Below are 144,179 nucleotides of genomic sequence, written 5' to 3'. Positions count from 1 at the left end.
GAAAATAAATAAAATATTGCATTAAGGTATTATTTATCCTGATTACTAGGTTTTTTGGTGTTCTGCTCAATTTCGCCCCAGGTGCCGGTGACTCTCGCTCCTTTTGTCACCTGGCGCTGCTCCCGGGAAGGGAAGTGGCATTCCTGCCAGCGTTAGTGGGTGTGGCTTGTGGCTTTGGGAGCAGGCTTTCTTGTGGCGAAGACTTGGAGATGAATCTCAGCCTCAGCTGTGTGACCTTGGACAGGTCATTAACCTCTCTGAACCTCAGTTTCATTCACTCTAACCTGGGGCTAATAAATCTCTGTTGGTAGGGTTTGCTGTGAGGGCGAAATTAGCTAATGCTATGTGATTGCAGGGGGTGACTCAGGGCCTCGCGCAGGGCCAGTGGTCAGTACAGGGCCGCTGTTTCCTGACGCGGGGGCTGTGCCAGGCATGTTTGCTAACACGAGGCTCCAAGGGCAGACAGACAGGGCCACCGCGCCAGGGTCCCTGCCCTGCGCCTTTTGTACCCCGTGGCTCCGGCTCTGCTTCTCCTCTTTGCAGGTGCTAATGATCCCTGGCAGCCCAAGGACGGCTCCGGGTTTCCCCTTTCATTGGCCAGGGGTGACGAAGGGTGAGGGCCAGGGCCAAGGTTCCGCCTCCCCCGCCGCCCCCTCCCCTCCCCCCTCCGCTCCCCCGGGCGGCCCCCAGGCTCCTGCACACCATTGTCTGGCTCCTCAGGCATTCTTGTCCCCGCTGCGCACAGAAGGCCCCTTTGTCTGGGCCGCACCTGACGGCGGCGGCGGAGGTGGGGACGGCGCGCAGCCAGGGCGCTTTCAGCAATAACAACATTAGTCATGCCTCTTCCAGAAACCGCCTCGTAAACCATTTCTGGGTCTGGGTGGCCCTGGGCAAGTGTTTTTCATTTCCTTTCCATGTTGATTTTTAAATGCATGCTGCTATTTGGTGCGAGAGATTCTCTGGGTCAGTCTTGGGTCTGCTACCTGATGCTCTGGCTCCTTGGGAGGGTCACCACGTTGGGCCCCCCCCACCCCACCTGAACCTGAGCTGCCACAGCGACCCTGGGGGAACTGAAGCCTCCAAACATGAATGCAAATCTCCAGGGTCCCCTTTGGGTTCTTAGGAGAATCACCTTGGAGCCAACTCCTTTGTTCCAGGGCATCTCTCCCTAGCTGCGAGGGGGCTCAGTACTACCCGGTTTCCTGGTCATCTCCAGGCTACCATCAGGAGGGAGAGGGCAGTCACAATGGGAGTAAAGCTGCTTGCCCAGCCTGTCAGAATGTGACAGCCCAGAACTAGATGGGGGGGGATGCTCCTGGCATTGGGGGCTGGGGCATGGGGGGCTGGCAGGAGCACTTGAAGCCAGGTTGTAAGTATGTCTGGGAATTGGAGCGCGCTGAGGGGGTCTTTAGGGTTGTTCCCAGATATCTATGTGTTTTCCTCTTCTCCCACGCATGTGGTGGGGTGGCGTTTTCTTGTCTTGTTGAGCTCGGGCATTTGCATGGAAGTGAGTGTGTTGCTTCTGAGTGTAAGTTTTAAAAGCCTATGCTTTGCCTTGCAACATTCTTTCCCTTTGCCATGGCAACTGGCAATGTCCTAGATAGTGGCCTCCCCCTCCTGCCCCCCCCCCCCCATCAGCCTGGGTCCTGGAGCGAGGACAGGAGAGGCTGATGCTGGGGGTTGTTTTCTACCTCAGCATGACCCAGCCCTTCGGGACTGCTGCGCTGACCCGCCCCTCCCAGCAGCTTGTGGGCCATGGTGACAGGCAGCAGAAATAAAATTTCCTGTCCTCTTGTAAACCCGCAGTTTCCCTTTGCGAGTGTGCTGAAGTCTCTGCAGTGGGTCAGAGGCATCCTGAATGTATGACAGGCGGGGCTTGCCACATGTCCCCGTCTTGCCCATGTTTGAAAACTTAGATGAAGTATTATTTACCCATGAAGTCTTCCATAAATAGGGGAGACAGGTTTAGCACATAAAAACCCAAGATGCACAGTTAAATTTGCATTTCATATAAACAATGCTAAACAATGCATAATTTTTTAGCATAAGTATGTCCCAAGCAATATTTGTGATGTACTTATGCTAAAAAAAAAACACTGTTTATATGAAATGCAAATTTAACTGGGCATCTTGATTTTTATCTGGCAATCCTATCTATAAACCTTTCTTTCCTCTAAACTACATACCATTTTAGTTCTATTTATCACTTTCTGTCTGTGGTAATCACGGCCCCATTTTATCTGTCCCATTGGACTTTGGGCTTCTTGAGGGCAAACCCATCTGTGAGGCCCCGTTGTTTCTTCCACAGCACTACACCCCACACCCCTCACACAGCAGAAGGATGAACTCAATGAAAAAGTTGGCTTTGATGTGGCAAAAGGCTCTTAGAGGTACTGAAAGAAAAAAAATCAAAAGTACAAAGTATTAGACATTTGTGTCCTTTTCCATTTTCCTGCTTCCTTTCAAATGTTAGCAGAGTCTAGCATTTAACATCTTGCTGTGACCGTGGTTCGAGCATTTGGAATGAAAAGCCTAACTTTTTTTGAGGTTGCGCTCATCATTTCCAAGCAGACCCGATGCGGGAAAACGGACTCTTCCCTCCAGGATCCCTACACTGCTCTGGGAAGGTGTACTGCAAACCCCAGGTCCCTGGGAGTGGGAGGCACACTGGGAAAGTGAGAGGCTTTCCTGAGCTTCCAGCTCCTAGATTGACTCCCAAGGCACTTCTGTTGACGCAGGTCCTGCTAGAGAACCTTGGGAATGAAGCTATCGATGACCACAGTGGGCAGACTCCACCTGAGCAGCAGAACCTTCAGTGGGGAGCAGGACTCCCCTTTCAACCTTGCAAACCCATGTGGGAGTCACTGAGGTTCTGTAGGTTGCATTTCCACCAGCGTCTGCCTTTTAGCCCTCAGAGAAGTGTCAACATCCTGAGAGCAGATGTTTCTCACTTCTCACTGCCAAGACGTGGCTTAATGTTTATCTCACTCTTCCTTCTCAGTCTGGGCTCAGGGTGAGGAAGTACATGCCTCTTCCCGAGCTGTAGCTGTTCATCCTCCATCACAGAAGCTTTAATGGCCGGAGCTTCTCTCCCCACCCTTGCCCTTGCTAGCCCTATTCTCCCTGGGATAGTGTAGGGAAGGAGAGAACTGACCCGCCTTGCAGAATCGTCTGAAACCTGAGACTACTAACTAGTGTGGCTAGTAGTAGCCAGTATGATACCTCCAACCCGACTGAGAAGAGTAAACTTTCATAGAAGCTCTACAACCAATGCATTTCTCTACATTGCAATATTATCCCGATTCATTCTACTTTAGTTCGCGCCCATCTCCATAACAACCTGTATCCCAGAATAAGCAGAGAGAGCCATAACCAACAGAACTGGAATGGGGATGCTCTTGGTATTTCTGTACGGGGGTTTCTTATCTTCTTCTTGTAGGTCCTTGAGGTTTGACACTTGCATGTGGCCCCCCAAATGGGCCCAGATGGATCTAGGGGCTCCCAACATTCTTGGCACTTGGGTCCCTATGGCAACATCCCAACAGCTAGGTTCCAACAGCCAAGATTCGTGCATTATGCATACACAAGGCAAATAGGAGGCCACACAGCCCTGCAAAGAGAACATGGGCAAGTTGAGATCAGGATGTGACTGTGAAGAAGAGCACCAAGGATGGCCATGCCTCACATCAAGGCTCTGGATCTCCCCTGGTTCCAGTTCCCAGTTTCTTCTGAATTTTCCTTTTCCTCCCTGCATCGTGCAGATGGTCCTTGACCTCTGCCCCAGAACAGCTCAAGCATGGGACCCATCCCCCTTGATTTCCCTGTTGCATTCACTCCTGCCCTCAGCCCGGGATCAAAATTCTCCTGAAAATTGAGGCCAAAAAGGCCTACATAGCAGCAACACACGTCAGCTAATTGAAACACAAATATTAGGCTTTCTGTGCTTAAAAGTTCTCTTGGTTTCTCTAGCTTTCCACAGTGTCATCCCCCTGCTCGAGTGTCCTCCCCTCCAGTTTCGCCCTGCCCCAGACTCCTGCTCATAGGACCTTGTGACCGGGAGGGGCTCATGAGGGGAGGGCTTTTGAGATCCTGCTCATGTTCTGTCTTGACTTTGGTGATGGTTACATGGGGAGTTCCTTTTTAATTATTTTTTAAACTGAACATATATGACTTGCTCACTCTTCTAGATGTACACTATATCTCACATTTAAAAAAAAAAAGAAGGGGAAAAAATTCCTGTTTATTTCTCACGTAGTGCGGTTTAGCTATCTCTTGTTTACTTCCTTCTAACCATGTCTTAGAGCCTAATCTTCTATTCCAAAGCGGTTTATCTAGGTATTTTGCTAAGTGTAGGCAGTTCTTCCCTGAAGAGGAATGTCTTAACATTAAGATAAGAAAAACTTCTTAGCAGGATGGGCACCACATGGTTTTGACAACTGCCAAGGTCCAGTATGGCCAGAATGTTGGGTGTGGGGGGCGAAAGGCAAGAGAGGGAGATGAAGAGGCCAGCTGGGCTCAGTGTGAAGGGCCCTGCAGGTCAGGCTGGACCACGTGCATTTTATCTTAGAGGTACAGGAGCCCTGGATCTCAGCGGAGGCATGCCCAGGCAGCCCGGATCAGAGGCCGTGATGGGGGTAGTTTAGAGCCTGGGAGGCCAGTTAGGAGAGGATGTGATGAATTCAGGTGGGAGAGTGGGGCATGAGCCGGCAGAATGGGGTGCAGAAGGAGATGGACAGGTTTCGTGTTTTGGGGATAGAGTGTGCAGGACCGAGTGACCCATTCGGTGTGGCATGGAGTGGAGAGGCAAGAGCCTGAGATACTGTCAGATTTCTGGCTGGTCCTGTCACTCTCCGAGAGGGAGACAGTGGGGGGGGGGGGGGCAGCCTGCGGGGGGGCACGCCCACGCAGAATGCAGAGGAAACAGGGATTGGAGACTCTCCTTCAGACCCCCAAGGCAAAGAGTGAGAACAGACTTCTAGCTCTTTCTTTTCACTCATCTTGAGATCAAAATCTACCGCAGTTAGTTAAGATGGCAAGGCAATCCTGCCCCCTGGTCTCTATCACCATCCTAGGCGGGGACGAAAGTGGAGAAAAGGCAAGAAAGAGAAGGAGAAAAGAAAGGAGCCCAAGGCAGTACCAGCAGAAGAAGGGGTAGGAATAACAGAGGAGGAGGGGGGATGTGGGTTCCGTGGAAGGGGGTACCAGCTGATGTGCCCACCATAGGCCGCAGATCTTTCCGCAGAGCGTTCACTTGCTCGTTCGTTCACTTGTCCACTCATTTGGGAGAAGTTGTTTGAGTGCTTACTGTGTGCAGGCTCTGTGCACAGGCCCAGTGGAGGTTCCCTGATAATCAAACCAGATAAGGTTCCAGCCCAGGTGGAGTTTATAACCTGGTTGGCAGGGCAAATAATGAGCAAATAAATACAAATTATATACATAATTACAAATTTTTGAAAAAGGCTATCTATGCAGGAAGAGTAAAAAAGGCTGTGGGAGAATAACAGGGGGGAATTGAATTTAGGGAAGTGTCTGTGTGTGTGTGTGTGATTCTTTAAGGCAGAGTCAGGGAAGGCTTCTTAATGGTAGGATGAAAATTTCCCAGCCAGGCTGTGATAGTCAAAATAGGTAGTAATGACCAACCCCAGATCTCTGTGGCTTGACGTTAAAATTTTACTTTTCACTCACATTCACTTGGCTGAGTGTCTGGATAACTCTTCGGGGCAGCTGCCCTCCACATGTAGCCCAGTGGGTAGAGGAGACTTTGATCTTATGGGCCCTCCATGTTAACTTGTCTTCCAAGAGCACTGTGGCCGGGAACAGAGCATGCAGAAATGCACTCCAGCTCTGAATGCTTCTGAAGTGACATGTGTCACTGGTATTTCACTGCCAAAGCAAATCTCATGGCCATCCCTGATTTCAAGGAGACATGGGCCTGGAAGGAGAGAGAACCAGAAATCTTGCTGAGGGCCAGTAACGTCTACCACACAGACCAGGAATGGGGAGAAGGGATTTCCAAATGGGAAAGGAAAGATGGGGTGGATGGAGCATCGTGAGCAAAGGTGAAGCAGTGAGAGTTGATTGAAGACGGGGTCAGGGTCAGCTCTTACACAGGAAGGATTCCATGTTCTATTCTCAGTACACATGGATGTTTTAAAGGAAAGCATTCTGGGTGTATGATCCATCGCTTACAAAAGTGGTTTGGGCTATTATATGGAGAAATGGAGGGAGAGACTATTGAAATAGTCCAGGCTAGAAATGATAGTGGCTCAGAGTAGGGTGATAGATGGTACGATGGGGAGACATCTTTGTGGTAGAACTGGTGACGTTGGGTGGTAGATTGGGATGGAGGAAGAAGAAGGGTCAAGAATGACAGCACATTTTCTGGCTTAAGCGACTTAGTGAATGGAGATGCCATGTATGAAGGCAGGAATAGACTGTGTGTTTGTGTGTGTGCGTGTGTGTGTGCGTGTGTGCGTGTGCGTGTGTGTGTGTGTGTGCGTGTGTGTGTGTGTGCACACACATGCACATGTGCATATACGCACATATTTTAGGGGAGATTTAGAGTTCCATTTGGTACAGTGCAGGGAGAGCTACCTCGGGAACACTCAGCAAGGATGCCAGGTGGGCAGCTGCATATAATATCTGGATCTCTGCGGTATCAGTAGAAGGAGAGCGAAACCTCCCTGTTGCACTTAGAGAAGCAGGAGACTTGAACACAACACTGGATTCTCTCCTGTCACTCAGAGGCCAAGTACAAATGTTACTGCCTGTCTTAAAACATAGCGTCTTAATAGGAAATTTGGGGCACAGTAAGGCCAACAGAGATGACTGCCCTTGAAAGACAATTTATTAGACCCAGTTTTTAGGCAGGGGGGCATGCCATACCATGCAGGGCCACACAGGGAAGCACCAAGGTCGGTCAGGAGACAGAGGGAGGAGGGGAGAACTGTGGGCAAGGGTCTTCATGGTTGTTTCCATGGGAAGGAACAGGTGAGGCAGGGGAAGCAGATTTAGGATTGGCTAGTTTGAGTAATTTCAGCAGGCTCTGGGGCATACGGCTGTCCCTAGTTGTCTGGTACATGGCTCTGGGGTGGTCAGTGCAGGTGGATAGTGGCCCAGGGTGTAGGAGCCCAATAGTGGAAGGTGAGGGCGTGTGGGCTCTCATTAGCTGGTCTGCACTTAAGAAACATGTTCTTGGGCCAGTTCCCTAGCTCTAGGACTTGATTAACGCTGGGGGTGGTGGGGTCAGTCCCTCTAGGGCCAGCAAGGCCCCACATGTCAAAGCATCAGAATGCAGAAAACTAAAAGACACGGTTAATGAACTGCCACCTTGTGTAACAGATTTCCACACTACGCACATCAAGGTGACCTGAAGTTCAACCATGCTTAGAGGAAAGATGTCTAATGACATTTTGAAAAGCATTTGTGAGCTATGTTGTTAATAGATATCCCAACACACTTACCATCCAACACTTTCCTTAGTCATCTGCTCTAAGAGCTACATGTAACAACAGGGTTTACATAGCTCCCCTCTTTGACCCCCAGCCCGCTCCCACCCCATGCCATAAAACAAGTACCTCTCTTGGCCTCAGTGACTCTGTAAATAAAATCAGCGTAGGCCAACCACATGAACAGGAGGCAAAAGACTTGGTTTTATATTTAATTCTAATGTACTCTTCTGAGAAGTGTTATATTCTCGAGGGAGAGAGAGATGGGTTGCCTGGGAGATACGGTTCTCAGGCCAGAATCTCCATTGTCTATAAAGTAGCACGGACATTATTTAAAGTTACCATATAATGGAATGATTGGAGAAGAGATCACTTGACTAGATGAAGGTGTTGGGGAGGCAGATGCATGGGTGTGAGCATGCCTGCGTGTTCTCACCGTGTGGCCCAGACTGTGGGGCTACCCATCTCCTGATGCCCAGCAGCTCCTGAGCTAGTCACACACACTACGTAGGTCAAGGTGCGTCCAGCCTGACTACCGTGAAACTGCTCACTCCCCAGGAGGAGGGGGGATGGCTCGTCATCTGCTTGCTACAATGGTTTCTGCTCACTCAAAAAGTGCTGGCCGTTGGCCCTGGTTTCCTCTGCCACCGTGCCACCCAGTGGGTGCTCGTCACCCCTCCGGGCCCATCCTGTTGCTCTGCAGACTCCGGGCGGGGAACTGGTGCTGAGATGCTGACGCTCTGTGAGCTGAGGCTGCTGTTTGAATAACATCTCTCATCTCTTATCCAGGAGACCCATGTCTTCTGTCACATCCACGAAACGTCTGTGCTCTCGCAAGGAGGGAAAATCGTAGCCACTCCATGGGTCCTGACATGAGAACGCAGCTATTATTCTCAAGTATAACTAGTGTGTGTTACAAAGCAGTCATCAGTCCCCTAACAAGGGAACTTGTGCTTTGGGAGAAGGACACCTGGTAATGAACACTAACGGCTCTTTTAACAAAGGACATCAGCTTCTGTTTAATTTGGATCTTAGGCTGTTGGGCATAAGATGACATTAATCTGAAAGAAAGAATCAAAATGTAGTCAGAACACTCTTCTCTTTTTTAAGCGTTTCTTGTGATTACAATGTTCCTGGCAAAATAACGATGCTTTGTTTTAAAAATGAAAACTCCTATGGCATGAAGCCTTGCTAGAAAGGAAGAACTTAAGCTTAGGAACCATCCATGGGGTGATTTTCCCGACATGCCAGCATGCTTTGGACAGGTGGCTGTCTCTGGGGTGAATTCCCACTGAAGCCAGGAGGCACAGCCTCCCGCAGTCATTGCCCCACCTGGGTGGACCCCCAAGCAACTGGGGCAGGTTGTTGGAGGGGGCGTTGGCAGTGGCTGGACGGTGGGCTAGCCCAGACCTACCTGCACCCTTCCCGTCTGAAGCTGCTGTCGGTGAACAGTCTCTCTATCACGGGGGAGCGTGGACGACACCCTGTTAAGTACAGTGAGCGGAACACACATGACCCCTCATTTCCCTGTGTCTCTTTCAAGTGCTTCTCCCTTGCACCTGTGTCCAATTTGAGCCTCAAGCTCTGTCCTTAGCCACAAGCGCCCCATGATGCTCCTCCTGTGGGCCTTTGATGATTGTGACAGAGAGACAAGCCCTATGTGAAGGGGTGGTTCACAGCTTTCCCCTTGACAGTCTCAGTCTCTGACTTGCTAGTAAGTGAGTCTTGATGCGGCTCGTCTTCCCCAAGTTCAGAGTGAGGGCCGTCAGGTAGGTGTCTTAGTCTACTTGGGCTGTGAGAACAGAGTCCCACAGCCTGGGTGGCTTAGGAAGAGCAGTTCTGGAGGCTGGAAGTCCAAGGTCAGGGCGCGGCATGGCTGGTGGGAGCCCTCCTCCAGATGCCAGGCTTTCGGCTGTATCCTCGCAGGCTTCCAACAGCTACGGGGGTACAGAGCTCTCCAGAGCATCTTGTAGGGGGCACCCATCCCCTTCCTGAGGGCTCTACCTTCATGACTTAGGCACCTCCCAAAGGTCTCACCTTTAAATACCGTCTCCTTTGGGGGTTAGGATTTCAACCTACGCATTTGGAGGGACACAAACATTTCGGCCACAGCAGTAGGAGACTGAACGTTTGTCGTCCTTCTATATATCTTTGCTGGGGAACAAAGAGACAACCCGAAGCCCGCAGAGCCCTGTGAGCCTGCACTGTGGCCCTTGATTGCTGGGGAGAGCAGAGCTGCCGGAGCAAAAGAGGACAGGTGTGGCCGCTCCAGTGGGACTTCTGAGACAGGACAACCATGGCACAGCAGAAAGGCCTTGTGTGGACTGGAAATGCAAAGTGCGCTTTGCTGGTAGGCGCCTGCACCCAACACGGTCTGTCTCTGTCGGCTTTGTCAGGCTTCTTCTATCTTCCCTAGTGTCTGTGTCCCCATCCTGGGACCCCTGCCTCAGGGGGTCCTCAGGACCTCCTTCTCTGCTTCCTTCTTAGTCACATCTCCCATTTCTGTGGTTCCATTTCTGTCCTTTTGTTCTATTTCTTTTTATGGTCTGGTTTGAGTTCTTTGTGCACCCGTGTATGTGTGTAAATCACAAATTAAAAAAAAAAATTTTTTTTTAATGCAATGGGCAAAAAGCCCCAGAGTAGCTTGGAAACACACAAGCATACTCGGCTCATTGCCGACTCGGTATCTTACCTGATCCTGTGATAATCCTGTGAAGTATTAGCAGACTCATTTTACAGATGAGAAACTGAGGCTCACAGAGGTGGAGTAAGTTGCCCAGGGTCACACGGTGGTGTGCATGGAGCTGTGGCTAGCTCCCATGCTCACACTCCTCATCCCTGAAGAGTTGCAGGAGAGATGTGAGCAGCGAGCAGTGGGAAGAGCATGGACTTTGGAGCCACACACTCATGAGTGTGTCTTGACCCCTTCACACACTGGCTTTGTGACTTAACCTCTCTGGGGTTAACAACAGCAGATCTCAGAGGGTCATTGCAAGATCCTGGTATGGAACAGCCAATGTCCACACGATGTGCACCCCACCCCCACCTCATCTCCTCTGTTCTCCCCTTGCTAAGCCCACCCACCTTCATCTCCTCTTAGTGCCTCAACACACCAAGTGGGCTCTATCTGAGGGCCTTTGCTTGTCCTGTTTCTCTGTGTCTGGGACCGCTTTTCCCCAGATGCACAATTGGCTCATTTCTCACTTCCTCTAGGTCTGTAATCAAGCATCACCCTCTTGGCAAAGGGTTCCCTGACCTCTATTCTTAAAGTCTCAAAGCTTCCCCCAGTAACTCTCAGTCTTCATCCTCTGCTTTATTTGTTCCCCAGGACACACAGCTTTCTAACATCATACATACCATATTAATTTTTTTTGTCAATCTTTCCCAGGTAGGAAGTAAATTCCACAAGGTCACACAATTTTGTCTTTTTGTTCACTGTCATACCCTCAACTCCTAGAACACCGCAGACAATAAATATTTGTCAAGGAAATCAGTATTATTATTATCTCTTTCTTTTTGGATAGTACTGGATCAAGACCCCTCAAAACAACAGAAACAAAACCAAAACTACCTCTTCAGTGACTGGCGGGTCCTCAGCCACTGCACAAGGGGTTCGATGACTTCTCTGTAAGTAGAATTTCTGCAATTTCATTCTTTCCCGTTCTTCTTTCTGATGTATTTCAGTGGCGTGTGTTGGGTCGGTTGTTTTGAGTCCTAGAACTGTTCTGAAGCAGCATGGAAATTTGGAGCACAGACTGTGGATGGGAAGACAAATCACAGGGCACCGCGGGATTGCCTGGCCGGGCCACCCCAGTCTTGGTGCTGACCCTGTCTGCGTGTTGTCTCTGGCTTCACTCCTTCCTTGGGTCCATTCTCTAGATCCAGCCGAGTCCCTGATTGTGTAGCCTGGCTGCTCCCAAGAGAGCTTAAATCTACCTGGTTTCTCCAGATCCTGGTCCTGAGTTTGGACCAGAATGTTCTCAGGGCAGCTTTGGCCCCTGAGAGACAACATTCTCCCCAGTTAACAATATCCCCCAATGAATGCCTTTCTGAGAGTCTCATATCCTTTTTATGGTAACCTTTGATTTCAAGCATGTCTAACTGCCTATTGTCCTAAAAACTTCTAATCACTAATGTGGCTTCCCTACCACCAGTCGGATCATCTTCATTCGTGAGTTTCACTCTGGTGAATCTGCTTTCTTTCTTTATTTTTTTAAAGATTTTATTTTTAAGTCATCTCTACACTCAATGTGGGTCTCCAGCTTACAACCCCAAGATCAGGAGTCGCAGGCTCTGCCGACTGAGCCAGCCAGGCGCCCCATGGTGAATCAGCTCTCTTATTTCTTTTTATCCAGTCCCCTCTGAAGGGTGTGTTTGTATGTGTGTGTAGCATTTTGGCATACGATTCCCCTAGAAAACACACGTAGGGTTCTTCTTTGCTTCACTTTTGTTGGGAGGAGGTATTTCCCCTATGGCCCTATGGTCCAACTCAAGGGGTCCTTTCAATGACTCTTGCAGTAGATCATTTTACTCTTATTCCACTGGCGATGCCCCTCTTGCATTTCCACCCTGTTGCTCTCAGGCTCGGCCATGGAACTCAGGAGCAAATGTGACAGGGGCCCGTTTTTGAGCAGCGGCTTTCGCAGCACTAGCTGGTCTGCCAGGCTTCCTTCTCTCTTTGCTCTGGCAACAAGAGGTTGCTCCTTGAGCCTGACTCCCTGGGTGAAGATGATGTGGTGCTGGGCCACAGCCAAATGGTGATGAATGAGTAGCATGAAAGAGAAAAAACCTGTATTTTTATCATGAGAACAAAGGATAGAGAAAGGCAGAGAGAAGAGGGATGAGAACATCCTGGGCACCCTCTTCCCTGAGGCTTCTGGGGCTGGCCTGGCTCATGCCTTCCTAAAGCCTAATCTTTGGATTCTATAAAATAACTCATTATTTTTCTAATAAACTTCCTGCGTTGTGTTTTGCTGTTTTTTTTTTTTAAATATTTGCTTGAGTTGGGTTCTACTACTAATAAGAGTAGTGAAAATAATACTAACACTAATAATGTAGTTAAACTAAATGTTTACCATGTTACAAGTACTTCATACTTAGAGAACTTTTATTCCTACAGTAACAGAAGAAACTGAGGCACAGACAGAGAGGTTAAGTAACTCATCCAAATCACCCAGTCAGTAAGTAGCAGAGCCAGGATTTGTACTTGAAATCTGACCCCAGGCCTGTACCCTTGACCATAGGATACAGGACCTCTCTCTAAAAGAATCATGGTGTTCCTCTCGTGAGCAGCCTCCCAGCATCCTTCACTTAGGGCAAATCTTTTCACATCTGTAACTTGTATGTGGCTTTATATTTGCTCTGATCTTAACCACGGAGGAACCATATAGAAGGGCAGACATCATCTGTCCCTCCCCCCCAAATATATTTGGATTCTAGATCAAGACATAGAAAAGGAAAGAAATTCCATGAGAAGAACTTGTAGCCACCATTATCGAACCCATTGTTCCAGAGCCGTATGTCCTTTGGTGATGGGATACTGGTCTACTGCCAAGTCCTATTAAAGGCAAAGCCATAAGTAAAGTAAACTTTAATTGTATTTCTGGTTTTACATGCCTCTGTTGCTCTAGTCCCCACCCCTCCTCCACCGGCCCCGAGTTTTTGTAGCATTGAAAATAAGAGGAGGAAAGGAATTTCACCAGACAGGAAGAAAGGAGATTCCTCTCTCCTTTAAGGTATTGAAGAATTCTAGCTCATGAAAATACTAGTAACGGTCTTGGTTAAAAATAAAAGCCCTCATATTGGCTCTGATATAGAGAGACGTAGTCCTGAGCTCCCCTCAATGTCTGAGGGAGGATTAGAATTCTGGCAGCTTTTACGGGGCCCTTTATTAATAGCTTCCTGTGGCAGTGAAGTTTGTGATGAAGAGATACCCTCTGGCCAGTACAGAGAGAGGCTTTTAGAGGCACAAACGGTCAGGAGCTGACTCAGAGGGGACCAGGGTATTGGATGTGGACACCAAACTAGGTTGTACTTGGGTGTACTAATATTCCCTCACAATATGGGAGAAATTAGATGTACTTTTGCCCGGTGCCCAAATAAATTAAAAATAAGAATCTCTGTGGCAGGACTGGGGTAAGTGTTACACTTACCTTACCTTGTTTCCATGCTCTGTGATGGTTAGTTTTATGTCTTAACTTGGCTAGGCTATAGCACCCAGTTACTTAATCAAAGACAAACCTAGGTGTTGCTGTGAAAGTACTTGGTAAATATAGCTAACATCTGCTATCAGTTGATTTTTTTTTTTTTAAGAGAGAGTGCGAAGGGGAAGGGGAGGGGGAGGCCCAGAGGGAGAGGGAGTGAATCTCAAGCAGACTCCATACTGATCACGGAGCCCAACACGGGGCTCGATCCCACAACCCTGAGATCATGACCTGAGCCGAAATCGAGAGTCGGACGCTTGACCGACTGAGCCACCCAGGTGCCTCTGCTATTAGTTGATTTTAAGCAAAGGGAGATTACCCTCCATAACATGGGTGGGTCTCACCCAATCAGTTGAAAGGCCTTATGAGCAACAACTGAGGTTTCCTGGAGAAGAAGAAATTCCTCATCAAGACTGGCAGCATCAACTCCTATGCCTGTGTTTCTAGCCTGCCCTATGGGTCTCTGATTTGCCAGTCCCCATACTGTATGAGCCAACGTCTTCAAATAAATCTCTTGATACACATGAAGGAGATAGATAGAGATAGATTCTGTCTTTCCAGAGAAGCCTGACTGACATATCTTCCAGAAATCCTACGATTATCTCCATTTTGGGTCTCAGAGGCATTGTCATTAGGGAACCTGCCCTGTCACCCAGCTAGCGAGAGGCAGAGTTGGGTCTGTTTCCAGAATCTGTAGTTTAAATGCCATAATACGTGGTCTTCCCAGGCTTCCTGAAGTGAAAGAAGCCCAGCCAGGGAGTTCTGGAGAAATGAGTGATGAAGTAGATGTCTATCCTGTAGCCATTTGCCCAAGGGTTTCCAGGAGTTAAGGTTGAAGACTGACTCTTGAGTCTCAGAGAACCAGCTTCTTCATAACCTGATGTGGTGAAAAAACCCATTTCTGGCCGCTGCGTTGGCACCTTCAACTTTTCCTGCCGCAGCTAACTTCGTGCACATTCTCGCCAGCCTGGTCCCCCAGCCCCTCCGTCCATCCCTGGGCTACGTGTGCGTCCCCAGCTCAGCTGCCCTGCACCTTGTCTAACTGCTACTCATCTGTCTTCTCCGCATTCCTGCCCTGACACCAGACCGTGTGTCAGTCTTGCTCACCAGTAAATTCCAGGCATGTAACTCAGTGCTTGGCACATACTTGTACTTGACAAACATGTGTGGAAGGAAGTCATGACAGGCTGCTGTGAATGTTACCACTTTGCAGGGTGATTTAAACTTGTCTCCAGCCTCCATTTTTGGGGAAGTGCTGTCAAGGGGCCAATTGCCCCATGACCTGCGGTTCTAGATCTAGACCTCGGAGCTCCGCTGTTGGATTCGCTGTTAGTGAATGAATGAACAACGTGCCGTCCATGATCAGTGAAGCCTCGCTCTGAGCCTGCACTGGGCAGGCAGGCACAGCCCAAGAACACGGAGGCTGCTCCTGGGTGGTCCTCCCACAGGAGATCCGTGCTCACTGCGTGCCCCTTGGAGCATGCTGTCAGGATCAATAAGCTAGGGATGGATTTGCAAAGTCCTGTCACTGACTATATAATGAGAGCAAACTTTTAGAAAATGAGCATTCCTTTAGACTGAGTCAACAGGCGCAGGGCAGGCAGAAACTGGCACTCAGGAGAGAGAGAGCTGGGCCAGACAAGGATGGGGAGAGCTGGGTGTTTATCATGTGACCATCAGGCTGTCACCCAGAGTTGGCTGGGGAAATCCCACAGAGCCCAGTGATGTGGGGTATCATGTAAATTCATGATATAGCAAAAAGAGCACCAGATTGGGAGTTCGATGATGTGGGCAAGTCATTACTCCCTCCAGGCCTTAATTTCATTACCAGGGTCATTGGTCATCAGGGCCTCCCTGGATTTTAGTATAAGATTTCCTCAAACCTCCACTCAGACAGCTGGGATGTCCAAAGTCCCCACTGAGTTTGCGCATCGCCCAGGACCTCCATCCACTCCCGATTCTCTCCCCCTCTCCCTTCCCGAGAGTGCCGCTTCCCTCTCACCAGACCTGGACCCCGAACTCAGCATCTTTGGTTGCTTCCTGTGCACTCCACTCTTGCAAAGATCTGTAGACCATGAGGTGGTGGGCAGGTGAGGTCCACAGCTGAGTCCCTTTGCCCACCGCCGGGGCCGCACCTGAGACCCTGCAACTCCCGGGTGCCCTACAGTTCCTCACAGCCCTTTTTGTATTGCATCCTGCATGGGGTACCGGGGCCCTAATCAGTGTGCTCATGTCTTCCAGAGAGTGAAGCTAAACAGTCCGCCCCCTGGACAGCTGGCCTGAGAGACAGATCTGGTGTCCATCACCGTCTTGTGCCAAGCATGCTTCCTTTTTTCCTTCTGACCACAGAGCCACACAGGACCCTCTGGCTTCCCCTTATCCAAGGTGGATCTCCATTGCCTGGGTGAGCGTGGTTTTGGTGATGGGCCTGTTCTCCCAACGTGTTGGATGAATCCCAGGGTGGACACCTCTCCAGGTCAAGCTGGGCTTCCGCAGCAAAGGAATGAGTGACTCTCTGGCTCGGGCATCAGGAAACTTGATTCTAGAGCAAGTTCCAGAATGGACCAGCTGTGTGACCTTAAGGCAAGTCTCTGACTTTTCTGAGCATCAGTTTCCACTTAAAATGGCAATGAAGTCATGATTTCCATTTCTTCCACAGCTTATATGAAGCTCAAACGAGTAAGCATATGTGAAAGAACACACTTTATTTCACACGCACTCTCCATATAAGGTGTTACAAAAACATGCAATATACAGAGGGAGCTTATCTCTAAATTTTCAGATTTAGAGGTGCCTCGTTAGCGCAGTAGGTAGCGCGTCAGTCTCATAAATTTTCAGATTTAGGATTTTCCCCCATCTCTGCCTGGAATGGAGGTGTGTTGGAGAAGAGCTTAGTTTTTGCCATTTTTATTGAGGGAGACTTGGAATAAAATCTCAAAATTGCTCACATAAGAAGGAAGCTGAAAACATTTCTCCATAGTTAGTGCTCAGTTAGATTCTTAATCTTAAAAAGCATTTAAACATCGTGCCTGAGTTGGGGTGGGTTTTTTGAAATGTTTAAATGACATGCACTTGGCGTTGAGTGTCTGTGGGGTTTGGCACGGTGTTGCAGTCTGTCCTTTCTCAGCCAGGCTTTCTGTATGTCCGTCCACTGGACAGTGTCAATGTAGGTGGCATCAAAGTTAGCCACTTCAGCCAATCCACATGACTTAGTGGGATAATCGATAGGTTTGACCGAGTATTCCCCTGAGTTGGGGTGCCCACCCTGTGTCTTATTGTTTTCCCGTCGCACAGGCGTGCTACTTCCTGCCATGAGATTTCTCCTACAGGTCCAAACCCTGACCCTCAGCACTACCTGCCACGTGGTGGTTCTGCCCCGTCTGTGCTGCTTTAGCAGGGACGTATTCTGTTCTCTCTCCTCTGATAGGAAATCGAGATTTAGTTTAGACATTACATCTGAGAAGTCCTTTTGATGTCTGAGTAGATAGTTATATATAATATTAGTTATCTCTTCTGTGTAACAAATTATCCTTAAACTTACTGGCTTAAAACAACAAATATTCCGTATCTCACATTTCTGGGTATGGCTTAGACAGGTCCTCTGGTTCAGGGTTTCGGGTCTTTCATAGGACCGTAATCAAGAAGCTGTGTTTTCATCTGAAGGTTCTACCAGGGAGGACCAATTTCCAAGCTCACTCATGTGGCTGTTGGCAGGATTCCGTTCTTTGCAGCTACTGGACTGAGGGCTTCAGATCCTCACTAGTTGCTGGCTAGAAGCAGCTCCCAGTTCCTGACCATGTGGGACTCCACAGGGTAGCTCACACCATGGCAGCTGGCCTCCATCATGGTGAGCAGGTGAGAGAGGAAGAGAGGGCCAGCAGCATGGAAGCCTCATCTTGGATCAGCAACATCCCATCACTTTGGTGGTCTCCTATTTGCTAGAAGTCACTAGATTTAGCCTACACTAACAGGAGTCATGAACATCAGGCAGTGGGGATCACTGGGGTCACCCTAGAGGCTGCCTTCCACAAGATGAAAGCCTGGTCTTCTGGGAAGAGGGCTGGGCTGCACACAGATATTCATGAGCTGCCAGGCCAGTTAGAAATGAGATAGTAGGGATCAAATGTCTAGACTGGAGAAGAGCTCTGAGCCCTCCAGCCTTTAGGAGTCGCCATCTGGGAAGCAACAAACAAGAGTAAGAGAGGAGGGCCAGGGAGATCAGATAGGTGGCATGGGCTGGGATTGACTAGAAACAGACACAAAGTAGAAAAGGGAGGCGTTCAAAAACCACACTGACATATTACTCAGGAGGTGGCGGGGGGAAGGGGAGTGAGACACGATACCCAAATCCTACTCCTGGTGTTTTGTTCTTAAAGAAGTTGTTTCCTAAGAAGAGGATCCCTTTTCCAATCCTTGGTGCTCAGGAAACCTTCCTTCACCCTGCCTATCTCGAGCAAATTAAATAATGGAGCAATGAGGTGGCCACTGGGTCCTCACAGATCCCCCCTCCACCCCAGTGTAAGGCTGGCAGGGGATCCTGAAGCCCCTGGAAAATGGGGCAGGAATGAGAGGCAGAGGGCAGGCTGTACAAACCATCTGCACCACAGACTAAGGTTAGCTGCTTCCCAGTCTTTGATCACTGTATTTAGGCCTCAGCAGGCAGAGCTGGTTGAGTCAGCACCAGCAAGCCGCGGGAGCAAACAGTTTGACTTTGCTCCGAGTCCCCCTAGAGCTGAATTCCCAACCAGGCAGTCAAATGAGAAAAGGTGCAATTAAGCAAATAGAAACAAAGAAGGACAGTGCATTAGCTGTAGCGTGTGGACCAGTTTCTTGCCTTCCAGGGCATTTCCTGCTGCTGAACATGCTGGGCCTTCCTTCCTTCCTTCCGGAAGTAGTTATTGAGCACCTTCTATGCTTCAAGTCCAGTGTAGGTGCTGGGATGGGACAGTAAGCAGAAGCTGGCAATGGCCTTGTCCTTGGGGAGCTTATAGTCTAGAAGAGGAGGCAGATGTGAATGAGGTGACTGCACAGATACACAAAAATTAGAGGAGTGCTAAAACTCTCCTTGACCCAATTTTAGCCAGGCTCTCTGAGCCCTCTTCTTGACTAGGCTTCGACCTGGCCCTCATCCTGTCCTTGCTGGTCCTGCATTGTCCAGTCTTAGCAAGTCCTGCTAACCCCCAAGATCTCATCTCCCTGGCTTGCCTTTAGCTTGAATTTTGTTAAGTCGGTTTAGCAAGAATCCCGCCCCTGCCACTTGATGTGTCCTCCTAGTAACGTTCCATGCCCTGCCTCCTCACTCTGCTAGTGGCTGTGAACTCCCACTTGTCCTGGTGTTGGGCACTGAGCCCCATCCCTCTTCCCTGTGGTGATAGTCTTGACAGCTATTGCAGCAGTCCCGAGTAAGTCTTATTACCATCGGAATAAGCGTTTCTTTCCCCTTTCCCCTAACTGCTGTGAAGGTGAAATATTCCCAGCTCTGGAAGCAAACGAATAGGGGGATCTGACCTTATCAGGGAAGTCAAGGAAGGCTTATGGGAGGAAATGATGCTTGAGCTAAGATCTTCCATCTTAAGGCGGGATGGAAGATGAACGTTAAGAATCATCCAAAACTTGGAAATAAAGGAAAAGGATGGCGGCATGACCTTTCAGTGCCGAACTGGAACATTGTTGAAAAGGCCCATGCAAGAACCATCCAGCTTTCTAGAGGAATATACCAAGTTTGACCCACTGTTAACTGTTGACCAAGGCCGAAGCTGCGGGAAGTTAGAAGTTATCATGTAGACAACTGCCAAGCGGCAAACGACTCTTTGTCTGGTAGAGATGCAACCAGTTCTGTCCGGTTGAGAAGACAGCCTAACAGGTTATAGCTGTGTTCCCCTCTAGGCCATTAACCCGCTTCGTGTCTAACTTAGCCAACTTATTTCAGCATTCCTTTCCTGAGAGAGCGTATACATGTCTGTTCCACAAATGCTCTTTGAACCAGTTTTACCATCCTGCTGGTTTCCTCATTAGTGTGTAAAAGATCTCTTCAGCATGTGCTTGGTATGTATTTGTACGAAAGCTGCACTTTTAATGATTTAATCATCATTAAAAAAATCACTTGGACAAGGGTGAGTGGAGGACATCAGAGAAGCGTGGTGGGCACTTCGTTACTGGGGACCCAGACCTGGCCTTTGAGGACTCTAAGAAAACTGGGCAAAATCTAGAAAGTGGTAGTTGTGTCTTTGGAGTTCTCGGACTCGTGAATAAAACAGAACATTATGAGGCTGTCTATTCAGCAAGGTGACTCATTGCTAGGGCCACACTGTTTCCTACGCAGCAATAGTTGGGGGCTCTTGGTGTGCATCACCGGACACAAGTTCGTATATCTGCATGAGCTCCCCTCATATCTGTTCCCTTTCTCTTTGCTGTTTCCGTTAGTGAGGTGTTTTCTCTCCACCCCCAGTTTCAAAGCCTCCATGTTGCCCTTGGGTCATCCTTCTCCCTTTCCTCCCTTGGCTGCTCCGCTAATAAGTTTCATTGATGCTTCCTTTAACCTGTCTCTGGGAACTGCCCCTTCCTCCCTGTCCCCATCGTCACCACCATGCCTGGTGCCTGGAGCCATGAGGACCTATTATAGGATCCTCATGATTCTTCCAGTTTCCAGGACCTTCCCTCTCCAAGCCATTCCCATTATGTTTTTTGCCAGATTCGTCTTTTTTTTTTTAAATAAAAATCCCGCTTTCCCTTGTCTCATCCTGTTTGCAATCCTTGGGCGCATCTGCAGTTGTAATTCAGATTCATTTCTGGCCTGTCAGAAGCTTTATGTGGAGGAAAAGCCAAGCAAGGCACTGGCTGGTTGTGTTTTCTCCTTCTGGGAATCCTCAGGATGTCGCTCCCCCCACCCCAGTCCCGCCCCGGCGCAGGTCTCTCAAGCCAGTGGGCTCAAGGCTTAGCTTGCCAAGCCCTGAGATCCACTAGTAAATTGGTTAGCCCATGAGTGGGCACTTGATTTATGGGCAGCCGGCGTGGGTGGCCTGGTGTAAAGATGTGCCTAACTGGAACAGCTGGCGCTGGATGGAGGCCACTTGGCCAATCTGGTTCTCTCCTGGGAGTCCAGCTGCAGACAGGACAGTAGAGGAGAGTCAGCAAGGGGTGGGGATGAGTCACCCAGTCTGACTTGAGTGGCAGCCACAGGGACAAGATGACAGCATTGCTAGATCCGCACTGTGTCCTGAGTGATCTCTTGGTGTCTTAACCATGTCTTTTATTTTCTGCAATCTGACGTTTTGACATCTGGGGCCTTGCTGGCCCTGGAGGGACTGCCCTTCCCGGGGTGAGCCAAGACCAAGAGCTACTTCACATCTGGGAGCGTGCTTTTCAAATACAAACCAACCGGTCCAGACCCCACAGCCCCGCCGCCACCTCCTCTCTCTGCTCTCACACCCTGGGCCCCTGTCCACTTGCACTGATCACCCCAGGGCCAGGTACCAGACAACTAGAGGCAGCCCTGTGCCCCAGAGCCTGCTGAGATAATCCAAACAAGCCAATCCTAAACTTGCTTACCCTGCCTCACCCGTTCCTTCCCCTCTACACCTCAATAAGAGCTCTTGCTCCCAGTCCCCCCCCGCCCCACCTTCTGCCCCCTGACCAGCCCTGTGCTTCCCTGTGTGGCCCATGTGGTGTGTTCTGCTCCCTTCTGTTGGGAACTCTGAGTAACCGACTGTCTTTTCAGTAGCAATCATCTTCTGACTTGCTAGCCTTACAAACCTCAAGTTTTCTATTAATATGCTATATTTTCAAACATTCCGTTCCTACACTACCCTCCTATGTCTAGGGAGCTTGGCAGGCTGCTTCCTCCACCTCTCTTATCTTGGATTCACCCCCCTTCACTTAAAGTAATTTGAGTGGCTCTCTTCCTTGTAATCTGAAAAAAAAAACAGCTACAGGGATTACAGATGGGACCTGTATTGGCTTCTCCCGCCTTTCTCCTACTGTGCTCCTCAGACCCTTCAGCTTTAACCACATGGATGTCTTTTTATCCAGAAATGTGCCTGTCTGCTGAACCTTGTTCATCCAAGCTCCACCTACAGGAATGCCCTCCCTCGTCCCCCTCTTGTAGCACAGTTGGCTGATCCACCCTTCCCCCAAGGTCCAGTTTGAGGCTCGCCTCTCCTTTGAGGCTTACGTGACATCACCATCATAGCAGCCCGGCCTTTCTCTGGACACTGACCGGCATCGCCTCCCGCCTGGGCCGTTCATGGGATAGCGTCTGCCCCCTTCCATCGCTCAGCATTCACCTCTCAATATTCAGGAGCTCTCTCTCCCTAAGCCTTTATATTCTCTTGGTTCAGGAACCAAATGTTTGGTTTCGTGTGATGATAGGATGAATTGATACAAAATTTGTCCTCCACATCTTCCTGTCCATCGAGCCCGGGTTGAAAATCTGCAGATGGGACAACAGTTGTTGCGTTATTGAGCCAGGGTCTGGCCAGGAGGGGAAGCGGGGATCTGCTCACCTCTCTGTCTAGGCTTAACCCCTTCTGGGACATGAGGTCTGCCTGCCTCCAGCTTTTCTGAATGGGCACCTGCATTCACTTCCTGATCCAGGCTTCCCCCGATGTCTGAAAGTAGATGTAAGCCGAAAAGGAAAGAAGCAATCACCATTAACTTCTATGGAAAAAATTTTGAGCGCTCTCACTCCCCCAAAATAACCTCTCTTAGGCTTTTCTGATATCTTAGGACACATCTCGCTAGTGGGGGCACAGAATAACTCGAGATAAAGCCCAGATGCTCACAGACACAGTTCAAAGGTGTGGTGGCTGATGCCGAGATGCGCAGCGCGGCTCCCCGGGGAAGGAGCTTGACCCCCGGGCTCTCAGCTCTTGGGGTCCGTGCTGCCTCTGGATGGCTCACTGCAAACATATACTGAACGCTATTCTCACTTTTCACCTTTTTGCGTCAAAGCAATAACCCTCTTCTGATTTCTTGTGGTCAGCGAAAACAGGGACTCGGCAGGCCTTTCATGAAAGCCAAGTGGCTTAACGCGAACTTTCGAACAGTGAGGGACACCCGACCCTCCTGATGCTCAGGGAGATCTCACTTTAGTTGCCTGGAAGGGAAGGTGTACAGCTTGCAAGCAAGGGCAGAGGAGCTGGAGAGGGGAATCGGCCCCTGGTGGGATGCCGGGGACTATTTCCTGCGTGGGGGTTGGCGCTGGGGGGGGGGGGGGAGGTTTGGAAATCAAACCGGTGCTTCACAGTTTGGTCTTGGGCTGACTTGTTTATAATAAAAACATTTGGTTTGACTTCCACAGAATTCAACCCATGATGTAAATGCTGAAGCGTTCAGGCCACATTCCTTCTACTCCCAAGAGAAGTTCTTTTCAGAAAGCAAGAGGGTGGAAACAAATAGTTCTTGGGACCGTCTCCAGTCTAAAGCATCACGTTTAGGGTTTGGGCCACTCAAATAATTCAGATACTAAAATCCAAGCCCTAAATAAACCTTTTAAATGACAGGCAGATTATTTGTGTCCAAGTAGACGGACAGTGTCTCTTTAAATGTTCTTTCCATTCCTCATGCATGCTGTAATCAGCAGATGGCCCTACCTTCCCCCACCGCCCCCCTGTAAACAGACCCTTCTAATAGCTAATATCCTGCAGTGACCAAAGCCATTAGAAGGATTAGGCCATTACTATCCTGTCCAGCAAACACATAATGCTCACGAGGATTGCCGTTTTTCCCTTTGGTTGTTGTTTTTATGGATGAATCGGGGCCCAATGGTCGGTTAAAAAATCAAAACGAGGAGGGCAGAGAGTTATGGCCATTTTCTCCAAGGATACCTCCCAAACAGCCTTCGGATTTGAGATTCCTTTGTTAGAATGATGGCAGATGTCAGCTTTGTGACTACAGCAAGCTCTGAGCGCACGCAGACAGTACGCAGGCCTCTGTCCCTCGTTACCATAATATCTAATACTCGATTTCCCCAGCACCACGCGAGTCTCCCTTTGCTCTGCCTGTTCCCACAGCCCTGTTTGTGCTGGAAAAGACAAACCACCAGCCCGGCCCAGCCCAAGGCCACGTCGCAGGGCTCGGGAATGCTCTGAAACACTGCCATCCAGTGGCACGTCCCAGGCATTACAGCGCACCGGCAAGGGAGCCAGGAACCCAGTTTTAGAAGCTGAAGGCTGAAGAAGGAGAGGGGTGTGAAAGCTGTCCAAGGACCGCGAGGCCAGCTGCAGAAAAGCACCCTGCATGGCACGAAGACAGGTAGCTAGTTTGGAACTGGCTAAATAGGGCAGGTGACAGAAACCCGGAGAAAGGAGGCTGGATTATAAAGAGAAGGATAAAGAAAGTAATGGCATAGTGCATGTGAGCAGTCTTTTTCTAAATGGAAGAAATACACACTTTCTGTAAGAGAGAGCAGGAGAAAGATGACGGGAAGATGAGTCAGTGGCACTCTTTTTGGAGTTGGCCTCAATTTGGATGACTCAGTCTCCCACATGTCTGGGTTCTTAAGGATCCTTGGGCTCTATTGATTTGGGGGATGTCACTGGACCCAAAGGGGCCGATCTAGACCTCTGGGTCTCCTTTCAGCCCTAACATTGTGTAGCTTTATTATCTGAGATGCTGAATGAGCAAGCAGTGCAGAAATGCAGGCAATGTAAGCCGTGGGCAATCCTTAAATCATCCGTGTTCGACTTCCAAATGCTGTAAGGGAGGACATAAAAGATGCACCCATTTTCACCTCTTGGAGGTTCGGTGCTGGGACAGTATCCCCACAGGACATGCGTGATTCTCAGAAAGAACCTGCAGTCTCACCTTCCGGCATCAGCGGAGAAGGGCTAGCTCCCTGGGATCTGGAACCTTCCAGCACTTTCCTCTATGGGGGGGGAGGGGTTGAGAGGGAATTGGCGCAGAAGGGAGGCTGTGCCCTTAAAAATTGAAGTTAAACCAGAAGCTAATGGGTTAGTAATTGAATAGGTCACCCTTTCCAGTAATATTTTCATTTTCAAAAGAGGCGAGTTATTCCACAGAAATTAGATTCTGCTGGCTGAAATGTTAAGAATCCAGGCAGGCAGTAAGGGAATGCTCCTCCAGTCTTAACCTGATAGTTCCCATCCTGCCTCCATCATCGATATTTCTTGGGAAACAGCATATGTGATCACGATTTTAAAGACTGTTAGAATCACTTTCCTAGCCAAGGTCTAAAAGATTTGGGTTCAGGCTCCATTTGAAGAAACCCAGGTTGTACGTCCCCCAGCATTTAGGGTATGATGGCTTCTGCTTATCTAAAGTGTTCACATTGCAAATATGAGCAGCAGAGCTGGGGATTTAAATTCTGTCTTGATGGGAATTTGAACTGAAATACTCTGCCCACTGCCACTTTATAAGCCGGGAATCATCAAGCTAGCTACAAATACCTCGAGGGGTCCTTGTAGTTGCTCAACATAAATCAGCAAAATGACAGGCAATTGACTTTGAAGACAGTTCTCACATGGCTGAGTGGCTGGAGCCGCTGGAAGCAGATGAGGGCATTTTCCTGTAAACATGATTGTGATTAGCACCAGAGTAAACAGCCGATTGGGCTCTATCTGTCAGACTCCAGCCTACTCTGGAGTTTTCATTAGGCAGAAATCAACATGTGACTCCATGCAGCTAAGTTGGCAATTCTGAGAAAGAAGTTTACACTTGGTAAATACTTCTGATTTTCTCAGAAGGTAAGCAGGGAGGTAACTTGATTTGGCTCTATTTTCGTGGAGAAATAAAATGGGAGTGTGGGAATTGGGCCCTCCAATGCAAAAGCAATTCAACTTGTAGTCTGTGCTCTAAAGCTGTCTAACAACGTTTGGCATGGCTCTGATGTTGGCTACGTGGAAGGGCACACGTTTGAAAGCGTGACCTTACCAGTGTCATCTGAGGTCACCAACTCACCACGCTATGAGGCCAGGAAGGTAACATCGGTAACAAAGCTGGCTGGAGCAGTTGACCAACTGGAGTGTGCAGGCCTTGTCCCAAGGGGCAGGCTGACCCCCCTCCGCCAGGGGGTTGTTGCCAAATGGGACAGAGAGTCCAGAGTTGTCGTACCAACTGATCTTTCAAGAGAAGCCAGAAGTCGGGATTTTCCTGAGGCACTAGGTGTGCCAAACCAAATATGTGTAAGGCCAAAGACAACCTCTGGTATACGGTGGTGGAGCTACCTTCATTCTGGATTCTTCCAAACTCATTCCAGCTATACCAGGTCTCTGAGCCATTTGAAAGGATTTCCTGCAAGACTCTGAGAGAGGCTTCATAGACGCTCCTAGCCAAGGGAGGGCAGAGTCTCCCGGCTCTCCAGATCTGGAAGGGACTCTTAAATGTCTAACTTAGATCTTTCACGCTGCGACTTATACCAGTTCTTTCTCTTTGCAATCGATGGAAGTTCAGAGCCACTGTTCATCATTGCTGGAATAATCATCACTCGCGCAAGAATGTTGGCATTTAACAGAAGAAAGCGCTGTCGAATGCCCCAGAAGCAGTGTCTCAGAGGCTTGACAGGTCTCCCATGGCTTTGAAGCTTGGTTTTCTCCCTTATCAAATGGCTTCTGTCTATGTCGCAGGTCCTCTCCTATGCTGAGTGGGCTCTGGCTGAGTGCAGGGACATGGGTGCATCTCTTCTGGGTTCAGCTCATCCGAGTGTGGCCACTCTCCACTTGTGGGCTTTGGAGCTCGTTTGTTAATCTTTCTAAGTCTTGATGTTCCCATCTTTAAGACAGGGATTAAACTAGTGTTTGCTCTCAAGTGTGGTGGGAAATAAGTGGAATGCTCTAAGTGCTCAGCTCAGACCCCGGTCATGTGATAGTTTGGAAGGTCCACTTCGGGTGACAGACTGGGCACAGTGGTGATAATGGGAGGGAGGGTCTGGGATGGCTCCAGGTGTCTGGGTGACTGGGTGCATAGTGGGGCAGACAGACGACACCAGAGGAGGAACAGGGTGGAGAGATAGGTGCTCTGTTTAATTCATTACATACAGAACTCAAGTGACCGCAGAGCTTTGAGGTAGAGAGGTCCAGCCAGACGTTGATGTGTGGGTTTGGCTTCTTGGCTGGAGAGTCTCTGCGTGGGAGTGGCTGTGGCCAGTGAACGTGGGTGACATTGCCCAGAGAGAGGGTAGCTTCAGGAGAGAAGAGACCGCAAGAGGACCGAGACTCCAAACTGGAAGTTCAGGGGTGAGGTGAGCTGGGGAGGAAAGTGAGATGGTGTGTCAGAGCTGGAGAGAGGACCCCTGCACAAAGGAGTTCACTCTAGAATGAGGAGGATGCTCTTAGGGGTTCCTTGGGGTTGTGGAGAAGAGTACTGCATGAAGTCACGTGGGTGAGCCCCTTTGGGAGCAGGGAAAGAGTGACAGCAGGGGTCTGGCAAAGCCACGCGGCTCAGTGGCGTCCACTGGGGTGAGCTGGGGGGGGGTTCTGCAGCTCTGTGGCATCAGGGGGCCTGCCTTTTGTCTCTGGCAAGTGCACTCCAGGCTGGCATCTGCTTGCTCACGGCTGAGCTTTCTGGGTCCTGCAATGGGAAGGAAAGCTCCAGGCTGCTGCCTCCCAGGGAGGCTGTGGCCTGTCTCTGCTTGTTTTGTGCTGAGAGCACCTGCTACAGAGAGTGGAGAAGAGGAGGTGGAGGGGGGACCGGGAGGAGAGCCACGGCCTTGGCCTTTCTCCATGGTGCTCCTTGAATGTGAGGGACCAGAGAAAGGGCCCAGGAGGCAGAAGGATGGGGGATGCTAAGGGACCCTGGCAGATGGATAGAGGGATGCTGAGATAGAAAATCCTGGAAAATGAAGAGAGAGATATTTCGGAGGGGAAACATCGCTGTGTCATGGGAGCCTGAGAGGGAAGGGAACCCACGAGACAGCACTGGGGGCTGCCTGTGGGTCACTGAGGCCTGGCCAAAATGGGCGTGGAGCCCTGAGCCTGCTCCGGCCCCTGCCCTTCCCTCTGGGCAGCCAGGACCAGCCCTACCTCCCTGGGGAAGCAGTCAGCAGGTACCACACTGTCCCCCAAATCCGGGTGCCTGTTTGTGGGCCCTGAGCACAGGGCTGGGGACAAGGGACAGCGTCTCGTGGCAGGGACCTGACCGCACCAGGGATGGCCAGGTCCATGGAGGCCTCGGCCAGCGGGGGATGCATCTGTTCTTCACTCCCCATGGCTCCCTTTGAACTGCAGCCCCACAAAGCATAAGCCACAAGAGAATGGCAAAGAAGCTGGTGCTGCGGCCAAGGGCAGGGGACAGGCGGTGGCTTGCCTTCCCGGGGCCGGCCTGGAACCTCTGGAGCTGCCGCCTGCGTTTCTACGCCTTCGGTCCCCCTTTCCCCACATAAAACTGCTCAGGACCCACGTCAGTTCCAAGTTCCAACGTGGAAAATATAGCAGTGCGCAATATGTTGTTTTGGCAGAAAGCTATGAATTTTAGTATGGAATGTCTGTCACGGGGGCCCATCCAATTAACTCACTTGTCGAGAAATCAGAATAAATAGTTGAGAGGAGACGTCTGGGGCTTCTGCTCAGACCTTTATTTCTTATTTGTTTTCCTGCTTAAGCAGGTCTGTAGTCACCGGCATGTAGATTTAGGGGCGAGGAGAAAAGAATACCCACCGTTCTCCCTATTCGAGGGAAGAAAGGGGGGTAGTGTCCCTGCATTTTGGATGCAGATTCTGGTGAACTTCTGTCTTGGAAAAGTGTTTGGAGGCAAGCCCGGCGTGGTCCCTCCGGGTCTCAGTCTCAGTGCTTTCGTTCGGCCTGAGACGAGGCCTGGCCCCAGAAGTTTCTCTCCCTCCTTAGGTTTTGCACTGTGGCTGGTGGGCGTGGCTGCGCCCGTGGGGGCCGTGGACAGCCCAGCGTGACACAGCTGCCCGGGGGAGCCCCGATGCCTCAGTCGAGCCCCCTGCCAGGGAGGGCCCCCCAGCACTCCGGACCAGCGGCTGCCGGTGGCACCCTGAGTCGGGGCGCTGACACGGTGCCCTGGAGCTAGAGGACCCTGCTGAAGAAGGAAGCACCCTGGATATGGGGCAGGGGACTTTCCTCAGGAAGATGCTGGTCAGGCCCACGTTCCTCCTGTGTGGATTCCCAGGGGGGGCACACGTCCCAGCCCCGGGCAGCCACACCAATCCCCTGGGCTGCTTTCAGAGGAGTTCAGAGCAGTGCTTACTTGGAGCCTTCTCCTTGCTGAGGTGGAGGGGGAGCCCAGTGCCATCCTCCGTGGAGCCCGCATCCCCATTCCTGACTTCTGCAGGCGCCCAATGTGAGTGGGAGCGTCACGCGGCCAGAGGGCCCGAGCGGGGAGTGAGTTCCAGGCGCCCAAACACCTGGCCCATGGCGCCCGCACACTTTCCCCAGCCCTGTGCTTCTGGAAACTGCCTTCCCCCGCCTCTGAGACTACCCCCCCACACACACACCCTCACTCCCAGCCTCCAGGCAACCTCCCCTTTCAAGCCTTTGCACCCCCAGGTGGGGCTGACCTCGACATTTCTGCAGCAGTGGTGGGAGAGCCTGGTCCAAACAAACGTGCTTTCTGACCTTTGCTCTCGCGAGCAAGTGCCCCTAATAATGAGGACCTGGAAGAAGGAAGGGCCATTCTGTCTGAGTGCCACAGCCCGGATTCCACATCCTGGGCCGTCAGTCAGGAGTCAAAGGCTCATTCTTCAAGGGCTGCAGTCTAACTTGGTCTTTGTGCTGTGGGGCTGCTTCCATTTCAAAGGCTTCACCAGCGAATCGCGTGAGTCATTCCTGGAACCTTCAGGAGTCTCCATGGTGACGGGCTTGAGTGGGCCGGAGGGAAGCCAGCATTCACTCCACTTTGCAACAAGTTCCTCTTTTCTGCCTCCCCCCCACCTTTTTCAATAGAGACTAGGGCTGAGGCTTTAGCTTTTTTGTTTTTTAAGCAAATCACAAAATGGAAACTCCCTAAGCTCCTTTTCTATTATATCAAAAAACCATTCTGTGTAAATAGATATTCTAGCCTTTACCTGGCTCTGTTGAGACCCTAAAAAACAAAACAAAACAAAAACTCTGCATTTGGGGGTTTTGGTTTTGGGGTTTTTTTTGCAAGCGTTTTGAGAAAAGATCCTATTTTCTTGTTTACCTCAAGGAAAAGGCTCTGGGTTGTCATCTGGAACAGAGATGCTGGCGACGGCAGCCCCGGGGGGGTGGAGGGCCTTGCTAGCCTACCATCCTACACAGCAGAAGTCTACCAGCACTCTGAAAATAGCGTGCAATCATGAGCCACAGAGATGTGTGTGTTCTTATAACCCCGGGTGCTCTCCACACGCACAGAGCGCATCTTCATTCTGTAACATTCAGGGAATAGTCTAGTCTTCTGGGCATGTTAGGGAATGAGCATTACCATTTCTGTTTTGGTCACAAGAATCTGAGCAGGAATCTAGGGGATTTTTTCAAATGGGACTAAATATTAAAATTTCTTACCAATGTAATGAGTATCGATTGACATAAATACACTTGTATAATCTTTTGGGGGTACAAATCCTGGGTCATTGTGATGTGTCACCCCAATGTTCCCATGTCTGTGGGAAGAAATGAGTTTATAAAACATTGCAACCTGAATTCTGCTTGACTCCATTATCCCCTGAGGCTGCAGCAGGATGTTTAGCCTCCTGGAGCTTTACCTGCAGATTTCTGGGTGTCTCCGGATTTCTGGGTGTCTCCAGGGGCATCTCGTGAATGCTCTGCCCTGCAGGGTGCAGCCATTCTCCGATGGTGGCTCCTGAAGGCTTAGTGTGGCAATCCTTTGCCGGGCGCTAGGCGGAGGGATGGAGGATGCCTTTCTCTGCTGTGTTAGTCCCCCATGGGACCCCCAAAGCCAGGCTGTTTGGGGCCCCATGTACCAGTCTTTCAATTGTTGCTTCTGTCTTCTCTCATCACTTCAGACCCAGCCTTGCCCCTGAGGTAAAACCTGCATCTTTGTACCTGGAAAGCCTACTCTTCTCTGACAATGGAGGTTTTCCTAATGCATCAGGCTCACTGAGTCTTCCTCTGGGTTCTTAGTGATGTAGGAAAGACGTTAGAGTTTGAAGCCAACCACCAAGAAAGAATTCTTGAGATGTCTTTGGTGCAAAATGGTGGGTTTATTTTATTTTTTTATTTTTTTTAAAGATTTTATTTATTTATTTGAGAGAGAGAGAATGAGAGAGAGCGAGTACATGAGAGGGGGGAGGGTCAGAGGGAGAAGCAGACTCCCTGCTGAGCAGGGAGCCCGATGCGGGACTCGATCCAGGGACTCCAGGATCATGACCTGAGCTGAAGGCAGTCGCTTAACCAACTGAGCCACCCAGGCGCCCCCAAAATGGTGGGTTTATTAAAGCCCGGGGACAGGACCCGTGGGCAGAAAGAGCTGCAAGGGGATCATGAAGGGTGGAGATTATATACCTACATGTTGGGAGGGGGCTAGGGATAGCGTAAGTCTCTAAGGAATTCTGGAAACAAGGCTTCCAGGACCTTGAGGTGACTAGCTATTGTTAGGAAGAGGTCATTTATTACCGTCTAATAAAACCTGAGTCATGAGACCCTCCAGATATATATCAGTGGACCATATGCTTGGGGGATGATTGCCAACATGTATCTTGGGGGGGTTTAGAGATAAAGGAAAATTTCTAAGAGAATTTTTATACGTTAAAGTAGGCTTACAGGATCCTGGGGGGTGGGGGGGAGGGTGTCAGGCTAAGTGTACCTTTTGCCCTTAGCAAGGTGTCCACATCCAGGCAGTTGAGTCCCTAGAGGAATGTCACTCTGCCTGTTTCCAGGACTTGTCAATAGGCTGTAGGTAGTAAGGAAATTTAATAATTTCTCTTCTGCCTTTGTTTCCCACATCACTTAGGACACAAGTCCTAACTTCTGGGGCCAGGAGGTGCGGGGTGGTTATAGAGCCTTTGGAAAAGGTGATAAAAGCCCTGAAACCTCACAGAAAAGAACAGACACGCATGCCAGCACTTCAGAGACTAGCTCAGAAGTTTATGGGCCCTGGAAGACAATGCCTGAGCCTCTGAGTAAGAATCCTACTAGAAGGGAACTTTCTCGCAAGAACTTTCTTAGTGCCGCTTTCTTAACACTTGGGTCCGGTCCAGCTCGCCAGGGTGCGGGACACACCCAGTCCTGGCTGAGGCCCTGCAATGGGTGTAGTCCGGAATGCACAATCATCGTCACATCCCTTCTTCCACACAGGCTGTATAAGAATGAGCATGGGTAAGAAAGTATTTCCCACTCGGGCCTGTTCCACGGGGCCTCTTGCAAAGGGAAAGCAGGGTGCCGAGGCCTGGCGCCAAACTCTAGGCGGCCCAGGACTCCAGCGCTTGAGGTTGGGGGACCCACCAGTTATGTGTGGGAGTCCCCATCTAGCTCGAATTTTCAAAAAATCACACACACCATTAACTTTTAAAAATTTTGTTCTGCCGATTATTTTCTTTGTTGTGAAGAAGCTACTTATAAGGTAAATTTTATCAAGCTTTTCCCTGCCCTCGATATTGTCTTGAAACTCCTGGATGTTGGGATGGTGTCTGTGCTAGTCTCCTGGGGTTGCTGTCACAAATGAGCCCAGACTCGGTGCCTTAAAAGCAATAGAAGTTTATTCTCTCATAGTCCTGGAGGCCAGAGGTCCAAAGTGAAGGCGTTAGCAGAGTCATGACTCCCTCTGAAGGCTTTAGTGGAGAAGCCTTGCTTCGTCCAGCTTCTGGTGGCCCCAGATATTCCTTGACCTGCGGCTCCTGTCTACCTTTTCAATCATTCTTCTCCCTGTGCATCTCTTATGACGACACTTGTCATTGAATTTAGGGACCACACAGCTAATCCAGGATGAGCTCATCTAAAAAATCCTTCACTTAATCACATCTGCAAAGACCCTTTTGCCAAAATAAGATCACATTCGCGGTTTCCAGGGATTAGGCTGTGGATGTAACTTTTGGGGGACCACCATTCAGCCCACTACAGTACTGCTCATTTACCTCTCAGGAGCTAAGAGTACCTGACACACAGTCGGAGTTCAGTAGGCGATCACGTTCATGTACTTGTGTCTGAGGGTTTGGGACTGAACCTTGCCCCCAGGCGCTCTATCCGCTTGATCCTTAGTAAAGGTGGTGTTTGCAACAAGCTCAATGTCTTCAGCATTCCCTGACTATGAAATAGCTACCCGACTAATGAGAGTAAATAGTTTCTTGCTAATCCCTCAGGGATTTCTGTTACAGTATTTTATACCATTTTTCAACTTATCACATTTTAAGTATGCAGGAGTTATCTAGGAATAAAGCAAATATGTTTGAAGGCTTTCTTTTTCTTCCCCAGATTGAGGTCTTCTCAGACCCTCAGCATCTGAAAATAACTTGGATTTTTATTTATGAGATAAACTTTTATGTGTACATTTCATAATATTTATTAGGATAAAAAAGTGCACTTATAAGAGTGCAATTTTTATATAGGTGTATTTTACATAGGTGATCTTACCTGTCATATGACATTTTACTGACACCTGATATCAACTTCCAAATGTTCATTTATGCTGATACATGTACAAAGGAAATGACATGCTTTTTCTTTCTTTAAAAATATAGCTGGGTATGATGCCCCTAATAGAGAGTAAATTAATATAATCAGATTTTCCCCTACTCTGGAGTGCAAATTTTAAGTTTTCATATTAAAATGTACCATGAAGTCTCTCCAACCTCCCTTTCTAGAATGATTTTATTTGACAAGGTTAAAAGTGGCAATGAGAAGTCTGGCTTTGCCAGCAGGAATTTTTTAAAACAACCTCTCCCTGTGTATATAATTCACACGGTACATACCTTGCAATTTCATGCAGCTAGTCATATTTTATTTATGAAATGTTTGGAATCTGGAATCCAAAATTAGGGAAGGCCCAAATTCCTTATTCCCTATTCATCGCGTAAATTAGTTCAAGTTGCTTTATTGTCATTGTTTTCATTCCACATTCTTTTAAATATAAGGCTTTGGTGGTGGGGGGGCACTTTATTAATAATTTTTATCATTATTCGCCCATCTTCTGATGAACAAACAACAGAAGATTCAGAAGAGGGCCAGAGAAAGCCGGTTCCCCCTCTCAGTGCTCAAAGCATACCTCGCCCATTGGGGGATGGCAGAAACACCCAAGCTGAATGCACAGCAGAGCAACTGACCAACACAGGCAAGCTTAAATGGGAGTGTGCATGGTCAGACTTGAAGTTTAAGATGCGTTCACATCAGGCCTTTCAACTTCACATAGTAATAAAACCCAGCAACAACACAGCATCAATCAACTAAATAAGACTTCACTAAAGGAGTCTGCACTCACCCCTGGGGGAGCCCTGCAGACAGATTGCACTTCCAAGTTGAAAGGATGGTTGGAAACGCCTCCTCCACGTCAAGCTCTGTGCTCTGCAAACACTTCGCAATTTTCTTTCTTTCCTGAAAGTATTTTAGCCCCGATACAAATAGGCTGGTTCCTCTGCAAAAACTAGCTCGCTTGTCTACCACAGAGTTAGTAAGTCTCATTGTTTCAAAGTCCTTTGTGTTTGATTTTTAAACTCCCTGACAACTCTATCTGGTTTTAATTAACTTCTTTGAATTCAGTTATTTTAAACTCAAAAGTGTGCCTGGATAAAAATTAGCATTATCAGTGTGTGTCAGAGTGTGTTTTAAACCTGCGGTAAGCTTTCTCCTTGCTCTAACTGGCTGTGGCAAGATGGGATATTTATCAAAGCGCTGACTCTTCCTGTCTGTCTTTATGATCGGTACCGGCTGGGGTTATTCCGTGTAAAATTGGGCCCAGACAAAGTAAGGTGGGGGGTGGGGGTGGGGAAGAGCAACTGATTCTTGCTGTCAGAACTAACTGTGCTTGCGACTGTTTACAAGTACCAATGTCAATGACCCCATCTTCCTTATAACACTTAGCTAGCGTTGTAATACAGGCTTTTGAAGACATAACTTCTTCTTCTTCTTCTTCTTTTTTTTTTTTTTACCTTCCATACACCTAAGTGTTGGGCCCTACCTGTTGGCTCTTTCAGTTTGCCAGGGACAGGGTAGCCACATAATTTACTGTCCATGCAAGGACCCTCTTGAGGGTGGACTGGGGTGCTCACGGATGGGATGCCAGGATAGCAGGTGTAAACTGGGACATCATAGCGAACAAGCACCTAGGTTCTCCCTGACAGATGGCGCTCTTCTGCCCCCCCCCCCCCTCCCCGGGCCATTACCAACGGCTTTTGGGAGGCCCTGTGCATGCTGGAAATGCAGCTAACTTCACCTGCTGATGGTTCTTTAAATCCTGGCATCTCTTCTTCCTGGAATCATCTCTTCCTTCCTCCTTGGAGGAATCCCAGTAACTCACTATTTCTGGACCCCAGAACACTTCTGCCACAGAGTTCTTTCTCTGCTTCCAATGCTCCTGTCTCTTTCCCATGTCCACTCATGGAGATCCTAGTGATTGTTCAAAACCTAATCAATGGTGCCTCTTCTGTGAAGAAGGAGTGGGTGGGGAACCTTTTTGTCGCCTAAGCTCCCACAAGGCTGTATGTGTGTCCTTCTCGGGGCCCTTGCCTCTTTGTATTTGGTTACACCTCTGTGTATAGTATCATGTTCCTGCTGAATTGAGAGAAGGCACCAAGCACAAAGCCTGGCCTCCACATTACTCCTTGGACTTGAGCCCTTGTTTTAGCTACTTCTCACATCTTATTTTATTTTATTTTTTAAAAAGATTTTATTTATTTATTTATTTGACAGAGACAGACACAGCGAGAGCAGGAACACAAACAGGGGGAGTGGGAGAGGGAGAAGCAGGCCTCAGGCCGAGCAGGGAGTCCGATGTGGGGCTCGATCCCAGGACCCTGGGACCATGACCTGAGCCGAAGGCAGACACTTAATGACTGAGCCACCCAGGCGCCCTCACATCTTATTTTAATTCTGATGTTTTTGGTGTCTTCTTTTCTAAAGTGTGATAAGAAACAAGAAGATTGAAAGCCTTGCTGTATTTGGCATTTGCAAGGAACAGGCTCACACTCTTGCTGGATTTCAATGCTGGCCTCTCCACTTAAGACCTGTGCAATTTTGTGCAAGTTACTTAACTTCTCTGTGCCTATAAAATGGGGATAATAATGTTGCAGGATTTCTCTGCCTTTAGCGCCTGCAGTTCCTGGTCATGTGTTTCAAAGAACGAAGAGGTAGAGCAGACGAATAGTGGTGGGCAGCAAAGCAAAGTTTACTAAGCAATAGTATAAAGCTCCCAGAGAGGGAGGGGGGCCCAAGAGGATTGCCCTTGGAGTTCCTAAGTTTAGGGTTTTGTTTCTTTTTTTTTAATTTTATTTATTTATTTGAGAGAGAGAGAGAGCACAAGCAGGGGGAGTGGCAGGCAGAGGGAGAGGGAGAAGCAGGCTCCCCGCTGAGCAAGGAGCCCAGTGCAGGACTCGATCCCAGGACCCTGAGATCACGACCCGAGCCAAAGGCAGATGTTCAACCAACTGAGCCACCCAGGCACCTCTAAGTTTAGGGGTTTTTATGAGCTCTTTTGCAGAACTATCTTAAGCAATCAGGATGTGCTGAGTTGTGCCAATCAGGGCCTTGGTCACGTATCTGTCTACCTGTTAGGTTAATGTCTACATGCTGATGGTCTTTTTTTTGCTGACATCTGGGGGCTTCTGTCTTAACTGTCCCTTGCCAGTGATAGGGACAAATGCCTTGTGGTTAGTTGTCTTATTTTAGGATGTTTTGCAGAAGTCACTTCTGCAAAGGCTGCGAAGCAGAATGTTAGTGCTGTCCTGTCTAAGCTGCAAAGCAGGATGGTAGTGCTGTTTTATTTTAGCTGTCCTGACTCCATATTTTCTTGTTGGGGATCCTGGCCCTCACTACCTAACTGTCCAACTAACTCCTAGCAATAATAGTCCCTACTTCCTAGGGGTATTACGAGGACTGAGTCCTCACAGAACAGAGCGTGGTAATATTAAACACTCGATATCCTAGCCTTTGTTGTTCTTCAGGTTGTATTTCTGATTCTTGAGCTTTTATTCACATTTTTTACTTGCACTGTAACCAAAGGAAAACCAAGAGCTGTCAGTGTCTATAATGTAGTGAGGCCTAATGCCCACCTACAGATCAGGCACACCAGTGATATCCCCTGGAAACCTACTGCCTTGATGACCCAAGGGACACTTGAGAGGCAGAATGATGACAATGAGCATTGCTTACTGCACCACGGTGAAAATTCCTCTTGAACATGAAGAGCAGACGGGCTGCCCCGCCCTCTCAACGTGAGGTCAGAAAGTCTCTGCACATCTGCGTCCTTATCTGTGGAACAGGAATGATAACGGCGCCCACCTTGTGGGGCTGAGGCAAAGATCAAATAAGTTAATACATGTAGAGTATTTAGCATAGTGTCTCGGTGTAAAAAGTCCTCGGTATAGATTTCTTGTTCATAGCCTCTGTCCTGGAGTTGAGTATTGTTGAGAGCGGTGTGTTGGGCGTCCTGGGGAAGGTGGCCTCGTATTTCCTTCACCTGCCAGAAAACTCCTGGTTAGCTCCACTGGCAGAAATTCGGCGACAAACTGAGAATGCGGGGGCCCCTCTTTTTATTAGAAACAGTGGTGAGGAGAGCCCCTTCCCCCCTCTCTGTGAGCATCCAGTGCAGGAAAGCCAACTCAACAGCTGGAAGAATGATCAGGCTGATACAGATACAAGAGTGACCATCTGCAACCAAAAGGGTGGCAAATTAAGGCCATGAAGTCAAAGGCTGGAGAGAGTCAAGAAATCTTTATTAATCACCAAGAAGAGGACACGACCTCCCAGTGACTCTGCCGGGAGAAAGGAGGTCAGAGCACCCACGATGGCCTTCCGGGTGGGGACTGGGAGCCAGTGGGTTGGCATGAACGTGACCGTGGCATCCCGTGCTGCTGGAATGACTCACCCAGGCCAGGGCGGCCATGAGAACTAAGGCTGATGCACAGCACACTTCACAATCCTGGGGACAGAAGTTTGTTCATTTCCAGGGGTCCTAGGCACCTAACTCACACGTCTGTTCTTGTTCCAAGAATCCACAAGGAAAGGAATTCCACAAACTTTTCTTGTCATTTTGTACCAGTATTTGTTTTCTTTAGATCTATCCTTATGAATACCTATTCCTTCTTCAGCTCTGCACCTGGAAAGAGAGCGAAGGTAGTTAGCATTTTCCTACAGCGTACGTGCTCTTGGTCGGAATGGCATGGCTACCCTCACTTAATTTTCACTTAGATCTTAACCTTCTCAGCTTACTTCACTTGGACCCTGGCTAGTGAGCAGAAAGAATGCTTTGTGACCTTTCAGGCGGCTGCTTCTCCACCCTTTCCCCTGTGGTTTCGTGAACAACACGGTCCCATTCTGCAATATCCTTATTTCTGAACTTCTAACGTCTTTCCCAGCAGGGAGATGACTCATGCTAAAAGCCGGGTATTACAGCAAGGTTAACCAGGCACACCAAATGCTCATTGGATACATCCTTTCAAATGGTAACAGCTGTCCTTGCAGCCAAGGTTACATTTAGTGGAAAAAAAAAAAAAAGATGTCCCAGCCTTGCCCCCACCTCTCTTCAATTCTGTCGCCTTTACCTCCCTGAGGTTGTAAGGAGAAAGATTTCACAAGTGAGCACAATGGTGAGTCTCAGCCCCATCCAGGCAGAGTTCTACCTGGGGGGCGCTCTGCTTCTTGAGAGGCATGACCTTGGGGTGGGCTTACAATAAACTCCCACTGGCAGAAGCCGGCACACATCACATTTTCCCGCTGGGAAAAGTAGATTCCGAAAGGCAGCATAGGGAGGGGCTGCAGTGGGGGTGGGGAGGGGGTAAGGAGAACTTTCGTTAGTGTTCTCCAGATCTTTCAAACCAAGCTTTACTTTGTGCTGCCATTTCCCCCCAGATGTCCAGGCAGGAGCTCAGGCTTTGAAGCTGTTACCACTCCTGCGTGGGTGGCTTGGAGGAGGCCAAGGAACTAAAGCACTCAAGGCTGGTACAGTCACTTGCGCAGGGATGGTGAGCCCAGCCCCCACTCACCCACTCAGCCCACCAGACACTCCTGTCTCTGCCCATGCCCTCCTCCAAAGAGTAAGAGACCTGGCGGGGCAGGCACTTGGTCAGGCTACAGGACTAGAAATGGGAGGGAACCAGGTGCAGGGAGAGGAGAGAAAAGAGTCAGGGGGCTGGACCCCTTTGGGTGTAGTCATCGAGTGAGAAACAGTGGGGTGGGCTGGAAATATATATACAGGGGAGGAAACTTTCTTAAAGTATGCTGTGGATGATGTCTGTGGGTCACCTCTGATTTTTAGGAAAATGGGTCAAAGATTGGAGTTACTTTGAAATTCCTTTCGGTTGCAGGACTGTGTGTTTGGCTGCCCATGAGGGTCCAGGCTGGGGGAAGAACACATGCGGAAGCAGATGATGGACCCGCTCATCTCAACAGGGCAAGCCTGGGGAAGGTTTTCTACTCCCCGGGCACTGGAGTACAAGAGCCCCCATGGGAGAAAAGTAGAAGGCTGAGGGAGACATGGGGGTTTGGGGTGAACAGCGATAGTGCTAGTGAGGGGTGGCATTGGTGTACGTACAAACATGTTTGCCATAAAGTTGATATTCCTCTGCAGGGGAGCTGGGGTCCTGGTCATCTGGCCAGTGGGCTGTGTGGGGGGGTACCTTCATGCACCACATCCTCTGGTTGTCTCTGTTCTTGGCAGTTGGAAGTGGGAGAGGCCAATGAAGAGAATACTAAAGTTTAATGTCCTTCCTATGATCAATTTTTGTTACTGGCACCTTCCTTCGGAAAAAGACACTGATTCACGACTGAACAATCCCTCCACAGAGAGAAAAAACATCCTTGCAGACTCTTAGTGGGTTTCTGTTTACAGGAATGGATGGTTTCCATAGGTTATTCAGAAAATGGCTGAGAGAAATCAGAGCAAAAAAAGTTGATGTTTTTATTTCTGTCTCTTTCTCCCCACAGATGAGCTTGAAATTCTTGCTCTGGGCCATATGGAGTGGATATTCCAGAAGGAAATTATATACTGCTCTCTGTTTCTACTCAACTGCTTTTCACTTTGTCAAGTGGACCCTTTGAAGCAGCCTTCTCCTTACCTCACATTCTGACATGAATAATTGTTTAATTGCCTTTCCGTCTACACAAGATAAGGAACCATGTCTCAAAATTGTATAATTCTCTTAACTAAACAATAGCGGAACCACCCAGAGCAGTTTTCAAAGAAAGAAAAGAATTTCTTACATATGTTAAGCATTTTATTATTTTCAAAGTGCTTCACTCTGTAGTATTTTCTTAAATTGGATAATGCATACGAAGCACTGTGTAAATTGTATCATATAACAAAGGAGCGAGATTTATAACGATTATTGATTTGATTTTCCATGTAAGAAAGTGAGGCTCAGGGAGGGGAAGGTGCAGCCCCAAATCCTGACAGGCTGGGCCCACACAGTTGTCTGTCTCCTTACTCCTGTGCTCTCTCCTCTGCGTCAGGAGGCCTCTCCCAGAGAAGGCCAAGGACTACCTTGGACCAACACCAGAGGCTTCCCGGGGTTGGGGTGGGGGGCAGGAGGGTTCGAGTGGAGCCCACAGGTGTGTCTCCTGACCTGGGTTACCTCGCACCATCCCCACTGTCTCCCTCACAGGCTTCAGGCAGACACCTGCCTTTTTATCTTGCTCGGCTGCTGCCAATCGCTCTTCAGCAGAGCGCTTCCCCTCAGGCTGGGGCAGAGGACTTGTTACATTCCCTCGATTTTCAAAAATACAGGTTGCTTTTTCTTTAAAAAAAAAAGAAGTGTCCCTAAAATAAGCTCACAACACATTTCCATATTTTTAAAAAGCTGTTAGCAAATCCTGGTGGTAGGCTATTGTCGTGATGTTAAGTGTGTTGGAAGTCAGGCTGGGGCAGCCCCGCTGGGGGGCTGAAATCACAGTGAATAGAGTTGAAGGACCCATTGGTTGAACCAACCCCCCCCACCCCCGGGGAGGCGGCAGGATACACCCTTGGGGGGTGCCAGGCAGCCTGAGAGAAGGAGCTGGGCGCTGGGTGCATGTAGGGAAGGCGTCAAGAGCGTTTCATGTTCATCAAAGGACACAATCAAAAGAGTGAAAAGGCAACCCATGGACTCAGAGAAAATATTTGCAAATAATATATCCACCAAGGGATTCATACCTAGGATATATAAAGAACTCTTACAACTCAACAGCAACAGAAAAAACCTTGATAAAAAATGGGCAAAAGACTGGAATAGACATTTTTCCAAAAAAGGTATATGGAAGGCCAACAAGCATATGAACCGGTGCTCATTAGGGAAATGCAAATCAAAACCACAGCGAGATATCACTTCACACCCATTCCTGTGGCTATTATAAAAAATACCCCCCAAGAAGCCAGAAAGCAAGTGTTGGGGAGGAAATCGAGGAATTGGAACCCTTGTACGCTGCTTCTGGGGCTGTCAAATAGTCCAACTGCTATGGAAAATAGGATGACAATTCCTCAGAAAGTCAAACAGAATCCCACACAATCCAGCAATTCCACTTCTCAGTCTAGACACAAAAGATTTGAAAGAGGGAACTCCAACAAATATTCGGATACCAATGTTCTCAGCAGCATGATTCACAGTAGTTAAAAGGATGGAAACAACCCAAATGTCCATCGATGATGAATGGATAAATAAAATGTGGTCTATCCATACAATGGAATATCATCCAGCCTTAAAAAGGAAGGAAATTCTGGCATATGCTACAACATAGATCAACCTTATAAACATAGGCCAGTGAAATAAGCCAGATGCAAAACGTCAAATACTGGAGGATTTCACTCGTATGAGGGACCTAGAGTAGTCAGATTCATAGAGACAGAAAGTAGAATGGGGGTTGCCAGGGACTCAGCAGGGGTGGGGAGTTGTTGTTTACTGGAGGCAGAGTTTCAGTTTGGGGTGGTGGGAACGTTCTGGAGATGGATGGTGGGAACGTTCTGGAGATGGATGGTGGTGATGGTTGCACAATAGCAGGAACATACTGAATGCCACTGAATTCTACACTAAAACATGGTTGAGATGGTAAATTTTATGTTATGTGTATTTTCTCAAAATTAAAAAAAATTAAATGGTCAAAATGGAAATTTTATGTTCTGTATATTCCACTGCAATTTTGTAAAAGTTGTCCAAAAGTTAACAGAGAGAGAGAGAGAGAAAGAGGACTTCAAGGGAAATGTTGAGTGGAGAGCTGAGGGGAGAGAAGAAGGCAATGAGGTGCTCTCCAGGGAGGAGAGTTCTTCACAGCTGCAGTGTGTGAGGACCACTTAAGGACCCCCTCCCAGCAGGTGCTTGGTCTGAAGGGGTCAAAGGAAGGGGTGTCTGGCCCCTTTCCCATGACCGTCTCTCTATCTGATGGGTGGTCTCTCCTGACCCATGGTGGATAGTAGAGAGGACAGATAATGCCTGTCGGGGATGGTCAGGACAACTCCCCTGATTCACTTTGCTCCCACCGCCCCAAGGATAAGTGAAGACACACCCTGTGGACAGAGTTGGCAGCAGGGACACTGGCCCAGAGGTGACACAGAACAGAAGCTTGTCTCCATCCCTTTTTCTTTTTAAAAACTCCCTTCTTGTTGATTTTCCTTCTTGTTGGACTATATCTTCTAGTAATTCTTTCAGGTAAGTCTGTGGGTGGGACATTTTCTCTGCTCTTACATGTCCAAAAATATGTTAGTTTTCACCCTCACACCAGAAAGATAGTTTGATAGTTTGGTTGTGTAGAGAATTCTAGAACAAATCCTTACTCTAGGTGCTGATGATGAAGCGTGATGTCAGACTGTTTTACATTCTGCGATAGATGACCTGCTTCTTTTCCAGAAGATTCTAGGAGTTTTTCTTTATCCCTAATATTCTGACATTTTACCTCAATGTCAATAGGGGTGGATTTGTTTCATTTTGTTTTTAAATGTATCCTGTTTCGTCCTTCCAGATACATTCAATCTGAGGACTTCAGTTTTAGGAAATTCTTCTCTCTTATTTCTTTAACTGTTACTTCTGCTCCCTTCTTTTGATTTTTTCCTTCTGGAACTCTTAAAAGATGAGTTGAAGATCTCCTGAGTTTACAATGTGTATTCCTTACATTCCATTTCTTTATCCCTATGTGTGGCTTTCTGGGGGATTTTCGTCCCTCATTCCCCTGCATCCATTTGGATATTTGGCCCACCTACTGGGTTTTATTGATCAACAAGGAAAAATCTGAACACTGTCTACCCGGACTGCTGACAGGAAAGGTGGAAACGGCTGCCTCCTACTGTGTCCTACTCTGTTCACAGTGACGGTGGGGAGAAAGGGGTCCAGCCAGGGCAGCTCTGGTCCTCCTTTCCCAAATAAGCATGACGCCCTTGTGTCTAAGCCACCCTGGCTCCTTGCTTCCAACCCCCAGGTGGGACAAATACTTGGTGCTGCCTGAACCTCTGTGGCAGGACCCTTCACACACTTCTTAGGCTGTTCTTTTTCCCTTCCATCTGATCCTTTCTTTTAGGGATTTTCAGAGTTTCTGGTTCACCAAGAATTCCCCTTCCAGTTTTCTGAGGATTCTTACATTACATACATTTTCTATCATCTCTGAAAACCTGATCCTGGAGGAGAGGCCGTTGTGGGTGTTTTGGCCACCATCTTGAAAAAGCAAGGCTTCCGGTAAAATCTTGACAAAAGTTTGAGATGTAAAAGATAAAACAAAGCTATGTGGCTGAAGCAAGTGTGGAGACTCCAGAAGTCAGCTTCCCTTCTCTCTCACAATGGCCTGTGGAGAGGGTGCAGAGAACACCCAGGACTCTGCAGAGCGTGGTGTGAAAAACACTCACCAACATTTATATCGTGGCTTAGCATCAGCAGCAGCTGCCTTGACAGTTGGCACCATGATTCCAATAGCCCGTTCCCTCCAGTAGTGACAGATCACTTTTTTCTCCATTGAGACACTTGGAACCCCTTGTGGACCTTCCTTGAAATTTCTATTTTTGGTCCTGAGAGAAAAGATCTCCATTCATTTGCAGAGAACTAACATTTTTTGAGCTCAGGAAGTTATTATGCCATTCCTGGGTCTGTTTAGTAAGCCCCAAGTTTTCTCTGATGACTTAATAGGGGAGGGGGGGTGTCTCCTACTTCGAACCTAAAATATTTCAAACATGTAGTGAATGTAATGGCTCTAAGTTCCACCTATGAAGAGATGCTTTATAATTACTTGATGTGGATCTCTCCTGGCTGTGGATATGGCCCAGATACAAAAGGCACATCAAGTGAGAGAGGCCACTGGTCTGCTATTGGTTGTGTACAAAGGCTTATTCGTCTTTTTGTGTGTTACTCTGTGTAAGGCCTTCTTAGGGCCTTTGCAGTACCTTCCGTGAAGATTTATGTCACTTCACAAGTTTTACAGATTTAGACTTTCTTTTCTTTTGAGTATATGTCTATATAAGGCTGACCTAGGGGTGGCAAAACCTTATCCAGATAAATTATTCAGAGGTGAAAGGTATTTTATCTCTCTAAGGAAATGAGAAATCCTCATATCTGACTAACCAGTGATTTGAATAAGAGGTTTAAACAGGAAAATCTTTTTTAAAAAATCCTTGGGAGTATCTATTATCAGACAGGCAGGTCCTTACTTTTTTCTAATAATTTTAATAAATGTTAAAAAGTCCCTTAAACTCTATGGCCATGATTTGGAGTAAAATAGTGGATTATGGAAATGATTCTGCTTATTACCTTACTTTTCAGAGCATGTGTATACAAATAACATTTATGTACATCATAGTATGTCCACCCCTGTCTCTAATTTTTCCAAAGATTGAGATTTTTTCAGTTCACCTGGGACCATAAAATGGATTTTTGGCAGTATAACTGGTTGACTCTTGTTTCAAATTCAGCTAACTGGATAGTTTGTTGGTCACATAGTTATCATCCATTCCCCACCATCCTCATTCTCTACTTGGCAGCCAACCACTTTCTGCTGGGGATCCATGAGGTTGGAGGGAACCTGATTTCACCCCCATCTCCAGAGGTGGGACATGTAGTATAAGCTGAGCCAATAAGTATCTTCCATTTTTCTGGACATAGACATTGGTTACAGAGTAGGCATGTGACCTTAGGGGGCCCAATCGGAATGAATCTTCAGATTTTCCTTGAGATGCCTGAGCAGGGAAGCTCTCTCTTCCCTTCTGGACTAGAATGAGGAAGTAGCAGCTAGGAGAGCTGTTGGAAGCCACAGAGGACCTTAAGGGAGTAAGTCTGAGAATTTGACACCAAGAAGGGCAAAGTGAAGAGCTGGAAAGAAATCAGATTCTTGGTGACATTGTTGAGCTACTAGATCAAGACTTGCCTGAAGCCAATTACTTATCTGTACCATTTTCAGTTACTTGAGCTAGCAAATTCACTTAATGGTTTAAATCATATTGAGTGAGTCTTTCTGTTACTTGCCTAATATAATTTATAGATGATGTATTGGTATACAACTTAACAGTTTACAAATCACATTATGTTACTTCATTTTCACTTCTCCACAGGGATGTTCAGAAAGGCTGTTATCCCTCTCATTTTACATGAAGAAAGGGACTGTGAAGGCATTGCCCTAGGTTACACAGATGGTTAAGTAGGAACGTCACATGAGGATAGGAATTACGTACACATTTTGAAGTGGAATTCTCAGTGTCTTTTCTGTACTTGTCAATTGAATATGGTGTTTGTTGAATGAATAATAAATTGAAGGATGGAACTGAATAGCAAAAAAGTAAAAACCTTTGTTTTAATTATTTGTTTTAATTATTCATTCAGTTTTCCAACAAATATTCACCAAATGCTTACTACGTATTGTATTTAATTTGTATTTGTGCTAGCATCTCTAGTGCAAAAGAAAAAAGAAAAAGAAGAAAATTGTTGATGTCTTTAAGATTGTTTTGCTCTTTTAAAAGTTTCAGCAGTTAAGGGATTATGTATATTTAAAGTCCTGCAAAGGTTTGTGGGGGAGGATCCCTTTGTCTTAAAATCTTCTCTTTTCTGTTGCATGTATGCACGGTTTCTGCCTCGTTGACCTTGAGAATGGACTTCTCAGGTAGAAAGCCATGTGCACGGTTGTAAGTGCTCCGTGCAGTCTGAATAACTCACAAATATTGAATTATTGTCTTCTTAATGTTAAGTCTCTCTCTGGCAGCATGTTAGGATGTCCACTCATTCAGATCTCCGGGGCACCATTAAGATCGAATTTTACTATTTTAGTTTGTGTCATAGTAGATCAAAAATCCATACTTTGCAGAGAAAGGCAATATATAGGTTTGAGACCCTGTCAGAGTTTAGAGTAACAAGAAAGTAGAAGGAAGATCACCCTGTGGGGATGATCTAACTAACCAAGTAGTCAGGAAAAGAGTCTGAATTGTAATTCCCCAGGGATAGAATGTGGAACAGAATGAAGACACCAAGCAGTGGAACTCCTTCTATCTCATAGAAACCTTAAAGAAACCTAAACTCACAGAATCGATAGCTGAAAATGTTTTCACAATTTAAAAACTCAGCAAGGGTCTGTTTCCTCTTTTCGTGTCCTGCATGAGAGCAGAGAAGAGGAGAGAAGTTCCTCTTGGATGCGTTTTGGAGGTCAGGTTTGGGAAGGGCAGCCCTGGGTAGTGGAGAGAACAAAGGCTCTCGACTGAGACTGAGCAGGGTTCAAATCCCACCTCCAACAATTCTGGCAAGTTACTTAATTCTTCTGAGTTGCCTTTCCTCACCTGGAAAACAGTGATAATATTGACCTTAACAGGGGGTTACAGCAATTAGAAACATGTATAAAGCGCCTGGCATATACCAGGCCCATAGGAGGAGATAACAGCTGTTATTTTGTACTTTTTATATAAGTAGGACAAACTTGGACTCATTAAAAAAGTGTTGTCACACTTATTTCTTGCTTTTCTTGAAAGGAAAAAAAAAAAAAAGACGTATCTTCAAAAGTGTCCAATAGCACAGAAAGGAAAAAAGCATGAAATGAAAGAACACATGGTACTTACCAGAGAATCAACATTTCTTACTCAAAATTCAATCACGGCTGCATAATGAGGGTGGAACACTGCCCTCTTGTATCTCTCATTGCTAAATTTACTAACAGTCATCTGAAAGAATGGGGGAGGCTTTAGTTCACATCCTTGAATACCATTCAAGATGTCTCATGTTTCTGAAAATGTCCTGCAGGACCTTGAGCAAACGAACAATAAAAGAGATGGATGACTGTGGATTATTCAGAAGGTTCTCGGCATCCTTTCAGAAACTTTAAAAGCCGCTTCTTAACTGTTCACTCATAAACTTGGTGCTGTTTCCCCTTAAGTAATGTCTCTCGTCTTTGAAGTTGAGTCCATGATAGCTGTCAAAGGCACGATTTATCCCCGTTAAGGACCAAAGGAGGAAGCAAAATGGTGGGTGGCTATTGGCTCTTGCTGTCGCCCCCTGGGGTGATGGATTCTGAGCACACTGAAGGTGTGCAAGGCTAGGGTGCTGGGGGGAGGCAGCACGGAGCAGAGCCCAGAACCTCAAGTGCGGTGGGGCAGCCTCGCTGACCATGTCTGATCTATTCTAATCTGCACTGTTCTGATTAGAGAAAATAACAAGATGAAAGTTTGCAAATATTGTGAAATGGAAGTGGCAGTCTTGCGTGATACTAATACATTTGGCACAAGGTTTATGGGGAATCAAAGCCATTTAGGAATTATGAGTTCTTTTCAGCTGAAATGTGTGATAATTAACCACTTCCAATTTTTTAAGTTCTAGAATTTGAATTTTGCTTTTTTTTTCTTTTGATAGCACATGAAGTCAATTCTGTAATATTCTAAAGGTATTTATAAAGTGTCACTGACATGTTTGAACAATCCCAAATGCTTCCCTGTACCCAGCTTCGGAAACTTGAGGGAGCTTATTGACCACTAAGAATTAGGGAAACTGACAGTTGGAAATTCTCACTTCTCTTTCAAGGTAGAAGAATTCTCCAACCTTGCACTTCTATGTCTCACTCCTTTTACGTCCTGAATTTGGTAATAATTATGTACACTGCTATATCATTTAATACTTTTCAGCACATGTTTATTTACAACATAACAAGCAGAGGAATTTCCTTATTTTCACTTTTTGGAGGGAAAATATTGATGTTCAAAGAAATTAACCAACTTGGATAATGATCAGCTTATAGAATCATTGAGTCTAGAGGTGAAACCACACATATTAGATACAAGTTGCAAAGTAAGTTTGATGTAAATCCAATTTTTAAATGTCAAAAATGACATTATAAATATTTTGAAAGAAAATGAAAAAGATTATTGTTATCATTTAAGAACTTTATGACTTCCAGGACAAAAGTTATAATGGAAAGTATTGTTAGGTTTGAGTACTTAAAAACACACATGTGCAAGGGCACGTGGGTGACTCAGTCGATTAAGCATCCGACTCATGATTTCGGCTCAGGTCATGATCTCAGCTCAGGTCATGATCTCATGGGTCCTGAAATCAAGCCCCGCATCCAGGCTCTGCACTCAGTGGGGACTCTGCTGGAGATTCTCTCTCTGCCTCTCCCCCCACTCTTGCACATGCCTGCTTGCGCTCTCTCTGTCTCTCTCTCAAATAAATAAATAAATCTTTAAAAGAAAAAAAAAGAAGGGTCTCCCAGGTGGCTCAGTTGGTTAAGCGTCTGCCTTCAGCTCAGGTCCTGATCCCAGGGTCTTGGGATCGAGTCCCGCATCAGGCTCCCTGCTCTGCGGGGAGTCTGCTTCTCCCTCTGCCGCTCCCCCTGCTTGTGCTCTCTCTCTCTCTCTCTTGCTATCTCTCTCTCTGTCAAATAAATAAATAAAATCTTTTTAAACAATAAAAACAAGAAGAAAAGAAAAAAAACCTTATTTCACAAATGAGGACACCGAGGCAGAAAGAGGGAAGGAAGACCTTGGCCAAAGTCACACAGTTGGGAAGGCAGAGTCTGGGTTCAAAGCCAGGTTCTGTGGCTCCAGACTGCCTCATCTTAACTACGAACCCTGCTATACTAGGTGGAAAAGTGCGCTTTGTGCGCTCACTTCACATGGTGAAAGCTTGGCGGGGTGGGGGATGCACATTGACCAGCTTTCAGTGTTTATCTCTGGGTGGGAGGATTATGGGGAAAAGCTTCTGTTTATTAATTAAAAAAATTAAATCCAATATATTCTGATTTTTCTGCACTTCACACATATCACTGGGTGGTAATGAATTACAAGGTTTGCAAAGTTGTCAGAAAGGGTGAGGAAATACTCATTCTCCCCCCTTGTTCCGCTGCTTTGGTAATTTACAGGCCAAAATAGGATTAAGGAAAACCAGCTCAGCTTCCCGAACCCCCGTCTCTGCTAAACCCTTGATTGTAAAGCCTCACAAAGGCACAAAATGTGGTGTGTTGTTTTTTTTTTAAATTTTATTTCTTTCTGAACATTCTGTGCCTGTCATTTTTTTCTTCTAAAAGGATTACTGAGCTGAGCCCAGCATTCCAAAGTCCTGACGTTCAGACCAGGAGCTTGGCCCCTCTTCCCACTGCTGTCAGCCCAGGATTGCCAAGATCCTTGTTATTTCTGCTCTGTGTTTTCTCACAATCCCAGAGGATCTTGGTGAGAGGAAAAGTCTCTCTCTCTCTCTTTTTTTTTTCTGATTCAAATCATTCTGGCTTTTGAGATTGTAACAAATATCCAGGGGCCTAGAAATAGTACAGTGTTTCCCGGTATTAGATCTTTAAAAGAGAGAGAACACACTAGGGGTGGCTTTTTCGAAATCTGTGTCAGCTTTATCAACTTGAAGGTGGGCCTGATCAGATTCCTTCGGTAACACCAGTGATGTGACTGGTGATTCTGAGGGTGGATATAATTCTCTGGGGTTGACCCGGTGCCCTGCCCTGTACAGAGGCTTTGCCCACACTATTCTACTGACCACTCCTAACAGGAATGGGAGGGAGATAAGAGCATCCCCACTTCTTGCAGGGTTCTGTGGTCTAGTCCCTCCCGTGCAGTCCGAGCTCAGAAGTGGAAGAACCAGGATCTTAACCCTGGTCTGTCCAAGTTCAAAGTCTGTCCCTGACCATCTAGGTCAGAGTCTAAGACTAGAGGGAACTGTCAACGAATGAGGTTGAGGGTCCACTTTCCATTCCCTCACCCACCGTAGAAAGCACCAAGGCCACGGGGCTCACCCAATGTTCATGGAATGAATGAATGACTGGGTGAACGGAACCACCACCATCTTGCCAAAGAATGTGGAAAATGGACATTAAGTACTTTTTTTTATTCGAGAGAGGGACTTGGGGGATGGAGGGTCTGGGTTTGGGAGGTGGCTTTTATTCTCTTGTGGTCTGGAGTCTCGTACATGGAGGTGGGGGGTCCTCTAAGCTCTGGAGAGGTAGAGGGGCCCAGCGTTGCCTGGAGAACAGGGCGCCGCACCAGAGAGGAACCCCTGACTCTAGATGCCACCAGGCTGCGGAGCAGGGACTGGTACTGTTTCTCTGTAAAGGGCTAGACAGTAAATATTTTAGGTTCGAGGGCCAGACAGTCTCGATGGCAACTCTTGCAGTGGTGTGTCAGCAAATGAATGTGTCTGTGTTCAATAAAACTTTATTTACAGACACTGAACTTTGACCTTCATATAATTTGTATGTGTCACGAAATATTACTCATCTTATGATTTTTCCCAATTATTAAAAAAAAATATTCTTAATCACAAGTGTACAGAAACAGGTGTCAGGCAGGACTCGGCCTGTGGACCGAAGTTCGCCCATCTAGCTCCGGAGTCAAAGCCAACGGGAGGAGTGAACCTTTCCATCTAGGATGTGAGCTCAGCCATCTGGGGGAGGATGGGGTTTATGAAAAGTGCTCCTCTGTTGTACCATCTGTGTAAGTTTGGGCAAACAACTGGAGCTCTTTGCGTGCCTCTATTTCTCCTTTCATAAAATATGAATGTGAAGGGGCGCCTGGGTGGCTCAGTCGGTTAAGCATCTGCCTTCGGCTCAGGTCATGATCTCAGGGTCCTGGGATCGAGCCCTGCGTCGGGCTCCCTGCTCAGGGGCAAGCCTGCTTCTCCCTCTCCCTCTGTGATCTTTTTTGCTTTCACTCTCTCAAACAAATAAATAAAATCTTTAAAAAAATACCAATGTGGAATATGAATAGTCCCTAACTTGGAAGATTAAATGAGATAATCCTTTGAAGGCACTTAGAACAGAGAAGTCCTCACTGACTGCTAGCCATGATCATGATGGCTGAGGTCACGGCTGATGCTGTAATGAATGCAGGCGGATGCGAAATCCCAACAACGGCTTGGCATATTTGTTTCTTCCAGGGAGCAGCAGTGATTTGGAAGGTATTATGGGGTTCACTGGGTCCATCTCCTGGCCCTCCCAGTCTGCTCACTTTGGAGTAAATGTGTTCAGAGTTGGGTGGGCTCTCAGGCCTTCTAGTGCAACCTCCCATCCCAGGTGGGATCTTCTCTCCGGCCACCATTACAGAGGCAGCTTTTCAACTGCATCCAACCCTGTTCAAAGTTCTGGAGATGCCCTCGGTTATCTCCTGTGTCTAACCAACCCTTCTCTTCCTGGGCTTCAACACCCTCCATCCTGACGCTGTCCCCCACATCTGGCTGTCCTCATGTCCTCCTTCTTTCTTCTCTGTGTTTTCTTCCATCCTCTCTCCCAGCAGTTAGTGAACACTTGTAGCCGGCTTGATTTGAGGTCCCTGGAGGTGGTGAACAGGTCATCGGCATCTTCATGTCCCAGGCACTTAGCGCACACAAGGATCCAACTAGCTTTCGGAGAATGGCATTGCACCTTTGTCCTTATACGTGGTTCTCAGTAGACCTACTCTTCTCCAGTCATTGGCACTAAACGCTCCCTGTGCTAGCTGCTACAACATTCTAACCCACATTCTCCTCAGTGTCCTGACAGCACTCACAGAGCTTTAACCAAAGGGCCAAAGAACGTAGCAGGACTGGCCTGGGGAGGCTTCCATGTGAACTCTGCTACCAAGAGGGAGTGTTTATTTGGGCAGAAAGGAAGCAGTGAACTCAGAGAATAACACAGCCAGAGCCCAATGAGGTAAGCACAGAGGGAAAGAAATAAAATTTTCCATTCTAGTTCAGCCATGACTAAAGTTGTCAGGAATCAGTGCAATAACGACGAATTTGAACTGATTTGCATGGGTAAATCTCTTTGCAAATCTGGGCTTTTATTTTCCCATATGTTCCTACTTTAGCTTTCATAAGACTTCAGCAGATATAATCGTGGAAAAAATGATCTGAAGCATGTTCAGTATATTTTGGTTCATTTATTTAACAAACACTCAATAGTACATATTATGTGTCAGGTACCATTCTAAGAATTTTATATATAACCACAACATGATGCTGCCTCTCATTCATTTATTCATTCGTCAATAAAAATAAATTGGATATATTCTGTGGAACCACATTGTGCTAGGAATAAAAAGGCACAAGATACAGTCACCCCCCCCTTGGTTTTAGTGGGAGAGACAAACAAGTAAATCAATAGCACAATGCCTGTAATTAGGGTGTACACAGCATATATCATTTGTCCTGGGGACTAGGAGGAAGGGCATGTAACTTAGCCCTGAGGAGGTGATGTTCAAACTGTGTCTTCAAAAGTGAGTGAGGGTCTGGGAAGGGAGGAGGGCCAGTGGAGCAGAAACCGCCTATGCACAGCTTTGAGGAAAGTCAGCCCACACCTTCAGGGAGCTCTGAGCCGTATTCCACAAGCTTACAGCAAAGTATCTGAGGTTGAGGAGGGGTCTTAGTCTGCCCGGCCTGCCATAACAAAATACTGAAGACTGGATGCTTAGCTAGAAATTTATTTTCTCACAGCTCTGAAGGCTGGAAGCCCAAGATCAAGGTGTGAGCAGTTGAGGTTTCTCCTGAAGTCTGTCCCTTTGGCTTATAGATGGCTGTTTTCTAGCCATGTCCCCACCTGGTCGTCCTTTTGTGCAAGCATGTCTGGTGTCTCTTCCTCTACTTAGAGTGACATCAGTTGTATTGGATTAGGGCCCACCCTAATGGCCTCATTTTAACTTATTCACCTCTTTAAAGATCCTGTCTCCAAATACAGTCACATTCTGTGGTACTGGGGGCTAAGGCTTCAGCATGTGACTTTGGGGGATAGGGAGGCATAATCCATCCATAAGCCACGAAGAGGAGGGATCGAGGGGGCTGAGGCTGACATGGCGGCTGCTGGAATAGTCCAGGGGAAAAGTGATGGAAGGCAAAGTGAACAACAGGCGTGAGGATAGGAAGAGAGCGATAGATCCCTGAGGTTTGTGGAGGGCACCCCTGCACACGGAGGCGCCAGCTGGCTGGGGTGGAGGGACAGCGGGGGAGGGCGTGGGTGGAGGGAGGAAGTGAGAGGGTGAGTCTAGGATGACGTTGAAATTCTGAACAGAAGGATGGGGATGCCTCCCTGGAAGGAGGAATAGGGGATAGGGAGCACATCTGGAGGTGGGAGGAAAACAGTGAGTTAAAGATGCCAGTGGAAAATCACAAGGAGAGGTTAGCCAGCAGTTGGGTCCATTGGTCTGAGAATCTGAAAAGAGGCTGGCCCGGAACTTGAGATTCGAGGTCATTGGAGCCAAGGATTTAAACAGAGTCATCCAGGGAAAGGGAAAATAGTCAAGGACAGAACTCTTGGACTCGGAAAAAAGGAGTGGCCTGAGATGTGGGGGGAAGACCAGCGGAAGGCAGAGAGCTGGCGCTGATTTAATGAGGGTCTATGTGCCGAGTGCTGTGCTGGATGCCATCTCCTTCTACTGGTACGGAAGTCCCCTGATGTAGGCATAGAGCAGAAACTGAAATAGCACAGACGATGTGCCAGGCACTCCTTGGAGTACTTTGCAGTAGCTCATTAAATCCTCACAAAGCCCTGCTATTTATACACGAGGACACTGAAGCACGTAGGAGTGATGTGCTCAAGATCACAGAGTAGACTGCAACTCGGGCCCAGCTGATAAGGCATCCAAGTCTGAGCTCCCAGCCATGGTGCTCTTCTGCCTCACCCTACACTGCACCAATTTTAGAGATGAGAAAGTTAAGGATCAGAGAGGTTAAGAAATTTGCTCAAGGTGACATGGCTAGTAAGTGTCAGAGTCTGGTTTTAAACTAAAATGTTTGCACTTTTTGCTCTACTGTGCACCTTCTTCACAAACTAAGGGAAGAGGGAACTGCAGGGACAAGCGTTATCTAGTGAGAATGGAACAGAAGGTGTCTCACGTCTGGCCACACTTAGGCACTGCGGTCAGTTTCGGTGGTGTGATGAGGCAGAAGGTGTAAAGTCGTGAAGAGTGGATGACAGGCAAGGAATTTAAATTATGCTTTCAGGAAGTTTGACTATCAAGATAAGAAGGGAGACGGGAAAGTAGCTAAAAAGAAAAGTGGGATGTAAAAATGTTTAAAAATTATCTTTTGGTTAAGAGGGAGAAACCTGCAGATATTGGCATGCTGACAGGAAATCCAAGAATGGGGGTAGAGGTGGTGGAGCACTGGTTTTCAGTCTGCTGTGAGTTTGGTTAATTTGAATCAGGCTCTCTAACTTTGGACTTCCACTGAGAAATTGAGCCTATAAGCTGGTGATGTTGCCAAAGCACAGGCACCCCAGTGGGGGCACATGGGATGGTCCTCATCTTTACTTTGCCTAGCTTTAACTGCGACATAGCCACAGACTCATCAGTGGGTGACTGTTCTGCTATAAAAAGTCTCCAAATCTGAACACTAACATCACAGCTAAACTGTTAGTTTCACTTGTAATCTAAGACATACAAATGTAAATACCAGGAGGTACCATATACCCAGTACTGAAGATTTAAAACCATGAGAATTCCCTGCTGGTGAATAGACAGTTTGGTACAATTCTTTCAGAAAATAATGGTGCATGTTTCAATAACCTTAAAACATTTTCATATCACTTGTCTCAGTAATTCCATTTCCAAGACTCTGGATACAGAAACAAGCTAAAGTGCAAAGATGTTCATTGCAGCATTGTTTACAATAAGGAAAACCTGGGAACAGTTTGAGTAGTCATGAGTAGAGACATGTCCACACAAACAGTAATAATTCCTCTTGATGGGGGCGCCTGGGTGGCTCAGTCATTAAGCGTCTGCCTTCGGCTTATGTCGCGATCCCAGGGTCCTGGGATCGAGTCCTGCTTCGGGCTCCCTGCTCGGCGGGAAGCCTGCTTCTCCCTCTCCCACTCCCCCTGCTTGTGTTCCCTCTCTCACTGTCTCTCTCTCTCTGTCAAATAAATAAATAAAATCTTAAAAAAAAATAAATCCTCTTGATGGAAAATAACCTAGTGGCTTCAAATACTACTTACAAAGACAATTTTTGATACTTGATATACATACGGTGTTAAGTGAGAAAAGCAGAATAACAATTCTACAGTACGTACACAACATAAATAAGCCAACAGTATAAAAAAGACTGAAAGTATCTTCACTCGCAGTGATTATGTTTGTTTGGTTGGGTCTTTGATAATGAAAAAGATACTGAACAGGAAAAGATCTCTATAGCTCTCCACTGATCAGCAATGGCTGACATTACAATGAATGCCATTTTTTTTTCCCGTTCACTTTTTCATACTATTCTTTGGCATTTTGGTAGTGCATAAATTATCCATAAAGAAATGCAGGTGTTTTACTGAAAATGCATCAAATGAAAACTCCAGATAACACACTAGGAAAGCATCTTTAGAATGTTTTTATTATGCTTGACACCATTTTTCTGTATAAAACAATATACACTCATTTGGAAAATGTAGAAAAATTGTAAATCAGAGAACTATGAAGAAGCAAAGAAAAATTTCATTTAATCCTGCTATTTAGATAATAAATGTTGATATTTTACTTTATAAAGGAAACAGCTTTTGGTGGGAGAAACTGCTATGTTCATCTAAACAAATTGCATATAACTGTGACATAAAGCTCTTATGCTACATTTTACCCCTCAACAAAGCCAAATCATCCACAAACAGCACGGGTTTAAGGATGATCAACAATGTTGAGCTTAGTCTATGTGGGTCTGGGTGGGGTTCTGCAGTGGACCTGCCCTCATTAACCTTACTAATCAGAAAAGCAACTTGTGTAGCTGTTGCCCTTGTTGAGTAAATCAGAGACATGCTATAAGCAAAACACAGCTAGAATTCATCAATAAGTCTGGACGTGGTGCCAGAGGACCAGCTGGGCTGATCCCGGCGTTCTTCCCTGTTACTTGAGGATAGGACCAGCCTCTTGTAAACCTCAAAAATTAAACCAGGAAGGTTATCAAGCAGTAGATGAGTTTATTCTGGCATAGTGAGGAATTACAATTCGGGACAAGCAAACTATGGCAAACCATGGGCAAGTACAGAGAACAAGGGAGAGGGACTTGCTTTCATAGAGGAAAGGAGGAGATTGGGAGTGGTGTTTTTGAATGACAGTTCACTGGAGGAAATAAAAAAAAGTTCATTAGAGGAGAGTGAGAGTTTGGGGTTGTGGTGTCTTCTCATTGGCTGGGTTTGTTGCGGGGCAAGGAGAAAATCTTACTTCCTCCTGCCACAGTATGGAAAGTAAGTGTCTCCCTGATGGGGCATATAAAGTAATAAATGGTATGAGTGGTACCTGTAGAAGAGCTCCCCCTTCCAGTTTTCCTGACCCCATTTTGAATGAGGTTTTCCTTTACTCATTTTCATGTCTATACTCCCCTTAATCTTCAGCAAACTGCTGGCCCTAGAATATAGCAGGTGCTCAATAAACATTTATGGAAGTAAACTAAAGGCTTGGGCTCAAATTCTTACCCTATCACTTATCAGCTAGATGCTCCTATCCATTTCTTTGGTTTTAACCCCTGTCTTTGAGCTCATCAGTTTCAAATTTCAATTATTAACCTTGTCTTCTCTCCAAAACTCCAGACCCAGCTAATTAGCTGCCTCCTGCACTTTTCCACTTGGTTGTTCCATAAGTGGCTCAAAATCTATATCATCTGTATCAGTACCCCAGTGAGATACTAAATGTCTCTCTCCGCTCCTTTGTCCTTCTCTTCCCTCTTCCATTTATTTGCTCATAAAATCCTGCTGGATTCTAATTCAAAAATCTCCCAAATTCATCCCGTTATCTCCGTCCCCACAGCTGCTGTGTGAATTAGTTCAGACTCTCATTATATCTTACCTGGATTGTTACATCAGTCTCCTACCTAGTCTCTTTGCCTCCAATCTTCCTGTTTTAAAACATCTTCTACGTGACCATGACCAAAGGTGTCTATCCAGGCTCAGGCATAATTACATCACATCCTTCCTTCAAAACATTCAAGAATGTTCAAGAATCTAAATTCTTAGACAACTCAGAGAGCCTATCACAATCTGGCTCCAACTTCCCTTTCTGGCCTCATCTCTTATAAAACTCACCCCTCTCACCTTAAATAGGCCTTGTCTGTTTTAGCCATACAGAATTCCCATTCTTCCCCCAATAGACCATACTTTCTCCCTTTGCATAGATTAATCCAGGATCTTCTCTCCCAGCTTCTTATCCATGATGTTCCTTCACCTGGGAGTTCCTATCTTGTATTCAAAGTCCAGCCCACTTGTCACCTCTTCTGAGAACCCTTCCTAGGGCCTCCCAGGTAGAACCAACCATTCCCTTGACCCTGCTCTCATAGTACACAGTCAGTATACCTATTATATCAGTCCTCTTGATCTCTTTGGGAGCCAGAATGAATGCCCCGGTAGAGTGTGATGGTCTACAGCTCGTGCCATGTCTGTCCCTGTGAACACAACCCCAGCCTCTGGGTGTCGCCTAGAGCCTCAGCCACTCCACACCTATCCTCTGCGCAGTGGTCCGCAGGCCTCACTTTGTGAAAGAAGCCCCCTGGGCGCTTGTTTCACGGGCACATTCCCCCTTCCTCCCCACAAAAGACTGATTGAGTCATGGTCAATGCATCTTGGGTGAATTAGATTTGTTCAGAGAGACTCAGCAATGGGGACTGATCCTGGGGCAAAGGGACCCATGTCTGGAAAAGGGAGTGAATGGAGTTCATATGTATTCCGGGATTGCAACAAGATCTGACGGAAAGGCTCTTCACTCAACTTGATTAAACCTATGCGGGGGTCCATGCTGGGTGCACGCAAGGATGAATTAAAAATATCCTCTAAGTTCTAGTCAACTTTTAGGATCCAGTTTTGTGTCCTAATTACTGTACTTCAGGAAGCCTCCCCAGCTCCTCAAAACTGCGCTGACTTGTCCCCCTGTAAATCCAGGTTTATCCTCAGCAGAGCTTTATATTCAGTGCATGGCAGCTGCTGAAATGTTGTCTACCCTCTATAACCACACTGTAAGTTAGGCAAGGACAGGGCCTGTGCTTAGTCATCCTAGTCTGCTCAGAATTTACCTATTGGCGGCTCCTAGTAGCTATTTCAGAAACAGTTGTTTAAATCGAATGAAATAGCCCTTTCACACCTCAGGAGACCGAGCGCATTCAGTATGTCCATAGAATGAGTACATAGCCAGCACTCCAGCATCTATCGACTGACTCAACAAACAAACATATTCAGGGCACTGGGGAGCTCAGCCTACGCGGTGGAGGGTGGAGGCGGGCGAGAGGCAGGAATGCCGGGTCCCTTCCGTGGTCCCCACTACTCTGTGCACTGAGGCCGGTGGCCCACGTGCAGGAGAAGCAAGCCGAGGCAAAGAGATGAAATCCACGGTGGATTCACGAAGGCTTTATGGAAAAGTGACATGATGATCAGTGGAATTTCCACATGGAAACGGATCCAGGGAGAGGAGCGAAAATGCAGGGTATGGTGTGGAGAAAAAAAAAGAAAAGAAAAGTTAAAACAAGCTGGGAGGCCGTGGTGGGTAACTGACTCCACATCGGGGTGCAGAAGTCCGCACGGCCGGCAGACCCCTGGGCCCCAGGCGGGGAGAGCCGGGGAGAGGGACGTGCCACGCTCGCCTCGGTCCGCAGAGGTGTGGGGTCTAGCGCGCGGGTGTTTGCTCCCTTCTCCCCCGAGGCCAAGCGCAGCAGTCCCCCGGGCCGACCGTCCCCACCCCGGCCCCGGCGGTGTCGGCCAGGCGGGGGCGGGCCCGGGCCCGGGTGTGGAGCCGCGGACCCGAGGGGGATGAGTAACCCTCGGCGGCGAGCAGGCGCGGCCGGCCCCGAGCGTGCCAAGTTCCAGCCCGACGCGAGCTCGGCCCGGAGCATCCGGGGTCGTGCCCGAGGCCCGGGAGGGGCGGGCGGCCGCACCCAGACCGGATAAAAGGGCGGCGCGGCGCGGGACCCGCTTTCTCCACGCCGGGCCTGCGGCGCTGCTCGCGGGCGGGCACCTGACGCCAGAGTCAGGCGCGCGAGGCCCTGGGCACCGCGGGCAGTGGCATGGCGGAGGTGGCGCCCGCGCCGGCCGCCCGGCCGAGCCTGACCTCCATCTCGTCGGGGGAGCTGCGCAGCCTGTGGACGTGCGACTGCGAGCTGGCCCTACTGCCGCTGGCCCAGCTGCTGCGCCTGCAGCCCGGCGCCTTCCAGCTGCGCGGCGACCAGCTCGTGGTGTCCGGCCCCGGGGGACCCGCGGCGGCGCGCGGCGGCTTCAACGTCTTCGGCGACGGCCGCGTGCGCCTCGATGGGCAGCTCTACCGCCTCAGCAGCTACATCAAGAGGTGGGTGGCCTCGCCGGGTCCCCGCAGAGGCCTCCACCCCGCTGTCGTCCCCGGGAGCCCCGGGTGGCCCCGGCTTCCCGCCACCCCCCTCCCCTCCCCCCCGTCCCCGCCGCCGGGACCCCCGCCCCCCCCCCCATGCCACTTCTAGGTTCGCCTCATTGCTAACGTCACCTGGAGGTGCACAGCTCCCCCAGCCCTGGCCTTTTCTGCCCTTTGCACTGACATCTTGCAGCTGCCGCTTGAAGCCGCCCAGGAGGGCATCAGGGCAGGCGCGTGGCGTAGGGCTGGGTGGGGAGCTCGTAACCCGCGGGTGATTTTCCCTTTCTGGCTCCTTAACTGGGTCAGATGAGCTCAAATGGAGACACACCCTTCAGGGGGTGTTTGCAGAGGAGAGACTCACGCCCTGGCTTTGGATTTGTGCGGAGGGGAGAGGCTGCTCAATTCTGTGTATTACTGGCTTGATCCAGTGAGGAGACCCAGTGGAAAAGCGTGCAAAAGTTCAAAGTTTCCCGTCTTTGGCGTGCCTTCGTTTTCAAAAAATAATGAAATAAACCATGTCTGAGAAAGGAACAAAGCCTGGTATGAAGTCCAACGCAGGGCCATGTGGGCTGTGATGTGGGCAGGCGAGTTCTGGGAAAATAGGTCCAATGAGGGTAGCTTCCAGGATCCTGGCGCAGAGCTGGACCCAAACTTAATTTGATGGCGTGTGCCCAGGATGCTTAGCTGTTGTGGCCAAAGCGTCAGAAGCATTTCTTAGCAAACTTGCAGCCAGCAGGCTGTAGTCCATCTGAAGCAGGCTTTGATCATCATGGGATAAAGGAAGAGGGAGCTTCATGCTTGATTCTGCATGGCCTCATGCCTTGCAGAGGTCATCCTGTACTTGTGTGTGTGTGTGGGTATGTGTGGGGGGGTGTCTTATACTTGTGCTGTGGAACGAACTGAGCTTCGGGAAGCGGGCAATGCAGTCTAGAGTTTGAATCAGAGCTGCGTAAGCTTGCCAGCTCTGAAGATATAAAGTCTTCGCTACTGGGAATGACAGCAGTGCCGTGGTACCCTGTAGGTGGGATGGAACCAAAAAGGGCAAGCAAACAAAGTGAGATATTTAAAATGCCTTCCTCAAGGCTGCTGGGAAAAGCATTGCTTTTCCACACAAAGATAGTGAGGGCTTTGAATGCCTGAAAAACCATTCTGCCGCAAGAATTTCTCCCTTTCTTAGTGAAGAAAGTGCCCCCTCCCCATAAGCAGGGGATGATGGGAGGAACTGAGTTAGAAATCATATTTGCAAAGATTAAAAAAAAAAGTTAACCATTGTATTTGAAAACAGAGTATGAAAAATTAAAATGTCCAGAATTAATTGAAGCCATAGGTTAGGCTTTTGACAGACCCAGCTCCCTCGATCTTAGCAAGCAGTGCGGCGAAATTGAAAATGATGTCGGAGTCTGGTTATTAAATTCTCGCTTTGAACACCTCCTACACAAAAGACTATTAAACAGCAGTGGTCCCCTGGTAGTTTAGAGTCCAAAATAAACAATGACCAGACCAGAATGCAGTGAAGATGCAACAACAAGCTTCTCATTGTCAAAGTGGTTGAGTGAGGGCCTTTGGACCCTGGGACATAGCAAGGAGCATCTGAGACTAATCTGGGTGATAGAAGGGATGATCTTTCTCTCAGGGGACAATGCCGCGGCAGGGGAAGTAGGCTTTTATAGGTGGGTGTACAGTCCTGAAGGGTGAACCTGATCTGGATGGAGAGAGCCTTCTAGAAGGGAGGAAAGACTGGGTTGAGAGCAGCAGTGAGAGGTTTTGTCTTCGTGGATCAGAAAGTGGGCGCACAGTCAGAATGCAGACATCAAAGTTGCCTCCTTAGATCTGCCAAATTTACCCAGTTGTCTTTGGCTTTGGGGATAGCAAACAGCTTCCTCTCTCAAAACATTGCTCCAAAGCAGTGATTCATTCCCTCCATCCCTCCCTTCCTTCTCTTTCCTCCTCCCTCTCTCCCTTCCTTCCTTCTTTCCTTCCTTCCTTCCTTCCTTCCTTCCTTCCTTCCTTCCTTCCTTCCTTTCCTTCTTTCCTTCTGTAAGCTTTGGCCAGTTTTACTAAAGAAAAACTGCATGGTTTTCTTTTTACTAGTCTGTTCTGGCACAATTCTAAAGATGACAGAATCACCTGGATCAATGATAGCCAGCGTGCGTTATTTATTTTCGGCATGCTATGCCCCATTCAACATTACTGCCACTGCCATGCTGGACAGCAGTTTTGGCCAACAGGGCACAGTACTCTCCTTCAGACTTCCTCGAGGTTGGGCCGTTGTTGTTGAGGATGACCAGTTTCGTTTTGCCTTGTCAGTCATCATAGTCGGCTTGTACCCCAGCACATACTTCTCACTTTTTATGTCCAGTTAGGACCTAGAGTTGATGGACTCCAGCAACTTTTTCATCTTTTCTGCGGCCACCATATTCCTACCTTAGGTGTGGGATGGCCTCCAACCAGGAACAGCTGCCAAGATGGCCAGGGAATGAGAAAGGCAAGCAATGATTGTTAATCATTTTAGACTAATAGAGCTTTTGAGAATTTCTACAGACCATCTCCCCAGAGGTATATATATATGCACTAATGTTGCTGACCATCCAGGTAGTTTATGAGATACTTGGATCCAGGTTAAGGATCCTTGTTCTATTCATTAATTTAGTTCTGTGTTGTTTTTTTTTTTTTTTGGTTCAACAACTATTTTTGGTGTGGGTAAGCTTACAGTGTAAGCAGGATTTCCTTTTTAAGGCCTCAGAAACGTGCGCTGTGACTTTCGTGAGGCCCTTTCCTCAGGAAGAGGCTTTGGGCTACTGACCCTGACATTCATGTGATTCACCCATTCAGACAATAAGAGGATGACAAGAGGATGGCTCAACTTACTCAGGTGTGTCATCTGATACTTGATCGTTTTCGAAATTCGTGCCTACTAAATAAACCTGAGGGAACCTGGGATGGAGCAGGGAGGTTTAGGGATGGCCACCAGGGCTGTAGAGCTCCTGAGAGCCTTCTCGAAAAATCTATTCTAAATTTGGGGGAGTGAATGGTAAGATCTTCCTTGTTATTTTTTTCTTTCAAGCTCAGAATTTCCATCTGTGTTACGAACAAAACCTGCTCGGGATACCAGGGGTAAATAACCATTAACGCACACACGTTTTTTCCCTGTGACGCGATGCGGCCTCTTAGGGAGCTGTAGAGGCACGTGTTGGGCACGTAGGAACGCCATGCTTCTTCTCAGAGGTCTCCGAGCACGAGAGGATGTTGTTCGGTCATAATAACGGCAGCTGCTCAAGTTCACTCAAGTGGCAGGAATGGCACAAAGTAGTTCACAACTCTTACCTCACAAAAACTTACAAAGTTGGCACGATTGGTGTTTCCCTTCTTTTCCCAGGTGAGGAAATTAGGCCTCAGATTAAACAGGCTACCTTAGCGAGGAGCTGGTGAGTCGTCGAACCAGCCAGGCCTTCTGAGTCGCCTTGGCTCACGGTAAGCCTCTGCCCTCAGCCTCGGAGCTGCAAGGATCTCTGCTTCCTGTAGACAGCAGCCGCCTTCTCACAAGTCTCCCGAGTCGACAAATGACTGGGATTACAGCAGACAGTACGCATCTCATATAATCAGGCCCACAGAGCAAGGAAATCCGGTGGCCATGAGGAAGCCACTAAAAGCAGAGATGCGAGCTGCTCCTGCCCATAGGCTACCAGCTGTTAGATGGTGACGGGGACACCCGCCGGGAGCTCAGCCACCTGGGGCAGGGGCTGCAGGGGGCCGTGGGGGGGAAAAGGGGCCCAGCTGAGGCGGAGTCAGGGCTGCAGACTGGGGAGGTCTCCCCCGCCCCTGCCCCAGGGACTGTCGGGCTGTGTCTGCGGGCCCAGGCTCCCCTCTCCGAGGCAACCCGACTGGAGGCGGGAGGCATGTGACTGGTCCTCTGCCTTGATCCCGGTGTGAGTCTCAGATTTGGTGACCTGCCCAGGACAGCAGCCCCTCACTAGGACGTGTGATGCTAGTGATGAAGTAACCATCCTTTATGTGTTGAGCTATAATTCGCATGGGATGCAGTCTAGAATCAGTGCGGACAAGCACGGGGGCCAGGACCAGACTGCCTCGGTTTGAATCCTGGTTCTGCAGCTTAGTAGCTGAAGGACTTGGAAGATGTCTTAATCTCCGTGAGTCAGTCTCCTCAGGGTGTAATGGAAATAATAGTAGCAACAGCCTTATAGGGTTGTTGTTCAGAATTTAAATTTATAAGGTCCTTAAAGCAGTTACTGGCACATATTGATCGCTTGACAAACGTTAGCCTATAATATCATTAAGCAGCCCCATAAGCCAAGTGCCTCACACACATTATCCTGTTAGCCACCTGATGGGGTACCGTTTGTCAGCCAGATCTTACAGGGGAGGAAATTAATCTCAGCAAAGCTAAAAAAAAAAAAACTTGCTGAGGTCACAGAGACAGAAATTGAACCCAGATCTGATGATTCAAAAACCACGTGCCATTACTGCCTTCTTTCCTCCGGAGCCTTGCTCTGGACCTCCAGCCACACTCTGGTCCCCTTCTTACTCTCAGCTCACCTGGTCCCTGTCAGATGCCCGCCTGCAGGCCCCAGCGCAGCCACCCCCCAGTCCCTGAGGCTCGGCTAACCCGTGACTACTGCTGGGGACGCCTCTCTCCTGCATTGGTCCACTTAATGGTGGGACCTTTGGCTGGACAGAACAATCCCTCTTGTCTGTCTCAGCTCAGGAAATGGTTCTAACTCCAGACCCCTCCTGCTTTGCTCTTTCTTATTTAAATAACCAGAACATAACACCTGAATGCAGAGAGCTCTGCATTTCTCTGGCATTTGTATGTTTGAATCATTAACTCCTTTGTAAGCCTCTTAATGGCAGGGACCATGTCTTCGATCAAACTTGAAATAAGCATGCAGTTCTCCCGGGGATCTTATTAAATCACAATTTTTGGGTTGAATAAGACCGGGGAGGAGCCCAGGACTCTGCAGTTTTACCAGCTCCTCGGTGATGTCAGTGCTGATGGTCGAGTGATCATGCTCTCAGCAACAAGGTTTTACCAGTCTATCATTTTATACTGAAATGGCGCATTTTCTTATGTGTTTCTAATAGACTAGATGCTCCTCGAAAGCAAGACTATTTCCTTTTGCTTTTTGTGTCCTCAGTGCCTAGCACACATGCTTCGTGTTTATTGCATGGAAAAGTGGATGCATGAATGCATCATTTCTGCCCCATGATGGGGGCAGGGAGCTGGAGTTGCGGTGGGGGGGGGGCATGTACTGAGCATCAGTAACGAATGAATGAATGAATGAGTAGATGAACATGTGTGTCCTTGATTCGAATCACCAGACAGTAGAGTGATAAATCAGAAAATTTTGCTTAATTTCCCTAGAGTTGGGGCAGAAGGAGGGGAGGAAGTGAGAGAAAAGGAGCTGTCTGACAGCTCAGGTTGAGGCCCCACATAAAGCTGTCACGTTAACACTTGAAACACAGCAGGGCCCTCCCGCTTGCTCCCAAGGGCAGAGTACTTTTGCTTAGTGTCACAGCGAAGGATTATGAAAGCCTAAGCAATTTCTGGGCCTTCTACACAAGGACTGTTCCATATGTGTTCCTCTTTTTCTGGGCTCCCTGCTCCATATTTTTTTAAATGAACACACACATGCACACACACACCCCCTCAGATGGAAGCCATAGGTTTGAATTCTTATTGGCCTCTGAGCATTAAAGCACCAGAGCCAAAGGAAATTTAGGGCAGCTTTGCAGGTCGTGCCAGAAATGATGTGAAAGCTAAAGGAACCTCCAGAAAAAGGTAGGCATCTCAGAGGGGAATGATCTCTCAGCCATTCCAGATTTGCTAGAAGCAAAAATACAGTGTTTTTTTCTTGGTCTCATCTTCCAGGCATTGCCTTCACTAAGCTTTGCGTTAGCCTTCTGAACTGAAAAACGGAGGAAAGAAATTGGAGCAAGGAAGGAGAAACTCTTGCTCATGTATTTTTCAGATGCTCCTGTTGTCCTTTTTCCTGGTCACTCAGATGAACACAGCCCTGGTTGTGTGTCACGAGTCTATAGAACTTCACCCTATGGCCAGTAGAGTTGGCCAGGATTAAAGATACTAACCATGTTTGTTAAGCAGCTACTATGGGCCCCAGTACATATGTGTCCATTACTTGGGCTGCCCTGAATCCTCGCACAGAAGGAGATCCTGTTATATCCCTTCTACAGATGAGGGCATGGGTTCAGATAGGTGAAGTAACTCACTCAAGGTCACAGTGAATTGTGGCTCTGCGGCTGAGTTCACATAGCCAGTCAATTAGGGCATGAATTAGATCTTCTTATTTCGAATCACTAAGCATTGCATCACATTGGTCGGCCTTTCAATCTCTGGACTGAAGCCAGGCATAGAAAGTTTCAGCCTAGAAGCATTTTGGGGCCAGGGTAAAAGCAATGAAGACATGAGAATTTAAAGGAGCTATCTTAAACCCTTTGTTTTTTATCCTGAATAACTTCGGCAAATATAATAAACATCCAGCACACAGAAGCAGTATTTGCATTAGTAATTCAGAAATACGCATGATTAGAGATGAAATAACTAGTCCCTAAAGTAGTCTGGTAAGGCTCCTCTTAAAACCAGTGATTGAATGTCAGATACTTAAATACCTGTGAGACTTCACAACCAGGTCCTCAGTCTTTTTGTATTTTAGTGACTTACATATCCAAATTTTGTAAGAGTGAATTCCAAAGGAATGCTTGCATTTATTAATTTCACTGGAATTTGAAGGTGTTTAACAACTGTTCCATCACTGGTAGGCTGGCAATAATGAATTAAGAAGGTATTTCTTATTTGTGATCTGGTTTAAACAGAGAGTTCATTAAGTAGGGATCTTGTTACAATCTCTTGTCTGTAAATTCTGTTACAGAGCTCTCGTATAAAGAGCAGCATTTTCACACATCTGTGGCATCGTGATAACTGACATGCTCTGTGGTGATGTATACAGCCCTGTTAACATCCTAAAAGTGCCTCTAAATCATCAAAGGAAGATTAAATTATGTGGAGCATAGTTTTATTATTCAGGGCATCTTATTAAATTCGGACTCCAGAAAGGAGGACTCATGTATAGGTTATGCATTAAACTCAGTGTGTGGCTATCCAGAAGCCCCCCCCCGTCTCCCCTGGCCCGGCCCCCCTTCTCTGATCATGAGAAACAACAACTCTTGGAGCCCCAAAGCATTCCACAAAACCTTCCACAGTATTTTGGGGAAAACTGATTACTTTCCCAACCAGCGGTCATTTCTAAATTGAGATTTTCATCCTTTTCCTATAAGCTGTGGATTTGCCAGAATAAAATCGATGGTCGCTCAGATTGGATGTTGACGGGTCTCAAAGGCAGAGGCAGGTACTGTGCTGTCATTTGCAACATCAGAATAGTAATTGGGATGGCAGATTTTCCAGACGCGCTGTACATCAATGCCGTGTGCATGCCCTAGAGAATGACACTCAGACCATGGATATTGAGAGCAGAGGCGTCACCCTGAGGAAAATATGAAATGTTTAAGTGACTATAAATTAACTCCATGGCAAACAAGGCAGGAGAATATGAAAATCTGCCTTGGATGGGTCACAGGTGGCCCCTGACTCTGCCCCAGCATCACGCATCTATCTTGTTGATGTTTACTCCGATCGGACTTGTCCTTTTTTCTTCCATGGCTACAAGGGTTTTCTTCCATTTTTCGTCCTCGGCACCTCTCCCCACACCCCCTGTAACCACAGATCTCGCTGGCTCTCCGAAGCCTCTGCCAGGCCACTCTTGTTTGCCCGTGCCAGGTCCTGGATGGCAGAGGGGCTGGGAGGACATAGGGAACCCCTGTACTGCCACCCTCTATCCCAGCCCCACCTCGCAGGTCCTGAGCCCCTCCGGTGTGATAAAACATGTGCGATGACTATCTGGTGCCCAGCGCATAATCGGTGCCCGATTATGAGTGAATGAATGAATGGGAGCAAATGAACTCCGCAAATGGCAATTCCCTTTCTCCCTTCTCTTTTGCTTCCTTTTTTTAGTGCCTTTTGGCTGCTGGTCAACTGGGACAAAAAGGAACAGGAACACTTTCTCCCTGCTGGTATGGAACACAAGGGCCACTCACTCTCCTTCGGGTGCCCCACCTCTCCCCATTCTCACTGGGCACTGTGCTGCTCAGGTGAGCGGGACGACAGAAGAACCATATAGAAATCCCTGGTCTGCATTATCTTCCTCAGTCCATTCCCTTGTTATTCCCACTAGTCCCTCACCCCTTCTCCCCGACTCCTGCCCTCCTCACCCCACTCCTGAGGGTCAACACCTGTACCCCCTTCCCTCCCCTGGAACACACCCGCCCTGCATTCCCTTCCCCACCCCAGGACAAGCCCCCTGACCACCCCCAGTGCCCCTGGCATGGGAAGCCGAGAGTACATTAAAAGCCTGGTGAAATACAAGGCAGGAAGCCTTTTAGAGGCTCCATCAGGGGTCAGGTTTTAAAAGCTCTTGAAATCAGGCCTGACAATCACAGGAAAAAGATAATGATAACAGATTTCTAAGAAGCCAAGCTGGGAGACAGACAAGCTGAAGCTGTGTTTTTCTGCCTTGGGGATAGATATTCTCCCACGTGCTCACAAACCATGCCCCGGTCCGGGTCTCGTGTGCCGGCCCCTCTGAGTGGGCTGCGGGAAGTGGGATGGGGCAGGAGGCCGAAAGGACTGCATGGTCGCAGCTCCCTGCCGCGGAGATCCCTCCAAGGCTGTGATTTTCATGTCAGGCACTGGACAGACAACAAGCCAGAGAGAAACACTCGCGCTGTCTCTGCCCGTGACTAGATGTAAGAAGCAAACACACCTCAGCACAGCAAAAGTAGCCCGTGCTGTCAGCCAGGTCAGCCATTCACTCCATGCAGATGCACACAGCTGTGCCCGTCAATGGGGACCCAGGTCTGTGTTGGCGAGGGATTGTGGCAGGTGCCTCCTCCAGCCTGCTCGATGCCATTCTGCCTGCCTGCGTCCACGTGGTCTCTGAGCTTGGGTGTGGATAGGAAATTAGCCATCTTCTTGAGGGAAGCCGATTTGCACTTCGATCTGTCTTTTTCTCACCAATGCAGGTAGAAAGACTACTTGGAAAATTCATAGACTAGGGGGAGAAAGCTGGCATGCTGGATGACAGAGTCAAAATGCGAAAAAGAACTCCCCAGGCTGGAATAATGAATGAAAACCAAGGAGGCTAAGTCGAATAGGGTCATGGGCAAAAGTCCAACATTAGTGTGGTCTTTTTTTTTTTTTTTTCATTGCACAAAGCTCAGGGGCAGGGAGATATGAATTAGTTCATATGACTATTGGTTGATTGTGTAATCTACGGAGGGGCTGGGATCTTATCTTGGGATTAGAGAAGGGAGGAGGGGAGGAGAAGAAAAGGAAAATTTCAGACCCACCAGTTTGGCAGGATGACTGGAGAAGACCCAGCTTATCCCCCTCGTTGAGTGTAATTCCCTCTCAATCTGGACAGACACAGAGCTCTTATTGCTCCAAATTAACTCTTATAGCCCAAAAAATAGATGGTACTGGCCATCATTTGTGAGGGCTGCCCCTGAGAGCCAAGCATTGGTGCCAGGCCACCCCAAAGACCACAGCCATCTTAGGGTTGTGTCCCGATCTCTCATCGGACTAGGGAGGGGATTTATTTATATGTTATAAAATATGACTCCCTCCATAGGACACATTTTAGGCGACTTCCCTCACGAGATCTGTGGATGTGGCAGGCACCTGTCCAGGACATCCTCCTCCTGACCTAGATAGGAGGGTATATTACATTTACAATTATCTCTGCTTTTTCCATAGATATGTGGAACTGACCAACTACTGCGATTATAAAGACTACAGGGAAACTATACTGAGCAAACCAATGCTGTTCTTTGTTAATGTACAGACCAAAAAAGACACCTCCAAAGGTAGGTATATAAATATTTTTGGTTGGATCCTGCCTCCTGAGGCTGTGGGCTGTGGCACGCCAATGAGGTAGAAATTGTGCACGGGGTAAGCAGGGTGGGTGTCAGCTGTGACAAGGCCGGGAGCGAGGAGGAGCCTGGAGGGAGGAGGGGCTTGGAGCATTAGACCACCTGAAGCACAGCACAAGCCTGCAGAACCCCTCAGTGATCTGAGGGCAGAGCCCTCTGTTTCAGGGTTTTGTCTTCACTTCCCGTCTAGGCAGGAAGTGCTATTGTGTTCCGAGTTGGCCGGGCTTGAACAAATGGCTGGGATGATGGTGATGATCTGTAATACTGTCTACCACATACTAATTGCTTACATATGTGAGGCGTAGTCCTGTGTCATTAATTGACACAACAGCCCTGTAGGGCTTTCGTCCAAATGGGAAGAGTTTTGAGCATGAAAGTAGGGACTATTAATAATTATGCTGGGACTGAGGTATAAACGGGCACTGACCCAGGGGAAATAGGATACATAGTCATCCTACCTATGAGGTGCTTATACCCATTTTATAGATAAGGAAACTAAGGTAAAGAAATAATAACAGCTGTAGATGCTTTTATGTTTCACGCTATGGCCTTCAAATTTCAATTTTAGGGGTATCTCTTTATCACTTCTTCCAAGAAATCAGATTAACTGCTAACAACTCTATTAATTCCAGTTCTGATATGAAAATATTTCCATTTTCCCTTTTTCCTGCTCCATGTTATGTGGGGAAAGTAACGGGCATCATGCTCTGGGATAGAGGCAGAATTTCTTAATTCTCCTTCCAGATAGCATTCTTAAAATGAGTCCAAGGTAATAAGAAACGATCTACAAATTCCAAATAGACTTTCTCAAACATTCATTCTCATTCAGATTCGTGGAGCTGATTCTCTGTTCATTTCATTCAGAATCATTCAGATTCTCTGCTCACTTAATAATTCAGTCGCAATGCTCTCTCGGCAGGAAGGGCTGGGAGCAGAATACAAGGTAACAAGCCGTGCTTGTTAGAGCATCTGAGCCCCTGATGTTATTTGGCTTGATGATGACCGGAAAGCTGGAGAGTTCTCCAGGAATGTAATTCACAGACATATCAAGTACACCTCCTGCGTTGATCTCTCAGGAGGAAATCTTAAGAAAGAATAAGAGACCTCTCCATTTTAGCATTTTAATGAAAGTGCAGGGAATGGTACAGGAAGTATTTGTGGATTCGCAGGTGGCCTACAAAAGGTACACAGTTGTTTGACAGCTATCGTGGAAGGAGGTACAGAAACCCAGTGCTGTGTAATTGTGAGGAAAACCATGAACTAAAGAGCTTCTATGATACAGAAGCTTAAGATGGTCAAGTTTAAATTATGAAAATTTTAAGTAAGGTAACACGTCCAACCTTGCTGCTAAACGGCACTTTTGTGCAAGTTAGAAAAAAGCCACCAGTGACTCAACACAATTTACTAATCCTTTGCTGAAGTTTGTCGTAACAACTATACAAATAGACGATGTCTATGAATGTCAATGGCATCCTCTTGAGTTGTGCAGTGCATAACCTGCCCAATCAGCACAATTGTAGAGTGTGGTAGCCCTTAGTATCTAATGAACCTAAAGATCTTAGTTTTGTTTATGTGAAAGTTAATTCAAGGTATCAAATAGCTTGCTTGCTTTATCTCTTACCTCAAAGAGCATATAAGGTAATTTATATTTAAAGTGCCCCCCCAAAATGGTAATTTGGGAGAAAGGAAACAGGGGTAGAAAAAATAAGATGAATAAGTGTAGTGCAAAAATTAGCTCAATATGTATTCCTCAGGGATGTAAGACTCATTACTGGTAGACCACAGGTTTGTCTCTCAAAGCCTATGCAAAATGCTCAGTTCTCAAAATCACATAATGGCTGGTCCATGGCCTTTAAACAGAGAGTGACCATCTATGTTATATGTCCGTCTAGAAAAAAAATGCTTGACTAATTAAAGCCATGGAGCTTGATTCTGGGGCCTGGAAAAGTTAAGAAACTCTTGGTTTATAATATTTCAAATTTCCTAATGAGCAAACAACCCTCTCTTTGCTTAGATTATATAGAATCAGACAGAATTGGACATAAGGAATTAAAAGAAACAAAGAAAGAAAAAAAAACCCCAAATCAAACCACCACCACCATCAACAAAACAACTGTCTGCCTGGGCAGAGACGTGGTATTGTTTAAACAATGGGAAGGACTTCTCCTGCTGGGGACAGTGTTGGGGTGCGGTGTGGAGGAGACTCAATCTCAAATTGTCTTGATCCTTAGAACCCTGGACTAGCCCTTTGGCAGAATGCATGCCAGGTCTTTGGGGAAGGATGAGGAGAGACGGGTGATGGGGGGAGAAGGCCTGGGGCAGCTTCCTTCCCTGGACTTGGCTGATGTTCTGCTTTGCAAATGAGGAAATGTTGGTGAGAGCCAAATCACTGTTTAACTATCCAGCAAGGCTGTTTTGACTTTAGCCCCCCATGCTGGACCCATGCCCTGGGACTCAGTTCTCATCTGTGATCATTAGGATGACAAAGTGCACTTAGGGGAGCTGATTTCCTAACCAGCTATTACAGTATCCCAGAGCTTCCTTCATATCTACAAAATTCTCAGGAACATTTCTAGAAATCTGGTTAGGCTTTGCAGTGAGGGTCTGAGGGAGCCTTGAGGGACGTTACAAATGAATAAAATCTCCCAATAAGGTCCGAATCACTGCTTTATCAAATGCTAAGAGGTATGTTTATGTCACACATGCACACTTCTATTTGAATTCTGCTTCCTAATTTCTAGAAAGAACATACGCATTTCTTGTGAACACAAGGCACCCCAAAATAAGAAGACAGATAGAGCAAGGGATGGACATGGTCATCTCCTCAGTGATTGGAGAAAGCTACCGGCTTCAGGTAAGCTTTGGTCAATATGAATCCAGGGCTGCTAACCACATAGAAAGGGGTCTGTGCATTTCATGCAAGGCCGAGTCCCTAGAGCTTAATTATAACCAGACACATAGATTTTCTATTGTTTCATTATCACTACCAATAAAATGTACTTGGTTTCTAGCAACTGATCTAGAAACAATAAATGTCAATTTGACCACACAGTTCAAGGGCTTTGGATGGCTAGGATGCAAATGCAAAGGTCTATTTTAAAAAACGAAAGCCAACTGTTTAAAAATATCTGTCAGAAGGAAAAAGAAATAACGAGTGTGGCATCTTGGATATTCGGACTGTTGTTAATTCAATGCTATAATTCCATAGTAATATATAATTCTGTAATATAACATTATAGTTATATCCATGACATTAATTAAATGCTTCTCTCTCTTTCAGTTTGACTTTCAAGAGGCAGTAAAAAATTTTTTCCCTCCAGGAAATGAGGTGGTTAACAGAGAAAATTTGAGCTTTGTGTATGAATTCAAAGCTGATGCTTTATTTGATTTCTTCTATTGGTTTGGGCTCAGCAATTCCACTGTAAAGGTTAAAGGAAAAGTTCTGAATTTGTCAAGTACAAGCCCAGAAAAGAAGGAGACAATTAAATTATTTCTGGAAAAAATGAGTGAACCTTTAATCCGAAGGAGCAGTTTCTCTGACCGAAAATTCAGTGTAACTTCCAGAGGTATGTTAAAAATTCCCAAATACCTGAGGAAGGTAGTTAAATAAAAGGGTAGAATAATATCACGGGAGTGGAAAGTCAATTAACTGAAAAAGAAAGGCCTCTTGATAAAGGGGAAATATAATATCACATAATTCAGAAAGTAAGAAGCAAGAAATGTTTACTACTAAGAAGAAATACGGTGACTTTTCTTTTTAGGCTCCTTAAAGTTTTCTGACACAGCAGTTATAATGTGCAGCAAACCCAGAATATAATTTTAAAATATATTATTCATTTAAATACATATTACTACTCATTTAAATATTAACAATAATTTAAATATTAGGAAAGAATGATGCTTTCCTGATGGGCACATTCAAGGCAACAGAATGTTAACAGTGTCAGCTGGGGGAGGACTGTACATGGTCAAGATATCTATCTTTAAAAATATGTGAAAGGGTTCTCCAGAGTTTATAAGACCACAAAAGAACAAATCTGGAGAACGCTTTACCTAACAGATTTTAATCTAGATTTGAATATCCAGTGCCTCCTCCCCAGGAGTTGGTGAGACTTTTCAGTCTGCTTGCGGCTAAGGCAGATGACATCCATCAGGTCTTGTCTGGATTTGCCTTCTGCTGAGCCATTCTCCTGTCCCATGCTAGTCTGGGCTGGAAAGAAACTTCCTTGAACCAGGACTCTTGCTGCCAATTGCAAGAAGAAAAGACACAAACAAAGACAAACAGAATCACACCAATCTCTATGAACCTGCAGTTTAAAAAATGTTCAGATGTAAAAAACAGAGTCTTGATTAATTCTATTTAATGAAAGTTGCTTTCTTCCAATGTTTATAGCAAAAGTGCTTACTCTTAAGTATTTCTTATCCTGGAAGGAGTCCCCACTCCTGCGCATGCGCGTGCTCTCCCTCACCCTCCTACTCCTCCTTCCTCTTTCCCCTCTTCCCCCTGCCCCCTCTTTCTCTGTCTCTCTTCCTCTTCCTCCTCCCTTGCTCCTCTGCCACCACCCTTTCTGTCTTTCCTTCTCTGTCTCCTCCTTTCCAGCTCCCTCCCTCCGCCTCTCCCTCCCTGTCTCTTTGGCCTTCTCTGTCTGGGTGTTCCTTACAAAGATGCTTTGTGCTTTGCCCCACTGCAGGCACGTGGGCCCTTGCTGCAGCCCCGGGTGCCTGGTTCCTCCTGTGACTCCCCTCCAACCCCACCCTGGCCTCGGCAGCCTGTAGGGGTGGGGGTTTCTGTCGCACATCCGTCCCCCTTTCCGTCTGTGTGTGGCTCCCTGGGATGTCCACTGCCATCCAGGGGACACCGAGGGGCATGGGAAGTTGGGCAGCGCTTCCTTGCAAGTTTGCTAGGAGCCAGGCCTGGGGCCACTTGCACTCCAGAGCAGTGGGGAGGGATTCTTCCAGGCCTCCTGAGCCTTCATTATGCACCACAGGTGGCCCAGCCAGGACGCATCCTCTGCCCTGGCGTCCACTGGCTCTGCCCTGGTGAATCGGCCCGGCTCTGTCCACCTCGCCGAAACAGACTTCTGTCCTAGGCCCCTGGGCCCCAGCTCTGGGCCTTTTGTCACAAGTGGGAAAACTGCGCATCTACTCCGTCCCGTGGAAAAGCACATGGTCCATGTCCTGCTGGTAGACAAACAGCCAGAAAAAACTCTTCAGCTTTCTGAGTTTTTTTCTGAGGAAGTCAGGAGTCTCCACTAATTATCGAAATGGTTACGTTGTATGTTGTAGGAGTTTTAAGCCACTGTTGTTTGTTTTGTTCTTGTTTTTCCAGTGATGATAATAATGTGCCTTGTTACTTCCCTCAGGTTCATTAGATGAAGTTTTCAACTGCAATCTGTCACCCAGATCATCTCTGACTGAGGTTCTTTTGGCAGAATTGCCGTTTCCAAGCGTTCTGGAATCTGAAGAGACACCCGACCAATTTATCTGATTGGATTGAACATGTTGTGGTCACTGCTACCCGCCAGGCAGGCCTGTTGGAGGACAGAAGGCTGAGGGGAGGCGAGAGGCAGTGGGAGGCGGGCACTTCCACCTGCTTGTCAACCCCTCTGCTCCCACAGAGGGCTCCTATCTTCCATTTCCTGGGCCACGCCCTGGCAGGCCCATTGCAGCTGACTTCAGACAGGGAGGGCTTTGGCCGGATGGCCTCTCCTTGTAACACTTCTCCAAAGAGGCCGAGGGAGCAGCAGAGTCCTGCCGGGCTGAACGCTTTGCTTAGTATCCTGGCGTCCTGGGAGCTCCCCTGGCAGCCTTTGAGCATTCACTCTCCATACTGCGTAAGTCAGTGGCCCTCTGCTTGGGACCTCCTTGTCTGAACCCAAACCCAGCAAGCAGGTGATTAGCAGTGCTGTTTTCTTGCAAACATGGCTTACAAAACGCCTAGGACATTTTTCACTGGAAGACAGGTAGGTTTCTCATCCTTAGGAGGAACATTCTAGTAAGGGGTGCCGGAGGATTGGCCAGGTTGAGAGGACAGTGACCTTGCCACCCACTGCCTGAAATTTGAGCTGCCTTGCTGATCTCTCTCATCAAAGTGGCCTGCGTGGAAAGTGGCCAGGTGATGTGGTACCAAACAGTGACAGGGGAAAGATAATGTACAGGGCAGGATCCTCTATTTGGAAACACATTAAGTCAGTTGGGTACTTTAAATAAGCTTTAAGCCATCCTAACACTGAAAGCAAAATAGAAAAGCTATAACATGACCATAATACACTGTTACATCAATACATTTTTCATATCATAGCTACAATGGAATTCTTCAAAAAGAAAAAAAAATTCTATTTACATATAAAAACCTGCATGAACGAGTCACTACATATGCTTATAATGAGGAAGATTTATGGGTCCTGAGTATAATTTTTCTATCCTTTTTAAACAACTTCCTGTATTATACATTTTGATAGCACTACTGATTGTCCCTTCATTTATATTGATATGTTGGGTACTCTATTTGTGCAATTAAAACTTTTCTTAGCATTCAACATGGAATCAATTAAATTTGTGACCAAGCGTGTATGTGTGATCTTGCCATTGTGCTTTGCAGGTGGTATATTTGCCTTGTAACTTACTAAATGACAATTAGAATTGTGGTTTTCTCAGCTACTTTCTCAAGAAGGGCTTTTTGAAGAACGGTCTCCAAAGCATTTGGAGAAAAGAAAAAGAATTTGATACTGATCTTTCACAAAAGGAAAAAAAGTTCCTTAATAACAGAAGAGGCTACAATTTGTTATTCAACTCAGTGCAAAATGAAGAGGGTTCACAATAAAATAAGTTTTATACCGGTGCAAACAAACCTTAGATGGATATCAAATATTAAATACTTCCCAAAAGAAATAGGGACTCTGTTCACAAAAGTTGACAAAGAAGAATTTTTTAAAAGTAGCTGAACTGAGAAAAACCATCAGTAATCACTCCAAGAATGGACTAAAGATCTGGAAGTTTTCTTTTATAATTAAAACCTTTTTTTTTTCATTGAACTAAAAGCAATTTTCATTGAATACATTCACTCATTCAGTATTCACTCAGCAAAGTTTTATGAAGTGCTTCTAAGGGAATATACCCTGTGCCAATATATTTATTAGCATGCGTCACAAAGAAGTGCTATTGGGTGATCTTTAAAATTGGTGAAAAGTATATTGGGACAAATCTTTCTGGGTTAAGTGGGCTTCAATCTGGGTATAAATGCAGCCTAATTCAGATATTTTAACAGTTCAAGATCAATAAATCTATAGGACAACAATGATCTAAGCAATTCATCCGTTCATTCAATTCATCCATTCATTCAAGTCATCCATTCATTCAAGTCATTCATTCAACACGTATGATTGCGTGCCTACTCTGTGCAGTGCACTCAGGTGGGTGCTGGTATGTAAAGTGTCTAAAGCACGGCCCTTGCTTTCAAGGAGTGTCCAGTCTTAGAAGACAGATGTGCAAGCTGAGAAGAAAAATAAAATGAGTGCTACGAGAGACGTTCAAAAAAGAGAACATCTAAAACACTTAGGGATCCAGTTTTGGAGGTAAAATTAATGATGTAAAACTATAAAACTTAGTTTTAAAACAAATATGTGAGGACTGATCTATCCAAGTGATTGATTTATTGAAGCTCTCAGTACAAGAGTCACCTTGGAGGCTATTAATTTATTCCAACAAGAATGCAAATCCAGACATTATCTACAGAGTGAGGGAGGTTTTTTTCTCATTACCTCATGGTTAGAGTTTGATTTTTGGCTGAAGGATAACATTGCCCAACTTGATTGCCTACCTTAATTATCAGCTCGAATGTGAATGTCTTTTTACTGTTTCAAATCCCCAATCTATCTTCAAAGAGCCAAGTTATGCCCCTATTTAAGAAATTCAAAAGAATATGCATCTAGTTCTGAAAGGAGTTCCTAAAGAATTTCAAAAATGCTTTAAGCAATGGCAGTGTCATTAGAATAAATTATTACTTTGAAGAAGAGAACATTCATTTGGATGGGTAAATGCTGGTATAACAGATTTAAAAGGAATGTTCACACTTGATGTTCAATACTTGAATACACTTGAAAGAACCAACAGTGTAAAGCATTAGTAATTACCCAATGGCTGGCCTGGCCCACTTAACCTCTCGAGTTCAGAGAAGAGGAACACACAAGAACCCGGGAGGGCAGAGCTGGCCCAGGAGGGAGGTGACATTTATACTGGATTGACAAGGTTTTGATAGAATCAACAGTCTGAACTTACTGCTATGGCTTTATTTGGATTAAATGTGAGTAAATTTGGCGAGTGGCACATTAGAAGCAGGGCTTAGAATCTGCCCCATTAGATTGGACTGTCCTAACAAAATAGAGAACATTGTAGAACTTTCTTTTCTGGATCTTTCAGTAAAAGGATGGCAATCATTCTTGGCTACTTAACAACAACCCCTCCGAGTGGTAGATAATGAATTAGGTGACTTCAGAAAGATCTGGACCTGTGATGGCTAATTTTATGTGTCAATTTGGCTGGGCCATGGTGTCCAAACATTATTCTTGATATTTCTAGGAGAGTATTTTTGGATGAGACTAATATTTAAATTGGCGGACTTTAAGTAAAGCAGAATTGCCCCCTACAATATCAGTGCACCTCTCCCATCAGTTGAAGGCCTAAATAGAACAAAAGCCTGACCTCCCCTGAGCAAGAGAAGATTCTGCACAGGTGGCCTTCAAACTTGAACTGCAACATCCGCTCTGCCCTGGGCCCCCCAACTGCCGGCCTCCTTTGCAGACTTTGGGCTTGTCAGGCTGCACAACTGTGTGAGCCAATTCATTAAAATGAAATAAGTCTCTCTCTCTCTCCACACACACACACACACACACACACACACACACTCTCTCTCTCTCTATTGTTTTGTTTCTCTAGAAAACCCTGAATAATACAGACTCCATCACAGAAATTGAGAACATGTTTTACGAATTAATCAATCAGCTAAAACAAAGGAGAAAAAGCAATAGGCTTTTTTTTTTTTTTAACATGAAGACACTTGAATAAAAGCATTGCATATTACTTAGTAATAGAAAGACTTTTGCCCAGATGTACTAAGCTGGAGAAACTTCACTCAGTATATCCATATCCAGAGTACTTGGGCAACACTGGAGATCGTTTGTGACCTCTCCCAGGCTTTTGGAAGCAGTCCCCTGCCAAATCTTTTACACATCCTTTGTTGGCTTGCTCTTTGAATCCTCCCATCAACTAATTTCCCATTCTCCTTCTCATTCAGGAGACACCCTTGCCTGTCATATTTCCTGGAGCAGAACTTCTCCAATTTGAATGTGCCTAGGAATCCCTTGGAGGTCTTGCTAAGCTGCAGACTCTAATTCAGTAGGTCTGTGTTCTAGCAAGCTCCTGGGTGATGCAGAGGCTGCTCATCCTAGGACCAGGCTCTGGAACTGTCCATCTCAAACTTATTGAATCATCTGGGGATCTTGTTAGACAAACAGAATCTCAGGCCCCACCTGACTTATTGAGTCAGAATCCGTGTTCTCAAGATGCCCAGGTGTTGGTGGATACGCTCGGTTTGAGGAGGAGCACATTCGTCTTCTCCAGGTCTGGGCCCCATCTGCTCTTTCCACACAGCAGGCAAGCTCCATCTCTCTCCCTGCTTCTTACCCACAGCCTAAGAACTTGGTTCTTCCTCTCCGGTTTGGGTACTAACTCTCTACCTGACCCACTCCCTCTTCTCCAGCTGGAGTCTTCCTTCTCCTTCATAGCCAAAAGCTGGGTGTTCTACCCTTGCTGTCCCCTCCTGCTACCACCCACCTGTTGCTACTCCTTCACGTCATGTTCCTTCTGTGTGTGTGTGTATGTGTGTACGTATGCGGGAAGAAATTTATTATAACGATTTAAATTGGAAAAAACCATTTAACATTTAGCCCCTTCAATACAACTACTCTCAAATTGTTGATCAATTTGAAACTCTGTAAAAGCCATATTAGTAAGCTGCATGTCTTAATTTCTAAATGGTTAACTATTTCTGGTAGGTGATATGGATGATGTTGCTTCTCTTTCCCCTGGAAAAAGAGGCCAGGAGTTATGCAAGGTTCTGACCTGATCACTTTGCTCTGTTGCTGTAACCCACTCCAGTGAATAATTCTCCTGCTCAGGGGAAGCCCAATTTCTCAGCACGACGGCCCGCAGGACCTTTGGCTCAGTGTTCCCCAGCTCCCCCTTCACTCTTTCCAGTGTGGCAATCCCATGCTGTGCTGTCCCCTGCCTCCTGGGCCTTTGCTCCGCCTGGTGGCAGCTCTCTGTCTCCCCTTGATTGCCTCCTAGGCATCCTTGAGAACTCAGCTCAGGCATTTCCTGTTCTAGGACCAGCTCCCCAAGCTCCCATAATATCCAGGGCATTGCCCTTAACGTCATCATGCAGCTCATTTTCAGTACATAGGCAGTGTTTGTTGAGGGAAAGTAGAAAGGAAAAAAAAAATCATCTTAATCATTGAAAGGGGTTGCCTCAAGCAACCCAAATTCAGAGGCAGGAATAGTGCTATACCGGTCGTGATAAAATGGACTTGTACCAAAAATCCATTTTGAAGCAGGAATGAAAGACTATAAAAAGAATGGAGCTCAGAATAGCAATAAGACAAAAGAGCAATACCTTAGGTTTATGCGGCTTTATAATTTATAAATTATTGTTAGAATTATTCATCTTTACAGCCCGGCAAGACAGGCACTAGTATAGTCATTTTACAGATAACTTGGGGCTCAGAGAAGTATCTGCTTGATCCCAAGGGCCCCAGGTAGAAAGTACAAACAGATTTCCCAGCTCCCGATTTGGTGCGTAGGCCACAATTTCACATCTTGCCTAAGAGGAGACAAATGTAAGATATTAATAAGAATTCACTTTCGGGGGCGCCTGGGTGGCTCATTCATTAAGCGTCTGCCTTCGGCTCGGGTCATGGTCCCAGGGTCCTGGGATCGAGCCCCGCATCGGGCTCCCTGCTCCGCGGGAAGCCTGCTTCTCCCTCTCCCACTCCCCCTGCTTGTGCTCCCTCTCTCACTGTGTCTCTCTCTGTCAAATAAATAAATAAAATCTTAAAAAAAAAAAAAGAATTCACTTTCAAAATTCTATAGACTCCCTGCTCTGTTTAAAAAAATATATTTTTCTTAAATTATGCTATGCTAATTAGCTCTGTCATTTTCTGACAGTAATCTGTTATCGGGTGTTATTTTCCTCATTTAGATGCCACTACTAAATCCTAATTTAGACTCATTCCTTTTAATAACATCGACAGAACGCTATACCTTCTATGTGCTCCACCACCATTCATAGCTATAAAATCTGAGAGTCTAGAATGTGTTATATGTGTTCCATTATATGGATAGGACCCCTCTCAGAAAATTCTAGTTTAGTTCTTAATTTTTAAGCAATACCTTGCATATGCACTTGGGATGCTTACTTTGATGCCTATTCTGTGTCCTTTGATAAACTCCTTTTTTTAAACGTCAACTTCACCTAAGGTCCTACTTTTTCAAATAACCCCTTTGCAGAGAAGGAATGGTTGTAAATTGCTTTCTAAATGCGTTGCCAGCAGTCTCTAATGAGTATTTCCTCTCTTTTCTTTGCACCCAGGTGGCTAATAGCTGTGTCCTAGCCTGGAAGCATTCAATTTTACTAAGTGCCTACTATGTGTCAAACTACCAAGCTAGTTGCCAAGAATATGAAGATAAAAGACCCTCCACACTCTTGGAAAACTGTAACACACACGCGGGGGCGGGGAGAGACACAGTTGAGTCTGTGGGGATAGAACAATTACATTGACAATCACAAAACTCAATGGTTCATGCCAGAAACCTCCCCTGGTGAAGAGAAAGGTGTCACACACATCCCCGCCTACTCTTGTTTCCTTAGTAATGCAAAGATCTATGACAACTTTGCCTACAGTCACTGAAAGTTGAAAGTTAACCAAGAGATGAAAATTTGCAATTGCAAATCTGACAATAGGACTTTCTCTTCAACAACTCATCTTTTCGCTTCTCTCCCCAGATATGCAAGACAATGCTCAGGAAAGCTCACTGCCAGAACTATAGGAACACACGGAAGTGAGCAGCCGTATTGCTGGAAACACATCTGGGCTTTCCGCACCCCGTCCCCCAGCCTGCCTGATGAAGCGCTCGCCCTCCCCCTCCCGCACCTGTCGGCCCCCAGCTGAGCTGCGGAAAGTGACCCGCGTCTCCATGGCGACGCGTCACAAAGCAGCCACGCGCAGCCCACAGCACCCAGTCCAGCAGGAGCAGAGGGCACCGTCACGGCCTCTTTTGAGCAGAATGGCACGGACTGGGCCCGAGGCCGCGTGCCCCTCTCAAAGCGGCCACAAGATTCAGCCAAGTAAGGCTGCGGACCCTGCCAGCGGCGGGGGGGGGGGGGGGGGGGGGGGGGGGGGGGCGAGGGGGAGGGGGCAGCGGAAGGGGGGCAGGCTTTTTCCTGGGAATGGGGTACCCTAGAGCAAAGGCTGCTTCTGTCTGCAAGGCTGTTTGCCTCCCTCTTATGGGTGGGACTCAATCCATGGAGAGTCTGGGAGTCAGACCTCTACAGCCCTTCGCCATATTTCTGCAGATCCTCTCCCTAAACCGCTCAAGTGTTTTTAAACACCGCCCACGAAGTGCCTAGGACGGTTCAGGAGAAGGGAGAGAACAGTGCCTTTCCAGGAGAACAAGGTCAAAGACAAAGAAGGTACAGAAGTCGGAAGCTCTGAAGACAGCAGACCCAGCAGAGACCGATCCCCACGCAGGATCTAGGGAAGAGCACAGAAGGCTGGGAGGTGCAGAATGCAGGACCCCTAAGTGGATCTAAAGAGGCAGCCTCCCCCCACGTGGCTGTAGCAGAGGCTGGGAACTTGGCATTCAGTTGCCACTTCTACCTAACCTTTGCTGATTTCTCTTTCAATGAGATTTTGCATTTAACAGAGGTAGAGCTTTTGATGCTAATTTTGTATGCAAATGCAGCAGGTTTACAAAGTCAGCTTTTTGTGTCAGCGGAGGGAGAGCATTCTAGCTGTGATGCTAGTGGCGTGATTACTGTGTAGTCAGCTCCATCCTGGCCTTTCTCATGGCAATAATAACCCACCGCAGCCCTCTAGCTGGGTAATTGTGGTTCCATGGTGGCTACAGAGCTGTGGGAACCGTTCAGCTGCAAATACCCTAGAATTGTAGACCTGCCAGAAAGAACGAAATGCGTATTTTCATTCCATTCATCCCTTTGTAAAAGGATAGAAAATGAAAATACTTAATTCGTACAAAATATATTGAAAACACTCTGTTTCTATATGATAACAAGGCAAAAAAAAAAAAAAAAAAGAGGCAGGGAGAGAACCTCCTTCCCAGGATTCCCCCACTACATTCCTTTTAAATCTCCTCCTCTCTTTTCAGCCACCTGTCTTGGTTTCTTTCACTGCCTCCTCTCCCCCTTCTTGTCTGGGGAATGTGAGAGTCCTCCAAGATCTATCCTTCTTGGTTCTCTGTGTAGTGGCCATGTCCTACCAAGGACTTCAAGTCTACTGAAATGTGCCGGCGGCTTTCTAATCTTCTCTCTCACTCACTCCTAATTTTCAAACCAAAGTATCCAACTGCCTACCAAATAGTTCCATTTGGATGTCATAGAAGGGCCTCGAACTACTATGTACAAAATTACACTCCTTGTCCTCCCAGACTTTGCAGGCTCAGTTAGGAGGGTGCTTCGCTGACACCTCACTTTGATCAGCAAGGCTCATTGGTTCTGCCCCCAAAGTTTCCCTTCCTGTGGGTGAGTTTGACTCTTCGTGCCCAATCTTGGGGCTCTCTCTGCCACTCTATCTTCCACTGCTAGAAGTGTCACGTTCCAAAAGGTGGGACTGAGGTGTCACTGGCTAGGTTTGATCCAAAAATAAGATGAGGTTGACATTGACTACCATGGGCTACTTGCTATTGAACTATTACTAGATATGGGCTTGTAATTGCTGTATCAGCTTGAAGGACTGCCATTAATAACCGTGGCTTGGAACAAAGGAAATTTATCATCTCACATTCTGGAGGCCAGAAGCCCAAAATCAAGGTGCTGGCATGGCTGCACTCCCAGAGTAGCTCGGGGGCCGAATTCTTTCTTGCCTCTTGCAGCTTCTGGGGGCTGTCAGCCTTTTTGTGGGCTCCTCACTTCAGTCTGCCCCTCTAGGGTCACATCGCGTACTCTTCTGTGTGACATCTCCCTCTGCCTCTCATGAGGGCGATGAAATGGCATTTGGGGCCCACCGATAATCCAGCATGATCTCCTCATCTCATCATCCTTAACTGCATCTGCAAAGGCCCTTTTTCCTTACTTGGTACCATTCGCAGGTTCTGCGGTTTGGATGTGGATGTATCTTTTGGGTCCCCGTTCAGCCTACTCTAAATGCTTGAATCTACCGTCCCCTTTAATCCTCCCAACAGCAAGGCAAACTTAGAATTATCAGGTACTGTTCATACCTGCCCATCTGTTGGGCTATTGTGGAGGATAAAACAAGATTCCATATGTGGAAATGCTCTGTAAAGTGTAATATAATATGCACCTGCTAATTACTATTTTATAATATTTTCAAAACCTCATAATAAATTTTCATAATAGTGAATACCTTCAGGGGTGATAAAGCGCCAGGGTAGAGCAGGGCAAACCAGGCCTTGCTGACCTGTCACTGGCCACTTCTTCCCCTGCCTCGCTCACATTGGGCCACTTGCCGGGTCTCAGACTTTCATACCTCATGCTCCTTTCTCTGAAAAATGCTTCACTCCGTGTCCTCCCGTGGTCCCTGTCCAAGTCCCACTTTAAGTCCTGGCTCAGATGCTACCTATTCTATGAAGTACCTCCTGGACCCACCCTCGATGGCCCTTCTCTCATCCACCCAGAAAGAATTTCACCTTCCTTGGGAGCTCCCATGGCACATGGCCCAGCAGCGCATCTATAAGCTTGTGCTCACTGGAGATTTGCTGTCTCCTCTACTCACCTGGGAGTTCCCCAAGGGCAGGACAGGATCTCTATGTACTAGGGCCCAGCAGGAGGCTTGGTCCACAGGAGGGGCTCAGGACTTGACTGTAGAATGAACAAAAATGAGAGAAGGTAGAAACAGGAAGACAGAATCCTGAGAGAGGTGGACACAGATTACAGGGAAAAACACTGAGATACTTACCGAGAATGAATGCAAAAACAGGCGGTAGCACATTCTGGAAACAGGTGTTTAGAATCTTAAGATCATAGATTTTTAAGTTACTATTTCTATTAATGAAGAGGATTAATTCTAATCACATTGTATTTTCAGAAGCTGTGTCAATGGAAATAGGAAGCACAGACACAGACCTGATGTAAAGACTTCTAATAAGAAAAGTCATTAAACAAAAAATTGTAGAAAGATGTAATGGAAATTGCGCATCTCGTCATTTTAGTCATCCAAGTGGGTTAGAATTAGGGTGAGGGAGGTCCATTTGGTCTCAGGTCCTAGAGGCAGCTGGGCATGGCCTCTCTTGCACCTGATACCTTCTGGAATGGGATCTTAGCAATAGGAGGCTGCCAGCCCCCAGCCTGTCCTCAGGAAGGGGAAAGGCCAGAGACAGGGATACCCAGAGGTGTATCTGGCTTGCCCGTGTGATTGATGGGGAGATGTTGTCTGGATGCTGTGTTGCCAGGGTTTTTGAGGCATATGCGGGCCTAGAAGGAAATTGGTCTGGTCTGGGTTAGTATTGTCTGCTTTAGGAAAAAGAGGGTGAAATGTTGTGTAGTCTCTGTGCGGAGGATCTTTCCTGAGCCTTGCAAGGGTCACATTTCGAGGTTCATATCAGGTTAAGCGAAGGTTTCTTTTAAGAGCAACTCTGCCTCCCAATTTCTTCCCACTTACTTGTCCATACTTGGAATTCTCTGAACAAGGAACATTTATTCTGCCGTTGGAACAAAATGCTTGAAAGCACGAAATGACTCCCACAAACCAGCAGCGTCAGAGAAGAACGTCATTTCTCGTCAAGTGGGACCTGGGTGGGGGCATCCAGAGTGTGTGTGAGCAGAGGCACAGGGTGGAACAGGCAGGGGCTAGACTTTTGTTAGACTGGGGAAGCTGGTGGAGGTGAATCCCAACCAGAGAGAAGGCGGTGGGGAAACTGTCACGGAGGAGAAAGTCCGGCTGCCCGGCTGCACCCAAGGGCCTGTTAAATCAGAAAAAAGAACTGGCTGGGAGATGGGGAGATGACACAGGAAGAAGTACACAGACAGCAAAAACTAAATGTTTGGTCAGGGCCCTATATGCTGGACAGTGCATATAGATTTTAGGACTATTTGGAAACTGAAGATGTATTCGAGAAGAATACTTTATAACAATTATATTTAGGATGTGTGAGTGGGAACATCACAGGCCATGAGGTGGCTACGGGGGTCTAGCAGTGAGGCGCTTGACTCCACACAGCAGGGTATTCAGACATTAAAGGGGACCGTTTTAACCCAGGTTCCAATGAAATGTAAACAGGTGAATTGCCCAGGTAGGAAGAATGAGAGAACGACTGAGTTACATTTAAAATCTTTACTCCCAAGAAGTGTGGTGGTACTTTGTGGACAATGAGAGGTTGGGGCAGAAAAATTCTGTTGTTGTGAGCACATGCCCCACGGTTAATTCTCTGTCTTCGTCCTCCTGGACCCAGCCAGCAGCATTTCCCATAGGCGATCCCTCCCTCTCCCTCCTGGAAACCCCTCCTTCCTGTGGCCTTCAGGACACCACATGCCCTGGTATTCCTCTGTCCTTACGGACTGCTCTTCTCCACCTCCTCCTCTGATTCCTTCAGCCTTTGGACTGGTCTCCTCCATCTATCTTCCCTCTCTTGTTGGTCCCACCCACGCTCACCACTTTAATTCTCACCTGTGCTGCGGAATCCTGCTCAGTCCCGACAAAGAACACATTAGAGCTGCTCCGGATGAGTTGGAGGGCTATTCCTATGGGAATAGGACACTGTTCAGGGACAGAGAGAAGAAAAGGACACTTTGTGAATTATGAGCCCACTTTCGTGAAACGAGATGGTGAAAACTAAAACCCAATGTCAAAATAGTTGTATATGTAAATCTCTAGATAATTCTATCAGCAGATGTTAAAGCATGGAAAGAAACCAGCACAGTTGTTCACATGGGGTGGGAGGAGGGCTGAGGAGGAGGGTGATAAGGAGCAGAGGAAGGAAGGAGAGAGGAGAAGGTGCCTGGGATAAAACGGGACATGTAAACTTTGTGGAAAATCATGTCATGTGTGTATAGGTTTATCTACTACGGTGTATGAGAAGTTGGTCACTAAAGTCAAAGCGGGCGTCTTAAAGTGATAGCACCTCAAACAAACTTTCTGTTTTATATTTTTCATGTGTTGCTTGAACTCTTCAAAATAGCATGTACGAGTTCTCAGGAAAAACAATGGACTTATTTCTATTTAGGGAAGAACTGAGTTCATTCAATTGAGCTTTCCTCTTTCCTATAAGAGGCCGCAAGTTGGACTTTGTTCCTTTAGACTTTAAATCACTATCCAAAAAAATTTTTTCTCTTGCAAAATTATTTTAATTATTAAAACAACATACGACGGAAATATTCTGGTTTGCCACATTTCAAACTGTTTTGTTGTACTTTTGACAGGTGATACCACCTGGGATTCCTATGCCACCACCATGAGGACTGCATACACTCCCAAGACTGGAGCTGTGCCTGCTTTAATTCGGTAGATCCTGATTTGTGTCAGGTTGACGTACATACCTTAAACTGTTCACCTGTATTCTATTATTCAGAGTCCAAAACCAAGTGAAAGAGTAATCAGAGAAGGCTTATAAAAATGTATGCATGGAGAACCTATTGCATGCACGGTGCTCCTCCAAGCACCAGATAGCCTTCCCCCCTTTAGACAATATCCAGACCTCTTACAGGAGAACTAAGAAAAGGAACATATGAATCCTTCATAAAGGACCCTTCACTGCGGGTCCTGCTTTACAACAGAGCCGGTATATAGGTTAACAGAATTGTGCTACCTGAACACAGAGTATGAATCGAATCCATTACCTGGTACATAGTAGGCAGGCAATGACAATTGAATGAATGGCTGAATGCAGAATTGTTAGCACTTCCATCACCAACATTGGTCTTGGAAGCTGGATGGCCGTAACACACTCACCCTTACCTTCACTGCGCCGCTTACTGCTTCCTCAAATGGCTTGCAACTTCTCCATTTCCACCTGAACTGTGAATGGTGGGAATGTCTGTCCATCAGCTGCTTCTTTAAGCTCATTGGTGGGTGAGTGAGAGTGGGATCAGGAAAGCCCTGAAAGTCATCGTTCATTGCATCCGTGGTGGGTGGGAAACCAACATGGAGAACCTTCACCTGCCTGTGTGAATTGTTTCCGAAAAAGAGGACCTTTTCACCCCCAAAGTTCCAAGTTGTTGAGAAGTCACATGGAGTATGGGCAAGACCATGGCTGAAGAGTCAGGCAGAAATGGGTTTTAACCTCTGCTCCCTGCTCTGACCCTTATTAGCTCTGCTACCTTTGGCAGGGAACAAGCCATCTATGGCTCAGTTTTATGGTTGGCGAAGTGGGCATGATGATCCCTGCCGCAGGTGGTTGTTCAGGGGATGGAATGAAAGCACTAGAACAGTGACTAGCACCAAGAAGTTATTCGAAATTTTTCATTAATTTTTTCCCCAGCATAATACCTGATAGACTTTCAAACACTACAGGTTGCAAGACTCTTGATATCTGAGTTGCTGTCTATCCCACTGAGTTACATTATGTCCCCTAACTGGGAGATTTATCATCTGATGGCAATGATCATGCCAGCTTCCCAGTCAGTAACAGTTGCCTCAAGAAGAAATATTTGGGATGAAAGCCAAAAGCAAGTGGGTACTAATGGAGTCTAGGTCAGTGGTCTTCAAATTCGCATATTTTTTAAGTTCACAGAAAAGTTTTCATTGTAAATTAAAATAATTGTGAAAGATAAAGTGCATAGCCCATCCTAAACATTGACATTTTAAAATAAAACTATTAAGTCACTTAAAAAAATACAGCCAATGGGTAACCTAAACACCTTAACAAATCGATACTTGCTTTGATCTTTTTAAAAAATACACAAACTCTTCTTTAATAGACAATTTATTTCATTCCTTTTGCTTCTTGAACTCTTATTCCACTCCACTTCCTCCATAGAATCTTACCCTGCTGTAATGTATTTTGTGTTTGAAGGCCATTTATTGATCACTCCATTATACTTTGTTGAAACTATTTTAGTATATTAATTGAAATTAATTTTTAAACATGTTATGTGACCCTAAGTATTGAGTTATCGCAATTATTTTTAGTACACAATTGCTCAAAGCAATAAATACATTACAAATGTTAATAATTAATTAACACAAAAAGTAAATTCTTTGGAATTGTAACTTAATGAGATAAATGTGACTGTTCTGTTTGCAATTAATTTATGTATTCAGTTTTAAGTGTTATTATTTTTGGAATGGGACTGCAATTAGCATCAATTTTTTTTCTGTTTCTCATGTTTATTTTTCAATTTATAGATGCTAATGTTAAGCAAACTTGTTCACATAAATAAGTAGATGTGAATGAAAGGAGTTAAGTGTGGCATTGTCAGTCAAGACTTTGAACTCTTCCTGAGTTATACACCAAAAATTACAAGGTGATTTTTATGATTGAGCAGCTGACAACTTGGCTGGGTTAGTCTTTTGATTTTATTGAAAGGAAATAATTAGATGATATGTCATCCAGTTATTGAGTTATTCCCTAACTTCTTTTTGGAAGAGTATACTGAAAAGCTACATCTTAACAAATGACTATTAAATTACATCAGTTGCTCTTTCACCTGGAAGAAACTTGTTTGATATTTTTTTCCGGTTTTATTGAGGAATAATTGACATGCACCACTGTATAAGTTGAAGACATACGGCATGATGGTTTGATTTACATACATTGTGAAATGATTGCCACAATAGATTCAGCTAACATCCATCTTCTCTCATAGATACAAATCAAACATTTACTATACATTTAATGAGAGAGAAAGTTCTACATGCTGAAAATTAATAGGTCTGGCAAGCCAGCATATACTGCCATGTGTCATTACATATTTTACAATATAGATAAAATGAGGACTGGCTGCATTGGATTAAATATTTCATAATGTGTTTGGGTTAAAAAAATAAGACTTAAGTACCTGATTGATGAATACAAAATCTGAAGGAAAAAAATAACAAAATTTTTATGTACCAGTTTTACCCAGTGAATCTTTCAAATCTGCTAGTCTCAGAAAAGATTCCGGTTCTATTCAAAAGAATCAGCATTGCTGCCCTGTACCTGTTCAGAGATGCTTTTCTTTCTAGCTAATGACATGTCTTAGGGATTTTTTTTTTAAGCTGAAAAAAATGTTTACTTTAAATATGTGGTGGAAAGAGTCATTTGAAGCACTCTATATTCTCTGCTCTCTTCTCAGAGGCTTCCCCCCCCCCAAAGGGGGCTGAACATTCTGTAATTGTTAGGAAATGAAAAACTACACATTACTCTTAGCCATAGCACTCTACAATGTACTTAAATTCAGGACATCCCCACACAGACCACATGCCCTGGTTAGAGCAATGCACTCCCTCCGCCATCCCCCTTCCCTACGCCCTCCCCACCCTCTCAGACCTGCAAAGGCAAGCCCAAGGTAAGGGTATGGAATTTGGATTACAAGCTATCTGTGCTGTGTTGCCTTTGGAAAATCTTCATGTGCCTTTGATCACTTCAGTTTTATTCAGGACCACAGTCCTACCTGAGCCTACACATCTGAATGACAAGTAAAATCGTCCATCATCCAGATGTATCCCACTTTCCAGATGTTTGGTTTCTTATAGACAGTACCTAGGCTGTCTTTAAAGAAACCCAGGCTTCTTTAAAGAAAAAGCCAATATGAAATATTTTAGACGTACACAAAAGAATATACCATGAATCCCTAGCCATTATCCAAATACAATAATCAACACAAGGACACTTTTTATGTATACCTTCTACCTAGCCTTCCCGCTGGATAATGCTGAAGCAAATTCCAGGCATTTTATCGTTTTAATTCCAAATATTATTTTTATGTATCTCTAAAAGATAAGGACTCCTTAAAAATATGCAATACCATTGTCTCAGCTCAAAAAGAAATAATTCCTTAGTATCAAATGGCCAATCAGCAATCAAATTTTCCCCTAATGTCTCATAATTAAAAAAAAAAAACAACCAGTCTGTTAGAAATTAAATCCAAATATGTTCTGCACATTGCTCTTGGTTATTGTTTTTTAACCTCATTTAATCTATAAGTTCCCCTTCTTTTTCTTTTCTGAGAATTCCTTTGTTGAAGAAACAGATTGTTGTTCCGGACTTTTCTGATTTCAGCCCCATTGTGTTGTTTAAAATATTCCTCTTTTCATGTATTTCCTTTAATCTACTATTTCAAAGGCTTCATCTGGTTCAAGCTGGGTGTTTTGACAAAAATATTTACTAGGTGTTGTGTATGTCTATCCAGGGCATGTGATAGCTGATGAAACCTCTTCTTGAACTGTGAGTAGGAACTGGTGATCATTGCCTGGATGCATGGTTTCATTAGGGCCTTGAAAACTAGTGATATCCCAGTTCTTCTGTATCTTCCTTTTATTAACTGGAACACTTCCATAGAGAAACATTTCTTCACCAGGTATTTGGTTACGTTGAAGTACGGTGTATAGAGGAGAGTACCAGCTCTTTAAAAAAATTAATTAAAAAAATTATTGAATTTCAGATGACTGTTCTTTTAAATTCCATTTTAGGCTTCCCATACTTTTGTGAAGAGCCATCCTAAGATACAGGATTGTTTCTTTCAAGGGAATCTGGAAATTAAATTATTTCTGGCACCAAGTCTTGAAGCAGCCAATCTTTAAAAAAAAATGTAATAAGCAAAATTATTTGACATGAGTCCTGCTGTGAGATTTGGTATTTAATCCCTTATTCTGATTTCCACTATCTTTTCTCATAGCCAAAAAAGTATCAGAAGACTAGGATATACATATTCACTTAGTGACCCTATTCCCAACCAGACACAGTACAATGATGAGTATGTTTGGAAAACATATTCGAAAGAAGATTTGATCAAAAACGGGACTTCAAGAGGAATCAGGAGACACAAATCTCACCCCAGTCAAGTAAGATAATATCTACATATCTATTGAATTTAATACTGTACCAGTAATCCATAAGAATGAGAGTTTGAGTATATCCCAAAAAATCCTCCATCTGTAGTTATGGTTCTTCTTATACTATGTTTTGTCTACTTTCTCACATTTATTTCTAACCACTTCTCCCTTATCCTCCAAATTTTTAAAAAGATTTTAAAAAATTGAAATGAAATTCACAGGGCATAACATTAGCCATTTTTTTTAAAGATTTTATTTATTTATTTGACAGAGATAGACACAGTGAGAGAGGGAACACGGGAAGGGGGAGTGGGAGAGGGAGAAGCAGGCTCCCCACTGAGCAGGAAGCCCGATGCAGGGCTCGATCCCAGGACCCTGGGATCATGACCTGAGCCAAAGGATGCTTAACGACTGAGCTACCCAGCCGCCCCAACATTAACCATTTTAACATGAAGAATTCATTGACAATTAGTATGTTCATAATGTTCTGGAACTACCACCTTTATCTCATTCCAAAACATTTCCATCTACCAAAAGGATACCCCACATCCATTAAGAAATTACTTCCTGGGGCACCTGAGTGGCTCGGTCGTTGGGCGTCTGCCTTCGGCTCAGGTCATGGTCCCTGGGTCCTGGGATCAAGCCCCACATCGGGCTCCCTGCTCAGTGGAAAGCCTGGTTCTCCCTCTCCCACTCCCCCTGCTTGTGTTCCCTCTCTCGCTGTCTCTCTCTGTGTCAAATGAATAAAAAAAAATTTAAAAAAAAAAAAAAAAGAAATTACTTCCTGCTTCCCTCTTCCCTAGACTCTGGCAATTACCAATCTGCTCTCTGTCTGTGTGGGTGACCTATGTGGATGTCTATGTGGATATTTTTTATGGGGAATCATACAATATTGACCTTTCGTGTCTGGTTTCTTCACTTAGTATAATGCTTTCAATGTTCATCCACACTGTAGTTTCCATCAGTACTTCATTCTTTTTATGGTTCCCGTTTAGGGTTGAATAATATTCTGTTGTATGTGTATACCACAGTTTGTTCATTCGTTTATTCATTGGTGGACATCGGAGTTGTTTCCGCCTTTTGGCTATTATCAGCAATGCCGGCACTCACAAGTATTTATGTTTGGCAGTATGCATTCTCAAACTCCCATATCTTTTGTCATTTTGTTTACTTTATCTAGAATCCCTCTCCTGTCCACCAAGGAAATTTATACATTCTTTAAGACGCAGCTTAAAGAGAGCTATCTCTAATTCCCTTCTCCTCTAGATGGAAGTAACTGATACTCCCTTTGTGTCCTTGGCACTGTATAGCCTTCTCCCACCACAGAAAGCAATGCTCAATTGTAGTAAAGGATTTCATTTACTTGGCTTTGTCCTGGCATGGTGCCACGTGGGGTGGAGCCACCTGGATGCATTCAATAGATAATAAGGTGGTAGAATGGGCAGGAATTGGCTACTGAAAAGATATAAAGGACAAGGAAGAAGAATGAAGGATGATGTTTCCGTTTTTGACTTGGACATCTGGGTGTATGCTGCTGCTGTTTCCTTAGCTGGAACGTGGGAAGGACCAGGTTTGGTGGGAAAGGGCATGGGGGAAATGTGAGTTCAGTTGAAGACATATTGGTTGTAAATATGTCCAACAAGCAGTTGCATATACAGGTCTGGAGTTTGTGTGGAAGAGGAGAGCTATAGATGTAGACTTGGGATTCATTAGAACATAAATACCCCGTTTAACTTGGTTCCTCATGGCACCCATTTATTTTAATGAATTTACCCCTTAAATATTTGCCTTAAGATTTTAAATTAATGAAAAGCAGTTAGTTACAATATTATACTGTGTTTGTGTACATACACACACACATATACACACAAAGCATTTATTTTCCCTTTAGGTATGTTGAAGGTTCCCAGCCAATGAGAGCTAGAGTGTAGGGTGTCCTGTGCATTCTCAGCCGATGAGCAGTAGTGAGGCAGACTGCCCTCTGTGCTTTCAACCAATGAGGGTTCCACACCAGGCTGAAGCCGCTCCAGCACGTGAATGCTCTTCCCCTTGACCTGAGTTGAGGGTGTGCTGCATTGTTTACTCTGCTGAACCCTCTTGCTCTGCCATTTATTGTTTCCATTGAATAGTTTTGACTGTGGCTCAGGGCCTGAACTAGGATGAGACTAGCAAGATGCTCCTTCTCTGCTAACAGAGAGGATCTGCTGCTAAAGAACAGTTGCCCTGGGAGTTAAAATGTAGAACTAGTGGTTTCCTTCAAGGAAAGGGTGGTGGGAAGCAAGGGCTGGCTGATATATTGGTGACAATTATGATGCATCCAGGTGTGGGCAGTCAGGTAGAAAATGAGACTGGATGAGATCATCAAGCTAGAAAAGAGAAGAGGTTCAAGGACCGAACCTTGGGCACTTCACCATTAAGAGGCCAATGGAAGAAGCAGCAAAAGGGACTGAGAAGGGGCAGCCAGTTGTGAAGGATAAAACCCAACATAGTGTGTTGTACTGGAAGCCAAGTGAAGAAAATGAAGAAAAAGGACTGACCACTGTGTGAAATGCTGCTGGCAGGTCAAAGAAGATGAGGATAGAGTTGGCCATTGACTTTAGCAGAATAGAGTTCCTTGGTTGCCTTGACAAGAGCAGTTGTGGTGGAAGAATGCTTGATTAGTGTGAGATGGAGGGCTTCTTGGAGAACTGGCTGAGTCCAGATCTGGGGTGGGAAATGTGCAAGATGAATCTGGAACATCATGTCATGCCACATAGGAAAAAATCCCATAAAAAACTACTAGAGTTATATTAAAATTAAAGAGGTGCCCACAGGCCAAAAATGATTTGAGCTTCTATTTGGATAATGTATGCAATAGATTGAAACACACCAAATATGCTTAGATCTGTGAGTTCTTTAAAAAGAAATTGGGGACACTTTCAGAGGATAAGAAACCAATTCATTATCTTAAAAACTGACAAAGGGGGAAAAAATCAAGCTTTTTTTTCTGCCTTATCTATATGAACTATGCCACTGGTAAGCCAAGTGGTAGATGAGGGAAGTGTCTCTTTATAAACATATTTTAGCTAACAAATGAAAAGGAAATGATGGAATATCACCCCTTTGCATCCATTAATCTAGGCATTAAGCATCAACAGCTGCTAACATCACACAAAGAGAAAAAGCTGTATGTAATGATCCTCCTCGCCAAATACAGTCTTGCCAAAGGGATCTATTCTGAGTGTAAGTCAGTCTCTGGATCTAGCTGCCAATTGCAGGAAATACAGGGAACAGAGGAACTTGTTAACCTGCACAATGAGTATGCATTCCACACAATCTGTAGTGTGGGAACCTCTACACATCAAATGGCTTGGTTTCTTCGATAGATTATAAGGGAAAGAAGGGGATGGAGAGGGGCCCTGAAGATTAAAAGACACTTAAAAGACACATTTTGGGGACAGGGAATATATGTAACTATTTTGGGGAATTTTAATACAAAGGCAGACTGAGAAATATCTTAATAACTAGAGGGGAAAGTGGAATGAGGAGAGAGTTTTCTCTTCTAAGAGAATTGGAGGCAAGTTTGGATATTGACGACCGTGACACCAAAGAGAGGGAGAAATGGAAGTTCCCGGAGAGAAGTGAGAATTTTGGGGGTCCTGGGCCGGAGTAGACTAAAGGCAGTGGGCTGTGGCGTACCAGATGTGGTGGGCCCTGCTAGGAGCACCTGCCACTCCATTCCCATCACAGCACAAGTGAGTGCAGATGTGGTGGCTGGGTGGCAGTGTGGTGGGCTGTATATGGAGGTCCTCGTCAGATGGCTTCAGTTTTCTCAGGGAAATAGGAAGCAAGTTTATGAGAGAGTGGGAAGGTGGAAAGAGGTCCTGGAGGTTTCAAGTTTCATAATCATAAAATTCCTTTGCAGGCAAAGAGGAGAAAGGGCCTGCCCTCCCCCTCTTACAGGCTGATTCTGAGGCCTCTCCATGGGAGGCAGGGTGTCTCTCAAAGCTTGGGGCTCTGAGTGAAAGCAGCAGCTGTCTGCTTGGGCACTTAGAGCCAGAGTTAGCATGGGTCTTCTCCTCTGGTCTTAGCTAGAGATTTTTGGTTGCAGGTACAACTCTTTGGATTTTGCAGTCACATTTTCTTGTCTCAATATGAAAAGTCAAAGAAATTACAAAGTACCTGTGTTACAGCTGGGTAAACTGATGGTTCCTATTGACAGGCTCCTGCATACATTGCAGTGTGGTAGCTGGGTGTAAAGGACCCAGAAGAATATGTACACACAGACACACAGAGTGTTCATTCCATTAGAGGAACCCATGTGAATTTTCTTAAAAATTGTGTCTGTATTGATAGGACTTCTTTCTCTGGACACTACCTCAAGGTCAATCAGCAGCATCAATAAAGAGCTACCTCCCTTGGAAAATCGCTGCTACAGAGGAAGAGGTTAGGAAGGCAATATCAAACCAGTTTATTTCCAATACTAGAAGAGACTTTGTGGACAGAGCAAAAGGTAAACGTGTTCATTTTTCTCCTTTTCCTGGTTATGTGTTGTACACTGGAGTTGCAGTGGTAAACAGCACAGATACAGTCTCTTCTCTCAAGGAACTCACAGTACAGACACAGGAAAAGGCAGGTTGGCAAACAAAGACAGTCAAGTATGAAAAGGTGGACCATGTGGGAAATGCTGTGGGTGCATGCTGTAGGACATGGAGCCTAAAGGAAAGGCCTTCCTGGCCTGAAAAACGAGGATGAAAGAACATGACGAAGATGAAGGGGTCAAGTTAAACATGCTGTTTCCAATTACTGCTATATTTATTTATTTATTTATTTTTAAATTTTATTATGTTATGTTAGTCACCATACAATACATCATTAGTTTTTGATGTGGTGATCCACAGTTTATTGTTTTCGTATAACACCCAGTGCTCCATGTAGTACACACCCTCCTTAATACCCATCACTGGGCTAAGGCATCCCCCCCACCCAAAACCCTCAGTTTGTTTCTCAGAGTCCATAGTCTCTCATGGTTCATCTCTATTGCTATTTGTGAAAATTAAAACTTACTTTTATTAAACTAATGTATGCATACAGTGAAATCAAATAGTAACATAAGGGCTTATTATAAAATAACAGCAGTTCTTTGACCCCATTGGTAATCATCTCAATCCTTTCAACTGTTTCTTATGTAATCCTCCATATTTTAAAATAATATGCATATACTGCTATTTTTGATTCATCAATTTTAGACATTATTATTGACTTCCTGTTATGGTGGTTGAGGATTTGGCTCTCCTGTAACTCTTTATCACACCCTTTCCATCCATTCTCTCCTGTTGAGCCTGTCAACAGGAACCAGCTGTAACACAGGTACTTTGTAATTTCTTTGACTTTTCATACTGAGACAAGAAAATGTGACTGCAAAATCCAAAGAGTTGTACCTATAATTATATTACAAATTCTTGTTTAATTCAATTGCTAATGTTTATATTGTGGTGATATGATGATATGATTATGTAAACATTCACTGCTGAGCCAGGTGGTATTTTATGATTGTTTCCTTTCCTTTTTGCTTTCTTTCTTTTTTTTGTTTTGTTTTGTTTTGTTTTTTACCAGAGTTAATAATTGAATTTTTTTTTCATATGCTTAGTCTTATATGTTCCTGTCACTAATTTTTTCCAAATACTTTGTCACATACTTACCAGGATTTTTTCCCAACACAGTTTCAAACACTCTACCACTTCTAGTATTTTTCCCAGAGATGATCTTTCTGACACCCTTCATCATTCTCCTCTAATCTAGACTGGTTTTTCTGTGGGTTTGCTGCCCAGCAGTGCCCTGGGACTTCCTTTTCCATCATTCTGGGAATTGCTTTGGCCTCTGCCTGCCTGCATTGGATCTTGTTTCCTCTTCCTCTTTCTTGTCCCTCTTCCCTGGTTTTGCTGAAGCACATCTTCCAGTAGTTTCCTAAGAAAGAGTACATGGGAGGAACTTTTTTGAATGTGTTCTTTCCAATTTAGAAATGTCCTTTTTTTCTTCCTTGCTCTTGTCTGATAGTTTGGCTGGATATAAAATTCTAGGATGATAATCACTTTCCCTTAGAATCCATTCCTCCAAATGTCTTTTAGCATCCAGAATTTCTTTGTCGAAGACTGATGCCATTTTGATTCCTGATCCTGTTGTATTTTTTTTTCTGGAAGTGCTTAAGATCCTCTTTATTCCTGACATTCTAAATTTCACAGCTGTATGCATTAGTAAGAATCTTTTGTCATTGATTATGTTGGACATTCAGGGGCTCTAGAAGCTAGAGTCATGTCCTTCAATTCTGGGCATTGTTTCCTGCATAGTTCCTTCCTACTTTTTTCCCATCTCTTTTCTCTGTTCTCTTCTGGGACTCCTATTAGTTGGATTGATCCTCCAATTTTCTTACCTTTTCTCTCCTAGTATCTTTCTCTTTGTATTTTTCTTGTGCTAACTTGAAAAATTCTTTACCTTTTAATGTAGTTCTTCTATTGAATTTTTAATGTCCAAGCTCTCGTTCTTCCTCTTGCTAATTTTTTTTTTGTTTGAAGAATAAAATTAATAAGCATATTTACTGCAATATATAGACCCCTGCCCTCAACATGATTATTTTTTAAATAGCATTCTGTTCTTGTTCTATACATGTAGTAATTCTCTTCCAAATTTTAGGATATTTATGATATATTTAATTTTCAACATTTTCATCTATTCCTTGCTTTGTCTCTATTTTCTCTGAGCATTTTAATGGTCTAATGAAAATTTGGTCTTTTCATATTTACAAGAGAGCAGAGGCAGATTTACTATCACACTAATAAAACTTGTCTCAATTCTGTGGACACTTCTTTTTCTTGAAGTGAGAGTATGCTAAATATTAATCTCTAAGGTTCACAAAACCTACAAGGGAGATACTCAACTCTGATTGGAAGCTACATACAGAGATGGGGCTTGTTAGCTGGTGCTTGACTTAGGTGATTAGTTGATAAGCTCTCTTTTGGTTGGGAAACCCCCAAATGCCTGTATTTAAAGGTCAGTTTCTTCAGGGAGATAAACACTTGGCTGTTGGCCTGTGACCAGGATTGGGGAGGTAACTGGGATCTTCCTGCATGTTGTGCAGATTCTCACTGAACACTTCTTTTTCCTGTTGGGCATCCCACTACACCCACCTTCCACTGTGCCTGATGTCCTGGCATCCAGAGCTTCTTTGGTTCAGTTTTGCACCTAATAAACTTCTGGTTAGGAAAGGACGGCCAAATGACTGCATGAAGTTAAGAAGATGGTGCAGGAACTCTATTCACTCTGTATATAAGCTTTCACCCAAGCCTCTTGTTTTCAGCCTGAGCTGCAGTACCTGCCTTCCCCTGTACCTGTTACAGAAGCCTGTTGGCGTTCTATAGTGTAGATTAGCTCACTGTTCTGTTATCCCCTTCGGCAGTCACTTAGTTTTAGCTTCTTCTACTTTGCTAATTCATTTGGCACATCTGTGTTTGATTTCCATCTTCTAAAAATGTGTTAACCTCTAATATACTATCATTCTGGTGAAATTTGGGGAAGGAGGAGCCAAATATGGTATAGATGATCTTTTATGAATCTAAACTGGATCATATTATTCTATTGCTTTATTTCACTGGCTTTGCATTGCACTTTGAATAAAATCCAAGTTTCAGTTCCTTCTCTCTGTTCATAATGTCCTGCAAGGCTGGTCTAGACTTTGCTTCCCTCCTCACCATTCCTTCACGCTCCATCCCCCTCATTCACCAGGCTCCGGCCACATGGGCCTTTTTAAAATTCCTATAGGATGTCAATTTTTTCCCCCACCTTCAGCCAGTGTGCAGGCTGTCCCCTTTGCCTGCATTGTACTTCTCCCAGCTCCTTTTGTGATTTTACTGTGTCATTTTATGGACTCCAGCTTAAATGTCACCTTGCCTATGAGAGCTTTCCTTACTATTTTATCTGAAGAGGGGTGCCACCACCTCATTTGTTACCTTCTAGGGCCTTGCATTTTCAGTTGTTTGTTTACTGATTCTTGTTTGTTGTTTTTGTTTTGCTCTTTCCTTCACTATTCAGTGGGTGCCCCAAAGGCCTTTATTCACTCAGAATCTAGTGCAAAATATATAATCTAGTCCTGGTGTAGAGGAGACGCTCTGTAAATATTTGCTGAATGATGGAAAAAATATATGGGAAGTGCACTTTTTGAAGTTAGATGAGTACAGAATCAAAAGACCTCCATACTTCAGATAAACATTAAGGGTGATGGGAAGACTTTTGAAATGTCAGCATTCTTAAAAGATGTCTTCGAGCTTCTAATCAAAGTCCTTTCAGTGTGCACAAATTACCATTTCCCCATGTGTAGATAAATACCCAAGACCTGCCAAGAGTCTCTCCTAAATCTCTTAGCTCCATCTGCTTCTCTTCCTCCCCAAAGCCACTGCTACCCGTGTCTCCTCCTTGGATGACCTCTAATCCAGCTCCCTTTTCCAGTTTTGTCACCTCCAATCCACAGCCCATCCTATAGTCATAGCAAGTTTCCAGATGTGCAAATTGATATCACCTTCCAGCTGAAAACCCTTCAGTGACTCCCCATTGTCCTCAGGATAAAAGCTAAATGCCTTAATGTGAGTCTGTGCAATCTGGTCCCCGCCTGCTGTGCCAACATTCTCCCTTGCCACCCCCGACACTCTCCATGAGACCCACTGCCCTCCTTCCTCTGGACTCACCATGCCTCTGGCAGCCTTGTGCCTTTTGCACACGCTGCTTCCTTCCTATGGAACACCTGTCCCTCCCTTCTTTTAGCCTATGTCTACCCATAAGTTAAGTCTAAATATAGGCTTCACTTCTCTCCTGGGAATCTTCTCTGATCCTCCAAGTTTGGATCGGTGGCCCTCCCATATGTTATAGATCTTATTCTAATCTCTTTTGCAGTGTTTATCACCTAATATTGCAATTCTCTTTTTTTGCACCTGTTTCTCTAATGCTTTAAGCTTCTGAAACACAGGGACCATATCTTAGCTTTGTATCCTTATTATGGTATTAAGGCAAATGAGTGAGAAGCACTGAAGGGTGCTTGTTTCACATTCAGGCTTGGAGAACTTGGCTTTGATGAATTAGGACAGCAGAACTAGTTCTCACTTGGCTGTTGATTATGTGACCAGTGGTCCCAGTGGTTTTGAATAGTCCTTGCTGTAGATGTACTTTTGAACTGGGCCTTTCTGCAAATGCCATACTAATCTTCAATGGGCCGGTTTCTCTCTTTGGGCTATAGCTACGCTAGTGTAGTATCACTGTTATCAAGAGGAAAAGAAACAGTGGGAGGTGAGGTCTTGAGGAACACAGATGGCTCCCTGGGAGGAGTCCAGGCCTTGGAAGTGCTGTTAGCATTGGGTCTGTTTAGCTCTGAGTCATGGTTATCCTGTCCGTCCAAACTTCAGTACCACTATGGGGACTTCAGGGGTTGATTGGATCCTTTGTATCAAGAACTTCTCTTCTTAATAATGCTAAAGGAACTCATTAACATGAAATTTTATAAAGGCAATAAAAACATTAGTTGAGAAGAACTAAAGATTACTGTAAGCATTTATCACATAGTCACTAGAGTGTGGTTCAGATTGTTCCTGATTTTTTCTTTCACTCCCTCATTAATTTGATAAACATTTAATGAGGTCTGTTACTGTAATAAGTGCTAAGGTAGCAATGAAGAGTAAGACAATCTTTATCTTCAAAGGAACTCAGCAAGTCTAGGCCCTGATTTTTGTCTTTTCTGAGTCTTCATCTCCAATTGCTCCACTATGCTGGTTCGTCATGGTCTACGTGGACCAGCCCCTCAAGATGATTTGCAAACTGGTTCCTCACTTCTCTTGCTTCACCCTCAGCTACTTCTCCCTGCCCTGCATATCTTATACTCCTGCCAGCCAGACCATACTTCAAAAACACACTGCACATCTTTTGCTTCAGTGTTGACACATCATCAAAGCACATCCTTTGCTGTGTCTGCCTTTTAATTCTTGTCTTCCTTCCCTCCCCTAACAGAGCTCATTGTATGCTCTCTGGCCTTCTGTAGCACCTATTGAAGGCTCTGAGGGAGTGATTCTTAAGCATATGGGAAGCTTGTTCACAGTGTAAGTGCCTGGGCCCCACTTCTAGAGCTTCTCAATGTCTGGGAGGTTCAGCAAATATGTTTTGTAAAAACCTTCCTTGGTAAGTCTGATGTATTATCTCCATGTGAGAACCATGGTTTCAAGTGTTAGGGTTATAAGACATCACATTCCATATCTGTTTGTCCTGTATATGTCTTTCTAATCACACTAGGTTGAGGTTGTATCAAGGTAGAACAATGACTACATTATATTTAATTTTGGCACAGAACACATATAGGAACTGAAAACATTTGCTATTGAGTGGTAGCTCTAGGGAAGAAGGATAAGCATACATATCAAGTACTTCAACAGGAATTTGTTTTTCTCCTGTAAAGCTATTACCAATTTACACAAACCAAGTTATAGATGGTGCTTACCAGGAACAATACCAGATGATTTTCCAAAATATCTTAAAGGATGTCCCAATATTAAGCCCTAGAGTTGCCTCTTCCCTATAACCTTGTCTTCTCCTTGGGCAGTGTATGAGGTCATTATGAGGCCCATTGAATATCACGTCCTCTTTTCCTGAGTCATCTAAATGAAGAGGCAGCATGTAGTGAAACTTTCTCTCACTCTTCTGGTCTAGACAGAGATCATTTTTTAAAAATCAATATTAAAATGCTCTTGGATGCCAGTAGATAACATGATATATTGTTTGATGTACATTTGAATTTATTTTGAAAAGACCTATTGAAGAATGAATTCAGAACAAGATTCAAGTTTAGTTTCAATAGTAATTGGCACTGTTTGGATATAGTGCATGATATCCATGTCTTCAACACTTTTGTCTTGAATAAAGTTGGCGTTATATATGATGTGCCTCTGAACCAACACTTGATGGCAAGGATTAAGGATGAACTCATTCTAAGGGAGATGGCTTGCAAGTCCTCTATTATCTGGTAGTGTTTGTGGAAACTGGCATTCAGTCGGTGCTTCATAGATATTTAAGGATTATATTTAATGACTAGTCGTTAGCAGAGTTATTTCAAAGAAATAATAGTGCTATTGTCCACCAATGACAACAATGTTACCTAACCCTCCAGCAGTAAGGGATAAGCTTCAAGTGGTTCTTTTCCAGGTAATGGAAAATTGATGATATGCACTGTCCCATCTAGGGCTGCCAGATTTAACAAATAAAAATATAGGATGGCCTGTTAAATTTGAATAATTATATATAGTAGATAAACAATGAGCACTTATACACACTTATACCAAGAAATTATTCATTATTTATCTGAAATTCAAATTTAACTGCCATCTTATGTTTTATATGTCAACCCTAGCCTTATCTAAAATCTCTCACTCTGCTCCCCACCCCTGCCCCAGGGACTAGGCAGGCCTACTGGAAAGAGGAATGCCTTCTGTGTCCACCCAGCAGAGCAAAAGAGCACTCTTAACTGACATATGATATCTTCATTAGAAGCTGCTTCTAATCATTGGAGCGTATACTTCCTGTGCCTGATAAAGCAGAAAGTTATTTCTTGGTTGAAATATCCATAAAAACTACATTGATTGTACCTCTAAATACAAGAAGAGCAGATTTAGTGTGATCAATTGGAATTGCCAGAAGCAAAATGGGAAAATAGGATGTTATTTTAAATAGCTTACAAGGACTTCTGCATTTGTAACCCCACCCCAGCTCAGAAGATTAAGGAAAGTTCTCCCATGTCTCTGGAATGGAAAAAGTTACTTCCCCGACCTGCAGACACTGAATTTCGAAGGAATTACCAAGTTCCAGCTAAAATTCCTGAGTTGCAGGATTTTAGTTTCAAATATGGATGCTACTCAAGCCTACCAGTTGCTTCTCAAGGTCTAGGTAAGTACACCTGTATCTTTTAAAGCAACTTCATAGATTCTGTCCTTGTTCCAAGATTCTTTGGCACACGGGGCCCTGGCAGGTAATCTTGGTAATGGTTATGAAGAATGCCAGCGATCCCTTGCATCCCTGCAAGAAATCAAAACTATGCCTAGCTTCAAACCCAGGGAATGAGTAAGCCTTGGAAAAGAACTGATTGCTTATGCTATGAAATGAGTACCTGCTCTGCCTGGCGGCGGGGGGAGAGGAAGGTGGGCGTAATGGGGGAGGGTGGAAGCAGTTGTTGGGATTGGCAGACGCTTCCCCTTTATAAAACAAAAGGAAGGACTTAGTTGCTATCAAATGACCAAAAAAGAGACCGGATAGGACTCACATTAGACTTGTCAATTATCCACTGGAAGCTTAACCACATGGTATATCCATCAAGCATCTTCAAATTTGACAACCATTCTATTCAAGTGATCTTTTATGATCCTGATTCCTATTGTTTTCAACAAAAAAGTTTTTAAAAGTTCCATGGCCAAGCCACCTCGACGCTACTGGTTAAGAGTATAATTTGGTGTCAGTCTGAGATAGTGATCTATTCCTGGCATGGAGTTGGAATCAAGTAGCGCTGCAAACAAAAATCACAGGATAGAAACTTAGCATCTCGAGGTTAGAAGACAGCCTAGAAGTCACCTCACACCATGTGGGAATCCCCTCTATCCCGTCCTTGCCAAGGGGTGATGTCGTCACTCTTTGGGGGAGTGCCCCCCCCAAGGCAACTCTTTCATTTTTGGATACTGTTGGAAAGTTCCCAACATCTGGAAACTCTCTTGCATAAACTTTGGCTTTGGTTCTACTTCTTCCTACAGAGGTTAACTAGTATAAATTATTCTATGAAAATCTTGCTACATATCTTCCATATTCTCTTCTTAAAACATTTCCAGACCTTATAAACACTCTTCTCAGGATGTAGCGTCAAAGTACCCTCACCAGTCTCTTCCTCCCACCGGCCGGTGGTCCCTGTAAAGGGTACACCTGGAACAAAAAGCAGTATTTAAGGTGTCCTTAAGATTTACAAAGATTAGGCATGTTGTAGAAATTAGGTTCTCACATCATGTTTTCATTGCTTTTTTTTTTTGTCATTATAATTCCATGACTATCAGAACCCACATTAAATGAGCAATACTCAGAATCAAACATAAATGATTTAGGTTTTGCTTGCACCTGATACCTTTATTAGTCTGAATGTGCAATGAGTGCTGGCTGGACATATCATCACTACTCATCCGCACTCACCTGGGTCCCTGAGGGACTCCTCAGTGTGTCAGCCCACATCTGCACAGGAGATGGTACGAAAGGGAAAGAAGCTTCTGTGAAGGCATTTGTTTACTAAGGAGGTAGTGAATGCTACTATCCCAACATGCTGACCTGCGGAAGAGTCGATTTCAGGGAGAACTTTTCTGAGAATGGTAGTCACACTTGAGTTTCTGGCCATCAGCCCCAGTCACCCCCACTGCTCGCGGCAACCGTCCTGAGTCACAGCAGCTCTGCATAGCCTGAATCGTGGCAAGAGTTACTCCTACTGTGCCTCGCTTTCCAGTACCTCAAGGTTGCTCATTAAGCTCCAAGTGGGGCTCATGGCTGTTGGGGGCGCTTTTGGCAAATAAGGGCAGGAATTCTTTGCTCAGTGACAGCCTCCATGTCTTTCCTTCCCCTGTGTCCCCCTAGTCCCTGCTGTGCTGTGCAGCCACATGAGGAGTCAAGAACGCACAAAGAAGCAGACTACATACCAAAGCGATTATGGAAAAACCTATCTGGATTTCTTAACGATTTTAAACTCGTTTACTCCCTCCCAAGTCACAGAGTACCTTCAGAGTGTTTCCTGCAAAGGTAGGAGGAGGTCTTGAGTTACTATTGAATGAATTTACAGATCATAATACATTGCTTTTTATGCCAAATAGAAATAATCCTAACGTTTAGCCACTGGAGTTAAATGTTCACAAGAAGATAAACATTGCCTCAAAGAAATCCCATAGTTTTGTGTAAACCTCAACCCACTGAAAATAAATTTTTCTTAAAAGAGGCCCCAGTGACAGTAGCCCGGCTTATTAAAAAAGAAACATCTAGCCTTTCACTCCTTTCTGATCTCACTCATTTCACTCCTTCAACCCGTGGTTGCATTTCTCCAGGATGATTTCTGGTTTTATTACAGTTAAGTGATTTCTTCTGTGGGTGTTTATGCTGTCTCACAGTTTTGTTTTATGCATAATCTTTATTTCCTGTCTGATGGTACTTTTGGTGATAGGCTTTTTAGGGTACATGAGAATCTCTGCATAGAATATCCACCAGAAGAGCAAAGGCCGTTCTCAGGACGGTGTTAGTTCATGCTGTAAAACAAACACTTATCCTAGCTCCAGGCCCAGGGACTGGAATCTGCTTGGGAGCATCTCAGGAGCAACTGGTCAGTCTGTGCATGTGTAAGATGTCAACTCAGAGACTAGGAGGTGGAGGAGAGGAAACTAAACTCTTCCAGCAGCTGCCCTCAGCATCCCCTGCTAGTGATCACACTCCCTGTTACTCCCCGTTTTTGAGCACATGCTCCAATGCAGACATAATTTATTTCTATAAAGTGTATCCATACGCCACTAAACTAGTGTATTATGTAAGTTATAAAACATACTAAATGCTGAAAAAAGAAGTAAAAAGCGATACAGTATAATGTTATAGAACATAAATATGTAGACTATAAATATAGGTTCCAATATTTCTTCCCGCACACCATGGACCATCTTATACCTGCCACTTGGTGCTTCAGGCTCTGTGGCGGTCACTGCCTTGTTTTGTGCCCTCTGGTCAGGCTTAACTTGGAACTTCCACCAGCTCCTCAGTAACCCTCCAACTGCTCCCTGCCTCCTGCCTGCCTTGGGTCCCCAATCTCTGTCCTTTGCCTGTTCCCAGCTATAATCAGAAGAGCTAGGTCCTCTGAAATCCTCACCGAAACCCTGTTATGCTAGGATCTTGTGCCCCACATGAAACCGAAACCCTGCTATAGGCAAGACTGGCGAGGGGGTGTGCATGTGTGTGTATGTGTGTGTAAGGAGGGAAAGAGGATACTTTCCATGATTGCAGACTGAGGGTTGATGACCCAAAGGCCCTTAAAAGAGCTCGAACGTTGGGTTTCAAGAAGTACCAGAAGCAGGTGTTTTGCCTCACTCTAAGGCACAAGCAGAAGAAGCCCGTGTTTGCCATTGGGAGCCTCGTTCCTCTCAACAGCAGCTTCTGGGCCAGTGTGACACTTCAGAAGGAAACCAAGAGGCTCCTTGAGGTCGGCTGCTCAGGTCTTCCCAGAAGGCAGAGCAGAAGCTACCCATCAAGCTCCAGCCTGCTTTCCATTCTTTCCATCCCAGCTCGGGTTCGTATATACAAAGCCATAGTCTGCATTTTGTAATGTGTTCTTTTCACCTTTGGAGCCACATCTGTTTGACCCTACAGAGTGCGCCCAAAGCAGATGCTCCCATCTGCCCAGGGACTTGCAATACAGGTGGAGTTGGCGCTTCTCAGCCTGCATGGGAAAACCACGGTGGCTGCCGGCACCTCTGTCCTCGGTTGTGTGTGTGTGTGATCTGTAAGCGAGCCTTAGTGGTGCCCCCCAAGGGTGAACTGAGGACTCGGCAGGTGCTTTGACATCCTCTACTCTACTCGGAGCTACCTTCTCCAAGATTCCTAGCCTAAGCTGATTCAGTTGGGCTTTTCCAGTTGGGTTTCCTCCCCAAACAAGTGACACATGATCTATTACCTAACAAGGTAGCTTTAGGGCCAATCTAGACCTTGGTTGCTTTTTAGGTATCCTGCTTTCCTGGTGCCCTTAGGACGGCACTGGGGGCAGATACCCAGATGCTCAGGCCCCAGAGCCTTGACATTTTGCACTGACTTGGACGTTTGTAGGATCTGCTTGCTATGGGTTTTAGTTTCTCTTTCCTAGTTTTGCACGCGAATGACCTACTCATCAGCCAGCTATGCCAGACGCTGACAAGCAAGGAGGAGGTTCCCTTTGAATTCTTATGCCCCAAAACTCTCGTCATTTTCTTGTCATTTAGTTGTCATTAGCGTCTGGGAGGATGTTAATTCTTTCCGGATGGTGAGTGTCTCAGCAGAGCTCATGTATGGTAGGGCTGAGACAGTATGCAAGAGAATAAAAAACTTGGCAGATACACTAGGCTGAATGAATTATTACTACCTCGCTTAAAGTATTTTACTGGATTATCCCTCTTGGCAGTATTGGTACCTGTTCTGGTACATTTTGAAAGAGAGAGGGGAACATCATGGCCTAAATCAGGGGGCTAGGGAGATGGTGGTGTGAGGTTGGATGGAGAAGATTCCAGGAAGACACAAAATGAAGCTAGGGAAATAAGAAAGGAGGAGCAGCTTAAGACAAACCCTTTGTTTCCAATAATTCTATGTTTTGCTATTTGGTATTGAGTTTCTCTATTATAACTTGAGAGATTTGAACTAAATGAATTCAGTGGCCATTTTGTTTTCAAAATTGTTTTAATCTTGAGTGATTCAGACCACCCAACATCTTACTCTTTGGGCCTCTGTTATCTATTGGTAAAGACCGTCATCTCCCTACTTATCCCCCACCTTAAAAGACAAAATTATCTGAACTCTGGTTTTCAGAATCTTTCAACTATCACTTCCTCCCCATCTCTTCCAATCCAAACTCCCATGCATATGGCTATCCAAAGGGTATTTCTTCCTAGGCTGTGATTCAGTATTGTTAAGAATATATTCAGTGACTCAAGGAACTTCATTGACTGAATACCTGTAATGCTCACTTGATATAAAGATAAATAAAAAACAATTCCTCCTTTTCAAAGAACTTGTCATCAGGTGTGGGAGACAGACACATGGGTAGAATGTGATAAACTCTGTAATCAAAATAGTCTTTGGGTATATTAGAAGCCTGCAAGGGGTACTCCCAGCCCGCTGGATTGAAAGGGCTTTAGGGAAGGCTGCTCCAAAACCTCTTTTAAAGATCAAGGATGAATCAACATGATAAGCAGAAGCAGGGACATTCAGAGGGAGCAGAGGGAACAGCATAAGCAAAAACATGGGGACATGAATCTGCATCGATGCATAATAAATACAGGTAGCATTTGAATTACAACTGGTAGCCTTTTTGAACAGTTGTTTAAGTTGATATTAAATTTGATACCATCTCATCTTTTTTATTCATTCATGCTGAACTTGATTCATCTTATTTGCTTATCTTTGGCATAAGGAGTATTTTTTTTTATTCATTTGCTTGCTTATTTAAAATTAACTCTTTGGTGTAAGATTTAAAATAGAGACATTTTAGGCTTAAAATGACAAGGACTAAAACTAGCAAATGTTGAGAATATGGAGCAATCCATTGCTGGTAGGCATATCAAATAATAGCATCACTGTAACATTCGTAACAGATCTGGCAGTTTCCCATAAAGTTAAACCTATATTTACCCCCAAGACCCAGAAATTCTATTTTTGGGTATTTACCCAAGAGAAAAGAGAACATGTGTCCACTGAAGGACTTATACAAAAATGTCTGCAGCCACTGTTTTCTTAAGTCCCAAACTGGATACAGCCCAAATTTCCACCAACAGCAAAATGTAAACAACCTTGTATATTCACAAAATGAAATAATGCTAGATAATAAAAAAGAATCAGTTATCGTTGTAGTCAACATGAACTTCAAAAACACGATGCTGAGTGAAAGAAGCCAGACACAAAATCTTACATTTTGTGTGATTACGTTAATTTGAAGAGTTCCAACAGGCTACACTTCTCTGTGATGAAAGAAATCAGGACAGTGACTGTCTTGGGGTAGGAGTGGTGCTGACTGGAAAGGAGCATGACAGGTCTTTCTGGAGTGGTGGCAGTGATCTTATTATATGGGTACGGGTTATATGCACACAAGTATCAACCCATCGAACTGCTCGTGAAAGACCAGTGTGTTTCACTGGTGAAAAGGATACCTCAATTTAAAACAATGTTGAGGTCAAAAAAGATATGGAGTAGGGTGGGGATGTTAGGTCACAAAAACAAAGAACCACGAAGAACTGGAGAGTAAGCCAGGACCACACACACACATACACACACATATACACACACACACTCCTGATCTTTACACCTCAGCTGACATTTCTAACACTGAGCATGGTAACAGGGACATTGAACATGATAACATGTACCACTTGCATTCTTCCTTTCTTTTGGTTTTTGCTGCACGGATGACAGTTGCTAGGAGTGAGAAAAATTATACAGCTCTACTCTGTAATATTAAAAAATATTATATTTTTATAATATATTTATTTATAATATATAATATAATATTTAAAAATATAATATTAAAAATATTATATATAGGCAATGAGAATTAGGGAACTGTAGCTGTTCAGAACTAGACAAGATTCCTTTACTTTCCAGATGAGGAAATGGAGGCCAGGGAGCTGAAGGGCCCTCTGGTGGTCAGTTGTCAGTCAAAGATAGCAAAGCACACCAACAGTTGGTGGGCAGAAAAACAGCCCCCCACTTCGAAGAAACTCTGGGAACCATATTGAACTTAATATTCAAAGGATCAGCACGGCTTCCTGGAAAGAGCACGGCGTTTTGAATATAATAATATTCATAATAAGCCTATATTGTTTTTTTGTCATCGCTATTTATTACTGTGTTCTCAGTAATAAAGGGTAAGGCTGTCCCATTTATTGTCTCTTTTTTTTTTTTTTTTTTAAAGATTTTTATTTATTCATGAGAGAGAGAGAGAGAGGCAGAGGGAGAAGCAGGCTCCCAAGGAGCAGGGAGCCCGATGCGGGACTCGATCCCAGGACGCTGGGATCATGACCTGAGCCGAAGGCAGATGCTTAACCATCTGAGCCACCCAGGCGCCCCCATTTATTGTCTCTTATGGACCAGGCCCTGTCTAGGTGCTTCACACACAGCATTCCTAATCCAGTCCAACAACTGTGCAAGGTAAGTCCTATTGTATGTATTCAAAGATGAGGAAATGAAGGAATGGAGAGGTCACATGACGTGCTAATGCTCACCAAGGCAGAATGGAAACCTAGGTCAGTTTCGTTCAAAACGCCATGCTCTTTCCAGGAAGCCATGCTGATCCTTTGACTATTAAGCTTACTCTTTTTTAATCAATAATTATACAATTGTGCCTTTTTTAGATGTTAGACATATACCCTTTGATTATTTTGGTCTCATCAAATGTCTCTATTTTAAATTCTATAGTAATATAGATTACTATTATCTGACACTTGCCTCCTTCCTAGAATTTCTCTATTTAGCACTTAAATAGTTAAATGGAAAATTTCATCCTGTTTTTCTTTGTTATTTTCAGACAGACAAATTCTCGATCGCTTTATCCGCTCTCACTGTGACTTTGGCATGGGACAGAAAAATAAAGGAAACAGTTCAAATGAAAAAAAATTGAAAATCAATAAAAGCACTGGATCATTTTCTCAATAATGAAAAAAAGTAAGATCCAAATTGTTCCAAATAATATATTCATGGCTTTGTGTAATTTTGTTTTGTTTTATTTTGTTTTTAAACAATAAAATCATTTAAGGCCATAAATCCTCCCCTCCCCCACCATGTATCCAATAGGTTTTGCTATAATGTTTTTTTTTTCCTATTCTCTGCTGGATACTTAATTCGTGGTTTCAATTTTGATTTCCTCTTTGACCCAGACATTATGCGGAAGAGGCTTCTTAATTTTCTAATAATTAGAGGATTTTTAAAAAACTTTTCATTGTTGACTTTCTGTTCAAAGTTTTTTAAAAAAAATCTTTGTTTTGGGAAATTTAGCAAGGTTTTCTCTTATGCCAAGTATGTGATTAATTTGTATATTACATGAATATAAGAAGAGAAAAAATGTATAGTTTATTGTATTTCTCAAATCCCTTATATCTTTGCTATAATTGTGTACTTGAACTGTCAAATTCTGAAAGAATAATATTAAAAACATCCCACAGTAAAAATGTGTTCATCTATGTTTTCTTGTATTTCTAGGGTTTCATATATATTTATATAATATATATTATGTATATATTTATATATGTAAATGTATAATATATAGTTGCTATGTTGTTTATCAGTGTTTATGACTCATACAAAGCTTTTTCAGTGATTAATTTTTTTCCCCCACTACATGCTATTCCTCTTTGACTTCATTAATAATTTTGGCCATGAATTGCATTTTAACTGATATTAAGGTTGCCATTCATGCTGGGTTTGTTTTTCTTTACCTTTCCTTGGTATATATTTGCCTTCCCTTAATTTCCAATCTTTCTTTGTAAATTTCTTTCAGTATGCTGCTAGAAATACCTTATGTTTGGGTTTTATATTATTACTAATATGAAAATTTAATTCATACACAATAATTATGATGCTTGACATACTTGTTTAGGATTTCCATATTATTTTTGTTATTCTTTGTTGTTCTTTTTAGTCTTACTTTTCCTAATTTACTTTATTTTTTTCTTGCACTGTTAATTTTTTTGTTTGTTTGTTTTGAGAGAGAGAGTGCGCATTGAAAGCATGAGTGGGGAAAGGGGAAGAGGGAGAGAGAAACTCAAGCAAACTCCCTGCTGAGCGCAGAGCCCGACTTGGGGCTCGACTCACAACCCTGAGTTCATGACCCGAGCCAAAAATGAAGAGTTGGACGCTTAACCGACAAGCCACCTAGGCACCCCGTACACAGTTAATTTTTAAAGCATACTATTTTTCGCTATGCTAGAGGTTTTTAAAAAATCACACATGGCCATTGTTACATACGGATTTCTCTATTAATATATAAAAATTACACATTCCTATGCCTCCTGTACCCTTTCCTTCATAATTCCTCCCTTCTCCACTAACTGAGAGATCTTTAATTTCCCATCCCATATTGTACTCCCTACTCCATCTGTGCATGCACATGGACACACGGACACACACACTCACACGCACTTCATTGCTCAGATAGTTTGGAATTTTTCCTTCAAGATTTTCTTAGGGATTTCCTTACAATTTCCTGTCCTATTTAAAGAAGACCTAGGGCATATAAATTTTCCGTCGCATCATCAGTATCATTCATTTATGTTTAACTATCACTTGTTCATGCATTCTCTTGTTTTCCCAAATGCTCAGATCCATGCTCTGACTTTTATTCAGTTTGAATAGTTTCTATGTATTTCCTCCCATGGGTTACAAGGGTGGTGACATGTTGAACCCTTACTTGTCCTAAAATATCATTCTTTTGCATTAAATGATATCTTGCCTGTGTGTAGAATTCTTGGAACTTTGATTTTCTTAATAGTCCACAGTCATCCCATTGTCTTTTGCTTGAGAGTATAGTTTGTAACTCAGATACTGGTCTGGCTCAATTACTGTCATAAGTGATCTGGGTTTTTTGGTTTTGTTTTTCTGGAAGTTTATAAGATTTCCTCTTTACCTTTGTAGTATTTCAATAATTTTTAAGGCTATATTCAGTTTCATTTGGAATTTTTCTTTAATTTCAGGTAATTTCTTTCATTTCATACTTTATCATGGCCTTTCTTCTCTATGTTACTCTCTATGATACTTTCTCTCCTTCTGAATATAATAATATTTGCAGGAGAGGCCTCCTAGATCTGTCCTTTGAGTCTTTTTGACTTTTTGTTTATAGTTTCCATTTTGGGTTTTTTTTTGGTAATTAATTAATTAATTTATTTATTATGTTCAGTTAGCCAGCATATAGTACATCATAAGTTCTTGTTGTAGTGTTCAATGATTCATTAGTTGCGTATAACACCCAGGGCTCATCCCATAGTTTCCATTTTGAAAAATGTTTTTGACTTCTGTTGAATATTTCTTCCTTTTGCCCACTCAGAACATCTGTTTGGTTCTTAGCAATGAATGTTCTGTTTATCCTATTTTAAAATCCAGGCATCAAATTTTATTTTACCATTAATTTTCGAAAGTCCTTTTTTTCCCCTCTATGATTGAATCTCCTTGAGAGTTTACTTCTGTTTTTGTTAAACGTATCCTTATCTTCTCCACTGACTCTGTCTTCACTGGAACCACCTTTTCTAATTACTGGGTCTGGTCTTCTCCCTCAACATATGGAGAGCTCAAAGAGGATATCATGGGTTGTCTGTACCCTCAGGTTAGGCCAGTCCTTTGGGGCCTCTGAGCCAAGAAAAATGAGCCTTAAGGGAAGGCTGGCCAGTGTTTGTTTACTGGATGAGCAGCGAAGGGGCTGGGCTAACACAGAAGGGGTTCACTTGCTGCTGAAGTACATGCAAGAGTCCCATGCTCCCTCTGGACTCCTCCAAGAAGGGGATGGACAGCTCCTCCTCAGCTGCACAGACTAGGAAAAGTTTATCCCACTGTTGCCAACCCCTCCAGGTTGTATATGGTTATCAGGCTTGGGCAGCTTGTTTAACAAGGGGACAGGAATGGCCATTCTGGAAGGCATATTCCCACATCTGCCCATCTGGGCCTATCAGAGAAGCCTGAAATCCGAGATTCTTGCCGTGGGCTCCAGCAGAGTGCCTTCTCCCGTGGCTCCGTGCCTACTGCTCTATCATGGCACAGGGTTCAAGGAAAACAAGCTTTGTACCTACTCCAAATCTCTGAAGAATCTGTGGCTTCACACACAGCCCGGGCCCCTCTCAATAGTGTGCAGTTTGGTTGTTGTGAGGCACTCTAATGTGTCTGAAGCTCTCGAGATTTGGAGTAGCTTCAAGGCTTCTCTGTCTCACCCCCTTCTCTGCTTCCCCGGAAGTCCTGTGCAGCATCTCTCCTCTGCTCCCTGCCCTGACTGGCAACTGCCAGCAAGATTTGCATGGCGGGGGGACAGCTTGACCACTAAGGTTTTTATGGATCTCTTATTTGGACCTGTTCCACTTTCCACTTTCATTTTGTATCGAAGCAGTAATGTCCCAGTGGTGTCTCTTTCTTTCGGATGGGTGATTTTCTACCTATGAGCTGGTGTTTGCCCCACTTTAGCAGTTGTGGGCCAGCACCTGAACATCAAGCTGCTATTGATGCCTTTCTTGGAGGACTAAGGATTTAGCTGTGGCCAACCAGTTATTTCACATGGATTCTTTCTAAGTTTAGTGTGTGCGGTGTGGGACTTCCTGACTATCTTCATGACACCCACTCCAAGGCATGGTCCACACTCCACTGGGATCTTGAGCCAAATATTAAACAATGAATAGCCACTTCAGTCAATATTTATTGAACATCTACTATATGCCAAGCAGTGTTTTAGGTAATAGAAATACATTAGTAGTGAAAAGAAAGATATGGAGCATACATTCTAGAGGGAGGGACAGATCATAAACAAGTAAAAATGAACAGTATAATTACAGAATATAAGTGCTACGCAAAATATGAATGGTGCTGTGATAGAGAATAGTGAGAGGCTTCTATGGGGAAGGATAATTTAAACTGAGCCTTTAAGGGGAGAAAGAGCAGGGCGCCCGGGTGCCTCAGTTGGTTAAGTGTCCGATTCTTGATTTCTGCTCCAGTCATGATCTCAGGGTCGTGTGATCGAACCCTGCTTTGGGCTCTGTGCTCAGCGGGGAGTGTGCGTAAGATTCTCTCTCCCTCTCCCTTTGTCCCTCCCCCTAATCTATCTATCTCTCTAAAATAATAAATCTTAAAAAAAAAAAAAAAAAAGAGGAGAAAGAGCAAGCCAGGTGAAGAGATGAGGCAATAGCTTTCCAGGCTTGGGAAATAGCTAAGCAAGGGCATTAAGGTGGGAAAAATCTTGAAGTGTTCTAGAAACTGGCAGAATGCAGAGTGACTGACATATGGGGAGTTGGCTGGGCACAGTCATAGAAAAGGAGGCCAAGGAGGCAAGGCTCAGATCGTGCATGGCCTGAATGCCGCTGATTCCTGGTAGCATGGACTCTGTTCTTCTTGTTTCTGTGCTCCAGATTACTTAATACATTTCTGTTGACTCAAGTTGTGGATCACTCATGAACATGGCTTGGTTGAATGCTAATCCTCCTCTTCAAACTTCACTGGAAAGCTTTGTCTAGGACTGGATTTCTTAGCCACTGCACACCACGTTGTAGATGCATCTTAAGGAGAAGGCTCCACACTCTGGGAGTCCCAAATGGGATCCCTGACCTCCCTCCTAAATGATTTTTTTTTAATGTTTACAAAGTTTACTCTTTGTTCTGTGAAGTTCTATGGGTTTTGACACAAGCATAGAGTCATTATAGTATTGTACAGAATAGTTTCACCACCCTAAAATATCACCTGGCAGTCACCTATTCCACCTTCCCTTGCTCTTCCCAAACCTCTCATTACTTCTTTTGGAAATGGTTTTGATATTCTAAGGGCAGGAGGGCCAAGAAAAGCCAACACCAAATCTACTGCCTCGTGGGAGACAGCCTACAGCTGAGTCTTAACATCTATCTGCCTGGACACAGAAAGGCATGCTACATACAGAGTTGTAGGACAGGTAATTGGCTGCCACTCTAGAGCCAGAAATTCTACCTGTAAATACAGCATTGTGATGTGCTATTTAACTGACTTCTTCTTGAGGCACTGTGGTAACTGTGGTATTGTCTCTAATTCTTCATCTCTTTCTGTATATAATCCATACCCTTAGCTATGCAACTTTGTAGTCTCTCCTACCAAGGATAGAATGTAGGTAGACCTTTGACTGGGAGCTTGGCCATGTGACTTGCTTCAGTCAATAGGATGGTAGCAGACATAAGCCTGGACTGCCCACTGGTCCCAGGAGAAGGATGAGAGACTTGTGGAGGAGATCTACTGCTATGGTCTGAATGTTTGTGTGTCCCCAGATTCATATGTTGAGATCCTAATCCTTGAAGTGATTATTAGCAGATGGGGCCTTTGAAAGGCAAAGCCCTCATGATTGGGATTAGTGTTCTTATAAAGCAGGACACACAGAGCCCCCTGGCCCCTTCTGCCTTTGAGGACCCTAAGACTGCCATGTGAACCAGGAAGCTATCACCAGACACCTAACCTGCTGGCTCCATGATGTTGGAATTCTAGCCTCCAGAACTGTGAGAAGTAAATGATTCTTGTTTATGCACTACCTAGTTTATGATATTTTGTTATAGCAGCCCAAATGTACTCGTACAGCTACCCCAGCCGACCTACCCTAGTGACCCACAAACGGTGAGTGAGAAATAGATGGTTTTTGTTGCATGCTACTGAGATTAATGTAGCATAGCTAAGTGATCCAAGCACAGTATTTATTTAGATGAGACATCTTGGGAAACCTCAAAATGAAATGAAAGGCTTGGCAGAATCAGTTCAGCCTCTTAAAAATATTAAGTCTGATCACCACTAAAAATAGATAGTGTTTAAAAAGTGGGTGTCTTTTAACATAGGAGAGTGTGGTTGTGGTTCCTTTGTATTTTAAAGCCTGCCAAATGGTGAAGGCATTTTATTTTATTTTATTTTATTTATTTTTTTAGTAAATCTCACAAAATACTGGGGATGAGTCCCCCTTGAAGGTTTATTTTTTTAAAGACTTTTAGAGCAGTTTCAGTTACACAACAAAATTGAGAGGAGGGTACAGAGATTTCCTGTATATTCCTCTGCCCCCACACATGCATAACTTTCCCCATTACCAACATCACTCAGCAGAGTGGTACATTTATTACCAAGGATGAATCTACACTAATACATTATAATCACCCAAAGTCCATAGTTTGCCTTAGAGTTCACTCTTAGTGTTGGACGTTGTATGGGTTTGTACAAATGTATAATGGCATATATCCATCATTATAATATATAGAGTATTTTTATCGCCCTAAAAATCCTCTGTGTTCTCTCTGTTCATGGTGAAGGCATTTTAAACACTGAAAACTTGAAAGGTTCTCATGAGGCCAGTAGCCACTGCTTATTTTAATGTGCCAGAGGATGTGAATGATTGCTTTAATATGGTTCCTTCTCAGAGTGGATTGTCGAGACCAGATCAGTCAATGCATCTGACATGAGTTAATTATGTAGTACTAGTACCTCTATTATTATATTTCAAAGAGAGTAGTGTTTCAACACAGATAATGATTCTGAAATTGTTTCTCTTGTGGAATCCCCTGATGGCTTTTTTGATTCCCTTTCTAGTCTCTTGCAAAACTCACCCCGCACACACATCCAATCAAAAAAATGTACATATAACAGATTTCTATGCTCTCCAGAAACATCTGTTCTTTGTTTTAACCTCCTGAGGAAACTGTGATATAAATATGTTTAAATTTGTTCTATTTTGTTTAAAAAGTGCTTTCACGAATGGAAGAGTAGAAAAATAACATCACTTGAAATTAAAGACTGCACTAATTTATTAAACAAATGAAAGAAAAAGAAAAAGAAAAATCACAATGGGGCATTTGAAGTTGAATTTTCATTATGTGCTAAAAATCTCTCTGTATAGGAAGTGTATGAGCCAGAGCAATGCTTCTCAACCTTGGCTGCACAACAGAATGGCCTGGAGAGATTTTTTAAAATCCTGATGCCCTGGCCACTCCCTGGACCAGTTACTTCAGAAATTCTGGGGGTGGAACTCAGCAGTGCTCGGTTCTAAATTTCCCCAGTGATTCTAATGTTCAGCAAAGATGAAGAGCCACTGACCTAAAGAAGTGACCTAGATGGCAAGGTGTACCTGTTAAGGTTAAATTGCTAGTTCCGTCAAGGTCTGAGCAGGAAAGAGAATCTATCCCATTTGTTTCATATGATAAAGCTTAAATGGAGTTCTACTTAAATGGACTAGCAATGGAAGGAAGCTATTACCTAGCTATTAGCTCTAGGGCTGATGGACAATGTGACTGGAGCCCAGTGAGACCCAGATGCATGGAGAAGCCCCTGTCCCGTGGGAGTTGTAGTTATGGAGGGATAGAGCCACTGCCAGAGACATGCAACAGGGAGAGATGGGGGAAGAAGTACTCTGCTCTCGTTTTCTCCTGCTCTTTAATAGAATCTGAACCCCTGTCAATGGCTCCCATTGACCAAGCCCAATGGACTCCCACCAGAAAGGTATTGAGGGAGATACAGTCCAAAGGGTCAACCCTCAGTGGCACAGAGTGACTAGAGAAGGACATTAAAAGGGTTTGGGGGGCCACACCAAATTTAAGCAACACAACTAGCCAGGCTTTCTGAACCAAAACCAAAAGCAGAGTGTGTGGCCAAGTACTGAATATGATTTCTAAATGTAATTTTATAAAATGCTTTACAAAACGAAGTGAAATTATTTAAAGAATCATCTTAAAAAATAATCACCTTTCATGAAATCGGGGTTGTTCCAGAAAATCTAAGGTATGTGATTATGAACAGTTTAAACTTTATCATTCATTCAACATTTATTTCAGAATATTTTTTAAGAGACTGTTGTGCCAAACACCGTGCCATGCTAGATACAGAAATCAGAGACATTGGAAACCATGTGTATGTACTTCTGGGTAGAGTATTCTGTAAATGTCAATTATGTCGTTTGTGTAGTTCAAATCTGTATCTTTACTGATTTTCTATTTGAGAGAGGAGTGTTCAAGTCTCCGACATAATCGTGGTTTATCTATTTATCATTTCATTTCCCCGCCTATATTTTGAAGCTGCTTTGTTAGGTGCAAACACAGTGCTATGTCTTCCTGAAGAACTGACTCTTTTTTCATTCTATATTGGTCCTCTTTAACCCTGATAATATTCCGTATTCTGAAGTCTTCTTTGTCTCATATTAATGTAGCTATTTCAGATTTCTTTTGGTTAGTTTCTGTGTGGTATGACTTTTCCCACCCTTTTACTTTTGTCTTTTCATTTAAAGTGGGTTACTTTGTGTATATATATACCACATCCTCTTTATCCATTCATCAGTCGAGGGGCACTTGGGTTGTTTCCATAATTTGGCTATTGTAGATAATGCTGCTATCAACATCAGGGTGCATGTATCCCTTTGAATTAGTATTTTGTGGGTGGGGGGATGGGGGAAATAAGTGATGGGGATTAGGGAGGGCACCTGTGTTGAGCACCGGGTGTTGTATGAAGTGTTGAATCCCTGTATTGTACACTGAATGTTAACTGATTGGAATTTAAATTAAAACTTAAAAAAAATTAAAAAACTAAAGTGGGTTTCTTGTAGATAGCAAATATCTGGACTTGCTTTTTTATCCAATCTGATAATCTCTCTCTTTCAACTGGTGTCCTCCTGCCATTCACATTTAATGTGATAATCGATATGATCAGATTAAAATTTACCATTTTGATATCTGTTTTCCATTTTATTTCGTATGTTCTTTTTCCCCTCTTTTTCTATCTTCTCTTGGATTAATTGAGCATATTTTTATTATTCCATCTTTGTCTCTACTATTATTATTTATGCTGTTTTCCAAATAATGTTTAGTGCTTGCCTTAGTTTCTCCAATATACATCTTTAATTAATATACATCCACCATCAAATATCTTACTACTTCCTACGTAGTTTAAAGACCTTATAATTGTATATGCTTAACTCCCCCCTTCTTTCGTTTGTACTGTTGTTATCATACATTTTATTTTTACCTATGCTATAAATATATAATACATTGCTATTATTTTTCAGGCAGCTTTCTTTTAGAAAAATTAAATTTTATATTATCTTTATTTATTGTATTTCCGACACTCTTCATGTCTTTGCGCAGGTCTGAGTTTCTGTCTGATGCTATATTCCTTTAACATTTCCAAAGCTTTTCCTTCTTTTAGACTTTAGTGTGAGAGTTAATGTTAATCTTGTCATAAGCTGGGCTGGCTTTGAGGTTCATTGTTGGTAGGGTTATCTTCGGTATGACAAAAGCTTCAAATTCTTCTCAGTTTTTGTTTGAGAATGTCTATTTCTCTTTCATTTATCGAAGATATTTTTTGCTAGGTACAGAATTTTTGTTTGACAGATTTCTTTGCTTTCAACATTTAAAGGTGTTACTCTATTGCCTTATTGCTTGCATCATTTCTAACAAGGAGTGCTGTAATTCTTATTCTTATCCTCTACAGTATGTCTTTTTTTTCTGTGGCTGCCTTCAAAATTTTATTTATTTATTTATTTTTTTGCCCAGGAGTTTGAGGATAATATTGAGGTTTTTGTTTGTTCTTTTGTTTGATTTTGGTATTTATCCTGCCCAATGTTCTCTAAGCTTCTTATATCTATAGTTTGGTGTCTGTCATCAATTTTGGGAAATTTTTAGCCATTATTTCTTCAATATTTCTTCTGCCCTGTTCTCTCCTCTTCTCTTCTGTGATTCCAAGTACACATTTCTTTTTTTTTTTTTTTAAGATTTTATTTATTTATTTGAGAGAGAGAGAATGAGAGACAGAGAGCATGAGAGGGAGGAGGGTCAGAGGGAGAAGCAGACTCCCTGCCGAGCAGGGAGCCCGATGCGGGACTCGATCCCGGGACTCCAGGATCATGACCTGAGCCGAAGGCAGCCGCTTAACCCACTGAGCCACCCAGGCGCCCCCAAGTACACATTTCTTATTGGACCTTGTCAGACAGCTCTTGAATATCCTGTATTGTTCATTTTTTTTCTGCTCTATTTTCTCTTTGTGTTTCAGTTTGGCTAATTTCTATTGGCCTGTCAAGTTCACTGATTCTCTTCTTGATTGTGTCAAGTCTACTGATGAGTCCACCAAAGGGGGTTTTTCATCTCTATTTCTACATTTTTCATTTCTAGCATTTCCATTTGATTCTTTCTTGTATTTTCCATCTCTGTGTTGATATTACCCTATTTGATATTGTATATTGTCTGCATTTCCATTAGACTTTAATATATTAATCATAGTTGTTTAAAATTTCCCATCATATAGTTCCAACATGTGTGCCATATCTGAGTCTTTTTCCGTTGGTTGCTTTGTCTCTTGGCAGTGTACTTATCTTTTTAAATTGTGCTTCCATGTGCTTCATAGCTTTTTGCTGAAAGCTGAACATCTTGTGTATGACAGTAGAAACTAGAGTAAACAGTTTTCATGACTGGACATTGGTGTGCTTTTTCTTCTAGTAGACCTTTTGTGTGGGAGTTAGGGTTTATGCAGTCAGGAGTGAGACTGTATAACTTGCTATGGTTACCCTCAGTAGCACCACAGGCTTCAGATTCCTCTAACGATACCTTGTAGTGTAACAGTACCTTGTAGGGTAGCAGCTGGTTTTCCAGAGGGTGTTTTCAATTCCTGCTCCATCCTCAACTTTAGGTCTTTCCTGTATAATGCACCTCTTGAGAATGCACTTGCAATTCTCCCAGCAGTATTCTACTGTTACTCATTACAGAGCTTGTTAGCCTTATGGTGGTGGGGGGGGGGGCGGGGAGGGGTGTTCTTTGTTGTCTGGTTAAGCCTTATTAGGCAGATACTGTGTTCCTGGGTCCTGGGATGTGGCCTTCTTGGGACTCCTGCCTCCCCTCCGGCTATAGTTCTGAGCCCAGTCCTTGTTCCTGTTCCTCTCCCATGAGTAGAGGATATTTTCACTTCCCTTCTCTCAGCAGCAATGGGTTTTCACCTGTACCCTAAAGGCAGTGTTATTTCTTTCCCCCTACAGATTAAAGCTTTTATTTCGTAGGGGAGAAGGGAGTCTGTGGTAGCTACTCTCCCTAAGGCCTGCGCCATGTTTTCTCTGGAGAATCACCAGTCCCTTTTATGAACTCCTTGTGGGGTCCATGGAGAAGTCTGCAAGGGGGTGGGAACTCCCCCTATATGTGCTGCATCCCTGGGCTCCACACCCTCTTGCCAGCCCATATTCAGTCTCCATCAAATTACTATTATTGCTGAATTCTTTCTGGTGTCCAGCTGCTTCTGTCCCAGGTCAGCAAATACTACTTCCCATCTCATCCTGCAGATGTCTGTGCCTCCTTAGACTTGGGGCTTGTCGGTTGCCCTCTGTGATAGGCATAAAACAAGTTGCAAACTTGCAGTTTGTCCAGCTTTCTGTTGTTCTTCTTCTAAGGGTAGAAATTCTACCCTTTCTAGGTCTCCAGATCCCTGAGCAGAAACTGAAAGTCAGAAATATGGTTTTTATTTGTCTTTTAACAGTTTCCAACTTCCATTTATAAGATAAATAAGTCCTGGGGATGCGATGTACAGCATGATATAATTTGCAATGCTGTATCGTATATTTGAAAGTTGCTAAGACAATAGATCTTAAACGTTCTCATCACAAGAAAAAATATGTAACTATATGAGGTGATGGATGTTAACCAAACTTATTGTGGTGATCATTTCACAATATCAACATGTATCAAATCATTACATTGTATACCTTAAACTTATACAGTGTTATATATCAATTATATCTCAATAAAACTAAAAAAATTAAAAGGATGAATGCTTTGGCATGTTAATTATATCACTAAAAATCATACGGTGTTTTTAAAAATCTTATTGACTAGCTTTTTATAATTAATTGGTGGATATAAATAATCAGTAGTCAGTTATTAACTAATTTTATTAGTTTTTTAGTTTTATTTTATTAGTTTAATTTTTCTTATTTTTATAGTAACTATAAACCCCCATAAAATACTTTGGATAACATTTAATTAGAAATGCACAGGACCCATATGAAGAAAACTCATAAAATTCTCTAAGGAACATGAAGTAAGTCTTGAGTAAATAAAGAAGCAGTATAGTTTCATACAGAAGATTCAATACTGTAAAAATGCCACTTTCTCCTAAACTGACTTATAAACTTAATATCAATAAAATTTCCTACTGTATTTTCATGAGTATGGATAGCTGTGTATGTAACGTGACAAAAAAATTCTAAAGCTCATTTGGAAAGAATAAATGTCAAGAATAACCATGAAAATTTTAATCCAGAAGACAATTGGAGAAAATAATTGAGTTAAAATGCCCTTTACAAGTACTAAAATGTGTGGTAAAGTTACCATACTACACTCTGTCACAGGTGCAGGGGAAAATGAACAGATTAATGGAACAAAAATAGGCCAGGAAAAGACTAAAGTATATATGACAATTTGGTATATAATAAAGGTGACAGTATAAAACCATGGGAAGGAAATGGCTTATCAAATAAATGTCATTGAAAGGTGTCTGTACATCACTCGCTTAATAAATTGCAGATGGATAAAATAAATAAATGTAAAATGTTTAAAAAATGAAATCATCCAGACACTAGAAGAATTTCTTTTTTCCTACCTAGGGTAAAAAACCCAGATTCTTAAATAAAGGGACTACTAAATTTGTCCACCTAAAAATTAAAACCTTCAGTATGGCCAAAATAGCCCCCACCCCAAAGAATCTCTGCCATAAAAGTGAGAGACAACAGAAGTATTAGTATCACATATAACAAAGTAGCAATAGTAGATTCAAATAGTTTTTATAAATCAGTCAGAAATTAACAAACACCTTAATGGAAAGATAAGCAAAGGTTTGCCGTGCTGGCAAAGATGAACCAAACAGAGTTGGCAAGGGTGGGAAAGGATGCTTTCGTGTGTGGTTGGGGTGGGCATTAGTTTGCTAGGGCTGTTGAAACAAGGTACCACAAACTGGGTGGCTTGAGACAAGAGAAATTATTGTCTCACAGTTCAGGAGGCTAGAAGTCAGAAATTAAGGTGTTGGCAGGGCCCTGCTCCCTCCAAAGCCTCCAGGAGAGAATCCTTCCAGGCTTCCTCCAGCTTCTGCTAACCCTAGGCATTTCATGATTTGTAGAATCATCACTTCAACCTCTGCTTCCATGGCACACAGCATTCTTTCTGTGTCTTTGTGTCTTCGCAAGACCATCTTACCTCTGTGTCTCTGTCCAAATTTCTCTCTTCTCATAAGGACATTCTTCAAATTGGACAAGGGCCCACCCTATGCAGTATGACCTCAGTTTGGCAATACGTTTCAGAGTTCCCCCTCATGAATTTACCATAATGAGATCTTTGCATGAATGGGGAAAGTTACATGCCCAGTTTGGTTTTTAAATCAAAGCTTTCCCTAAACCTGGAGAAAAATGGCAATGATTTTTATTTCCATTAATAAGGGAGTGTTAAGTAAATTCAGAATGGAACACCATGCATACAGTAAGGCCTCTATTTATTGATAAAGAAACACAGTCTAGACATCTTGCTAAGTGAAAAAAGTAGAATACAAAATGATGTTATGCCATTTCTATAAAATTGTACAACTTCACATTAGTGTAAAATAAAACAAAAATACACTGATGTCTAACATGGTGCACTTTATCTCGAAGAATGGATATCAGAGTGCTACCAGATGATATATCACATGTAGTGCTTAAAGTCAGAGTATCTCCAGAGGTGCCTGGGTGGTTCAGTCGATGAAGCCTCTGCCTTTGGTTCAGGTCATGATCTCAGGATCCTGGGATGGAGCCCCACATCAGGTTGCCTACTCGGTGGGGAGTCTGCTTCTCCCTTCCCTCTGCCCCTGCTCGTGCTCTCTTTTTCAAATAAATAAATAAGTAAATAAAATCTTTAAAAAAATTAATAACAAACTAATAAATGCATGATATAATGAGAGTTACAGCAGTATGAAGAAAAACATAAACATAATACAAGTATGTATTCACATATAATACACCATGTAAATATATGATACACTGTGGAATTCAGAAGTATGAAGGAAAATACAGCAGACTAGTGACAGAGAGGCATGAGGGGTTGCTGTTTTCGGTGGGGTGGTCAGGAAGGCATTTATAAGGGGGCATTGAGCTCATTCCTGACAGAAGTCAGAGAGAAGGGGAGAATCTTGTGGCTAGATGAAGGAAGGGCCTTCCACATAGAGGGAACAATGGCAGAAGCCCTGTATGTTCTAAGAGAAGATTAGTGTGGTCCTAGAGAAGCCAGAAGATAGTGGTAGGAGTTAAGGTCAGGCTATGGATTTTGCTTGAATGAGATGAGAGTCATGGCATGAGTAGAAGATTGACATTATCCAACTTCTGCTTTTAAAAGATGTCTCTCTACACGGAATGTATAGTAGGAAGGCAGAAATTAAAACAGGGAGACCAACATGAGGCTAGTGCCAATTCCAGGCAAGAGACATGAGTTAGCTCAGACTAGGAGGTGTTGGTGGGGAAAGTAAGGAATGGTTGGATTCTGGAGATATTTCAGAAGTAGAACCTATAGAATTTGTTGGTGGACTGAATGTGTGTTTGGGACGAAATAGAAGGAGATAATTCCAAGAGTTTTTCCATAAGCAATTGGAAAAATGGAGTTGCTATCTGAGTTAGGGAAGGTGGGGGAGTGGGGTTGGGTAATCAAGGGTTCAGTTTTGGACAGTGGGTATCACTCAAATGTAATTATTATTATTATTGTGCCCCAGCAGGGCAAAGTGATAAGAGAGTACGTTTAATACCAGAGTTATTTTCCTCTCTGTTCACTCCCTGGCATTTCCTCCTCACCCCACCTCCAACTTCATGTTAGCATCAATTACCTTCTCGGGTGATGGGATTAACGTACCTGGGGAGGAGCAGAGAGAAGAGGAACCTAGCCTGGTACTCCAGTTACAAACCCTGGCAGTGAAGGGCACGCCACCACCGTGGGCAGAGCTCATTAGCATTGGCTGATCCCAGCAAAAAAGCAGCAAGATTTTCTTCAGCTGGCATCTCTCTGATCATTAGTAATTGTCCTAGGGGACCGAGTGGACACCATTCTAATTAGTAAAGGAGTACCTGGCAGGTTGTGTTGTCTGATAGCATGAACTGGAGAGGAAAAAGAGCAGGCTCTGCTTTGGGAAGGTTAGAAACATCTCATGTTAACAGGTAAGAAAAGTTACCTTCATTCCTTGCTTTTTTTTTTTTTAATCTCATAGAATTTTCTAGAATTCTGCTTCAGTACAGAGAGCTGTTTGCCATAACAGTGGATATTATAACGTAATGGTTTATGTTGTCAAGGCAGCAGGTTTTGCTCCTCAGAAGGAAGGTAAAGGGAAGTTTGTCGCATTCATTGTGGAGCCTGACCACACCCCCTGGCCTGGCACGAACATCAGTGTGCGGCAGTGGATTGGGCTCAGTGTACTTAACTGGCTGTTGCTATGGAATTTTGTATCTGTAATCAGAGCCTCTGCCTTGATAATTTAATTGCACTTAAGAAAAAAACAAACCTTGAATTTGAGTAAATCCTGAGAACATCACGAGAGGGCTTTTGATTAATGCAAAATTAAAGCTCTTTCAGAAGCATTAATTGAATAAAAAGAACACTATTCAAAGAGCTTTAAGGACATCCCAAACCATTTGAAGGTACGGACTCTACAGTCATTATCTTAAAATCTGGCTAATTAAAGTACTAAGTGTCATCAAACATTTTGACTTCAGGGTACTTTATTTATATTTGTTTCCATCTAATTTTCTTGTTGTCCTGACCATTAGGTGTCTATTTTTTTTTTCTCACATTGCCCAGTCATATTGGCAGAAAAAGAAGCTCTAGAATACTTCCAACTCAGTCTTTCAACCCATCCTTCTTACTGGCCAAGTGTTGATGAAGTATCATAATTAAAAGTGATCCATGTTTTCTGAGTTGGCTAAGACAAAATGTGCTTTTAGCTTGGCAGAAAAATATGTTTTTGGACTGTGGAAAGAAACAAACTGTAAACATAGTATTAAATTAATATTTATATTGACAAAGAATACACTTAAAAATTGGTTAATTGCTAGTTCCTCAAGGAAGTCAAAAGAAACCATTAAGGTATGGCCAAAACATCACCTTCAAGCCCTTGGCATAATCATGTTACCAGTAGGTGTGAGTCACTTTGCTCTCTGTCTTGTGAAACCACAGGTACCATCTAGGAGGCTTAGTGCTACAGGTCATAGAAGACCCACAACACCTACACATTTAGAAAATTGATTACCTCACAACATCACTTTGTTGGCAGGGAGTGCTCCGAGGTTGGTTACTTCAACAACTCAAAGTGTTACTTAACACAAGTATCCTTTCTATCCTCCTTGTTCGGGCATTTGGTCTCACATTTATCTGGGTTGCATGTGGTTACGGTATCTCCAACCAGAGTCCACATCTAAGGCAGGAGAAGAATTCTGTGTCCTTTTCTTCACTTCTTAAAAGCATGAAACTTTTCCCAGTAGCCACCCAGTGGACATCCACTCACATTTGATTGGCCAAGTTGTGTTACGTGCTCATGACTAAACCCAAACCAGCAAGGACAGTGGGTTACTTATGTTGTCGTAGACCCCATGATTCACCCCCTGAGACTAGGGAGGAGCCTTGTTTTCATGAAGGGCACGGCTCCCAACACCTACACAAACAAAGGCAGAGTTCTGTCATCAAAGGCAGGGTGGGGGAGAGATGCTGCTGGGTAGAAATGCATGGGCACTCTGGTTTTCTTCCTATCTTTTTAGCTGCTCATTTGTGGTCCTCTTACTTCCCTTCCTCTGCCTGTCCTTGAAATATTGGGATTCCTTAGGACTCAGCCTGGGCCCTCTTCCCCTCTCTATGTGTACTCTGCTTAGAAAATCTCATCCAGTCCTGTGGTTTTAAATGCCATTTACATGCTGGCAACCCTCCAAATTGATATCTTCAGCCCATAACTCTCCTCTGAGCTCCACATTTGGCATCTAACTACCCACTTGACAGCTCACTTTTGTGCTTCAGAAGCATCTCAAACATGTACATCCAAAACTGAACTTTTAGTTTTCCCCCAAACCAGCCCTTCTACAGGCTTTCCCGTCCTAGTAAACAGCACCTCCATCTGCCTAGTTTTTCAGAACAGATGTGTGGCAGTCCGTCTTGACACTTACCTTCCTTAACTGTCCATCACAACCACTTTTCAACATGGCATCTAACGTGCCACTCCAAGGGTTCAGCCCATAGTAGGTGCTCAATAAATATTTGTTGAAAATTGATTGAATGTGCTTATGTGGTACATACCTTGATTGGAGAATGGAAGTGTGGAGGTTAGAAAGAGCATGAGGGTAATAATGGGTGGCATTCTGATAAAGATGTTCATTCTGGGATAAATTGAAAGAAACATTCACAGCACTTTCTGAGAGGTACAATGCCATTCTTCCTCTCTAATTCAAACATAATCCCACCAATCTTTTGACAGGACTTCCATGAGCACTAAAGAAGGGGTGGACATGAAATTTTACAATTTCTCTCAGAGGCATTGGCCTCCATAATGCTCCTGGTAGCAATGCCATGTTTGGTGGTGCAGCGTACGATGAGAGCCCAGGGTGAATTGAAGTTGTAATGCATGACCTACATTTTCCCTCAATAAGGCTTGTGATCAGTGACTAATGAAATGGAAAGCTGAGAGATGTTATTCTTGTCTTTTCCATCATCAATGATGCTAATAAGCTATGACATTGAAAAGATGGAGAATTACACCAGTCAGCCACTGCTGCTTAATAAGCACCTAGAAAATCTTGATGGCATAGAGCAATGAGCATTAATTTCCCATGCATCTTCAGCTTGGCTGAAGTGGCTCATCTAGGTTGGACATTGCTGGGGTAGTTCTTGAAGCTGGGTTTGACAGGGGGTGACTTTATTCCACTTGTGGGTCCCAAGCAAAGGGGCAGCAGCTTCCCAAGGGAAGTTCTTCTCATGGTGATGACAATAAAGGCACAGGAGGACAAATGGAAACACTTGAAGCCTCTTAAAGCCTAGGCTCATAACTGGCAGACTGCCTCTTTGGCCAACTAGTCAAAGCAAGCTACAAGACTAAGAGCAGTACATGATGCCTTTTGTGGGACCATCTACTGAGTTACAGGGCAAGTTGCATGGATATGGGAAGGGTGATGAATCAGAACAATACTTCTATCTGCCCGAGTATATACTACATGTGAAAGAAAACAGAAGAGAAAGATTGGGTTCAGCTTGAACTGATCAAGCCCAGGGTGGGACTGCTTCTCCTCTGTTCCCATCTGTTTGTCACTGTAATTCAAACTACACCTTACAGTCCCTTTGGAATAGACTACCTGATACAGTCTCCATCCTTCCCAAAGGCATCCCATTAGTTATCTATTCAGGAATGCCCAGACAATTTCCCAGGCTGGTGCCCTAGATGTTGGTTCCTGTAGTATGGTTGTTATGGGAAACATTTCATTTCACATCTGCTGACACAATTTGCTGCCTCTCTAATTTTTTTTTAAAAGGAGAAAGAGAGAGACTCATACTCTGATGGCTGTAAAGGATAATGAGTAATTTATTCAGAGCTATATACAAATCAGACTATCGTCTTCCAGACAGAATCAATAATATAATTTTAAGCCCACACACATTTACAAATGCTAACACTCCAGCGCAGCTGGGTTGCCATGGGCAACCAGGGCATGCCAGCTCGTGATCTGAAACAGGCCCATGTCTCCCAGCCTGGTAAGCACATTCTGCAGACAGAATCCAAGGGAGCCAAGGATGTTAGTGTTGGCTCTGATCTGACCGCCGCACAAATGCACCCCTGTGATGGTTTGGATTAGTTCTTGATTGAACTGCTCAGCTTTTTTAAACTCCTATTTGCATAGGACTTCTTCAATATCCCTTCCGTGACTCTGTTTAAGAAGGCTGGGGGACAGAGTGGGGACCATGGAAGGAGCTGTGTGGATGAGAGCAGGTGACAAGAAACTCTGCCATAGCTGCTGAAGGTCAGAGGTGAGGAAACAGGCTGGTTAGTAAACTAGAACACTGGGCCCAATGGGTCTTTGCCCAAAGAGGGCCTGATCAGATGTTGGTTGAGAAAATAAGAGCAAGAAACAAAAAGGCATGAAGGGAAAGGAGAAGGTGGTCGGGCAAATGCCAACGCTGGGAATGGGGTGAGAGGCAGGCAGGTCCCATTAAAAGGGCTGCAGGAAGGGAGGGCACACAGGAATGGTCCATGATGGTTCCATTTAAATACGTCAACAGAAACCAAAATTCATTGTCAAAAGAGTCTGTCTTAGTCAGCTCAGGCGGCCATAACAAAATACCACAGACTGGGTGGCATAAAAGTAGACATTAACTTCTCACAGTTCTGGAGACCAGAAGCCCAAGCATCAGGGTGCTGGCATAGTGGGCACAGTGGGAGTCTTGTTGAGGGTTCTCTTCCCAGTTTATAAACAATCAACTTTTTGTATACTCACATTATGGAAAAACATCATCCCTCTTGTGTTTCTTTTTACAAGGGCACTAATCTCATTGAGGAAGATTCTGCTTTCATGACTGAATCTCCAAGTACTATCACTCTGGGGATCAGGGCTTCAGCATATATATTGGGTGGGGACACAAACTGAATTATGAGATGTTCCAGGTGAGAGAGACACTGATATTCACAAAAATTATGAAAACATTTAGAATTAGGTGATTTTTTAAAATTTTATTTTATTTTATTAAGTTATGTTAGTGACCATACAGTACATCATTAGTTTTTGATGTAGTGTTCCATGATTCACTGTTTTCGTATAACACCCAGTGCTCCATGCAATACATGCCCTCCTTAATACCCATCACTGGGCTAACCCATCCCTCCACCCACCTCCCCTCTAAAACCCTCAGTTTGTTTCTCGGAGTCCATAGTCTCTCACGGTTTGTCTCCCCCTCCGATTTCCCCCCCTTCATTTTTCCCTTCCTTCTCCTAATGTCCTCCATGCTATTCCTTATGTTCCGCAAATAAGTGAAACCATATGATAATTTACTTTCTCTGCTTGACTTATTTCACTTAGTATAATCTCCTCCAGTCCCAACCACGTTGATGTAAAAGTTGGGTATTCATCTTTTCTGATGGCTGAGTAATATTCCATTGTATATATGAACCACATCTTCTTTATCCATTTGTCTGTTGAAGGGCATCTCGGCTCTTTCCACAGTTTGGCTATTGTGGACATTGCTGCTATGAACATTGGGGTGTATATGGCCCTTCTTTTCACTACATCTGTGTCTTTGGGGTAAATACCCAGTAGTGCAATTGCTGGGTCATAGGGTAGCTCTATTTTTAATTTTTTGAGGAACCTCCACACTGTTTTCCAAAGTGGCTGTACCAACTTGCATTCCCTAGAATTAGGTGATGTTTTATGATGCTATAACATGACCTGTCCTCCCTCGCTGGCCCTAGTCTTGGTCAGATTCAAAGAAGAGCAAACTGACAGAGAGACCTAGGCTATATCCCACTGCTGCCAGTGCATGGCAACAGGCCTTGACTTGTGATTGAGGCTTCTACCTCAGTTTATACACCCACTACAGCCAGGAGGTGCCTCAGGTGACAATATGAGCAGAGGATCTTAGGTGAGACTAGCACTGTTCATTCCTAGGTTGGGGAGGAGCCCTGTAACCATGTGGGTTTATGTGAGTAGGGGTGGAGACCCATCAGGAGAGTTTTTTTTCCCCCAACCTTTCTTTAAGTGAGAACATTTAAGTTCTACTCCCTTAGCAAATTTTAATTATATAATGCAGTATCATCACCTGTAGTCACCATGTTATACATTAGATCTTCAGACCTTATTAACCTTATAACTGAAAGTTTATACCTTTTTATCAACCTCTCCCTATTTTCCCTACCTCCAGCTCCTGACAACCACCACTTTCTTCTCTGTTTTTATGAGTTTGACTTTTTTTAGATCCACAAATAATTGATACCATGTAGTATTTGTCTTTCTCTGTCTGGTCTATTTCACTTAGCATAATGCTTTCCAGGTTCATCCATGTTATTGCAAAAGACAGGATTTCCTTCTTTTTTCTTTTGGATAAACACCCAGAAGTGGGATCGCTGAATCATATGGTATTTTTATTTTTAATTTTTTGAGGAACTTCCAACAGTTTTCCATAATGGCTGCACCAGTTTACATTCCCACCACGAGTGCACAGGAATCCCCTTTACTCCACATTCTCCACATTTGTTATCCCTTGTCTTTTGATAATAAGACATCCTAACAGGTGTGAGGTGAAGAGAGTCTTTAAACTGCAGCAGAGAAATCATAAGAAGCCCTTGGGAGATCAGTTGATCCAACCACCTCACTTTACAGACAAGAAAATTAAGGTCACAGAAGTTAAACGATTTGCCCTAGGTCAGAAAACCAGAGAGCAGCGGGTTTGTACAGACCGTAGGGCAATGGGGAGCTGCTGGGCTCCCAGTAGAGGGATGGCATGAGGACAACAGTGGGGTCATTCCCAGGAAATGAGACAGGAGCAGCTTTCAGCATGCTGGGATCCAGAAGCCATAAGGACAACCAAAAGGAGAGATCCTGCAGCCAGTGCAGGTTGCCCTGGATTTCAGGAACAGTGGAACCCCCACCTCCACCTTGCTGCGAGCACCAATGTCTCTGGCTCCAGAGTGTGCCTCTTGCTCTTCTCTCCCTTGTTCTCAAGTCTTCTGGCTTCATATTTCCCAATATCTGCCCCAAGACCTGATCCTTTTTTATAACCTGTGTGCATTTTTTCCTCTGAAATGTTGACCTTGAGCATCACCATTAGGTGCTTGCCTCTTTGTGTATAGGCATGTCAGTGACACTGACATTTCTGAGACCAGGACACTCTCCACACACCTTCCTTCCTTGCCTCCCCTCATACTACAATGACCTCTGTGGGGAGGTCTCCCAGACCAGTCCCCTGAACTCCAGCACTCTACTTCTGATTGCCTGGCGGACACCTGTTCCTAGCTATCTCAACAGGAGCTTCAGTTCAGTCTGATCTGAAGTGGCACGTCTTTTTCTTCCCCCATGGTTTTCTAATAACCTCTCCCCATTTATGTCATCCAGAACTCTGGAGCCATTCATTATTCATCTGCCCAACAACAAAGTCACGGAAGCCTGTTACTTCATACATCTACCCATATCTCCATTCCTGCTACTGCTGTGGTTCAGGCCCTCTGCAGTTCTCTCTTAGACTGCTCCAGACAGCCTCTGTCCCTTCTAATCTCTCCTCCTTGCTGCAGAACGAACTGCCTTTCTAAAATGTCTTGCTGAGGTGGCTCTCCATTGTTTAAGGATGAAATCTCCTTAGTACGACATACCTGCTCCTTCAGGATCTGACCCTCCACTGATTTTTTGCCCTTCTATCTTTTGTCTCCCTGCTCAACTGCCTGCAGCTCCATGACTACATCTAGCATCCAGTTCATTCTTGACTCTGTTTTATTCACTTTGTCTCTTCCTGGAAGGCACAGTCCCTCTAGTCTTCCTGGAAAACTAATACTTATCTCTTCAATGGCTTCTCCTTTGGGAAGTACCTCCCCACCCTGACCTGTCCAGCCAGAGTTAAGTGCTTCCCCTCTGTTGTTACAGGGCTCCAACAGATACCCTCCAACATGGCACTTATTGCAGTGTTAAAATTATTGGCTCACCTGTCTGTACTGTTTTGTCTTCATAGTGTCAGGGTCTAACACAATGTCTATAGGTCATGGGCTTAATAAATGTTGATCCAAGTAAGAGAATGAATGAAGACATGAACAGATAATTTCAACAATGCTATGCCACCATGCCCACCCTCATTCTGAAGGGTCACCGCTTCTAAAACTCAGGAGCTAGTAGACTAGCTGCAGGTTTGGGGGGGTATAGATTCAGCTAAGCTGGATAATAAGTAGAATAACAATAGTGTTTAGAACCAAAATGGAACCTAGAGAGATTCCTTAGTCCACTTTCTCATTTGAGGGACATGACTGGATAATGAGAAAGCCATTGAAGATAGACCTGACTTAGACTCAATCTTTCTGCGTGCTGCAAAGAAGTGAGCCAATTCTTTTATTGTAAAAGTATTTTTTTCTGATTAAAAAATAAGTGTTGATTATAGAATATTAGAAGTTGATTATCTAGGATCATTGTAGAACATACAGAATAAAGAGAAAAACAAAGAAAAGAAAGTAGAAACCATGTGTGGACCCTCCACAAGAGACAATTTTCTCTTTCGATTTGGTTTTTTGGATTGCAAGGGAAAGAAATCTCCTCAGGGGGGCTCAAGCCAAGAGATGTTGTGATGGAAAGCCACGTGGAATCACAGGGATTCTCGTGGGAATCTCAGAGCAGGATGCTGTCTCTGCACGGGACCTTGATGGTGCTAGAGTGGGTAGTAGCTTTGGATTCAGAGGATATCTGGGAGCCAAGTAGCAGTAGCTCAGAGTCTCTCCTGTGGAGCCCCACTGTTCACATAAGTCAGCTTACTCCATATGTCTGCCTCCTTCCATCCTGCCACAATTTCCTGAACACTTTTCAAGAGCCCAGTTTAAACACTGAGGGAAAGAGACTTGTACTGGCCCAGCTTATCTCTTTAATAGTCCTCAGCTTGATGGATACCTTACCCAATCAGTCATGGGCAAGAGTGTCAAGGGCACTTGGTCCACCTGATATAGGATAGGAGGAGGCAGGGTGAGCCTTAATAACAATAATAACAACAATAGTAATAATAGCTGGTAGGCACGGAGAACATACTATTTGTCTTGCACTACTCTAAATACTTGACATACATTCTCACATTTTCTTTTTACCATGTGGGTTAAGTACTATGATTATGATCATTTCACAGTTGGGGAAATTAAGCTTTATACGCCATGTAGCTGTATCTCTATACTTTACAACCCTAAAAGTGGGGGTGGGGGGGTTGTGCATCTGCAGTGCTTCCATTTCCTATCCTCCTCTCTCCTCTTTGTCCCCTTCCTGCAGAGGTCCAGTGCCCTCACATTAGTTGTCCAAGGTACTTCATTTAAATGCCCAAACTCCCATGTCATCCCACTCCTTCTCCTCTTCACTACTCATCCAAATCCTACTCTGCTCAATTAACCTCTGGCTGTCTTCCCCTCCCCTACTCTTACCCCAGAAAAGCCTGGTTTGGCTGTTTGTTTGTTGGGTAAGGCCTGCCATTATTGGGGATCTTTTACTCCAGGATAGAATCTGTGTTCTTTTGGTCACATGGAATAAAATTTCAGGGCACCAAGAGTAAGAGACTCTTCAAAGTTTTTCACAGGCTCTGTAGACTCTGTTTCTACAGCAGGCATCCAAGCAATATGCAGCATGCTCCAAAGGGGGCGCTCTTTATCACTCAGTAATTCTGAACCTCCAGGAGGACCCACAGTCGGCCCTGTGGCTTACAGTTGAACCTCTGGGTGGGATAACTGGCCTACTTTTTTGTTCTTTTTCCCAGAACCCAAATTATGGGACCAATAAAATGAAATAAGATTACAAACTTCTTTTGCCTTACTTGGCAACCGAAGAGATGAGTTTCTTCCAAATCCTATCTTCCAAAAAGATTCAGTGAACAAGAACTTTAAACAAAGGGAGTTTAAGTAAGGGACTAGCAAGTGTTACTCTCTCTGAATACAAATACAAAAGGGCACAGTACTTATGTAAAAAAAATCTAGGATCTATTTTTGCCTCTGTTTCCTTAAGATGGAAATACTTACATGGAAAAAGCAGCAATCTCAGGCACCTTTGGGGGTTTTCTTGAGCAGCCCCCATAACACTCTTGTAAAATTAATACTAATTAGGATTATTGCTTAAACAACTTGTCATTTATATCTAATTACCACGCACTACAATAAAAATTATCATGACAGATTCACTTTGTTGTAGGCTTTATTTAATTACAATCCTTAACTTCTATGGATTTTGTCTTAATAGTTTACTGCTTGTTATATTGTCTATTCAGAACTGAAAATATTTAAGAAACTAGTAGTTCCGGGCTTAGATAAGTCTTTTTTCTTTTCTTTTTTTATTCTTTTTTCCTTAAAGCAGACTGGGAAGGGCTCCGCTTGATGTCTTCCATCTTGGTCAGTTAAGGCAAAGATCTTGCCCCCACACCCCACCCCCAAAGTCCTTTCCTACTTTTGGTGTCTCCTCTGAGAAGGTGGCTGCTTAGGCGGCCCACAAGGCAACTGCATGTGGGGTCATGGGCAATGGTGGTGGAATGGGAGCCAGTCTCCTTACTGAGACCCCTAACGTGACTGTGATCTGGGATGGGGTCTGGACAGCATCCTGGACGTAACAGCGATCCTGGGCAAGCCAGTAATGCTCAGAGCTCAGACTTGCCCGACTGGACCTCGGCCTTCATGTGAGCAGGGGCTGCCGAGGGCTGACCCCCCGGCCTGGCTGCTTCGGGCCTGCCTGACGAGGGAGAGGATGTGCAGCCACTCCATCAGAATGGAGGACTTGGCTCAGGGGAGGACGCCACCCCACCACGTGGACCTGGCTCAGAGCCTGAGGGTGGAGAAGGTAAGGATGAAGCGAGCAGCACCACACCTTCGTGGGCCATGCAGTCTCTTGGGCAGGGCTCTAGGACTTGGCTGGAATCCCATAGGGTCCATGGCCAATAACCCAACTTAAAGCCAGCGTTCATAGTAGGTGTGCTGTTGTCTCCCCCATGTAAGGTCCCATTCCTGTGTTTGTTGCTTCCTGCCACCCATCCCCTAATGCACGCACCTCCCAGAACCTCCCCTGTAACCCACGTGGCCAACTTCACCATGCTTCTTCCTCTCTCTCCTTTCCATGTCTTTCAACTTTTTTTTTTTTTTAAAATGTCTGGCTCCTTTCCAGTATCATTCTTTGCTTTTCAAGGTCACAATTACCTCTTTGGATAAATCAGATTCATGCTAATATGTTAAGGGTGTGAATAAATTCCATTTAATCCATTTTATTTTATTTCAATTCAGCAAACATTTATGGAGCAATATCATGTACTGAGCCCTAGAGAAAACTCAAACTTAAACAAAATATAGTCTCTTAAGATTTTATACAACTAGCACAGATTTCCCTCAAAGGAAATGGTATTAGGATGAGAATTTTTAAATTGTAGTAATAGTAAATATTTATGTAAATGTGCACTAGGAATCTCACAAGCACATCAAACCCATGATTTCATAATTACTATTGTTTAGAATGAGGCTAAAGAAGGTAGTATGCAAAATAAACAAGTCTATTTAAAGAAACACATTAAGTAAATAACACAGAAATGACAAAAATTTACACAGGTGATGATGGACTTGTGGCTAATTTTTGAAGTAGGAGCTCAGTAAGAGAGGAAGATTTGTAGACAAAAGACTCACTCCTAATGAGACAGGGATGTGGCAAGGAAGGCCTCATGGAGGAAGTGGCATTAGAGATGGGTCTTCAAGGATAACTAGGAGTTTTTCTAAGGCTGTGAATTAGAGGCCACCCCACATGGAGGAAATAACACAAGCCAAGACACACAAGTGATTGAAGTACACAGGGTCGAAGGAGCAGAAATGGGATTGCAAGGAAGTTGAGGTTGGAAGTGGATCATGAGGGGTTAAGAATTGGGTTTTTTCTTTTTGCCTTTGTGACCCATGCAGCTAATATATCAAAAGGAGCTTTCCTCAGGACAGGATCTTCATAGTGTGGGTGAGATCAATTAATGGGTCAGGGGAGTAATTTATGGAAATACGACTGGGATCTAAAAAAGAGAGATACAGGAGTTAATACCAGAGTGCATCTTCCAGAACAAGCACAAGTAGTGTATGGTGGAACCTTTGTTTTCCAAGTGTGCATTGAGTCGTGATGGAAAATGGGTGGCAGTTCTAAAAGTCTGAAACTAGTGGTTCCCCTGTAGGTTTGACTCCCACCTTCACATTACCCATCAGACTCTTATTCAGTCTCCCACAATGAAAGGAAGTTTTGGTCATTGTCAGAGGATGGCAGAGCTGTGTGGGGTGTTTTGTGGTTAAGGGTGAGCTGGTTTTGGAGGGGAGGGATGGGTAGAGGGAGAGGGAATTTTAAGCAGGCTCTGCACTGGGTGTGGGGCTCCATGACCTGAGCCAAATTCAAGAATCGACACTCAACCGACTGAGCCACCCAGGCGTCCCGAGGGTGAGTTTTTAACCGATTGTGGCCAGCCTGGGTTTTGATCCTTTGCTAATTGGGTTAACCAGTTTGGACACTTCAGTGACACTGGCCACATTGTTTGTGACTGGGCTATGTTTGGCAGGGGACCTCTGAGGCCTGAGGCTCCTGTCACCATCTTGGAATAGTGACAGGATCTGAAGCTCCTGGCAAGAAGTGTGTGTGGGATGGTGCAGAATCGAGGCCATGCAGGAGGGTGTGGGTTGAAGCCACTTCAAAGTAAAAGGGCTGGCCTAAGTGGCACAGATTTAAATCAGCTGTGGGAAAACAGGCACACAGCAGCTATTTTTAGTTTGTGTTAGAAACTGTAAGAGCCAGAGTTGTTCATAGAGTAGAATACTGGCTTTGGATATAGGAGATGAAGACTTTTTCAGCTCTACCACAAACTTCTGTGCTAAAGGCCATGGAAAAGAGCCAAGGGAAGATAGTAGGCAGCCAGGCCGTCCCAGTGTGGGCTAGTTCAAGTTTATCATCACTGTCTCCAGACTCATTTCATCTTAGAAGGTTCCAGCCTTTTTCCTGTGCCATTCTAGGTCCACTGCTTCATATAATACTCATCCCTGTCTCAAGGCCTGCTCTTGGGGAAAGACCTAGAAGTTTCTTTCTTATTTGGGTGGAAAACACTGATAATAGCTTAAGTTCACCTTTGCAGAAGTGTTTGTACTTCAGTGAGGCTGAATAACTTAATGTGGCAAAGAAAGCTCTAGCTGGACTCCAACGTTAGTGAGTGGAGTATCTGTCAGGGTGGTGGGGCCCTTCTTGACATAGTTACAGCACAGTATGTAGGTAGCTGCTTATTCCACGGATGCATGCACTCAAATGTGGTCGACACTACTTAGAACCTGGCCTTTAAGGCTGGAAGGAACCTCATCAGATGTCCTTCCTTTATACATAAAGAAACCAAGACTCAGAGGAATGAGGTTAGTTAGGTTCAACTGAATAGGTGTTTTTTGAGCACCTACTCTGTGCCAAACACCATGCTTAATGCAGGGAAGCAATGATGGATAAGATACAGTACCTACCCTTCATCTTTCCAACATCCCGTGTCCATCTGCACAGACTCAGATTGGGATCATTGCATCTGCAGGCTGCTCTGTCACTGAGAGTGGACAGACAGGGCACCAGGATGGGCCACGTTGGAAAAGATGCTTTCATTTGATGGAGCTGTGTGTGAATAGTGACTCATAATTGGTTTCCATGGAGTCTAGAAGTGGAGCCCAGGGAACAGTAATTGTCCTGTCCCTGAAATCTTGGGAGATACGGTAAAATCCAGCAGGCAGGGATTAAAAATGCAAATCGGGGAATAGTGTAGCTGTAAGCTTCTCTCAATTCAACTGAATTCAGCAAACATTTGTTGAATGTTTGTGCCTATTACTGAGAAGGGTATGAGAACACAAAAATGAATGAGGCTTATTTGCTAACATGAGAAAGTCTGTGGCACAGAAGGCTGAGGTTTTTCAGACTGCAGGTCCTGGCCTGCTGGTGGGTCATGAAATCAGTTTAGGGGATGATAAGCACAATTTAGGGGGCTGGGGAAGGGAAATAGAATAGAATAAGAAGTAGAATACATCACATATATTAAAGGTAGGGGAACCTGGGTGAGTCAGTCAGTTAAGCATCTGCCTTTGGCTCAGGTCATGATCCTGGGGTCCTGGGATCGAGCCCTGCATCAGGCTCCCCACTCAGCTGGGAGCCTGCTTCTCCCTCTGCCCCTCCCCCTTTTCGTGCCCTCTCTCACTCTCTGTCTCTCAAATAAAAAAAACAAACTCTTAAAACAAAAGGTAAATAGTGTTTCACAAAGTCATGACTTTCAAACTTTCTTTGATATCACAATCCTCAGTGAGAATCTGGTAAACATACCTATATACATACATGCTATAAATCATATATGTATATATATACACACTCACAATGTTTTGTGAAATTTTATGTATATATATGTAATTTATAGCATGCATGTATATATGTGTTTACCAGATTCTCACTGAGGATTGTGATATCAAAGAAAGTTTAAAAGTCTGATGTACAGTATCTAACATTGGAAGGGCTGATATTTCAGGCATGTGTGCCTGTGGTAGAACCCCAACCAATACATTAGTGACAGTGTATCAGTTATCTGTTGCCTTAGTGACACTGCATAGCAAACAACACAAAACCTCAGTGGCATCCAACACAAGCATTGGTTTCTCACATGCTTACAGAGTCAGCTACACAGCTCTGTTCAGCATCTGGCTGCCTCACATGTCTGGAAACCAGTGGGTTATCAGCTGATCTAAGATCTGAGTGGCCGGGATGACTGGGGCAGTTTGAGTGAGTGTCTCTCATCTTCTAACAGACTAGACTTAGCATGTCCTCATGTTGATGGCATGAGCGAAAGGACTTGTGCAAACACTTTTTAAGCCTCTGTTTGCATCACGTTTTCTAATTTTGCATTGACCAAAGCAAGTCACCCAGCCAAACCCAGAGACAAGATGGGGGAAGGCATGGTAACTTGACAAAGAACATGGGTCATTTTTACAGTTTGCCACAACAATGAGCAATGAAGTTGGATTTGCTTTGATTGATTCTCTCCCCAGACTATTGGTCTTCTCTTCTCTGATCTTGGTTCTCAACATCCAGTGCCTAGAACTCCAGAGGGTATGGCAGGAGCCTCTCTTCCCTTTGCAGACTAACAGGTAGAAGAGTTACAGGTGGTAGGCAAGGAAGTGCCCTCAGGAGACAGACTAAAAGGGGACATGGGATATGAGTTAGGGACCCCATTGTGGCATCTCCTGGTGAGGCAGGGCTGGAGTGAAGGAGAGATGGTATGAGGAAAGCTCCAGGAGGGCCCTGATTACAACTGGGAACATCCTTGTCCTTCTAACTCTGCACTCGGTTCAAGGAGAAACTTCCAATCAACTTGGTCCAGCAATGGAAAGGGTTATCCCATGTGTGTTGTAGAAAGAAACCAGACTTCCAGTCTTGATACTGATGTGATCTTGGGTAAGTTACTTATCTTCTCTGGTCCTCAGTTTCCCCACTGTAAAGGAAGGGGGATGACTATATGGGTTCTAAGATCCCTTCCAGCTCTCCTTCTCTGTCCCTTTCTGTGGTTGCCTTGCTCTTGGTACAGATGTGTTGCTTCAGTTCTCACTCTTCCCTCCAGTGCTCATGGCAGACAGAGTGAATCCATCCTGGCTTTTTCCTGCAAAGAGTGAATATTGCCTCAGAATTCTCCTCAACATAGTACTTGACCACTACTATTGATTAGAATACACAGGCAAGGTCAGCTTTGTCATACTTATTTGGTAAGACTGGAGGAAGCATTTCTTTCTCTGTTTCTCTGTCTCTGTCTCTCTCTCTTTAAACTACTAGGAGGCCATGGAATCTCTCCAAGCAGCTGGACAAGCAGCAGTGTATTCATTTTAGATTAATTTAGAGAAGCACACTGGGAAATGCTTGGGCTGCTCCTTGCAACAAATTTGGAACCTTTTAAAAGCTTACATAAGCTGTAAAATCTCCTCATGGTGGGAAGTCTTTAATACTCACTGAGGGAAGGGAGAGGAGTTGACTCCTCCAATGTCACCATACTTTTGACCATATAACATATAACCATAACCAAAATAAGTAAGAATAACTCCAAGTAAAGGGGAATTTGAGGGTCACATTTAAGGTACTAACAACTTGAACTAAAATAACCCACTCTGATTTTTAGACTCTCCAGAGGAGAGACATGAATGATAGTGAACAGTATAGGTCTTGAAGTCCACATGCTTCCACAGTCTACTCATCTGTCTGTGTTCCTTTGGGAGCTGACCCAGAACCTCAGGCAGAAGCTGGGCAGCGAAACATCGAGCTGGGCAGTGAGTGACCAGGTGAGCAGCACAAACAGCCTGTGTTGGGATCCTGATTCCAGCAGTTGCTAGTTGCGAGAAGCTGGGAAAGTTCATTGGTCTCCCTGTGCCTCAGTTTCCTGATCTTTAAGATAGGGATCATAATAAGATCTCCTTTACAGAGTTGTGAAGATTAACGGAAACATGCAGATAAGGTACCCAGTGACCAGCTCACAATACACTCAATAAAGTTTGGATGGTAGGGGCAGTGCTGCCTAAGGCTGCAGTAATTATTTTAAAATTGAAGCTACTCTTTTAATCTCCCTGCTTCGAATATGGCTAAAATGACCATCTATTTTAAAGCCATGGCTGAGGGTGGGTTCCAGAGTTCCTGGGACAGTCACCCAGGCCCCCATCCCCCCACCTTTTTTTTCTTCTTCTTCCTTATGCTATGATCCTTTTGCACACAAATGCTGTCACCATCTAGGTTCACTGGAGAACTCCCTGTAGCCTACCCCTTTTCCTCTTCATCTGGATGGTCTGCCACGGGATCGCCTAGATATCAACCCATAGAACTCCCCAAACCCTCTGGAGTTATTTTCTCTTTCAGAATCTTAAGACCACAGGATCATATCTATTTTCTGAAGCTATAGAGACAGCCGCTCAAGGAACAGATTTTCAAAAGGATACTTTATTCGATTAATTAGTCAATTCCCTTGTTGTAGATGTGAAATTACCCCTAAACCATCCCGACTGAGGAGACTCTTACAGTGAGAAGCACAGAGATGTTGGGTTGTAACAATAGGAGAGCTCATTTGCAATGCAAATGAGCAACCAGCAGGCAAATGAATCCTTATGGGAAAACCACTCTAATCATAAAAACCACTTGCTTTGGGGAGACTGCAACGTAAGGAGAAGCAGAATCATAGCTCCATGAATCCCCTCTAATATAGGATATTAGAGAATTATCCAGGTAATTTTCTATGAAATTGCATTTGAGTGAAGCAAAATGCATTGCTGGGCAATAGATAACATCTTTAAAATTTGACTCCACAGTTGTAGACTGAATTATTTATGTTTGTCACTATAGCTATGATAGTTTGGAAATAAAATAGTCAGGCTTTTCTCCCTGTTTTTATTTGTAGGAAAACAAGTCATTCAAGCTTTTTAGTGATACAATGTGACTTGCTGTCGATGGCAGTTACGAATTTTCAAGCTCTGCCAAGCACAGGAGTACCCAGAAGGGACATATGTTTTCTCTGCTTTGTGTTCCAAATTTGCCTTAAAAAACATGCAATTATGTGAAGGCCTGATTTATATTTTCAAGGAAAAGCACAATAATGGCTCTGTTTTGTAGCCGTGTTTCTCCAAAACGTATTTATATTGCTGCCTTTTCAAAAGAAGTTGGCTAATGATCATTGGATTTTTGATTTCCGTCATGACATATGAAAATTTGATGAGGTCTGTGAGATTTAAGAACTGTTTTTCTTAAGTGCAATGGAAATTTAGTTAACATAGTTTTGTACTGCAAGCCTGAAAAATACTTACCTTTCATCCGTTTCCTTATTTTTGTGGAAAGTGGGAGAAGGGGATGCAGTAAAAATTGCAATTTGTAGCTAGGATGAAACAGAAATGACCAGGATAACAAGGAGTAAACCTTGAAAGACTGGAAAGCTGTAGGCGGGTCATGAGTGTAGGAGGAAGCAGGGAGAGATAGAATATTTGCTGGGGTTGGAGTGATGGCTCTGGGGAGAAAGTGAAGCTTTTTGGTTACATTTTATACTTAAATGAAAATTACCATAAAGCCCTTTATAAATTGTATAATCACTCTGGGTTGTAGATTTCATGCCCTTCATGATTACTATTAATGATAGCGTTCACACTACTCTCTCAGCAGCATTTCTAGTCAATTTATTGAGAGAAGATGAGCTAGTCTCTTTCTGGATTGGGGAGCCCCCTCCTGGGAGGTAGGGCAATTTTTGGTTGTTTATTCTCTTTCAGTAATGGAAATAGAGAAAGGTCAAAGGCCAATTTCACATAATAAGGGAGTTAGTGGACAAATAATTACACAGAATGGAGTTTCAGGAAATTTTGAAGCAAAGAGGAAAAGGTATCAGGGGCAGTGGAAAGAC

The 144,179-nt window shown here is 44.6% G+C and overlaps 2 protein-coding genes across 2 annotated transcripts; both read left to right on the top strand.

The window, feature by feature from the left end:
- The first annotated feature begins 58,958 nt into the window (after positions 1-58,958).
- On the top strand, positions 58,959-76,325 carry MEDAG (mesenteric estrogen dependent adipogenesis). Its single transcript, XM_032403248.1, has 5 exons — positions 58,959-59,308; positions 69,192-69,301; positions 72,109-72,221; positions 72,648-72,933; positions 74,731-76,325. Exons 1-5 carry the CDS (start codon positions 59,031-59,033, stop codon positions 74,853-74,855), a joined length of 912 nt encoding a protein of 303 aa, XP_032259139.1. The 5' UTR covers positions 58,959-59,030; the 3' UTR covers positions 74,856-76,325.
- A 5,299-nt stretch (positions 76,326-81,624) lies between these two features.
- TEX26 (testis expressed 26) lies at positions 81,625-111,332 on the top strand. The gene is made up of 7 exons (XM_032403247.1): positions 81,625-81,767; positions 87,033-87,114; positions 91,428-91,593; positions 95,920-96,076; positions 103,354-103,530; positions 105,244-105,405; positions 110,903-111,332. The coding sequence occupies exons 1-7, from the start codon at positions 81,707-81,709 to the stop codon at positions 111,028-111,030; spliced, it is 933 nt and encodes a 310-aa protein (XP_032259138.1). The 5' UTR covers positions 81,625-81,706; the 3' UTR covers positions 111,031-111,332.
- Positions 111,333-144,179: the final 32,847 nt, after the last annotated feature.

Source organism: Phoca vitulina, unplaced genomic scaffold, assembly GCF_004348235.1.
Source record: "Phoca vitulina isolate PV1807 unplaced genomic scaffold, GSC_HSeal_1.0 scaffold5, whole genome shotgun sequence".
Classification (NCBI taxonomy): domain Eukaryota; kingdom Metazoa; phylum Chordata; class Mammalia; order Carnivora; family Phocidae; genus Phoca; species Phoca vitulina.
Note: the sequence above shows the minus strand (reverse complement) of the source record. Positions and strands in the feature narration are given on the sequence as shown.

Bases quoted from the DNA above. Each gene is read 5' to 3' on its own strand.
- MEDAG (XM_032403248.1), top strand. From the start codon at position 59,031: ATGGCGGAGGTGGCGCCCGCGCCGGCCGCCCGGCCGAGCCTGACCTCC. The intron at 59,309-69,191 runs GTGGGTGGCCTC...CTTTTTCCATAG, and splicing joins CTCAGCAGCTACATCAAGAG to ATATGTGGAACTGACCAACT. The intron at 69,302-72,108 runs GTAGGTATATAA...CCTAATTTCTAG, and splicing joins CAAAAAAGACACCTCCAAAG to AAAGAACATACGCATTTCTT.
- TEX26 (XM_032403247.1), top strand. From the start codon at position 81,707: ATGGCACGGACTGGGCCCGAGGCCGCGTGCCCCTCTCAAAGCGGCCAC. The intron at 96,077-103,353 runs GTAAACGTGTTC...ACCCCACCCCAG, and splicing joins CTTTGTGGACAGAGCAAAAG to CTCAGAAGATTAAGGAAAGT. The intron at 105,406-110,902 runs GTAGGAGGAGGT...TGTTATTTTCAG, and splicing joins TCAGAGTGTTTCCTGCAAAG to ACAGACAAATTCTCGATCGC.